We start from the raw sequence: 141,090 nt of genomic DNA, 5'->3' as shown, positions 1-141,090 counted from the left end.
TAAATTATTTTTCAAAATCTATGTGTTAACCCCTACGAAAATATTGAGTTTTTCGGTAAATGTTTTATATATTGAAGCCTATGATCTTTTGTGTTGTTTTAAAATTTCTAAACACATTCAACATTCGTATTAATGTATATTAAACTCTCTTTCATGCTACATGGGCATCGTTTTAACTTTTTGTCAATTAATTGAGTAAAACTTCATAATACTCCATAAATTGGTGGACTAACCACTATTAAATCGCTATTTTCTAGAGAGACGGAGACAAAAAAAGTTTCAAACCTCTTTGACCTTATCATATGTTAGTGAAGAATGCAACTTTGCATTAAAACAGTAATTTCATATTTTTTTGAATTTTTCTCAAAATATGTGTTAACCCCTACGAAAATCTAGAGTTTTTCGGTAATTGTTTAATATACTGAAGCCTATGATATTTAAGGTTGTTTTAAAATTTCTAAACACATTTAAATTTGTAGTAATGTATATTAAACTCTCTTTCATGTACATGGGCATCGTTTTAAATTTTTGTCAATTAATTTAGTAAAACTTCATAATACTCCCTAAATTGGTGGACTAACCATTATAAAATCGCTATTTTCTAGAAAAACGGAGACAACAAAGGTTCCAAACCTCTTTGACCTTCATCATATGTTAGTGAAGGATGCAACTATGCATTAAAACAGTATTTTTATATTTTTGAATTTTTCTTAAAATCAATGTGTTAACCCCTAAGAAAATATTGAGTTTTTTTCGGTAAATGTTATATATACTGAAGCTTATGATCTTTTGTGTTGTTTTAAAATTTCTAAACACATTATAAATTTGTATTAATGTATATTAAACTCTCTTTCATGGTACATGGGCATCGATTTAACTTTTTGTCAATTAATTTAGTAAAACATCATAATACTCCTTAAATTAGTGGACTAACCACTATAAAATCGATATTTTAAAGAGAAACGGAGACAAGAAAAGTTCCAAAACTCTTTTACCTTCATCATATGTTAGTGAAGTATGCAACTATGCATTAAAACAGAATTTTCATATTTTAATTTTTTTTTCAAAATCTATGTGTAACCCCTACGAAAATTTTGAGTTTTTCGGTAAATGTTCTATATACTGAAGCCTATGATCTTTTGTGTTGTTTTAAAATTTCTAAACACATTCTACATTCGTATTAATGTATATTAAACTTTCTTTCATGCTACATGGGAATCGTTTTAACTTTTTGTCAATTAATTGAGTAAAACTTCATAATACTCCATAAATTGGTGGACTAACCACTATTAAATCGCTATTTTCTAGAGAGACGGAGACAACAAAAGTTTCAAACCTCTTTGACCTTATCATATGTTAGTGAAGAAGGAAACTTTGCATTAAAATAGTAATTTCATATTTTTTTGAATTTTTCTCAAAATATATGTGTTAACCCCTACGAAAATATTGAGTTTTTCGGTAATTGTTTAATATACTGAAGCCTATGATCTTTAGGGTTGTTTTAAAATTTCTAAACACATTCTAAATTTGAATTAATGTATATTAAACTCTATTTCATGTACATGGGCATCATTTTAATTTTTTGTCAATTAATTTAGTAAAACTTTATAATAATACTCTCTAAATTGGAGGATTAACCCCTATAAAATTGCTATTTTCTAGAAAACGGAGACAATAAAGGTTCCAAGCCTCTTTGACCTTCATTATATGTTAGTGAAGGCTGCAACTATTCATTAGAACAGTATATTAATATTTTTGAAATTTTCTAAAAATATATGTGTTAACCCCCCCCCCCCCCCCCCCCCCACAAAAATATTGAGTTTTCAGTAAATATTCTATATACTGAAGCATATTATCTTTTGTGTTGTTTTAAAATTTCTAAACACATTCTACATTTGTATTAATGTATAATAAACTCTCTTTCATGGTACATGGGCATCGTTTAAATTTTTTGTCTATTAATTTAGTAAAATTTCATAATATTCCTTAAATTGTTGAACTAACAACTATAAAATCGATATTTTCTAGAGAAACGAAGAAAAAAAGAAGTTCCAAACCTCTTTGACCTTCATTATATGTTAGTGAAAGATGCAACTATGCATTAAAACAGTATTTTCATATTTTAAAAAAAAAATTCAAAATCTATGTGTTAACCCCCTTATGAAGATTTTGAGTTTTTCGGTAAATGTTTTATATACTAAAGCCTATTATCTTTAGGGTTGTTTTAAAATTTCTAAACACATTCTACATTTGTATTAATATATATTAAACTCTCTTTCATGCTACATGGGCATCGTTTTAACCTTTTGTCAATTAATTGAGTAAAACTTCATAATACTCCCTAAATTGGTGGACTAACCACTATAAAATCGTTATTTTCTTGAAAAACGGAGACAACAAAGGTTCCAAACCTCTTTGACCTTCATCATATGTTAATGAAGGATGCAACTACGCATTAAACAGTATTTTCATATTTTTGAATTTTTATCAAAATCTATGTGTTAACCCCTAACGAAAATATTGAGTTTTTCGGTAAATGTTTTATATACTGAAGCCTATGATCTTTAAGGGTTGTTTTAAAATTTATAAACACATTCTAAATTTGTACTAATGTATATTAAACTCTCTTTCATGTACATGGGCATCGTTTTAATTTTTTTGTCAATTAATTTAGTAAAACTTCATAATAATACTCTCTAAATTGGTGGATTAACCCCTATAAAATAGCTATTTTTCTAGAAAACGGAGACAACAAAAGTTCCAAACCTCTTTGACCTTCATTATATGTTAGTGAAGGCGGCAACTAATCATTAAAACAGTATATTAATATTTTTGAATTTTTCTAAAAATATACGTGTTTTCGGTAAATATTCTATATACTGAAGCCTATGATCTTTTGTGTTGTTTTAAAATTTCTAAACACATTCTACATTTGTATTAATTTATAATAAACTTTCTTTCATGGTACATGGGCATCATTTAAATTGTTTGTCTATTAATTTAGTAAAATTTCATAATACTCCTTAAATTGGTGAACTAACAACTATAAAATCGATATTTTCTAGAGAAACGAAGAAAAGAAAAGTTCCAAACCTCTTTGACCTTCATCATATGTTAGTGAAGGAAGAAACTATGCATTAAAACAGTATTTTTAAATTTTTTAAAAAAATTCAAAATCTATATGTTAACCCTTACCAAGATTTTGACTTTTTCGGTAAATGTTTTATATACTAAAGCTTATTATCTTTAGGGTTGTTTTAAAATTTCTAAACACATTCTACATTTGTATTAATGTATATTAAACTCTCTTTCTTGGTACATGGACATCGTTTTAACTTTTTGTCATTTAATTGAGTAATACTCCCTAAATTGGTGGACTAACCACTATAAAATCGCTATTTCTTGTAAAACGGAGACAACAAAGGTTCCAAACCTCTTTGACCTTCATCATATGTTAATGAAGGATGCAAATATGCATTAAAACAGTATTTTTATATTTTTGAATTTTTCTCAAAATCTGTGTGTAAACCCTATGAAAATATTGAGGTTTCGGTAAATATTTTATATACTGAAGCCTATGATCTTTTGTGTTGTTTTAAAAATTTATAAACACATCCTACATTTGTATCAATGTATAATAAACTCTCTTTCATGGTACATGGGCATCGTTTAAATTTTTTTCTATCAATTTAGTAAAACTTCATAATACTCCTTAAATTGGTGAACTAACAATTATAAAATCGATATTTTCTAGAGAAACGGAGAAAAGAAAAGTTTCAAACCTCTTTGACCTTCATCATATGTTAGTGAAGGATGCAACTATGCATTAAAACATAATTTTCATATTTTAAATTTGTTTTCAAAATCTATGTGTAACCCTATGAAAATTTTGAGTTTTTCGGTAAATGTTCTATATACTGAAGCCTATGATCTTTTGTGTTGTTTTAAAATTTCTAAACACATTCTACATTCGTATTAATGTATATTAAACTCTCTTTCATGCTACATGGGAATCGTTTTAACTTTTTGTCAATTAATTGAGTAAAACTTCATAATACTCCATAAATTGGTGGACTAACCACTATTAAATCGCTATTTTCTAGAGAAACGGAGACAACAAAAGTTTCAAACCTCTTTGACCTTATCATATGTTAGTGAAGAAGGCAACTTTGCATTAAAACAGTAATTTCATATTTTTTTGAATTTTTCTCAAAATATATGTGTTAACCCCTACGAAAATATTAAGTTTTTCGGTAATTGTTTAATATACTGAAGCCTATGATCTCTAGGGTTGTTTTAAAATTTATAAACACATTCTAAAATTTATAAACACACTAACCACTATAAAATCGCTATTTTCTTGAAAAACGGAGACAACAAAGGTTCCAAACCTCTTTGACCTTCATCATATGTTAATGAAGGATGCAACTACGCATTAAACAGTATTTTCATATTTTTGAATTTTTATCAAAATCTATGTGTTAACCCCTAACGAAAATATTGAGTTTTTCGGTAAATGTTTTATATACTGAAGCCTATGATCTTTAAGGGTTGTTTTAAAATTTATAAACACATTCTAAATTTGTACTAATGTATATTAAACTCTCTTTCATGTACATGGGCATCGTTTTAATTTTTTTGTCAATTAATTTAGTAAAACTTCATAATAATACTCTCTAAATTGGTGGATTAACCCCTATAAAATAGCTATTTTTCTAGAAAACGGAGACAACAAAAGTTCCAAACCTCTTTGACCTTCATTATATGTTAGTGAAGGCGGCAACTATTCATTAAAACAGTATATTAATATTTTTGAATTTTTCTAAAAATATATGTGTTTTCGGTAAATATTCTATATACTGAAGCCTATGATCTTTTGTGTTGTTTTAAAATTTCCAAACACATTCTACATTTGTATTAATTTATAATAAACTTTCTTTCAGGGTACATGGGCATCATTTAAATTGTTTGTCTATTAATTTAGTAAACTTTCATAATACTCCTTAAATTGGTGAACTAACAACTATAAAATCGATATTTTCTAGAGAAACGAAGAAAAGAAAAGTTCCAAACCTCTTTGACCTTCATCATATGTTAGTGAAGGAAGCAACTATGCATTAAAACAGTATTTTCAAATTTTTAAAAAAAAATTCAAATTCTATGTGTTAACCCCCTTACGAAGATTTTGAGTTTTTCGGTAAATGTTTTATATACTAAAGCTTATTATCTTTAGGGTTGTTTTAAAATTTCTAAACACATTCTACATTTGTATTAATGTATATTAAACTCTCTTTCTTGGTACATGGACATCGTTTTAACTTTTTGTCATTTAATTGAGTAAAACTTCATAATACTCCTTAAATTGGTGGACTAACCACTATAAAATCGCTATTTTCTTGAAAAACGGAGACAACAAAGGTTCCAAACCTCTTTGACCATCATCATATGTTAATGAAGGATGCAACTATGCATTAAAACAGTATTTTTATATTTTTGAATTTTTCTCAAAATCTGTGTGTAAACCCTATGAAAATATTGAGGTTTCGGTAAATATTAATATTTTATATACTGAAGCCTATGATCTTTTGTGTTGTTTTAAAATTTATAAGCACATTCTACATTTGTATCAATGTATAATAAACTCTCTTTCATGGTACATGGACATCGTTTAAATTTTTTTTCTATCAATTTAGTAAAACTTCATAATACTCCTTAAATTGGTGAACTAACAACTATAAAATCGATATTTTCTAGAGAAACAGAGAAAAGAAAAGTTTCAAACCTCTTTGACCTTCATCATATGTTAGTGAAGGATGCAACTATGCATTAAAACATAATTTTCATATTTTAAATTTTTTTTCAAAATCTATGTGTTAACCCTTACGAAGATTTTGAGTTTTTCGGTAAATGTTTAATATACTGAAGCCTATTATCTTTAGAGTTGTTTTAAAATTTCTAAACACATTATACATTTGTATTAATGTATATTAAACTCTCTTTCATAGTACATGGGCATCGTTTTAATTTACTGTCAATTAATTTAGTAAACTTTATAATACTTCTTAAATTGGTGGACTAACCACTATAAAATCGATATTTTCTAGAGAAACGGAGACAATAAAAGTTCTAAACCTCTTGGACCTTCATCATATGTTACTGAAGAATGAAACTACGCATTAAACAGTATTTTAGTATTTTTGAATTTTTCTCGTAATCTATGTGTTAACCCCTTACGAAAATATTGAGTTTTTCGGTAAATGTTTTATATACTGTGAAGCCTATGATCTTTAAGGGTTGTTTTAAAATTTCTAAACACATTCTAAATTTATATTAATGTATATTAAACTCTCTTTCATTCACATGGGCATCGTTTTAATTTTTTGTCAATTAATTTAATAAAACTTCATAATAATACTCTCTAAATTGGTGGATTAACCCCTATAAAATCGCTATTTTCTAGAAAACGGAGACAACAAAGGTTTCAAACCTCTTTGACCTTTATTATATGTTAGTGAAGGTTGCAACTATTCATTAAAATAGTATATTAATATTTTTGAATTTTTCTAAAAATATATGTGTTAACTAACCCCTACGAAAATATTGAGTTTTCGGTAAATATTCTATATACTGAAGCCTATGATCTTTTGTGTTGTTTTAAAATTTCTAAGCAGATTCTACATTTGTATAAATGTATAATAAACTCTCTTTCATGGTACATGGGTATCGTTTAATTTTTTTGTCTATTAATTTAGTAAAATTTCATAATACTCCTTAAATTGGTGAATTAACAACTATAAAATCGATATTTTCTAGAGAAACGAAGAAAAGAAAAGTTCCAAACCTCTTTGACCTTCATCATATGTTAGTGAAGGATGCAACTATGAATTAAAACAGTATTTTCATATTTTTAAAAAAAATTCAAAATCTATGTGTTAACCCCTTACGAAGATTTTGAGTTTTTCGGTAAATGTTTTATATACTAAAGCTTATTATCTTTAGGGTTGTTTTAAAATTTCTAAACACATTCTACATTTGTATTAATGTATATTAAACTCTCTTTCATGGTACATGGACATCGTTTTAACTTTTTGTCAATTAATTGAGTAAAACTTCATAATACTCCCTAAATTGGTGGACTAACCACTATAAAATCGCTATTTTCTTGAAAAACGAAGACAACAAAGGTTGCAAACATCTTTGACCTTCATCATATGTTAATGAAGGATGCAACTATGGATTAAAACTGTATTTTTATATTTTTGAATTTTGCTCAAAATCTGTGTGTAAACCCTATGAAAATATTGAGTTTTCGGTAAATATTTTATATACTGAAGCCTATGATCTTTTGTGTTGTTTTAAAAATTATAAACATATTCTACATTTGTATCAATGTATAATAAACTCTCTTTCATGGTACATGGGCATCGTTTAAATGTTTTGTCTACCAATTTAGTAAAACTTCATAATACTCCTTAAATTGGTGAACTAACAACTATAAAATCAATATTTTCTAGAGAAACTGAGAAAAGAAAAGTTCCAAACCCCTTTGACCTTCATCATATGTTAGTGAAGGATACAACTACGCATTAAAACATAATTTTCATATTTTAAATTTTTTTTCAAAATCTATGTGTTAACCCTTACGAAGATTTTGAGTTTTTCGGTAAATGTTTTATATACTGAAGCCTATTATCTTTAGAGTTGTTTTAAAATTTCTAAACACATTCTACATTTGTCTTACTGTATATCACACTCTCTTTCATAGTAAATGGGCATCGTTTTAATTTATTGTCAATTAATTGAGTAAAACTTCATAATACTCCCTAAATTGATGGACTAACCACTATAAAATCGATATTTTCTAGAGAAAACGGAGACAAAAAAAGTTCCAAACCTCTTTGACCTTCATCATATGTTACTGAAGAATGCAACTACGCATTAAACAGTATTTTCATATTTTTGAATTTTTCTCAAAATCTATGTGTTAACACCTTACGAAAATATTGAGTTTTTCGGTAAATGTTTTATATATTGAAGCCTATGATCCTTAAGGGTTGTTTTAAAATTTCTAAACACATTCTAAATTTGTATTAATGTATATTAAACTCTCATTCATATACATGGACATCGTTTTAATTTTTTGTCAATTTATTTAGTAAAACCTCAAAATAATACTCTCTAAATTAGTGGATTAACCCCTATAAAATTGCTATTTTCTAGAAAACGGAGACAACAAAGGTTACAAACCTCTTTGACCTTCATTATATGTTAGTGAAGGCTGAAACTATTCATTAAAAAGTATATTAAACTCTCTTTCATGGTACATGGGCATCTTTTAAATTTTTTGTCTATTAATTTAGTAAAATTTCATAATACTCCTTAAATTGGTGGACTAACCACTATAAAATCGATATTTTCTAGAGAAACGGAGACAAGAAAAGTTCTAAACCTCTTTGATCTTCATCATATGTTACTGAAGAATGCAACTACGCATTAAACAGTATTTTCATATTTTTGATTTTTTCTCAAAATCTATGTGTTAACTCCTTACGAAAATATTGAGTATTTCGGTAAATGTTTTATATACTGAAGCCTATGATCTTTAAGGGTTGTTTAAAATTTCTAAACACATTCTAAATTTGTATTAATGTATATTAAACTCTTTTTCATGTACATGGGCATCGTTTTAATTTTTTGTCAATTAATTTAGTAAAACTTCATAATAATACTCTCTAAATTGGTGGATTAACCCCTATAAAATCGCTATTTTCTAGAAAACGGAGACAACAAAGGTTCCAAACCTCTTTGACATTTATTATATATTAGTGAAGGTTGCAACTATTCATTAAAATAGTATATTAATATTTTTGAATTTTTCTAAAAATATATGTGTTAACCCCTACGAAAATATTGAGTTTTCGGTAAATATTCTATATACTGAAGCCTATGATCTTTTGTGTTGTTTTAAAATTTCTAAGCAGATTCTACATTTGTATAAATATATAATAAACTCTCTTTCATGGAACATGGGCATCATTTAATTTTTTTGTCTATTAATTTAGTAAAATTTCATAATACTCCTTAAATTGGTGAATTAACAACTATAAAATCGATATTTTCTAGAGAAACGAAGAATAGAAAAGTTCCAAACCTCTTTGACCTTCATCATATGTTAGTGAAGGATGGAACTATGAATTAAAACAGTATTTTCATATTTTTTAAAAAAATTCAAAATCTATGTGTTAACCCCTTACGAAGATTTTGAGTTTTTCGGTAAATGTTTTATATACTAAAGCTTATTATCTTTAGGGTTGTTTTAAAATTTCTAAACACATTCTACATTTGTATTAATGTATATTAAACTCTCTCATGGTATATGGACATCGTTTTAACTTTTTTTCAATTAATTGAGTAAAACTTCATAATACTCCCTAAATTGGTGGACTAACCACTATAAAATCGCTATTTTCTTGAAAAACGAAGACAACAAAGGTTGCAAACCTCTTTGACCTTCATCATATGTTAATGAAGGATGCAACTATGGATTAAAACAGTATTTTTATATTTTTGAAATTTTCTCAAAATCTGTGTGTAAACCCTATGAAAATATTGAGTTTTCGGTAAATATTTTATATACTGAAGCCTATGATCTTTTGTGTTGTTTTAAAAATTATAAACATATGCTACATTTGAATCAATGTATAATAAACTCTCTTTCATGGTACATGGGCATCGTTTAAATTTTTTGTCTATCAATTTAGTAAAACTTCATAATACTCTTTAAATTGGTGAACTAACAACTATAAAATTGATATTTTCTAGAGAAACGGAGAAAGGAAAAGTTCCAAACCTCTTTGAACTTCATCATATGTTAGTGAAGGATGCAACTATGCATTAAAACAGAATTTTCATATTTTAAATTTTTTTTTCAAAATCTATGTGTTAACCCTTACGGAGATTTTGAGTTTTTCGGCAAATGTTTTATATACTAAAGCCTATTATCTTTAGAGTTATTTTAAAATTTCTAAACACATTCTACATTTGTATTAATGTATATTAAGCTCTCTTTCATAGTACATGGGAATCGTTTTAATTTATTGTCAATTAATTTAGTAAAACTTCATAATAATACTCCTTAAATTGGTGGACTAACCACTATAAAATCGATATTTTCTAGAGAAACGGAGACAAAAAAAGTTCCAAACCTCTTTCACCTTCATCATATGTTATTGAAGAATGCAACTACGCATTAAACAGTATTTTCATATTTTTAAATATTTCTCAAAATCTATGTGTTAACCCCTTACGAAAATATTGAGTTTTTCAGTAAATGTTTTATATACTGAAGCCTATGATCTTTAAGGGTTGTTTTAAAATTTCTAAACACATTCTAAATTTGTATTAATGTATATTAAACTCTCTTTCGTGTACATGGGCATCGTTTTAATTTTTTGTCAATTAATTTAGTAAAACTTTATAGTAATACTCTCTAAATTGGTGGATTAACCCCTATAAAATCGCTATTTTCTAGAAAACGGAGACAACAAAGGTTCCAAACCTCTTTGACCTACATTATATCTTAGTGAAGGCTGCAACTATTCATTAAAACAGTATATTAATATTTATGAATTTTTCTAAAAATATATGTGTTAAAACCCCTACAAAAATATTGAGTTTTCGGTAAATATTCTATATACTGAAGCGTATGATCTTTTGTGTTGTTTTAAAATTTCTAAACACATTCTACATTTCTATTAATGTATAATAAACTCTCTTTCATGGTACATGGGTATCGTTTAAATTTTTTGTCTATTAATTTAGTAAAATTTCATAATACTCCTTAAGCATACATTAATAAAAATTTATAATGTGGTTAGAAATTTTTAAACAATAATAAAGAGTGTAAACATCATTATATAGAGCATTTATTGAAAAACTCAATTTTGTAGGGGTTAACCTTCAGATTTTGAAAAAAAAATCAAAAAATTTGAAAAAATAATATTTTGTTGCATATTTGCATCCTTAACATACATATGATGATGGTCAAAGAGGTTTGAAATGTATTTTGTGTCCGTTTCTCTAGAGAATATATATTTTATAGTGTTTAGTCCACTGACTTAAGTAGAATATAAAATTTATTAAATTAAATTTTTAAAAACTATAGTGTTGTCTACGTATCATGAAAAAGAGTTTAGCATACATTAATGCAAATGTATAAAGTGGTTTGAAATTTTTAAACAACTATTTCGTAGGGTGTAAACTTCATTGTATAGAGCATTTACCGAAAAACTCAATTTTGTAGGGGTTAACCTTCAGATTTTGAAAAAAGCTCAAAAATTTTTGACAATCTTTTTTATTCTATACTTTCATCCTTAATAGACATATTATGATAGTCAAAGATGTTTGAAATGTATGTTGTGTCCATATCTCTAGAGAATATACAATTTATAATGTTTAGTTCACTGATTTAAGTAGTTTATAAAAAATTTATTAAATTAAATTTTTAAAAACTATAGTGATGTATATGTACCATGAATCAGAGTTAAGCATACATTAATAAAAATTTATAATGTGGTTAGAAATTTTTAAACAATAATAAAGAGTGTAAACATCATTATATAGAGCATTTATTGAAAAACTCAATTTTGTAGGGGTTAACCTTCAGATTTTGAAAAAATCAAACAATTTGAAGAAAAAAAAATTTTGTTACATATTTGCATCCTTAACAGACATATGATGATGGTCAAAGAGGTTTGAAATGTATTTTGTGTCTGTTTCTCTAGAGAATATATATTTTATTGTGTTTAGTCCACTGATTTAAGTAGTATATAAAATTTATTAAATTAAATTTTTAAAAACTATAGTGATGTATATGTACCATGACTCAGAGTTAACCATACATTGATACAAATTTATAATGTAGTTAGAAATATTTACACAACATTAAAGAGTGTAAACTTCATTATATAGAACATTTATCGAAAAACTCAATTTTGTAGGGGTTAACCTTCAGATTTTGAAAAAAAATCAAAAATTTGACAATCTTTATTTATTGCATAGTTGCATCCTCAATAGACTTATGATTATGGTCAAAGAGGTTTGAAATGTATGTTGTGTCTGTTTCTCTAGAGAATATATATTTTATAGTGTTTAGTCAACTAATTTAAGTAGTATATAAAATTTATTAAATTAAATTTTTAAAAACTATAGTGATGTCTATGTACCATGAAAGAGAGTTTAGCATACATTAATACAAATGTATAATGTGGTTAGAAATTTTTAAACAACATTAAAGAGTGTAAATTTCATTATATAGAGCATCTATCGAAAAACTCAATTTTGTAGGGGTTTAACATTCAGATTTTGAAAACAAATTCAAAAAATTGGACAATCTTTTTTATTCTATACTTGCATCCTTAACATACATATGACGATGGTCAAAGAGGTTTGAAATGTATGTTGTGTCCGTTTCTCTTGAGAATATATATTTTATAGTGTTTAGTTCACAGATTTAAGTAGTATATAAAATTTATTAAATTAAATTTTAAAAACTATAGTGATGTCTATGTACCATGAAAGAGAGTTTAGCATACATTAATACAACTTATAATGTGGTTAGAAATTATTAAACAACATTAAAGAGTGTAAACTTCATTATATAGAGCATTTATCGAAAAACTCAATTTTGTAGGGGTTAATCTTCAGATTTTGATACAAAATTCAAAAAAATTGGACTATTTTTTTTATTCCATAGTTGCATCCTTAACATACATATGATGATGGTCAAAGAGGTTTGAAATGTATGTTGTCTCCGTTTCTCTAGAGAATATATATTTTATAGTGTTTAGTCCACTGACTTAAGTAGAATATAAAATTTATTAAATTAAATTTTTAAAAACTATAGTGTTGTCTACGTATCATGAAAAAGAGTTTAGCATACATTAATGCAAATGTATAAAGTGGTTTGAAATTTTTAAACAACTATTTTGTAGGGTGTAAACTTCATTGTATAGAGCATTTACCGAAAAACTCAATTTTGTAGGGGTTAACCTTCAGATTTTGAAAAAAGCTCAAAAATTTTTGACAATCTTTTTTATTCTATACTTTCATCCTTAATAGACATATTATGATAGTCAAAGATGTTTGAAATGTATGTTGTGTCCATATCTCTAGAGAATATATAATTTATAATGTTTAGTTCACTGATTTAAGTAGTATATAAAAAATTTATTAAATTAAATTTTTAAAAACTATAGTGATGTATATGTACCATGAATCAGAGTTAAGCATACATTAATAAAAATTTATAATGTGGTTAGAAATTTTTAAACAATAATAAAGAGTGTAAACATCATTATATAGAGCATTTATTGAAAAACTCAATTTTGTAGGGACCTTCAGATTTTGAAAAAAATCAAACAATTTGAAAAAAAAAAATTTGTTACATATTTGCATCCTTAACAGACATATGATGATGGTCAAAGAGGTTTGAAATGTATTTTGTGTCCGTTTCTCTAGAGAATATATATTTTATAGTGTTTAGTCCACTGATTTAAGTAGTATATAAAATTTATTAAATTAAATTTTTAAAAACTATAGTGATGTATATGTACCATGAATCAGAGTTAAGCATACATTGATACAAATTTATAATGTAGTTAGAAATATTTACACAACATTAAAGAGTGTAAACTTCATTATATAGAACATTTATCGAAAAACTCAATTTTGTAGGGGTTAACCTTCAGATTTTGAAAAAAAAATCAAAAATTTGACAATCTTTATTTATTGCATAGTTGCATCCTTAATAGACTTATGATTATGGTCAAAGAGGTTTGAAATGTATGTTGTGTCTGTTTCTCTAGAGAATATATATTTTATAGTGTTTAGTCAACTAATTTAAGTAGTATATAAAATTTATTAAATTAAATTTTTAAAAACTATAGTGATGTCTATGTACCATGAAAGAGAGTTTAGCATACATTAATACAAATGTATAATGTGGTTAGAAATTTTTAAACAACATTAAAGAGTGTAAATTTCATTATATTGAGCATCTATCGAAAAACTCAATTTTGTAGGGGTTTAACATTCAGATTTTGAAAACAAATTCAAAAAATTGGACAATCTTTTTTATTCTATACTTGCATCCTTAACATACATATGACGATGGTCAAAGAGGTTTGAAATGTATGTTGTGTCCGTTTCTCTTGAGAATATATATTTTATAGTGTTTAGTTCACAGATTTAAGTAGTATATAAAATTTATTAAATTAAATTTTTAAAAACTATAGTGATGTCTAAGTACCATGAAAGAGAGTTTAGCATACATTAATACAACTTATAATGTGGTTAGAAATTATTAAACAACATTAAAGAGTGTAAACTTCATTATATAGAGCATTTATCGAAAAACTCAATTTTGTAGGGGTTAATCTTCAGATTTTGATACAAAATTCAAAAAAATTGGACAATCTTTTTTTATTCCATAGTTGCATCCTTAACATACATATGATGATGGTCAAAGAGGTTTGAAATGTATGTTGTCTCCGTTTCTCTAGAGAATATATATTTTATAGTGTTTAGTCCACTGACTTAAGTAGAATATAAAATTTATTAAATTAAATTTTTAAAAACTATAGTGTTGTCTACGTATCATGAAAAAGAGTTTAGCATACATTAATGCAAATGTATAAAGTGGTTTGAAATTTTTAAAGAACTATTTTGTAGGGTGTAAACTTCATTGTATAGAGCATTTACCGAAAAACTCAATTTTGTAGGGGTTAACCTTCAGATTTTGAAAAAAACTCAAACATTTTTGACAATCTTTTTTATTCTATACTTTCATCCTTAATAGACATATTATGATAGTCAAAGATGTTTGAAAAGTATGTTGTGTCCATTTCTTTAGAGAATATATAATTTATAGTGTTTAGACCACTGATTTAAGTAGTATATAAAAAATTTATTAATTAAATTTTTAAAAATTTTAGTGATGTATATGTACCATGAATCAGAGTTAAGCATACATTGATACAAATTTATAATGTAGTTAGAAATTTTTACACAACATTAAAGATTGTAAACTTCATTATATAGAGCATTTATCGAAAAACTCAATTTTGTAGGGGTTAACCTTCAGATTTTGAAAATAAATCAAAAAATTTGAAAATCTTTATTTATTGCACAGTTGCATCCTTAACAGACATATGATGATGGTCAAAGAGGTTAGAAATATAAGTTGTGTCCGTTTCTCTAGAGAATATATATTTTATAGTGTTTAGTCTACTGATTTAAGTAGTACAAAAATTTATTAAATTAAATTTTTAAAAACTTTAGTGATGTCTATGTATCCTGAAAGAGAGTTTAGCATACATTAATACAAATTTATAATGTGGTTAGAAATTTTTAAACAACATTAAAGGGTGCAAACCTTTAATGTTAAACTTCATTGTATAGAGCATTTATCGAAAACCTCAATTTTGTGGGGGTTAACTTTCGTACTTTGAAAAAAAAAATTCAAAAAATTTGACAATCTTTTTTAGTGCATAGTTGCATCCTTAACATACATATGATGATGGTCAAAGAGTTTTGAAATGTATGTTGTGTCCGTTTCACTAGAGAATATATATTTTGTAGTGTTTAGTCCATTGATTTAAGTAGTATATAAAATTTATTAAATTATATTTTTGAAAACTATAGTGATGTCAATGTACCGTGAAATATAGTTTAGCATACATTAATACAAAGGTATAATGTGGTTAAAAAATGTTAAACAACATTAAAGGGTGTAAACTTAATTGTATAGAACATTTACCGAAAAACTTAATTTTGTAGGGGTTAACCTTATGATTTTGAAAAAAAATCAAATAATTTGAAAATCTTTTTTTGTTGCATAGTTGCATCCTTAATAGACATATGATGATGGTCAAAGAGTTTTGAAATGAATTTTGTGTCCGTTTCTCTAGAGAATATATATTTTACAGTGTGTGGTCCACTGATTTAAGTAGTATATAAAATTTATTAAATTAAATTTTTAAAAACTATAGCGATGTCTATGTACCATGAAAGAGAGTTTAGCATACATTAATTCAAATGTATAATGTGCTTTAAACAACATTGAAGAGTGTAAACATCATTATATAGAGCATTTATTGAAAAACTCAATTTTTTAGGGGTAACCTTCAAATTTTAAAAAAATTCAAAAATTTTGACAATTTTTTTATTGCATAGTTGCATCCTTAACAGACATATGATGATGGTCAAAGAGGTTTGAAATGTATGTTGTGTCCGTTTCTCTAGAGAATATATATTTTATAGTGTTTAATCCGCTAATTTAAGTAGTATATAAAATTTATTAAACTAAATTATAAAAAGCTATAGTGATGTCTATGTACCATGAAAGAGAGGTTTAAAATACATTAATACAAATTATAGGGTGGTTAGAAATTTTTAAACAACATTAAAGAGTGTAAACTTCATTATATAGAGCATTTATCGAAAAACTCAATTTTGTAGGGGTTAATCTTCAGATTTTGATACAAAATTCAAAAAATTGGAAAATATTTTTTTATTGCATAGTTGCATCCTTAACATACATATGATGATGTTCAAAGATGTTTGAAATGTATGTTGTGTCCGTTTCTCTAGAGAATATATATTTTATAATGTTTAGTCCACTGATTTAAATAGTATATAAAATTTATTAAATTAAATTTTTAAAAACTATAGTGATGTCTACGTACCATAAAAAGAGTTTAGCATACATTAATACAAATGTATAATGTGGTTAGGATTTTTTAAAAAACATTAAAGGATGTAAACTTCATTGTATAGAGCATTTACCGAAAAACTCAATTTTGTAGGGGTTAACCTTCATATTTTAAAAAAAACCCAAAAATTTTGAAAATATTTTTTATTCTATACTTGCATCCCTAATATACATATTATGATTGTCAAAGAGGCTTGAAATGTATGTTGTGTCCATTTCTCTAGAGAATATATATTTTATAGTGTTTAGTCCAGTGACTTAAGTAGTATATAAAATTTATTAAATTAAATTTTTAAAAACTATAGTGATGTCTACGTATCATGAAAAAGAGTTTAGCATACATTAATACAAATGTATAATGTGGTTAGAAATTTTTAAACAACAATTTTGTAGGGTGTAAACTTCATTGTATAGAGCATTTACCGGAAAACTCAATTTTGTAGGGGTTAACCTTCAGATTTTGAAAAAAGCTCAAAAAATTTGACAATCTTTTTTATTCTATACTAGAATCCTTAATAGACATATTATGATAGTCAAATAGGTTTGAAATGTATGTTGTGTCCATTTCTCTAGAGAATATATAATTTATAGTGTTTAGTCCACTCATTTAAGTAGTAAATAAAATTTATTAAATTAATTTTTTAAAAACTATAGTGATGTATAAATACCATAAATCAGAGTTAAGCATACATTAATAAAAATTTATAATGTGGTTAGAAATTTTTAAACAACATTAAAGAGTGTAAACTTCATTATAGAGAGCATTTATTGAAAAACTCAATTTGGTAGGGTTAACCTTCAGATTTTGAAAAAAAATCAAAAAATTTGAAAATATTTTGTTGTTGTATAGTTGCATCCTTAACAGACATATGATGATGATCAAAGAGGTTTGAAATGTATTTTGTATCTGTTTCTCTAAAGAATATATATTTTATAGTGTTTAGTCCACTTATTTAAGTAGTATATAAAATTTATTAAATTAAATTTTTAAAAACTATAGTGATGTATATGTACCATGAATCAGAGTTAAGCATACATTGATACAAATTTATAATGTAGGTAGAAATTTTTACACAACATTAACGAGTGTAAACTTCATTATACAGAGCATTTATCGAAAAACTCAATTTTGTAGGGGTTAACCTTCAGATTTTGAAAAAAATAAAAAAATTTGACAATCTTTATTTTTTGCATAGTTGCATCCTTAACAGACATATGATGATGATCAAAGAGGTTTGAAATGTATGTTATGTCTGTTTCTCTAGAGAATATATACTTTATAGTGTTTAGTCCACTAATTTAAGTAGTATATAAAATTTATTAAATTAAATTTTTAAAAACTATAGTGATGTATATGTACCATGAATCAGAGATAAGCATACATTAATACAAATTTATAATGTGGTTAGAAATTTTTAAACAACAATAAAAAGTGTAAACTTCATTATATAAAGCATTTATTGAAAAACTCAATTTTGTAGGGGTTAACCTTCAGATTTTGAAAAAAAATCAAAAAATTTGAAAAAAAAATTGTTGCACAGTTGCATCCTTAACAGACATATGATGATGGTCAAAGAGGTTTGAAATGTATTTTGTGTCCGTTTCTCTAGAGAATATATATTTTATAGTGTTTAGTCCACTAATTTAAGTAGTATATAAAATTTATTAAATTAAATTTTTAAAAACTATAGTGATGTATATGTACCATGAATCAGAGTTAAGCATACATTGATACAAATTTATAATGTAGTTAGAAATTTTTACACAACATTAAAGAGTGAAAACTTCATTATATAGAACATTTATCGAAAAACTCAATTTTGTAGGGGTTAACCTTCAGATTTTGAAAAAAAAAATCAAAAAAATTGACAATCTTTATTTATTGCATAGTTGCATCCTTAATAGACATATGATGATGTTCAAAGAGGTTTGAAATGTATGTTGTGTCTGTTTCTCTAGAGAATACATATTTTATAATGTTTAGTAAGCTAATTTAAGTAGTATATAAAATTTATTAAATTAAATTTTTAAAAACTATAGTGATGTCTATGTACTATGAAAGAGAGTTTAGCATACTTTAATACAAGTGTATAATGTGGTTTGAAATTTTTAAACAACATTAAAGGGTGTAAACTTCATTGTTTAGAGCATTTACCGAAAAACTCAATTGTGTAGGGGTTAACCTTCAGATTTTGAAAAAAGTTCAAAAAATTAGACAATCTTTTTTTATTGCATAGAAGCATCCTTAACAGACATATGACGATGGTCAAAGATGTATGAAATGTATGTTGTGTCCGTTTCTCTAGAGAATATATATTTTATAGTGTTTAGTCCGGTGATTTAAATAGTATATAAAATTTAATAAATTAAATTTTTAAAAACTATAGTGATGTCTATGTACCATGAAAGAGAGTTTAGCATAAATTAATACTACTTATAATGTGGTTAGAAATTTTTAAACAACATTAAAGAGTGTAAACTTCATTATATAGAGCATTTATCGAAAAACTCAATTTTGTAAGGGTTAATCCTCAGATTTTGATACAAAATTCAAAACAATTTGACAATCTTTTTTTATTGCATAGTTGCATCCTTAACATACATATGATGATGGTCAAAGAGGTTTGAAATGTATGTTGTGTCCGTTTCTCTAGAGAATGTATATTTTATAGTGTTTAGTCCACTGACTTAAGTAGTATATAAAATTTACTAAATTAAATTTTTAAAAACTATAGTGATGTCTACGTATCATGAAAAAGAGTTTATAATACATTAATACAAATGTATAATGTGGTTAGAAATTTTTAAACAACTATTTTGTAGGGTGTAAACTTCATTGTATAGAGCATTTACCGAAAAACTCAATTTTGTAGGGGTTAACCTTCAGATTTTAAAAAAACGCTCAAAAAAATTTGACAATCTTTTTTATTCTATATTTGCATCCTGAATAGACAGATTATGATAGTCAAAGAAGTTTGAAATGTATGTTGTGTTCATTTCTCTACAGAATATATAATTTATAGTGTTTAGTCCACTGATTTAAGTAGTATATAAAAAATTTATTAAATTAAATTTTTAAAAACTATAGTGATGTATATGTACCATGAATAAGAGTTAATAATACATTGATACAAATTTATAATGTAGTTAGAAATTTTTACAAAACATTAAAGATTGTAAACTTTATTATATAGACCGCTTATCGAAAAATTCAATTTTTTAAAAACTTTAGTGATGTCTATGTATCCTGAAAGAGAGTTTAGCATACATTAATACAAATGTATAATGTGGTTAAAAAATTTTAAACAACAATTTTGTAGGGTGTAAACTTCATTGTATAGAGCATTTACCGGAAAACTCAATTTTGTAGGGGTTAACCTTCTGATTTTGAAAAAAGCTCAAAAAATTTGACAATCTTTTTTATTCTATACTTGCATCCTTAATAGACATATTATGATAGTCAAATAGGCTTGAAATGTATGTTGTGTGCATTTCTCTAAAGATTATATAATTTATAGTGTTTAGTCCACTCATTTAAGTAGTAAATAAAATTTATTAAATTAAATTTTTAAAAACTATAGTGATGTATATAAATCAGAGTTAAGCATACATTAATAAAAATTTATAATGTGGTTAGAAATTTTTAAACAACATTAAAGAGTGTAAACTTCATTATATAGAGCATTTATTGAAAAACTCAATTTGGTAGGGTTAACCTTCAGATTTTGAAAAAAAATCAAAAAATTTGAAAATATTTTGTTGTTGTATAGTTGTATCCTTAACAGACATATGATGATGGTCAAAGAGGTTTGAAATGTATTTTTTTCCGTTTCTCTAAAAAAAATATATATATTATAATGTTTAGTCCACTTATTTAAGTAGTATATAAAATTTATTAAATTAAATTTTTAAAAACTATAGTGATGTATATGTATCATGAATCAGAGTTAAGCATACATTGATACAAATTTATAATGTAGTTAGAAATTTTTACACAACATTAAAGAGTGTAAACTTCATTATATATAGCATTTATTGAAAAACTCAATTTTGTTGGGGTAACCTTCAGATTTTGAAAAAAAATAAAAAAATTTGACAATCTTTATTTATTGCATAGTTGCATCTTTAACAAACATATGATGATTGTCAAAGAGGTTTGAAATGTATGTTGTGTCTGTTTCTCTAGAGAATATATATTTTATAGTGTTTAGTCCACTAATTTAAGTAGTATATAAAATTTATTAAATTAAATTTTAAAAACTATAGTGATGTATATGTACCATGAATCAGAGTTAAGCATACATTAATACAAATTTATAATGTGGTTAGAAATTTTAAAACAACAATAAAGAGTGTAAACTTCATTATATAGAGCATTTATTGAAAAACTCAATTTTGTAGGGGTTAACCTTCAGATTTTGAAAAAAAAATCAAAAAATTTGAAAAAAAAATTTGTTGCATAGTTGCATCCTTAACAGACATATGATGATGGTCAAAGAGGTTTGAAATGTATTTTTTGTCTGTTTCTCTAAAGAATATATATTTTATAGTGTTTAGTCCACTTATTTAAGTAGTATATAAAATTTATTAAATTAAATTTTTAAAAACTATAGTGATGTATATGTACCATGAATCAGAGTTAAGCATACATTGATACAAATTTATAATGTAGTTAGAAATTTTTACACAACATTAAATAGTGTAAACTTCATTATATAGAACATTTATCGAAAAACTCAATTTTGTAGGGGTTAACCTTCAGATTTTGAAAAAAAAATCAAAAAATTTGACAATAATTATTTATTGCATAATTGCATCCTTAATAGACATAGGATGATGGTCAAAGAGGTTTGAAATGTATGTTGTGTCTGTTTCTCTAGAGAATATATATTTTATAGTGTTTTGTCAACTAATTTAAGTAGCATATAAAATTTATTAAATTAATTTTTTTAAAACTATAGTGATGTCTATGTACTATGAAAGAGAGTTTATCATACTTTAATACAAATGTATAATGTGGTTTGAAATTTTTAAACAACATTAAAGGGTGTAAACTTCATTGTATAGAGCATTTATCGAAAAACTCAATTGTGTAAGGGTTAACCTTCAGATTTTGAAAAAAGTTCAAAAAATTTGACAATCTTTTTTTATTGCATAGATGCATCCTTAACAGACATATGATGATGGTCAAAGATGTATGAAATGTATGTTGTGTCCGTTTCTCAAGAGAATATATATTTTATAGTGTTTAGTCCACTGATTTAAGTAGTATATAAAAAATTTTAATTTAATTTTTTAAAAACTATAGTGATGTCTATGTACCATGAAAGGGAGTTTAGCATACATTAATACAACTTATAATGTGGTTAGAAATTTTTAAACAACATTAAAGAGTGTAAACTTCATTATATAGAGCATTTATCGAAAAAAATTCAATTTTGTAGGGGTTAACCTTCAGATTTTGAAAAAAATTCAAAAAATTCGACAATCTTTTTTTATTGCATATTTGTATCCTTAACAAACATATAATGATGGTCAAAGAGGTTTGAAATGTATGTAGTGTTGTTTCTTTAGAGAATATATATTTCATATTGGTTAGTCTACTAATTTAAGTAGTATATAAAATTTATTAAGTTAAATTTTTAAAAATTATAATGATGTCTATGTATCACGAAAGAGAGTTTAGCATACATTAATACAAATTTATAATGTGGTTAGAAATTTTTAAACAACATTAAAGAGTGTAAACTTCATTAATAGAGTATTTATCAAAAAACTCAATTTTGTACGGGTTAACCTTCAGATTTTGAAAAAAAAAAAAAATTCGACAATCTTTTTTTATTGCATAGTTTCATCCTTAACAGATGTATGATGATGGTCAAAGGGGCTTGAAATGTATTTTGTGTCCGTTTCTCTAGAGAATATATATTTTATAGTGTTTAGTCCACTGATTTAAGTAGTATATAAAATTTATTAAATTAAATTTGTAAAAACTATAGTGATGTATATGTACCATGAATCAGAGTTAAGCATACATTGATACAAATTTATAATGTAGTTAGAAATTTTTACACAACACTAAAGAGCGTAAATTTTATTATATAGAGCATTTATCGAAAAACTCAATTTTGTAGGGGTTAGCCTTCAGATTTTGAAAAAAAAAATCAAAATATTTGACAATATGTTTTTATTCCATAGTTGCATTCTTAAGAGACATATGATGATGGTCTAAGAGGTTTGAAATATATGTAGTGTCCATTTCTCTAGAGAATATATATTTTATAGTGTTTAGTCCACTGATTTAAGTAGTATATAAAATTTATTAAATTAAATTTGTAAAAACTATAGTGATGTATATGTACCATGAATCAGAGTTGAGCATACATTGATACAAATTTATAATGTAGTTAGAAATTTTTACACAACACTAAAGAGCGTAAATTTTATTATATAGAGCATTTATCGAAAAACTCAATTTTGTAGGGGTTAACCTTCAGATTTTGAAACAAAATACAAAATATTTGACAATATGTTTTTATTCCATAGTTGCATTCTTAACAGACATATGATGATGGTCTAAGAGGTTTGAAATATATGTAGTGTCCATTTCTCTAGATAATATATATTTTATAGTGTTTAGTCCACTGATTTAAGTAGTATATAAAATTTATTAAATTAAATTTTTAAAAACAATTGTATTGACTATGTACCATGAAAAAGAGTTTAGCATACATTAATACAAATTATAATGTGATTATAAAATTTTAAACAAAATTAAAGAGTGTTAACTTCATTATATAGAGCATTTATCGAAAAACTCAATTTTGTAGGGGTTAACCTTCAGATTTTGAAACAAAATACAAAAAAATTGACGATCTTTTTTTATTGCATAGTTGCATCCTTAACATACATATTATGATGGTTAAAGAGGTTTGAAATGTATGTTGTATCCGTTTCTCTTGAAAATATATATTTTATAGTGTTTAGTCCACTAATTTAAGTAGTATATAAAATTTATTAAATTAAATTTTTAAAAACTATAGTGATGTCTATGTACCATGAAAGAGAGTTTAGCATACATTAATAAAAATGTATAATGTGGTTAGAAATTTTTAAACAACATTAAAGGGTGTAAACTTCATTGTATAGAGCATTTACCGAAAAACTCAATTTGTTGGGGTTAACCTTTAGATTTTGAAAAAAGTTCAAAAAATTTGACAATCTTTTTTTATTGCATAGTTGCATCCTTAACATACATATTATGATGGTCAAAGAGGTTTGAAATGTATGTTGTGTCCTTTTCTCTAGAGAATATATATATTTTATAGTGTTTAGTCCACTGATTTAAGTAGTTTATAAAATTTATTAAATTACATTTTTAAAAACTATAGTGATGTTTATGTACCATGAAAGAGATTTTAACATACATTAATACAAATTATAATATGGTTAGAAATTTTTAAACAACATTAAAGAGTGTAAACTTCATTATATATAGCATTTATCGAAAATTTCAATTTTGTGGGGGTTAACCTTCAGATTTTGAAAAAAAAATCAAAAAATTTGACAATTTTTTTAATTGCATATTTGCATCCTTAACATACATATTATGATGGTCAAAGAGGTTTGAAATGTATCTTGTGTCCGTTTCTTTAGAGAATATATATTTTATAGTGTTTAGTCAACTGATTGTGGTAGTACATGAAGTTTTATTAAATTAATTGTTAAAAAATAGAAACGATATTCATGTACCATGAAAAAAAGTTTTGTATACATTAATGAAAATGTATAATGTGGTCAGAAATTTTTAAACAATACTAAATAGTATAAACTTCATTATATAGAGCATTTATCGAAAAACTCAATTTTATAGGGGTTAACCTTTAGATTTTGAAAAAAATTCAAAAATATTACAATCTTTTTTTATTGCATAGTTTCATCCTTAACAGATGTATGATGATGGTCAAAGAGGTTTGGAATGTATGTTGTATCCGTGTCTCTAGAGAATATATATTTTATAGTGTTTAGTCCACTGATTTAAGTAGTATATAAAATTTATTAAATTAAATTTTTTAAAACTATAGTGATGTCTATGTACCATGAAAGAGAGTTTAGCATACATTAATACAAATGTAGAATGTGGTTAGAAATTTTTAAACAACACTAAAGAATATAAATTTCAATATATATTGCAGTTACCGAAAAACTCAATTTTGTATGGGTTAACCTTCGGATTTTGAGAAAAAATTAAAAATATGACAATCTTTATTTATTGCATAGTTTTGTCTTGCTTTTGATCACGATGATTTAGAATCCTTTTTATATCCGTTTCGAATAGAGATGTGTACTACGAAAAGTCTAGGCTATATGGTCTCATGTGTCGATGGTTTGGTTCTAGGTTGCAAAATACGTGGGCATTCTTTGATTTTTTCAGCTTTTGAGCTTTAGTTTTATCTTGCCTTGTACGTAACAATTTCTGATGATCAGTAAATTTAACATTTCATAATAAAAGAATAAATAGAGATTTCATAGTGGCAGTCCACTGATTTTGGCAATACATGAAGTTATATTAAATTAATTGTTAAAAAAATAGAAACGATATTCATATACCATAAAAAAGAGTTTAGTATACATTAATAAAAATATATAATGTGATTAGATAATTTTAAACAACACTAAAGAATATAAACTTCATTATATATAACATTTACCGTAATCTTCATAATCCATATAATTTTTAAAATCTATCAACTTTTAAAATTCACAAACTCTACAAAAATTAATTTAACAAGGAATTAAAAAATCAAACATTTGCGGTGAGCGTGTATCGAACACGCGACCTTCAGATCTTCATCTTACGCTCTCCCATCTGAGCTATCCCGCTTTGTTGTTAAAATAGTAATGGTTCATGCAACAACTTAGATACTGTTGATAGATGAAATCCTCGACGACACAGAGACGTTGTGTTTGTGCCTAGTTCACAACGATTCGATTCGTGAATGATACAATATTACAATGCATCATCTGTCTCTTGGTAAAACCTTATTCGTATTTGTTAACAACATTCTGCCTCAAGCAAGTGAGTTTATGCAACTGGGACTTGCCTGTTAGTTTCTTTGATGCTTTCTAGGCAAAGTTAATTAGTGTTAAGAGTTTTTCTTTGTCTAAAGACAAAATGGATTCCTTTGCATTTGCTAACATTCGATGTTGTTAGTCCATATACTTCAACATAAGCTCTTTACTACATCCAAAAAGACACAAAACACATGCAAGCTTATATGACTTGGTTCATCTGTGCAAAAGCTGTCATATCATTGTCTATTTTCCTAAGGAAGCAAAAGAGAACACAGATTCTTTTTTTTTTAACTAGGAGAAGAGTTTTGCACTTCCTCTCCGCCAAGCACCACGAAGTTGCAACCCATCGGTAGAGCTCTGGCTACTTTTGGATTCATCATTCTTGGATTCTGCTTCAGGCTCTGTTGTGTTAGAAGAACTCCTAAGGTTTGCAGCCATGGATTTCTCGCCAAGACGTGCTCTGAGAAACTTTGGAGTCTTCTTAAATTGCTTCCCTGTGTTGCTGCCTAATCCCACTCCACCACCAGATGAAGTGTCCACAACTGCTTTGCCTTTGTCTTTCTGTATCTTCACCTTGTCTTCATCCTGAGATTTGTCAGAGAACTGCAACTTAAACCCCATGGAGTCACTGCTACTTTCAACCTTCACAGCTTCCCCTTTGTTTTTCTTCAAACCGCAACTCTCTTTTGCCTGTGAACTGCTCTTCAAGCAAGCATTATGGGTATCAATGAGCTCCTTCTGTCTCTTAGGGTCAGGGCAGAGTCTAGCCATATCGAGAACTAAGTGAGACAACCCATACCCTTTCACATACTCTAAGTAAGTTCTTGCATCTATCGAACCATGACGATACTTTCCTGATGTATCCTTGAAGGCCTTGAATAACTCTTCATCGTGACCGAGGCTGGAGCGTATTTTATCAACCAAACTCTTGTTAACAGACTTCACAGCAGAAGCTGGAGGAGAACCAGGATGAGAAGGCTGCTCTAGTGATCTTGTATCAGACATTTTAGCGGTTGAAGTTGTGTAATGATTCCTCTTTGCATTGCAGGGATTCAGTGAAGAACCAGATGAACATCCACCAACTGATGCTTGAGAAGAAGCAAGAGTTCTAGACTGAGATTGAGCAGAAGCGCTAGAAGATTGTACACTGCTTGGAACAGATGCTTGAGTTGGGCCTCGGATTAACGCTGGCCAGGCTTGAGAAGACCTAGCAGCTGCACTTCTATTTGCTTCATGTCTTTGATTGTTACTCTCTGAGTTCTGTACAAATCTTGTTTGCACTCCTCGGTTTGCTTGCACAGAGAGTGGAGGGAAAGAAGATTCTGCCAGACGTGAACCTCCAGAGCTCCTCATAGGTTGAAGAAGAGGATAACTGTCGTCAATGGCATAAGATGCTTGAGATGATCGTCTCCTTCCACGGCGACTCTGGACCTGGAAAGCCGCTTGACTCTGAAACCGAATCAAATATTAAACATAGGCAAACAAAAATTAACACACAAGCTGACAAGAGAGATAGTTACATGCCTGTAACGACGCGCTTTGCTGAGTCCGAGACATTCTACCTCCATGATCAACTGTATTGTGCCTCTAATAAACAAATGCAAGTAATACTTTTAATAGAGCAGAACATAACAAACAATGGGAACAGAAAAGAAAAGAAGAAGAGTTTACTTTCAACTCAGCTTCGATTTGGAAAACTATGAACTTCTTAGCAAGGCAAGACTCGTCTTCACATAAGAAATGGTCACTGCGGAAGTGAGCCTGTTACAATTTCAAGTGAGAAACCAATGCAGCCACTAACATTATACCATAGGATTACATTCATACCTCTAAATCATCATAGTTTCCATAATACTCATATTGACCCGGTCTCAACCTACAATGCCAGATTGAATCAGATTAAATCATTCCAAGGTCAATCAAATTCATATTAAAAATTAAAGTCACCTTTGGCAAATGTGACAGGTGTAATGCTCTCTAGACATATGAGTGTAAAGCTCATTGCCACCATAGAACGGACGCTTACAGAACTCGCACATAGGATGACCAGTGAAGCCTCCTCTTTCACTCTCACTTCCATCAACTTCAGAGTCACCGCTACTTATATGCTGATTCAGCTGCTCCTTAGTAAACAGCTTCTGCTCACAAATGAATACCTGTCATAACAAAAAGCATAAGCTTTGTTCTTTTAAAACACTTAAGACCAAAGAGGGTGGTAGTAGTACTAGTCTCAGCCCCTGACCTTACGACCCACAAGACATAAACTACACATATGCAACTTATGCTGCTGGTTCAAGTGATTCTTCAAGTGTTCAACGCTCTTAAAACGCAAATGATGGTTAGAGACACAAGAGGTGCAGGAGAGTCTGCACATAGACTTAATCTTTGTGTACTGGTTGAAGTCATCGAAGAAGAGTTTGGTTTCTTCATGGTACCAGAAGGAGCCTACACGACCTTCTTTTGGGTCTGATGGGAACGTTGAGAAGTCAGTAATCGTCTTTGTATAATCACCAAACTCCTGCAAGTGTAAAGATCAAAGCTTTTAGTAAATGTTATGAGACCTTTAAAGCACAGTGAGGTGTAAAAGGCTTAACCTTTACAAAGTTGAGACATTTAAGAAAGCATATAGTGTAAATGAAACTCCCCCAAGATTGAGTTTTTTAGTTTTCAGTTTCTAACACAGTAACAAAGTTGAGACCTTTAAAGCACAGTGAGGTGAAAAGGCTTAACCTTTACAAAGTTGAGACATTTAAGAGATGTGGTTAGAGGTGAAAAAAGGTTTGACCTTTGTGACGAAGACGATGGGGCATTCGGTTTTGCAGATGCAGCAGCGGCGATCGCCGAGGATGAAGCGGAGGCGAACGACGCAGGTGGAGCAAACCTCTCGGTGGCCGCAGAAGCCGTAAGCAACCCATTCTAGATTCTCGGCGCAAACGGCGCAGCAATCATCCATTTTTGTTTGTTGTCTCCTCTCTGACTCACAACAGAGAAACTCCTTTGACGCATCAAACAAACCCCACAGAGAAAGGTATGGGAAAATAATTCGAACCGACGCATTTTTATAAAGATGAGATTAGATTGGTTACAAGGAGCAAGATGGGGATGTAGCTCAAATGGTAGAGCGCTCGCTTTGCATGCGAGAGGCACGGGGTTCGATACCCCGCATCTCCACTTTTGTTTGTTTTTGCATTTTTCCGTGTACAAATTACAAGTCCAGACCCAATCTCTCAACGTAAGCCCATTTGTTTATAAGGGCCTATCGATTATTTTATGTTTGAAGCCTATATAGCATTGGAATTGGCTTTTAACTGCACAAACAAATCCATAAAGTAGATCATTGTCATTGAGATGATTTCCTTACATCTGATGAATGAGATAATCAAGGTCATTGCAAATTGAGGTGGTGGTAGAATCTTAAATCAACAATGGGTTGTAGCTCAAATGGTAGAGCGCTCGCATGCGAGAGTCACGGGGTTTGATCCCTGGCCGCTCCATTATTTTTATGCATTGAACCCAACCATTAATAATGTTTTGAAATCGGACCGGCCGGTCGAACCAGTTCGACCGTGACTCGTTGAAGAAGCCGAGTCTGGTACGGTTTAAAACTCGGATTTGAGAAAAACCAGTGATCCGGTTTTTAAAAGATCCTTGTTATAGTTTTTTCACACTTATTAAGAAAACATATAAAATTGTATTTTCCAATACATTGTTTTTCTTAATTAACTATTCCCAATAACTTTTAACCAATGAGATTTTATTAAACACAATTGTATTTTTTGAAAAGTACAATTTTTCATTAATTAATATATTGAAAATGTAAAAATTGTATCTTTTAGAAACAATTTTTTTTTTCTAAAACATGAATCTTTTAGGAACGAAGAGAGTATTTTCAATTGTTATTAAAAATTAATATTTCATAATCAATGTTTAACTTTCACTACTTAATTGGTTTTCCTTTTAGTTCTATTTTTTTAAGAAATTTTTTTAAAATATCTTTTTGACTCTCATATTCTATTCTCATTTTGCCATATTCATAAAATTTAAGATTTATAATTATAAAAATAAATAAATACGTAATTTAAACAGTCGTTCATATGGTTTTTTATCAGTTTCAGTTTACATATATTATTCACTTGTTAACTGTATATCTAACTAAATTTATTGTTATTGTTTATTATCTGATTAATAAAAGAGAACATAGAACGTATCATATGGAGAACTACATTTCAGGTCCATATAATGTAATATATGATTAGATTTATTTATTTTTTAAATAGAAAACCCGGTTCGACCGGTTGAACTGGTCCAACCAGTCAACCAGTAGCCATACCGACTCGGTATCCGGTCCGGTTTTCAAACACGTTGCCTAAATACATCTCTAACTTTGTCTGCAATACAATCTTCAACATTTCCAATGTTGGCCCTTTGGGATATTCCAAGCAACCATATACTGAGGCTACAAACCCTTTCAACAAGTGGGGAGTGGACCAAAGGAATGTGACACAGCCAGTGAAGAGATCCCAGATTGGTCACATTCATTTTGATAGATACTTAACTTTTTGTCGACTACAAATACAATAAGTGGGGAGTGGACCAAAGGAATATGACACATCCGGTGAAGAGATCCCAGATTGGTCACATACATAAATACTGAGGCTACAAACCCTTTCAACAAGTGGGGAGTGGACCAAAGGAATACGACACATCCAGTAAATAGATCTCAGATTGGTCACATTCAATTTGATAGATACTTAAGTTTTTTGTCAACTACCAATACAATGAGATCAAGTTACAGCGATAAAGTGTTTTAAAAACCACTCCAATCTGACCTGATATTATCTTATATGGGATACTGAACAAGTGTCTATATATTGAGGACTTACCAAGGCCAGGTCCAGTCATTTCATAAACAAATATTTATTAGTCATAAAATGTGTGTGGAAGTGTATCAATGTGTACGGGATTAGTTAATTAAAGAAGAGTTACTAAAAGCTGAATGAGAAGGCCTATTATCTGATCAAAACAATCAACCTTATAAAAATAGTTGTTTAGTTTATTATCCTCGAGATCTGCAATAAGTTGGATAATGGGATCACGGATGCATGTTTCCAAATAAAAATGGAAGCAACATCCCACGTTTCAAGGCAACTTGCTTACCTCAGAAACTATTCAATCCCCATGTATCCAAGTCAACTTTTGACCCAAATAATTTTAAACAACAATTTTATAAAAAATTTAAAAACTCATCATCATGTGCCCAAGTTGTAGCTACGACTTAACCACCGTGTAACCGCCGTCAACAGCCAGGTTCTGACCGCTTACGTAAGCCGACTCATCCGATGCTAGAAACAGAGCAGCCTCTGCCACATGGCTAGCTTTCAACACAATTCCCTTCAGATTCGCCGACGCTGACGTGTTTTCCTCGACCACGTTTGGCTCCATATTGAATCCGTTGCAAACTAATGGTGTGGCCACCCCAAACGGAGCAACGCCGTTTACTCGTATCCCGTACTTTCCCAACCCGCCAGAAGCTGATTTGATCAGTCCTAACAGCCCATGCTTCGACGCCGTATATCTGTCATAAACCTCACAGTTCAATAAATGTAGTAAACTAGTTGAATCGTGGTAGCATGACCTGACCATAATGTTCCTACTAACAATAATACAACGTTATGATCTCATGTGTACAGGTTTGGTCCACTAATACATACATTTGTTAGTTCGGTAATAAACATTTTTTTATTTTAATTGTTGGGAATATCTGAGTTTACCCGTGTGGTGCCGTCCCGGCGATCTCAGCGGCGACGCTGGTGGTGCAAATAATGGACCCACGCGTGCCTTTCTCCACCATGGCGCGTGCCGCGTGTTTGATGAACGCGGCTGCTCCACGGAGGTTCACGGAGATTGTTCGGTCTAACGCATCAAGATTTAGGTCGAGAATGCTCACAAACGGCTCTATAACGCCGGCGTTACTAAACACAACGTCAAGCTTTCCGTGTTTGTCGACGGTGTACTTAACGGCGTTTTCTACTTCTGTCTCATTTGTGACATCGCAATGATAGTAACTCGCCTTGTCTTCTCCTATGGAAACGGCAAGTTTTTGACCGAGCTCGTCTTGTACATCAACTATAACGACTCGAGCGCCGTGTTTCGTGAACAACCTGACGGACTCAGCTCCAATCCCGCTTGCTCCGCCGGTGATGATTACGACTTTGCCCTCTAATCTGCAAAGATTCAACAAATCATATTGCATAAATATAAATTTATGTATACCGTTATATGGAAATGGTATGAGAGATCAGAAAATTGCCTGCGTCCAGACATTGTTGAAGCGTTCTGAATGATATTTACGAGAACTGATGTGCTGATATTTATGCATGTGTATTATATGCATGTATGTGAAAAGTCAACTCTATCGTGCCATGTGAGTTTCACTTTTTTTAATGGCTCAAGAATTGTTCTGACCGTCTGAACTGTGCACCGCTAATAATTACGCTTGTCATCTTTATAATAATGTATTTAATTAGGTTTAGATTATGTGTTAATTTATTAAATTTTCTAGATGTATTTGCTTAAATATTACGGTCTGACTTTTAGTGGTCTCAAAGGTTCTGATAATGTTCTTGTATTCTCAGATCCTTGTAAAATGGTGCAAGTCAATTAAAACCACCATTAAATTTGTGGGAATGATGTTCTTTATTAGCGTTCTCTATCTCTGGTTTATCTCTTTGTTGTTTGCATTAACCTTGGGGATTTTTTTAAAAAAATACGTAAACTAATTTCGATTTGCTAAAGGGGTAACGGTGCTTTCACAACTTGACCACATGTTCAATTAACAACACTTAGCATTGTCTTAGCTCTCTGTTAAACATAGTTGACGTCATTAAAAAAAATGTAAAATTTCCTAATTTTAAAAGTATATGTATTTAATATAGGCAACTAAAATTAGTTCTTGTATTAACTAAAAATCTTAATAGTTCATATATTTTTTTAGCAAATGAAAATTAGTTATTTTCCCTTAATCATGTGTATTGCATTTGTTCATGCAGTTTGCTACAAGTGATTTAATCTTTGCATCAGTTTTGCTTTCTGCACAAGTACTTATTTTTTTATTATCATATTATAGTGATCAATAATCCTGACGCACATATTTATGTACATATCCTATAGATAAACCATATATAGAACTCCATTTAAATCCTGGACTAAAAGCACAAAATTAGTTATTTACTTTTTATAATAATATTTTTTTTTATTTCTTTCAGATATTTCTTTCTCAAAATATACCAAAATTGAATAATATAAATAGTTAACAGAATTAGAAAACTGTTAAATTGAATAACAAAGAAGTTAATGGAATCTTCAATTTCCTCCTATTCAATCAAATGTTTATAGATTCAATACCCCACCTAAAAGAATTTATGAAATAGATCATTGGATAATAAAATAATTTAATAGTAAAACATTGGATAGTAAAAAAAAACATTTTGCTATGAGTGGTGGACCACAATCAGTGATCATCCTACTACTCAACAAGTGAAATTTGGGCTAATAAAATAATATTATTTACACACACAAGGAAGGCTATCCATGTTATTTTATTTTGTATAGTTAAAAGTTAAAGTTGATAAAATAATAAATGTGAATGAGCCTTAACATTTTCTCTGCTTTATATTCACGTGAGAAAATAAAAAAAAAGTATTTTGTTTTATGATAAGCATTTTGCTTGGTTGATGTTTTTATGATATTTCAAAAGAAATTGTTCAATCTTACAAGTGGAATCTAACTCTTTGGGTCTGCCTATATGATATTTCATATAAGTTATTAAACTCTCAGTTATATATGTAAAAAAGTTGAATTTTAAAAGATATACGGCATATTTAATAGATAATAGAAAGTTGTTAAATTAATGTCTTTAAAAAATATATCATAATGAAAAATGTCATTATCAACGACCATACATGTCACAAGAAATACTATACAAGCTATATATCATCCAGTTCCGGAGCTTCTGCTCCATGATAAAAGAAATTTCCTTGAATCATCACGAAAGAGTGTGTACTCAGCTTCATTCTCATTCCTTCTTTTAAACCAAGGTATATGTCTCGATTCATATTGATATTTTTTCTTTAAAAAAAACATTTCTCTATGGGTTCTTAAGATTCGAGCTATAATAACTTGAGGTAGAGGTTGTCGTCTAGGTTGAGGTTGAGATAGAAGTTATTATCCTGGTATAATCACAATCACCAATCACTCTATTATTCAAAAAAGCAAAAATTGGGCAATAGAATATCTTTTTTTTTTCACACAAAAAGGTTATCTATGTTATTTTATGTGAAATCTTTAAATAAAGGAAAATTACAATGTATATAACACAAAAACATTACAATAAAGAGAATAATCATAATAAGCAAATGGATAGAGTAAACTACAGTGCCAGCTTATAGCATGTGTTGACGGTCATTTGCACTAGGTCATTTAATTTTTGGCAATTTTTTTAGAAATTAAGGTCCTTATTTGGTAAAACCCTATAGATTAAGGTCCTAAATTTTAAATTGATAATAAGGTCCTTATTCAATAATTCCAACCTAGAAATTGATTAAAAACCTAGAAATTAAAGTCCTTATTTGATAATTCAAAGGTTGTATGTAATTAGCTACCAAGCAATCCAAATTCAATGTGACTTGATAAAATGTAATATAAGCTTAAATGGAGCAAGTTTATGTACATAAACTTGAATCCATGCACGAAACAAATAACCTCTATAGCTTACACAAAAAATGGAGCACGTAGACACTTGAAGTTACATACATACAAAAGCAACAAAAAATTCAGGACGCCTATCATCTTTTCAAATCAGCCGTCCAAAAAGGCCCTCAAGCTCTGAAAAGCATCTGCCGTCAAACTACAACACATTTGCTTCTCCACCGTAGGATCAGCCGCTACCGCCACGTTATCAACCGGCAAGAAGCAAACAACCACCACCGTTAAGTTATCAAACGTATTTAGCCTCAAAGCCTCCAAAGCAAGCTCTCTAGCACTTCTCATCGGATCATCGTGACGGCGTAATCCACGCCTGACTATACTAACGGCTTCTTGACTCGTCAAAACATCCCAAATCCCGTCGCATCCCATTATCAGAAACTCGTCTTCCTCTGTTAATCTTATCTGCTTGATCTCTGGCTCAGCTATGAGTGGAGAACGTGAGCCTCGCGGTAGCTTCATGTCCCAGTCGCCAAGAGCTCGTGTCACCGATAAAATGCCGTTTAAGTAACCGTCGTCGACGAAGCCGCCACATGATTCCACTCTACTTCTTTCGGGTAAGTAGATTGGTCTATGGTCTTGAGACATGTCTATTGCTTCGCCGTTCCTACAGAGAACGGCTCTGCAGTCCCCTGCATTCGCCACCATCAAGTGTCTTCCAAACACAAGGGCGGTGAGAGCCGTGGTACCAGAAGAAGGGTTGATGCTACGGTCCTCTGATAAAGCAAGATCGGCTTGAAGAAACGCGTTCCTCAATGAACTCTTGACTTCTTCTACGTAGATACTGTTCACTTCAGATGTTTGTGGAAATTTTTCGTCTTCGAAGAATAGTTTAATAGCGTTTTTTCTTACGTAAGCTGCTGCTTCTGGTCCTCCATGGCCATCAAAAACCTACATATACAAGATGCAAAAAAAAAACAGTAAATTGACTTATCTTATGATCAAGCAATTAATCAAATGAAATAATAATTTGCACTATATAAAATGCAATACCGCGTAGAAAGCACTAGGTTTTGGTAAGTCATGAAGAGACGCAACACGAGAAGATAGATCGTCTATGCAAATGTGTTCGTCTTCCATGGATCTCCTTGGTCCAATATCAGCATAGCTCCCAGAGCGTATAACCGGAACATCTAACGAGACACTTGAACTACAATCATCATCATCATCCGATTCCGAACATCTTAAACCCTGTTCCATTGGTCAAAAGGTACACACATCCTAAGACAAGATATTTACACAGAGACACGAACCTTCCGACCAAAGTAGTTTAAAACTCCAACTGACAATTCAGACAACATAATCAATCCGGTTTTGTAATAAATACATCCTCTTTGATGAATATAAGAACCTAAAATTCAATTCCTCTCACAGAGCAAACCCCACAAAGCCCAACCGGAGAAAAATAAATCCAATTTTTAACAGAGACACTTACCGAAAGAGAAACTGGTGATTTAACGGCGGAGAGAGAGACGCCGTCTATATCTGTAACGCCGGCTGATGCTCTTAACAGTTGTATATCTAAAACCGCCGGTAAACTCTGTTGGAACGTAACCTCTGCTTCAGCCACCATCTATGTTCTCTTCACATCAACCACGAAAAAAAAAACCAAAACTCGATAACTTTCCTCAGAGAACTTCTTGTCGGTTTCGCTGCGTGCGTCACTTGCCTTTGTTTGTGTGTTTTGAAATTACAATTTTTTTTGAGACGCGTGCGTGTGTGCTTTCTTCTGATTAATATATATATACGGTGTGATTCCAAGTGTCGGTGACCGGTTACCGGCGGCCACAAGTTAACTGAGAGGCTACGTGGCGTGTTCGAAGTTAGTGTGTGGGTTATTGGTGTTACACGGCTACGTGTTGTCTTTTTGGTGTTTTGGCTCTGACGCGCGGAGCTTTATATTGGAATGACATAACCACTCTCCGTTTAAAGCACCAACTATGGTTGACTTTATGAAATTTAATAAGTTAGTTATTGACATCATACCGTTCTATTGAGGGTAAGTTTGGAATATTAATAAACCGACCAGAATCTAAAGAATTTCTTATCATGTTCACACTTGTGTTTCGTAGCAAAGTTGTCAACCTGCCCCCACAAGTACATGTTTATGATGAATCTGGACCGTTCAAAGCACTAGCTGTGACTTGGTCCCATGGTTCTCGACGGTCCAGAGAACTCTAGACGCGTCTGGAGCTGAAAGAAGTCTACAAAGGCTTTTACAACTTTTTTTTTTTTTTTTTTTTTTTGCTAACCGAGTATTCTGGTTCTACCGGGGTGGTCCAGACTAGAGACCGAAGTAAGCATGGACGCTGACAGTGCGTCACCATGTGGCTCACCGTGTAACGGTCTTCGGTCTCGGGTGCTGTAGCCCACATGTAAATTCTGCAGTGGCCAAGACTCGAATCCAGGGGCGGACACTGCAACTGGAGCTCTTATACCACTAGACCAAATCAACTTAGTATATATCACCGTAAATACTAAATTAATGTCTCTTTAGTGATGCCTTAATAAGTTAAGTTGTTGCTCCAATCCATAACATCGTCAATTTTATCACTTGCTTTTAGTTTTATTGTGTGTTTTGTCAGTGTGTGTCCATAAGTATATGTTTTATTGTGTTTTAACTTTATTGTGTTTTTGTCAGTGCGTGTCCATAAATATACTTAAAATATCTCGAGCGATGGATGAGTCATCTCCATTCTAATAGCATCGTGATTATATTAACATTACTTTCAATAGCTAGTTATTTTAATTTTAGTAAACTTCCTTCAAGATTTTGCTAATTAAAGATCCTCGCCTAATCAATAGAGGAAACGTGTTTCATGAAAATTCCAATAAGCCCAAAACTTGTCAAACGTATAAATAATCCCCAAGAGATAAAAGTAACTGAAAATTGGCATTATTAAAGTCTTCATTGTTTGTTAGGTCCTGTTTAAATAAGGTTGTACACTGGCCAGTATGTTAGGTGTGCATCTTCTTCAGGGTCGTGCCTGAAAAAATAGTCCTACAAGTAAATAAATTTATTTTGGCCATTTATCTTGAAAAATATTGAAAAGTAGTTAACATTGCACTCTTTTTACTCGTACACAGATTTTTGGTTACTTTTAATTATGTAAACTATATTTATCATTTTCTGGCCCTGAAGCACATGCGTGATTAGCTTGTATTCAGGGCCGGCTCTCTTCTTCTTTTACATTTTTGTGTTTACAACTTGTAAAATGTCGCTCAATAAAAAATCTTTGTAAATGTGTTTGAAAAAAATACTAAGATGGTTGTGTAATTTTTGAAAACGTAACTACCAATAGTGTAACATATAAACAAAAATACAAACATAAAGAACATTGTGGTTTTTATGTGCGTGAATGAAAGAGCTGGGAGTTTATACATAACTCAAGAATTGGAAGATGACACACAAAGGTCCATCGGTAGTAATAAATAAGCGCACAAAGAAATGCTAATGAGATATTGATGTATATGACGGACGCAATAAAGTTTTGATATTTGGTCTCGTGGGCTAGTTTATAATAAAATGCAATCTCCGCCATCAAACTCTAACCTGATAATAAAGCCCAATATGTTAGCTAAGTTGATTTCCTTGCTCGTAAAGTCATGGCCATGATGACTTGTTCGTGTGGATGAACTTCAAAGAAACATAATTTGACTAGCATAAGATATTGAGAAGTAATTGTGTCATTTCCTAACTTTGTCATCAAACTACATGTGTTTCTATAACTAGAAGACTCAAGAGCGACTGATTGGAAAATCAGCACCTAAGAAAGGATTCTACAGTTTTTATATATATATTAGATAGATGTGCTTTAAGCGGGATAAGAAGTCTATATTAATATTAAAATTATATATTATGATTATATATAACATAAGGTACACTTTAAGCGATAGTTATATAGAACTAAATGTATGATTGTTATCAGGAGCGAAGCCAGAAACTTTTTATAATAGATTCACTAATATTAAAATTTAATATATGATGTTCGCAAGTTTGAGAAGAAGCTTTGGAAAATAATTTTTTTATATTTCGCCTATCACATTGTAGTAGTTATACACTTAGGGGTTTAACAAATAAAATCAAAAAATGAATCAATAACATATTATAAGCAAAACAATAACTGTGTGAAATAATAAAGTATAACTCCTTTAAATTCAGAAAACATAGTTGCATAATAAAAGAAATTGAAGGTTATTTGACCCTCTAAATTGTAAAGGTTGTTCCAGATACGACCAACACGTGAGACTTGCTGGTGGTTCTCACGTGCTGATGGTTCGTTCCTGGAAGTTTCTTCTCATCTTCAAGGTCGTCTAATGCAGAGCTCTCATGGCGGCGAAGGTGGTGACACTCACATGCTTATATTGCTTGCTCGAGAAGACTAATACACTAAGACGAGACGATTTACAGTGATTCAGTCTCCTCAAAACGGAGATCACCTCATCGGGCAATAACAAAACCGAGTACGACACATTTATCTAGAAATATATTTTCAACGTCCTCTTTCAGCAATGAGAGGTGGTTCTCAAGAACGTGAGTACTCTGCTAAATGCATGAAAGCAGGTATGGTGAAAAAGGTTCTTTCATTAACACTTGGCATCGTACTAAAGTTTCATCGTTTTGTCGTCTCTACGGATATGTCGACTTAATGGCGATAGATCACATGGGTTGCCGTTTTTTAACATAAACGTATAAAGGAATAAGGAATCTTTATTGATGCTATGATTATATTGAGAAAATTGATAAATCAACTAATCGAACTTGAAGCTGAAAGTTTATCACGTAAAAGTGTTCGTCGAGAAAAGTATAGATGGTATGAAGTTTTTTCAAATGAATGTTAGTGTGAATGCATTAAATTCACAGTTTTGGTGAGAAACGTTTTCTACGTGACACCTAAGCATTTTACTAAATAAAAGCTTCTCGTGAAGCCACGTCACCACGTCACATTCCTTGCTAATAAACTTTTAAAGTAAGTTTTAAAAGTGTTTCTCCTTTAATATATAGGGGATTCCTTGCTAATAAACTTTTAAGGTAAGTTTTAAAAGTGTTTCTCTTTTAATATATAGGGAATTTCTTGCTAATAAACTTTTAAGGTAAGTTTTAAAAGTGTTTCTCCTTTAATATATAAGGGATATGGTATGTTTAAGTGGAAAAGGTGAATATATACACCAGAATGGAATGACCAAATATGTATGTACTGAGCTAGTATTAAACTGTATACGTTTCCACTAACATGTTTTAGTTTATACGTTATAGTTCTTAATTAGATTATAGAACAATGATATATAGCTAAGGATGGCTTTTGGTCAAGCTACTTTGGGATTAACAACGGTCAACGACTGTGTCTAATCTCTTCCATCAGAAGTGAAATTGAAGAATGTGAGTTTTGCTTTTAAGGTGAGGAAGAGATGAATGAATGCGAAAAAGTTTTGTTTTTAGGCTAAGACAGTAAAGAGTCGCAAAAAAGGAAAAAAAGGAACAAAGATCACATTGCATGATTTAGACGGTACCTATGCATAAGGCAACTTATTAACTTTCATTATTTCAGACAGCAAGAATATCAATGATATTTGATACAACAAACTAAATTTCATTATCTATGAGTCAATGGACAATGGTTAATGCTAAGAAAACAAAACTTTAGCAAAAAGAGGATAATCAAGAGTTTCCTTTACTAGCTCTTCTTTTATTGTCCACCCACGTTTTAATCGTAAGTTCTAATCCGGTTTTGTTTTTAGACGAAATCTCAAATGAATATATACTAAAAACATGCAGCCTCAACCTCCTCAGGAAGCTAGCAACTCAATCAGTCATATACCACCTTTGGAAGCAGAGAAACAACCTTGTGCACAACCAGGAATCCATCACGGCCACAACTGTTTTCCGAGGCATTGACAAAGAGATAAAGAACATCATCTCAGCAAGAAGGCTGAGAAAGAGATTTAGACCCCTTATGAGCATGTGGCTGAGATAAGGGACTTAGGATATTATCAATTATATGTACCATCTTGTTTTCTCTTCTTTTTTGCCAAGATGGTTCAGAACTAAGATATTACCTTGTAAGATCTTTCCTTCATTATATGATATTTACAATTTAGCAAAAAAAAAATGCGTAATATTTAGTGTTTAAATCATTTATTAATACTAAACCATGCGTCCATTTCTCTTTCAGTTTCTTTCTAGCTACTATAGTAAAAACAAAACTTTAGAACTGCAGCAATATAATTCTGTTGTAGTAAAAGAATTTGTTTGTTAAATAATTTTTACGTTGCCAAAAGAAAAAAAAATATGCGTACCATCATTTTCTTTTGTTATTTTGTGTATAACTCAAATAACATATATGCACATGCTGGATTTGAACTTGATTATATCTTAAAAAATCTATCTATTTGAGAATTGTATTTGGAAACCTCATTCAGCAACAGCTCTTTCTGATTGGTATCACAGGTTTATACGACATAACTAACGATTTGATCTTAACAAAGCTACGTAGAAAGTCGAATGTTTGGTATTACACCAAACATACAGAATGTGAGTCTTTGTTTCCAACCAAAATGTAAACAATGGTTATTATCATGGTTATTATAGTTGCTGAATTATGTTAAAATTATTGCTATACCAGCATATCATATATGGTATATCATCATGTCGGTTCTTTTTCACTTCATCATATCATTACACCAACAAAGTAAATCCTAATTTTAAAATATAAGAATGTTTTATTTTCCCAACAGGGTCGGCCTCAATTGGCTGGTGACTTCTCATACATTACATTGCTACTCAAGTGCTTCTTATGTTATACTTTTAGTGATTAATTATAGACCATTCTTGTCTCTCTTTGATGTAATCTCCTTTACTTTCATCTCTTGAAACTTTAATGGAGAGGATGATGCTGTGGCAAAATCAGCCATCTCTGTGCTTGTAACCAACCCCCATGTTGGGGTGTAAACTCTTCTTAAGTTAATGCATGTTTGTTTGATTAAAAAAAAGAATTATAGACCATTCTTTTTCCTCTTCCCTCATAATGAAAATTCAAAATCAAAAGGCTTAAAAACTATTGTATATATAGTGCATCACTTTTCCCTTTTGACATCGAACACTCGCGTTGTTCTACTATTGTATAGTGCCAAAGTGCATGCTTCTTCAGTCAACATGACTTACCTTTAACCAGATAGCTACTCTCTTCATGCTCAAAAGCATTTGATGTTGCTTCAAATTGTATGTAATCATCATTCAGAGCTTTTTTTCTTTCATGTATATGAACCACAAAAGAAACGTCTGCATGTAAGTATAACATCACGGGTCCAGAGGACAAACATTTCTCCCCCATGTGGAGGGATGTCAGATATTAAAAACATTAAATTAAGAACTCCCTAAGATTTTAGAACATAAAATGAAGAACCCTCAATTATTTTATGATCGTAAACTTTAATATTTCTTCTATCATATATAAAAATCAGTTAAAAATAACTTATTTTTCCTGCCTAGAGGCCAAACATTTCTCCCCCATGTGGGGAGATGTCAGTTTTATTGGAAGTAAATGTTGTTTGAAACATCGTATGCCTAACTTGTGTACCTTATTAATTCACCCACAAGGTGTATTATTTATATACAACATAATCATACTAATCTAACCCGTAATAAGAACACTAGATTAGTCTAAATCCCTTAGATATAGGAATACATCTTTTTCTCAGGATATACATAGGATATACAGACCAAGGCGGGTAGGGTTTAAACCCTAGGACAGGGGCTAGGGTTTAGGGTATAATCCTAGGCTAGGGTTTAGGGTATAACCCTAGCCTACGGTTTAGGGTATAACCCAAAGGCTAGGGTTTAGGGTTAGGGTATAACCCAAAGGCTAGGGTTTAGGGTTAGGGTTTAACCCTAGGGCTAGGGTTTAGGATTAGGGTTTAACCCTAGGGCTAGGGTTTACGGTTTGGGGGTTAGGGTTTAACCCTAGGGCTAGGGTTTAACCCTAGGGCTAGGGTTTAAGGTTTAACCCTAGGGCTAGGGTTTAGGCTTAGGGTTTAAGCCTAGGGCTAGGGTTTAGGCTTAGGGTTTAACCCTAGGGCTAGGGTTTAGGGTTAGGGTTTAACCTAGGACTAGGGTTTAGGGTTTAACCCTAGGGCTAGGGTTTAGGGTTAGGGTTTAACCCTAGGGCTAGTGTTTAGGGTTTAACCCTAGGGCTAGGGGTTTAGGGTTTAACCCTAGGGCTAGTGTTTAGGGTTTAACCCTAGGGCTAGGGTTTAACCCTAGGGCTAGGGTTTAGGGTTAGGGTTTAACCCTAGGGCTAGGGTTTAGGGTTTAACCCTAGGGCTAGGGGTTTAGGGTTTAACCCTAGGGCATGGTTTAGGGTTTGACCCTAGGGCTAGGGTTTAGGGTTTGACCCTAGGGCTAGGGTTTAGGGTTTGACCCTAGGGCTAGGGTTTAGGGTTTGAACCTAGGGTTTATTAACCCTTATGTGGAGTTTTGGGGTTAACTTTTTGTTAGGGTTTAGGGTTAGGGAGAAATATATAAGCATATACATACACATATATACACAATATGAATATTCCTACGCATATACATACATACAGAGATCCGGTTATGTGACAAACAGAAATCCGGTGAACCCATTCTTAAAATGAGCAGATCCGGCGAACCCGTAACCATTGAGAGATGAGCGGCGGAGAGGAGATGTGAAGGTGAAGCGACGGCGACGAGTAAAGCAGATGAAATAAGTTAAGTAACGCTGAAAATAGCTCCGGTGAAACTCAAGCTTCAAACCGAGACAACAGTGGTCTCTATTGCCGTGCCATAATGTAAATGAATGAAACCTTCGTTTAGAGCTGCAAAAAATATTTAAAGATCAAAGACATCATTTATTACTTCACAGGCATGATATAGTGATAAGAATTTGAGTTTATACATTAGAACACTAAGATAATTAGGATTAATAAGTTGGGTTTATAATGAAAACATCAATTTCCTAAGTAACAAACAATATAGATAATTTTTAATTGTTAAAGAATTAGAGTAATTAGATGCTGGAGATTATAGTTTCAGATGCATTTTTGAAATATTAAAAACTGAATTAAAACGTTTATCTTTATTTAATTATGACAAACAAATATTAAGTAATTTGATTATCTTATTTTTAAAATAGTTACAAAACTGAATGATAAATATTTAATAAATATTGTTTACAAAAATAAACTTGTTATATAATTAATATTTTTGTAAGTTATAGTATTTTTCTCTATAAATATATATTATTGTTTTTATTGAAAATATTTTTATTATTGGCTTCGACAACCATAATGTCTCGATTGGGATGGAGGTCAAGCAAAGAAGCAGACGAGAAGCAAGAAAACAATGGAAGCGAGAGAAGGAGAAATCATGGTTGCATGTCTAGAGTGAAATTCTTAGCATGCTTGTCGATAAAGCTCAAATAAAATATATTATCTACCGATCACCACGACAAGATACTATATTTTATTTGTTTGTGACAAATTTACACATAAAGTCTAATGATCAAATCTAGTTATGTAATTTTTTTAAAACAAAAAAAAATCTTGAAAAATTAGAAATTTTGAAAAGAAACGTTTTTCTGTTTTTTTTAGACAATTGTTGCCAAAAATATCAGAAAAAAAACAAACAAAAATAAAAATAAAATTGATTTTTTTTGCTAAAAAGAAAATTGTTTATAATTGCTAGTGTTTTAGGATAAACTTAATGATAGTAAGTGTCAAAGCAAATGAAACATAATGTCTAAAACGATCTTAATGACAAAATATTATAATCTATTTGTTAGCATACAAATTTACAATTAGGTTTCCATGATCAAACTAGTTATATAATTTTTTTCTCTAAAAACTTTGAAAAAGGAGTTTTAAGAAGAAAAAAAACGTTTTGGTTTCTATCTTTTAAAACAAATATTTGACAAAAAAATTATAAAAATGTTTAGGGAAAGAAAAAAAAAACAGAAAATTAAAAAGAGGTTAAAAGTAAAAGAGAAGACCTGATTAACAGAAAACGAGTGAAGAACGAAGGCATCATCCGATCAAAGTAATCATCCTTCACAATCTGCAAAAAAAAAAAAAAAAAAAAAAAATTAGATTACAAGTTAAGACATGTTGAGATCTGTGTCATGGTTAAATAATATGATAGTGAGAAAGAGCAATTACCACGACTTGAAGATTCGTAAGCATTTTGTTGTGGACTATAGAAGTCATATGGAGTCGGATCCTGCTAAGTGAAAACAACTATAGCATTATTATATAATATAACATATAATAAAGTGAAGGCTAAAAGAAACTAAACTCACCTTGTGTGTTGATGTCTTTTGCTTGACACGACGACCTGGTCAAAGCACTAGCTAGCTTCCTGTTCATTGATTCAAAAAATGACCCCCGTGTTTCAAAATTGGATCTGATAAAGTAAGATGGTAGCAGAAAAATTGAATGGTCAGACAAAGATAAGAATATACCCTGAAGCAAAAGGTCTCTATGTGAGGGTTGGTGGCAGGCAAAGGGTCTCCTTCAGAAGCACGTTGTCACTTTTTGATGTAAGATCATCAGAATACGGACTCATGGAGCTTTTTTGTTTGAAACGTCACAGCCGGTTGAATCTTTTTTCCTCCTTGCTGTAAATATAAGAAAACAACATTTAAGGGACTTATATTTAAGTAAAGGGTTACCCAATATGAGAGGTTATTCTCTAATCTCATCTTCGAAACGATAACCAAATATCATATTATTTGGCACAACAAAGAAAACTAAACCTAAGTTACAAAACAAAAAAAGAAAACTAAACCTTACTTATTATACAGAGCAAGATTGCAAAACCATAATAAATAGCAACTAAGCAATCTCTAAATCAGACAAATTATGTGGCAAGACACAAACTAACATAGTGAAAGACCAATCCCAGTTTGTAACAATAACCGAATTAAAAGAAAAGTAGCAGTACCTGAAGGAAGGAGAGGTCGACGCCAATGTTGTTTCGGTTGACAAAGTAGAGATATAATGGAATCTAGAGAGAGAGAGAGAGAGAGAGAGTCACGATACGATTTATAGAGGAAGTATAAATGAAGGAGAGAGCTGGTGATCCAGAAGAACATTAGCCCTCTATGCGGAGGAGAGAGACATCTTTTATTTCTCATCAAAGCTATATATTGACAGGTGGAGATTTTGATTACCTTTATTACAACAACGGTCATCATTTAAATTTTAAAGCGACAGTAACCTTTTCAAAATTTTGTTACCGTTGGTTTAATCTTTTATTTCTTCTTTTTTTATTATCATATTATTTATAGAGATTTATCTCACATAAAATGAAAATATTACCTGTTTTTAATTTAAATTGTATATATAGGAAAATTCCCGTTAAAAGGTAGTAGTTGGCAATGCTCTAAATTCCTTTTGTCAAATTTGAACAAAAGTAATATTTACGTACAAAACTATATAACATACTCAGTCACCCAAAGAAATGTTATATAGATGTAGCAAATGTAAAAGTTGACCGATTAACAAGAGTGTGACAGCCGATCATATAAAAAGATTGCTTACCGTTAACATTTGAAGTCTTTATACATAGTTGCCGCACAGAGTTACATTTTTTTAGCAACATAAATTACGAAATAAGTAAGATTTTAGGAGGGTTTATTTGTGAAAGAGTTATTCTTGGGTTCACCCCCTAGGGTGAACCTTTGGGTTCACCAACCAATAGAAAATTGTCATTTTAAATCTAGTATCTTTTAATTAAGGAAACCAAATAACTTGGCAAATTATATTATTTTTTCAAAATAAAATTTAAAAATAAATAAAAATAATATATAAAAAACGAATTCAAAAAAAAAAAATTGTTGTCAACAAAACACTAAACCCTAAACTCTAATACTAAACCTTAAACTCAAATCCTAAACCCTAAATCTTTGGGTAAACCCTAAATCTTTGGGTAAACCCCTAAACCCTTAGAAAAACACTAAACATGTTGTCAACAAAACACTAAACCCTAAACTCTAATCCTAAACCCTAAACCCTTGGGAAAACCTTAAACCCTTGGGTAAACCCTAAACCCTTGGGTAAACCCTAAACCTTTAGGTAAACCCTAAACCTTTAGGTAAACCCTAAACCCTTGGAAAAACACTAAACATTTGGATAAATTCTAAATTATAAATCTTAAACACTAAACTCTAAATCTTAAAAATAAATATTTTTTTAAATAATATTTTTTTAGAACTATTGGTATTCTTATTTATTTAATTTTTTATTTTTTATTTTAAAAGCATAATATAATTTGGCAAGTTATTTTGTTTCCTTAATTAAAAGATACTAGATCTAAAATGACAACTTTCTATTGGTTGGTGAACCTAAAGGTTCACCCTAGGGGGTGAACCCAAGAAAAAGTCTTTGTGAAATAACCAAAAAAAAGAGAAATTAGATTTGTAGTAAAATGGTAAAGAGAGATAGGAAGAAAAATGAGGAAAGATGGTGGGGTTTTGGTTATTTAGTGAATTATAGTTTTTTTAAAGGTTATTGGGCCTAATTTCCCATTTTACAAAGACTCAAAAGATAAAACACCAGGGACAGGGATTACAAACACATAAAAACTAAAGATAGATTTTCAAGAAGCTTTTGTTTCTTATAAGAACTAACGATCTAATTAAATTAACTAACTAAATATTCATCGTCATTGGGGTTTTGTTTTATTGAGCTTCTTGAATATATAATCTCACTTCGACGAGGACTGGTTCAAGGGACTCCTCCCACAATTAGCCGGGTTTGGACTACTCTCAACACGACACGAGGACTCATCTGACCAGACCTGAGTTCACCAACTCGTGGACTAAACACTTGAGATAAACTCCTGTTATTAACAGGCGGACTTGAACTTGTGACCTTAGGACTACTTGTGTGTCTAAACTCTCCTCTGCTTCGTGTAATAACCTCATCAAGAATCTCTGAGTCTCCTGGATATGAAGTTGTCGATCCAATCTCCATTTCCTGCAGAAAGTTAAACCGTAAAAGATCAAGAATAGAACAAGCTTAAAGTACATGAACAACAGATTTTTGGTTTACCGCTGCGAGATTGAAGGGTAAAGCTGGAGCTTCTTCATATACAGCTGAGTCTAAGTCTTGAAGATGAGCTCTTTTGAAGAATCTAGGGAGGATGTATTGTCTTACAGGAATCAAGAACATGATCATTAAAGGGAACATGACTCCTGCTATTGGGATCCATATGAGACCAAAGCAAATTAACAGATAAACCGTTTGGAGTGAACATTGCAATCATCCTGAATGGAACGGCTTCAACGAATGTTGCGTGGTAGTCTTCAAGAACCCTGCAAACATAAATGAGTCATGAAAAGAGGCTTCTTGAAGTTGGATGTGACTAAAATATACTCCCTTTGTTTTTTAATAAATAAATTTTTAAATTAAAACACAGAATTTTTTAAAAACATTTAATTTTCTATATTTTCTATACAAAACATCATTAGTTATCTATTAAATCACAAATTCCACCAATAAAAAATAGCCTGCAGAATATAAAGAATTATATAGTATACAATTGAAACAAAAAATTTCTTCTAATACTTCAAGTATTAAAAATCGGAAGGAGTATGAGCTGTAGTGACTTGAAACGGCAACTTGGGGCGGTGAAGAGAAATAAGATTCTCTCCTAAAACTGGTTTCCGGGTAAGCTCTCAATAGCCATGAAGGCAAAGTAACCCCAAAGGACAGAGGTTGGGATCATTTTAAGGATATGCATAGCAGCAACACATCCTCCTACCATTGTGGACTGGAGGCAGAGGTGGAGCAAAGAAGAGTTTAAGGGGTCACATGATCCCACTAAATTTTGGGAAAAAGAAAATTTAGTGTATATTTTTCTAAAATTACTTTAATATTTTGAGAAATTTTGACATTTGACCCTACTAATTTATGTTTATGTTCTAATATGTCCTATTAGAAAAAATATTTTTATTATCGTATCATATATTATTAAATTTTAATATTATATTTATATATTTTGATCCCGGTAAAAAGTATTTTTAGCTCCGCCACTGACCGGAGGAAATTGCTTACACGCTGCTCTTTGACTTCCACTGGTAACAAATCATCAACCTCTTTCTCTATATCGAACATAGTTTCATCAACCGGAGCGTTGAGGTTTCCGGTGACTGTAGTTGCTTGGATCGTTGATTCTTTCAGTTCTTTTAAACGCTAGTAGAAAGAAAATGTTCTTAGCAACTCCTTGTTCTATTGGAAAGAAAGAAAAAGATACAAAGAAAGTTCTTACTTGAGGTTGCTGGTATACTAATAGTGTCTGCATGTGATGATCAGGGCCGGCTCATATACGAGGGCAAACAGTGCGTGCGACCACCCGTGGACCCATGGTATTAAAAGTCCAAATTTTTCAAATTTATTTTTAAATCTTTTTTTAAAGAACAAAAATAAATATTCATGTATTCTAACATTTTATTTTATTTTATATGTTTTATATCTAAATATAACAAATTTCTGTACAATGTAGTTTTTAAAAATTTATGTTTAAATTAAAATTTTCTTAAATTATTGAAGGGCCTAAATTTTTTTTTTGCCTAGGGACCCCTATAAACTAGGAGCCGGCCATGGTGATGATAAGCTTGTTGGATATATTGTTATAAAGCTGTCCCAAACTCGCATTCGTTTTGATGCTTTTTCGTGCTGTTGCAACCAGTCTGTTACGAAGCAGCTGCATTTTTATATGTTTTTTTTTTTGCTAAACTGTTAATATTCAAATTAATGAAAGATTCAGATTTACAAAATCAAGTTACGAAGCAGCTGCATTTTTCTATGATTTTTTTTTGCTAAACTGTTAATATTCAAATTAATGAAAGAGTCAGATGTACAAAATCAAGCAATACCATTATGGCAAAAAAAAGGGAAGAACAGAATGAAACTAGGAAAGATCTGGGGAGATAAATTATCTAAGCCAAAGAGGCATGAGAGAAGCAAAGTTCTTTGCTTTCGCTTAGCAGTGATGATAGTCCGGATGTCGCGATCAACATAACGGAAGACTTCAGCTGTGGAGAGAGATATTTGGTTGTTGTGTTGCTTCCACAAGTGAAAGAGGATAGTCTGAACAGCGATACGGCGTAGAGTGACAGAAGGAGATGTCTGCGGCCCTCTGATCCATTTTGTATGTTGTATGTTCGGGTGGAAAAGTTGAATATATACTCAATATTGGAATGGCCAAATATGTATGTACTGAGCTAGTATTAAACTGTATACGATCTCCATTAAGATGTTTAAGTTTATACTTTATAATTCGTAGATTATAGTAGAACAATGATATATAGCTAAGGATGGCTTTTGGTCAAGCTACTTTGGGATTAACACGTGGAAAAGGGTCAACGAGTATTTCTAATCTCCTTCCATCAAAAGTGAAGTTGAAGAATGTGGGCTTTGCTTTTAAGGTGAAGAAGAGATGAATGAATGCGAAAGAGTTCTGTTTTTAGTCTAAGACAATAAAGAGTCGCAAAAAGGAAAAAAAAAAGAACAAAGATCACATTGCATGATTTAGACTGCGACCTATGCATAAGGCAACTTATTAACTTTCATAATTGCAGACAACAAGAATATCAATGATAACACAATAAATTTCACTATTTATGAGTCAATGGTTAATGCTAAGAAAACAAAAACTTTAGCAAAAAGAGGATACTCAAGAGTTCCCTTTACTAGCTCTTCTTTTATTGTCCACCCACGTTTTAATCGTAAGTTTAAATCTCACTCAGCAATAGCTCTTTTTATTGTAGTCACATGTTTATACGCCATAACTAATGATTTGATCTCAAAGTTGTGACATATCTTCAACAAAGGTATTCCAAAACCCCATAACAAATAGTACGTAGAAAATCGACTGTTTGCAATGTATTCAGTCATTATTGCGACTGTTTGCAAATAGTACAAAGATCAATGGTCTCTAATTAATCAACAAATATAAATAAGTGTGAATCTTTGTTTCAAATTACCAAACTGTAACAACAGTTATGATAGTTGCTATTGTGTTAAATTATTACTATACCAGCATACCATATATGTTGTATCATCACACCTGTTATTTTTCTCTTCATCCTATGATTACGCCAGCAAAGTAAACCCAAATTTCAATATATAAAAAGGGTTTTATTTTCCCGACAGGGTCGGTCTCAGTTGGCTCGTAGCCTCTCATACATTATACTGCTACTCAAGTGCTTCTAATTTTATACTTTTGGTGATTAATTAGAGACCATTCTTTTTCCTCTTCCCTCATAATGCTATTTCAAAATCAAAAGGCTTAAAAACTATTGCAGTGCATCACTTTTCCTTGTTGACATCGAACACTCGTGTTGTTTCACTTTTGTCTTTGTCTGGTTCGATGTTGGTAATATAAGTTGACCCTTGTATTGTTTTATATGTAGTGTCAAAGTGCATGCTTCTTCGAACGACATGCCTTACCTTTAACAAGATAGCTACTGTCATCATGCTCAAAGTATTTGTTGTTGCTTCAAATTTTATGTAATCATTCACGCTTTGCTTTTCCATTTAGTTATTTCTCTTCTTCTTTCATGCATGAACCACCAAAGGAAGTTAAGGAACGTCTGCATGTAAGTGTAACATCACATATATTAAGTTCAAAAAAAAAAAAATCACATATATCATGTATTTAATTTACAGATTGTGGATTTGCATGTGTATATAAATCATGCCACGTTAACTTTGTAGAAAGTGTTGGCTCAAAGTGTCTATTTTTCTAACTTCCATTTGTGAAATTTGAACAAAAGTAATACTTAAAAAAAAAAAAAAACTTAGTCTCACTTACAAAACCTAGGGTGAACCTTTAAATTCACATATTCTTTTAGTATCAATCAAAGTGTCACGTAGATAATTAATTAAAAAATATTAAATTTATTTTAAAATAACTAAAAAAAGAAGAATAATGCTAATTTTAATAACGTTGACGCCGCCGTCTAAACCTTAAATCCGAAATCTTAAATTCTTAGCTCTAAACCGTAAATCTTAAACTCAAACCCTATACCCTAAACCCAAATCCTAGATCCTAAACCCAAACCGTATACTCTAAACTCAAATCCTATACCATAAACCCAAACCGTAAACCTTAAATCCAAACCTTATACCCTAAACCAAATCTTAGACCCTCAACGCAAACCATATACCTTAAATCCAAATCTTAGACTTAAAACCCAAATCATAAACCCTAAACTCAAACCCTAAACTCAAACCCTAAACGTAGACGATATAAGGTTTGGGTTTAGGGTCTAGGATTTAGATTTAGTGTATATGGTTTGGATTTAGGGTTTATAGTTTGGGTGTATGGTATACAGTTTGGGTTTAAGGTATAAAATTTGGGTTTAGGGTCTACGATTTGAGTTTAGGGTCTAGGATTTGAGTTTAGGGTATAGGGTTTGGGTTTAGGATTTAAAGTTTAGGATTTAGAATTTAAAATTTAGGGTTTACGGTTTAGCTAGCGGCTTCACATCATCGTTAAAATTGGCGTTATTTTTTATTTTAGTTATTTTTAAATAAATTTATTATTTTTAATTAATTATCTACGTGACAATTTGATTCGTTCTATAAAAGGGGAGGTGAATTTAAAGGTTCACCTCGTGGGGTTAAAAAAAACTATATTATTTGTCACCCAAAGAAATGGTATATAGATGAAAGAAATGAAAAACAAGTGTGTGACAGCCGATCATATAAAAAGATTGCTTACCGTTATAACATTTCAAGTCTTCATACATTTTTTTTTTTTGCTAAAGTCTTTATACATATTTGCCACACAGAGTTACATATAAGTAAGATTTTACAGAAACTCAAAAGATAAAACACAAGGGAAGGGGATTACAAACACATACAACACATTAACTAAAGAGAGATTATTCAAGAAAGCTTTTGTTTCTCATAATAACTAAAGATCAAATTAATTAACTAATTAAAAATTCATCCTCATTGGTGTGGTTTTGTTTTATTGAGTATATATCATCTCACTTTGAGGAGGACTGGTTCAAGGGACTCCTTCCACAAGCCGGCTTTGGACTATTACCAACTACTCGAGGACTCATCTGACCAAACCTGAGTTCACCCACTCGTGGACTAAACACTTGAGACAAACTCCTATTATTGACAGGAGTTGAACTCGAACTCGTGACCTTATGACTACTCGTGTGTCTAAACTCTCCTCTGCTTCGTGTAATAACCTCATCAAGAATCTCTGAGTCTCCTGGATACGAAGTTGTCGATCCAATCTCCGTTTCCTGCTCGAAGTTAAAGTGTAAAGGATAAAAGAATAGAAGAAGCTTAAATTAAAAAAAAACAAATAAGTTATGTTTTTAGTTACCGCTGCGAGATTGAAGGGTAAAGCTGGAGCTTCTTCATACTCAGCTGCGTCCAAGTCCTGAAGATGAGCTCTTTTGAAGAATCTAGGGAGGATGTATTGTCTTACAGGAATCAAGAACATGATCATTAAAGGGAACATGACTCCTGCTATTGGGATCCATGTGAGACCAAAGCAGATTAACAGATAAACCGTTTGGAGTGAACATTGCAATCGTCCTAAATGGAACGGCTTCAATGAATGTTGCGTGGTAGTCTTCAGGAACCCTGCAAACATAAATGAGTCATGAAAAGAGGCTTCTTGAAGTTGAATGTGACTAAAATATACGCCCTCCGTTTTTTTAATAAATAAGATTTTAAATTAAAACGCGCAAATTTTTAAAAACATTTAATTTTCTATATTTTCTATACAAAACATCATTAGTTATCTATTAAATCAAAAATTCCACCAATAAAAAATAGCCTGCAGAATCTAAATAATTATATAGTATAAAATTTATTAAATTTTAATTTAAAATTTGAAAACTTCATCTAATTTGAAACAAAAAATTGTTAATACTTCTTCAAGTATTAAAAATCAGGAGTATGAGCTTTAGTTACTTGAAGCGGCGACTTGGGGCTGTGAAGAGAAATAAGATTCTCTCCCAAAACTGGTTTCCGGGTAAGCTCTCAATAGCCATGAAGGCGAAGTAACCCCAAAGGAGAGAGGTCGGAATCATTTTAAGGATAGGCATAGCAGCAACACATCCTCCTACCATTGTGGACTGGAGGCAGGGGCGGAGGCGAAGAAGAGTTTATGGGGTCATATGATCTCCCACTACTGGGAAAAAGAAAATTTAGTGTATATTTTTCTAAAATTACTTTAATATTTTGAGAAATTTTAACATTTGACCCCACTAATTTATGTTTATAATCTCATATGTCTTATTAGAAAAAATGTTTTTGTTATCGTATCATATATTATTAATTTTTAATAATATAGATTTATATATTATGATCCCGGTAAAAAGTATTTCTAGCTCCACCACTGACAGGAGGAAATTCCTTACACAGTACTCTTTGACTTCCACTGGTAACAAATCATCAACCTCTTTTTCTATATCGAACAGAGTTTCATCAACCGGAGCATTGAGGTTTCCGGTGAATGTAGTTGCTTGGATCGTTGATTCTTTCAGTTCTTTTAAACGCTAGTAGAAAGAAACTGTTCTTAGCAACTTCTTTTCTATTGGAAGACAGAAAAAGATACAAAGAAAGTTCTTATTTGAGGTTGCTGGTATACTAATGGTGACTGCATGTGATGATCAGGGCCGGCTGAGGGCGAGCAGTGCGACCGCGCCTGGACCCATGATATTAAGGGTCCAAATTTTTCAAATTTATTTTTAAATCTTATTTTTAAAGAACGAAAATAAATATACATGTATTCTAATTTTTTTTATATGTTTTCATATCTAAATTTAATAAATTTCTATACAATATAGTTTTTAAAAATTTATGTTTAAATTGAGTTTTTCTTAAATTATTAAAGGGGCTAAGTTTTTTTTTGCCTAGAAGCCCCTATAAACTATGAGCCGGCCCTTGTGATGATAAGCTTGTTGCATATAGTTATAAAGCTGTCCCAAACTCGCATTCGTTTTGATGATTTTTCGTGCTGTTGCAACCGGTCTGTTACGAAGCAGCTGCATTTTATATGTTGTATGTTCAGGTGGAAAAGTTGAATATATATAGCCAAATATGTATGTACTGAGCTAGTATTAAACTGTATACGATCCCCATTAACATGTTTAAGTTTATACGTTATAGTTCTTAGATTATAGTAGAACAATGATATATAGCTAAGGATGGCTTTTGGTCAAGCTACTTTGGGATTAACACGTGGAAAAGGGTCAACGAGTATTTCTAATCTCCTTCCGATTCAAAAGTGAAGTTGAAGAATGTGGGCTTTGCTTTTAAGGTGAGGAAGAGATGAATGAATGCGAAAGAGTTCTGTTTTTAGTCTAAGACAATAAAGAGTCGCAAAAACGAAAAAAAAAAAAGAACAAAGATCACATTGCATGATTTAGACTGCGACCTATGCATAAGGCAACTTATTAACTTTCATTATTGCAGACAACAAGAATATCAATGATAACACAAAAATAAATTTCACTATTTATGAGTCAATGGTTAATGGTAATGCTAAGAAAACAAAAACTTTAGCAAAAAGAGGATAATCAAGAGTTCCCTTTACTAGCTCTTCTTTTATTGTCCACCCACGTTTTAATCGTAAGTTTAAATCTCACTCAGCAATAGCTCCTTTTATTAGTCACATGTTTATACGCCATAACTAATGATTTGATCTTAAAGTTGTGACATATCTCTAACAAAGGTATTCCAAAACCCCATAACAAATAGTACGTAGAAAACCAATTGTTTGCAATGTATACAGATACAACAAATATAAAGAAGTGTGAGTCTTTGTTTCAAACCAAACTGTAACAACAGTTATGATAGTTGCCATTGTGTTAAATTATTACTATACCAGCATATCATATGTGTTGTATCATCACACCTGTTATTTTTCTCCTCATCCTATGATTACGCCAGCAAAGTAAACCCAAATTTCAATATATAAAACGGGTTTTATTTTCCCGACAGGGTCGGTCTCAGTTGGCTCGTAGCCTCTCATACATTATACTGCTACTCAAGTGCTTCTAATTTTATACTTTTGGTGATTACTTAGAGACCATTCTTTTTCCTCTTCCCTCATAATGCTATTTCAAAATCAAAAGGCTTAAAAACTATTGCAGTGCATCACTTTTCCTTGTTGACATTGAACACTCGTGTTGTTTTACTTTTGCCTTTGTCTGGTTCGATGTTGGTAATCTAAGTTGACCCTTGTATTGTTTTATATGTATAGTGCCAAAGTGCATGCTTCTTCTAACGACATGCCTTACCTTTAACAAGATAGCTACTGTCATCATGCTCAAAGTATTTGTTGCTGCCTAGCTCAAATTTTATGTAATCATTCACGCTTTACTTTTCCATTTAGTTATTTATCTTTTTCTTTCATGCATGAACCACCAAAGGAAGTTAAGGAACGTCTGCATGTAAGTGTAACATCACATATATCATGTATTTAATTTACAGATTGTGGATTTGCATGTGTATATAAATCATGCCACGTTAACTTTGTAGAAAGTGTTGGCTCAAAGTGTCTTTTTTTTTCTCTAAATTCCGTTTGTGAAATTTGAACAAATAATACTTACAAAAAAAAAACTATATTATTTGTCACCCCAAAGAAATGGTATATAGATGTAACAAATGTAAAAAAACAAGTGTGCGACAGCCGATCATATAAAAAGATTGCTTACCGTTATAACATTTTGTAAGTCTTTATACATATTTGCCTTGCCACACAGAGTTACATTATAAGTAAGATTTTACAGAAACTCAAAAGATAAAACACAAGGGAAGGGGATTACAAACACATACAACACATTAACTAAAGAGAGATTATTCAAGAAAGCTTTTGTTTCTTATAATAACTAAAGATCAAATTAATTAACTAATTAAACATTCATCCTCATTGGGGGTGGTTTTGTTTTATTGAGCTTTCTGAATATATATATCATCTCACTTTGACGAGGACTGGTTCAAGGGACTCCTTCCACAACTAACAGGCTTTGGACTATTACCAACGACTCGAGGACTCATCTGACCAAACCTGAGTTCACCCACTCGTGGACTAAACACTTGAGACAAACTCCTATTATTGACAGGAGTCGAACTCGAACTCGTGACCTTAGGACTACTCGTGTGTCTAAACTCTCCTCTGCTTCGTGTAATAACCTCATCAAGAATCTCTGAGTCTCCTGGATACGAAGTTGTCGATCCAATCTCCGTTTCCTGCTTGATAGTTTAAGTGTAAACGAAAAAAATAGAAGAACCATTAAGTACATAAACAACAGAGTTATTGACTTACCACTGCGAGATTGAAGGGTAAAGCTGGAGCTTCTTCATACTCTGCTGCGTCCAAGTCCTGAAGATGAGCTCCTTTGAAGAATCTAGGGAGGATGTATTGTCTAACGGGGATTAAGAACATGATCATTAAAGGGAACATGACTCCTGCTATTGGGATCCATGTGAGGCCAAAGCAGATTAACAGATAAACCGTTTGGAAAATAGTGAACATCGCAATCGTCTTGAATGGAACCGTCTCAACGAACGTTGCGTGGTAATCTTCAAGAACCCTGCAAACATAGAACTGAGTCATGAACAGAGGCTTTCTTGAAGTTTGAATGTGATTAAAAAAGATATGAGCTTTTTTATAGTTACTTGAAGCGGCGACTTGGGGCGGTGAAGAGAAGTAAGATTCTCTCCCAGAACTGGTTTCCAGGTAAGCTCTCAATAGCCATGAAGGCGAAGTAACCCCAAAGGACAGAGGTTGGGATCATTTTAAGGATAGGCATAGCAGCAACGCATCCTCCTACCATTGTGGACTGAAGGAGGTTGCTTACACGCTGCTCTTTGACTTCCACTGGTAACAAATCATCAATCTCTTTCTCTATATCGAATAGAGTTTCATCAACTGGAGCGTTGAGGTTTCCGGTGAATGTAGTTGCTTGGATTGTTGATTCTTTTAGTTCTTTTAAACCCTATAAGTAGAAAGAAACTGCTCTTTAGTAATAACTCCTTGTTCTATTATTGGAAAGAGAGAAAAATACAAAGAAAGTGCTTACTTGAGGTTGCTGGTATACCAATGGTGTCTGCATGTGATGATAAGCTTCTTGCATATTGTTGTAGAGTTGCCCCAAACTAGCATTCGTTTTGATGCTTTTTCTTGCTGTTGCAACCAGTCTGTTACGAAGTAACTGCAAAGAAAGAGAACGTTGATCTCTCAGAACTCATTGAAAAGATAAAAGACTGTGGTGACTGGTGAGTGATGTTACCTGATATTTAAGAGTTGCTAAGCTCTTGGTGTGCATTGGAGATTGAGGAATGACACCATTTGATGGAGGGACTCCAAGTAGACCACACATTAAGGTCTGCAATGATTATTATAACCAATAAGGCTCAAGATGATTACGCAAATCTTTTCTCCAAATACTTACCAGAAACCCAAGAAGAAGCAAGTCGTAGTGGTAAGAAGAAGGTTTTCTCAAATTGAACTCTTTCTGCTGAGCAAGCTGAGAAGCAACGCTATGATCAAAGTAGTAAAGCACAGCAATCATTGACGCTGGAATGAAAGCTCCTATTATGTAAACGATTGGAACATCAAGCATCTCCTTTGCTACGGTCCAGTTTCCATAAGCACCAGGAGACCAAGGATTTGGGCTAAGAAGCCGCCTGGGGATTCCTTTTGGAACATCTCCTGATGGAATGTAGGAGACACCGGTCCACACTAGTACCATCAGTGGTACACCATAGTCTGCTATTAAGCTTCTGAGCCAGCCTGTTTGAAGAGATGCAAAACTAAGTCAGTAGCTCATTAGATACAGAGATGCTCTATTTTTGACTTACCAGTACCGTACCGCCATGATCTAGCTTTTCGGCTTCTAAGTCCGGTTAGCAGAAGACCAAAGGAGAGAACCAGAGCAAACATCCCATTAGCGAACCTCCAGGAAGGTAAGAACTCCATCAGCTTCTGATTTTCTCGTTCGGGAATGCGAAATTCATCCACTAGCCCCTGAATAGTCAATCATGCGTTAGAGATGAAAGCCAACATTATGGAAATGTTGGTGAAAAGGTCTATACTTTGATGGCTTGTTGCATGAAGAGCATAGCGATAAGCAGTCCAAACAACTCCCCAGCTACACGGGTGAACCTGTTGATGATGGAACAAGCTCCACATATAGCCATCACAAACAGCATCAAAGCAGTCCAAACACAAACCCTACACACATACACACATTCAAACAGTGAACTCAACACATGATTACTCCTTTTTAAGCAAAACTCAACAAAGAGGACTCTTACCATCCAGACCAAGCCAAGAAGAGGTCTCGTCCCAGTTCAGGTCTAGCCTTTGCGAAGTTAAACATGAATGTATACATAATAACAGTCGGCTCTGCAACACCGAGTATAAGCAGTGGCTGACCTCCGATAACAGAGTGAATGATGCCGCAAATGGCGGTGGATGCTAAGGTCTGAACAGCCGTGAGAACTCCATCTGCAAGATTTTCAAAATCCAAAATTTCAAATCTTTGACAGTAGAAACTGATTAAAGGTGGAGACTTTACTTTACTCACCAGTGTTTCTTTCGAGCTGTTCACCGAAGGAGATGACAGGAATCGCAGAGGCGAAGAATATGTAAGTGGTGGGAGCTAGAATCCTAAAGCCAGCTTTGAATCCACCGGTCCAGTCTTGCTTGTAGCACATGAGTCTGCCTTTGAGATCATTCTTGATTCCTTCAAACGGCACAAACGTCTCTTCCATAGTTTGCTCTGTTTCCTCTGTTTTGGTTGAGTCAATTCGTCAAACACTTGGAGTTCTGAAAGATTTTGAGCTCAAACCCGGTTTAAGGGGGAAACAGCTTATAAACTACTTCAAACCGGAGAAACCCATTTCGAAGAACATCTTTTTAAGTCAGTGTTAGAGAAGAACAGGGGAGAAAAATGCAGGAGAGCCCAAGAAGGAGGTTTGTGAGAAGAGTAAGATTGAATCTGGATGAAGAAACTTGGAAACAGTGCATGGATGGGGAGAACAAATCAATAAAAGGAAAGAGAGGGAAGCACTGTGTGTGTTTTTGATTTGGATGAGAAGAAAGTGAAGAGTCGGTGAATTACAAGAAGCTGTGCAATGTGTATACTATGTGTTGTTGTTGTTACTAGTTTCGTGTCCGCGCTACGCGCGGATTACATCTTTACGATTAAAATTTTATTTTAATTACTTTGTAACATGATATGTTTAAATTTGTTTTAGAAATATATATTTTAGTATTTTTATTTTGTGATTAATTTAACTATATATATTACAGAAATAAATTAATTTGGAATAGTTTTTTGCATAAATTTTAGTTAACTTTTATGTAGGCCATCTTTTTAATTTTTGAATTCTTCTTATGAAAATGGTAATGAATAATGTATTCAAAATATTTTCTTCAATATTTATGTAGTACTTTAAATAAAAGCAAATATATAATATGATGATAAAACAAAAAATTAAAAGGATACTTGAGATAAAAAAATATGAATGAAAAAAACACAGAGAATGGTAAGTAACAAACAAAGAGACATAATCACAAAGAATCATTTATCACACACCTATGATAAAATCAATTATGTGAGGCTGTGAGATATATCGTTTGGCTAGACTACATATAATAAAAATATAGACTTGATCTGTACACAATAATCTCAATTGTTTTGGTATCGAAAAAAGGTCAAAAGATTTTCGAAGAGGCTTAGATGGATTCAACCTCATCTTTTGTTGTTTCTTCCCAATGCCTCAAATAATATTTTAACTGTTTTATTCTTTCATGGATCAAACAAAACCAAACCAAGAGATAGATATGTTTTTTTTTAATTCAGTACTTTTGTATGCTTTAATGATGTCACTGATGATGAACATAAAATGATATTTCACATATAGATATGAAATATATGGGAATCTAGACATTATTATCTTTTATATGAGTTAGCCTTAACCGAAATCGACATTGCATTATTTATCAAAAGGTTTTGTTGGTGTAGATAGGTTAAATAATCTTGCAAATTCGAAGTACATGTACGAAAAAGTAAATATAATGTAGTCTTTTATTTTTTATATAAAAATAGCTTTTTATTTTTGTTACAAATTCAAAATTATACACCTCTTAAATAACGATTATGGTATTCACCAAAATGTGTGTAAATATATCTTTAGAAAAATTCTGATTGCTTTTATAGGCCAAGCAGTGTAACAAATAAAATTATTTTAATTTTATATTTTTATCAAAAAAAGAGAAAATTTATTGTTGCAAAATCTTTTTGCTAATAAGCGATATTTGTCGGTGCTCCGTAACAAAGTTATCAATATTATTATTCTTAACTTGCAATAAAATAAGATTTTCAACGTAGTACATCACTTCTTTTCTACTTTTTTAATATTTTTGGCATACAATAGCTTTGGAGTTTGGTGGACCATATCACAAATTATTTTATCGTGTTTTTTCTAGCCAAAATGATTTCAACTTTACGCAACCCTTTGACCAAAATGATTTATTTATAATAAGTTGAAAAAATCTCTCTGAGTCCTTCGCCTTGAAGAAATCTGGTAGCAACCCATTACCTACCGTGAGAAAATAAAGCAAAAACAATCTCAAAGATCAACTCTTTTTTTTTTATTCCGAATCAAGAAATGCTCCACCATTGATTCAAGATGCAATCCAAGATCGGCGGCGGCGGCTTACCTCCAGCGTTTTCTCTCTTCCCAAGCTTAAACAAAACCTTCACATTCCACCAAATCCTCGTCCTCATCACCACCTTCCTAGCCTACGCTTCGTTCCACGCCTCTCGCAAACCTCCGAGCATCGTCAAGAGCGTCCTCGGACCTTCCGTCAACGAACAATCAAACTCTCCGATCGACAACAGATGGGCTCCGTTCAAAGGAACCGAAGGAACGCAGAGACTCGGCGAGCTCGATCTAGCGTTCCTATCTTCCTACGCTCTCAGTATGTATTTCGCAGGGCATTTAGGAGATATGATCGATCTGAGGCTGTTTCTCGTGTTTGGGATGATGGGAAGTGGGATCCTCAACGTGCATCTTCTCGGGTTTTACATGACTATTCAGATCGTTTGTGGGTTGTTTCAATCTATCGGGTGGCCTTGTGTTGTCTATGTGGTTGCGAACTGGTGTGGGAAGGAGAAGCGTGGGTTGATTATGGGTGTTTGGAACTCTCATACATCTGTTGGGAAGATTGTTGGTTCCATTGTTGCTTCTTCCGTGCTTGATTCCGGATGGGGTTGGTCTTTTGCTTTGCCTGGTGGGTTGGTGATTGTGTCTGGATTGGTTGTGAGGATTATATCTGACTTGAACCTAGCCACTATTATATAGCGAGGATGGGGAGGGTAAGGAAAGGTAAAGATGTGTCGATCTGATGGCGTTAGTAAATTGAAGAAGCAGTAAATAATTTGTAACCGGTGAAGATTTATTCATCGAAAGGAAGATGAAGCAAAAGAAGACAATAAAAAAGAGATTCTATCAGTGACATGGCAGTTTAATTGGCTCTGAATATTTATGCTGATGTGGCTTGTCTAAAATTGCTTCAATTTAGTTGCTTTTATATAGTGGGATGTCTGGTGTCAACTGGCAATGAAGAAGAAGCCGAGGGAAACTCCGTTTATATAAAGCTCCTAAAAGCAAAACCAAAATAAAATTAAAACTGTATATATCGAAATACATATAAATAAAATAAAATAAAAACTAAAAATGCAAAAGAATAAGAAAATAATACTACTTTTCGCATCATTATCATCATCATCATCATCAGAATAGTTTTTTTTTTTTTTTTTTGATAAAATCATCAAAATAATTAGAAGGTAAAATACATAATTGAAAATAAATTATGATAAGGATATAAAGTTTAGAGTTAATAGTTTATAAAATCCACTCGATAATTAGATGAATAAATTGATGAGAATAGCCGAGAAAACATAGTCATAAAAAAAAAAAAATGAATATTCATACTAAGACACGGATACAATTACGTGGAGTAGTAAAGTACGTGAGGGTAGGGAATGGTGAGTAGATTGTCATGCATCTTTTTGGAGTTACTTGTTTTGGCTGTCTCAATCTGTAAGATGTCCAAGTTAAATACGTTTGTTAATATCTTGCTTTTACTTCTTATCTGTCGCCTGTCGTTTTGATAATCAATTGGTCAACTTGCATTTTTAGAATCTTATTATTTGTACAATCGATATGCCCTTATCTTCTAATTTCTTTTTTAATACTATAATTTCATTAGTATATGTGTTTCGATAGCTCATGAAAATTAGATTATCCCAAGGTTATTTTCAAATAGTTTTTCGCCTAAAATTTTCAAAATACATTTTGTTATAAAAATTAGGTCTTATCAGGAGAAAATGTCACTTTTAACTAGATGTAATAAAATAGTAGTTGTTGTAGATATTATGTTTATATTTATGCAGTGATGTGGCAATAGTAAGAACTCAACCAAACATACATAAGCCAAGAAGCAAACTTGACCTAACTATCCCATCCCGCTTGGTTTTAAATTAATTTAATTTTCTTAACTTTTTTGTCGCCGATTGTAACTTTTCACTCAATTATATTAATATACATACTTGTTAGGATTTGGATTCAGATACGTTTAAAAGTTGTCTCTCAAATGTTTGGCTGCGGTTTTCTCACGCATAGCTTAACTTGGCTCCTTTAAATATGACCCATAAGAGACTTAAGAGTAATTAAATTGGTAAAAGCCACTTAAATAAATCACATATTATACGTAAGGAATGCATGGCCACTCTTGTCCATTGGTCTTAGATTTCTGATATGCTTTGCTGGCATTTTAATTTTGAAATATTTGGATAGTATATTTTGGCCCCACAAAAAGTGTATTTGTAGAGATTGAAATTGCTATATGGATGCGTTACATGTGTAGATAGATATAGATGTTTGAAGGAAAAACTATAGTATCATATATGTGGCTACAAGTTACAAAAAAATAATATATGTGGCTACATATGCACTTGTGTGATGTGTCGTATATGTGATTACACATATAACGAATATCTAATATATAATTTGGAAAGAGAGGGTATGACCCATGTGCCCTAGACAACTCGATGAAATCTCACAGCCTCAATACAATAGTGAGCCTTATTCCCCGAACTAACTTCCACGATTATTTATCATTCCAAATTTGTCTAAGCACTGGATAATTTTAATATATACAAAAGTAATTAACATCGTGGGATGATAATTTGTTTAGATTATCATGTAAGCGAAGAACTAATAGTCGACGGCCTACCATATTCCAAATGACGTTGTAATCTACGTACGTAATTTTACCACATTTTTCTCTCCTAAAGTATATACTTTGTATCCGGACCTTTCCCTGTATATTCGTGGGTCACATACCTTTATTATTCAAATAGTTCAAAGGATTATATTGTTTTTTCTGCTAAACACACAAAAGTATTGTCAAACTATTAGAAACGATGCAGTTCGTGTAATTGTTTCGTTGAATCAATTATTGTATATAGATACATAAAAATAAACAAGTGATATGCCAAAGTCGTAACATAACTCATGATCATATATTTTTTTGTTATATCAAATTCGTTTCACTTCATTCATCTAATTCTCCAATAAGAAAGCAGCTATAACGTTATACTCTAGAATTTTATATTGCAGATTGATTGGGAATTTCGTGGCGGTAACTTGGTTGGAACGGGATCAGAACAAGTTGATTTAACCATCAGCTTTAAACAAGGTGGTTAGAGCTTCTCCGATCCGAGTTGTAGTGGGTATCTAGTAATTTTAGAAAAAGAAAAAAATACTAAATTAAAAGAGAGAAAACATAGAGGTTCAATATTTTTGACATTGTTTCAGATACTCAAATCACATTTACTTCTCATCTATTGGTCCATCTATTTAAAAATAAATTGAAATTAATAATAATATTAGAATATCATTATTTTTATTTTTTTTAGAAACTAAAAGTTGTTCTTATGTATGTGGGTTACTATAACAAACGCTAATAGAAACCATTATCTACAGTTATGTGACGTATGTCCCGATAAATATTACAATATACAATATTTTACGTAAGAGACGCTAACCAATTTTGGGAGAAAAAACAACATTGAAAACGATAAGCTTACGCTAACCAATTTTGGGAGAAAAAACAACATTGAAAACGATAAGCAGAACCATTGAAGTGAGGAATGACAAAAACAACTGTGTGTACAAAGCCGAAACACCTGATGGGTCCATAATTGGCCGAACATCCACTTCTAGTTTTCGGTGTATAACTACTGTGGTACTGTATATGATTATTCACATAATAACAAAAAAAAAAACATCTCTTAAGGTGGTAGGCCCTTTTTTCCTTCATCATTCCCCCCCTTTGACACCGTTCACTTCAACAACAATTCACATTATTATGACCACCACTTTTTGTTTTTATGGTTTAAGTTAAACAGATGAGGTATAAACCGAACCCACGTTTTCTCCGTCATAACACAAACAAGTATGAACTCTGATTTCTAGAGTTTTCTTCCATTGGAGGTCAACTTACGCTTTTATCATTACTATGATCTTTCATATCATCACATTATTGCTAGGGTTACAAGTTTTCTCTCACATTTATCATTAATGATTTCTTTTCAAGAAAAAGTCGTTCATTTCAAAACTTGGATAATAATAATTGAAACAATACATCCCAAATTTATAACATCTCATACAACTTGATAGGCGCCAGACAAATAAAGAAGCCCTACTAACGAATCTAGAATCTATGTACATGGTAGAATAGAATTGATCAATGTTACGATCAATGTTACCTATAGTACGATGGCAAATAGAGTAGCATGCTTTACCAACTATATAGTCTAATTAGAAAAATACTTACAACTTTCAAAATATTCAAATTGAATTTCAGTTTTAAGATCGATCGTATGGTGCATAAAAGTTACAAATAGTATTAATGTGGTTAACTAGCTTTGTGGGGTGGGGGGGGGGGGGGTGTATAAACTGATTAAGCTAGTTAGAAGTGTCGATCTCTAGTACAAATGCCACTATATATCTTAAAAGTTATGCACTAAACGAAGTACACTAACAACAACAAATGAGGTCATCACTCATATGATCATACAAAACTTATAAACGTTTAAATATATTAAAAACGAAAAAGAACAAACAAAACAACAATTGATTAGAGCACGATTAACCCTGTATCTTAGAGGGTTCTTAACCATAATTAGAATTAAAAGAAAAGAAAAAATGAGAATTAAAAGAAGAACCGTCGCTTAATTTGGAGTTAGAAGAAACGTGCCTTAGTGGACACGTGTAAGCACGTGAGTCACCACTCCAAGCCTCTCTCTCTATACTTCACTTTGCTGCTTTCCCTCTCTGCCTCCTTCCATGGCTCCATCTGTGCAACCTTCTTCATCACCTCTTCGTACAAGGTATAACAAAATCATCAACCTTTATTGTAAAAATCAATCCTTTTTATTACTAATCTCCTGAATCTTTGATATGTCTCGTGTTGAAACAGTAAAGGCGATGACAAGTATGCGAATGTGAAATGGGAAGAGCTCGGATTCTCTTTGATTCCGACAGATTGCATGTATGTGGCGAAGTGCAGACAAGGAGAGAGTTTCACAGAAGGGAAGATTGTTCCTTATGGTGACATTTCAATCAGCCCTTGTTCTCCTATTCTCAACTATGGCCAGGTTCTCTTCTCTCTTATAACTTGTCCTGATCTTAAAACTAAAAACGTTTATTTGCTTTGCATGCCAAATCTCACTGTTTTGTAGATTCATATATTTTGTAAAAGTTGTTTGATATTTTATAGTGTATAAGGGAGCAAAAGCTTAGAACTTTAGTGTTTATACATGTATATATAAGAGTTTGAGAGAAACCTTGGATTTGTAGGGACTATTTGAAGGTCTGAAAGCTTACAGAAGGGCAACGAGATGCTGATGTTCTTATGGCACATTTAGAAAGTGAGCAGATACAACATGAGAAGTATTACAAGACTTGGCGTTTCAAATACAAATATGAAGAAAAGCATTATGTTGAGAAGAACACGGGAATGGATTATGTTTCTTATTCGATCTTTGATGCCTTGTTGAGTATTATCAGTAAGGATGGTGCTGCAGGAGATAGATAACAAACTTATTGTGTGGAGTTTGCTGAGTTTCCGATGCAGCAACGGCAGTGGCGTATTGGAATTACTTCATATCGGCTAGAGGTGAAGCTGAGTATGTTGTGTTAGGCTGTATCACATGGTTTTTTCTCACAGTGGTTGCAAACTCAAAGAGGGATTGCCTGGTTGATCTTGCTTTCCTATTGTCACTTCAGAACGAGCTGTGGAGTGAGCACCATTTGGTTGTGCAATTGATTCTACTCTTTTGGTACCCTGCAAGTGTTGAACAAAAAGATTATTTTGCTGTGTGGCATTTCTGGAAATACAGAGTTACAAGCAGCACGTTGTGGCAGTATTCAGGGCCAGTGTGCCTATGGATAGAGACTGAAGATGGAAATGCAACATGTTATGCATGAGCTCAAAGAAGTTACAGCGGGTGATGTTACGTTTCACATAAAACATCAGTGGGGATTGCACAATGGAGTCATTGTGTTGCTGCAGAACAATGTGTGCTTCGGAGTTCTGGCTTTGTTGGGTCTGTCATTAGCTTGGACTACACTGCAAAGAGTTCACAACATTTGGCACCGATGGAGACGCAAGGATTGGTGGTTTAAGTTCAAAAACAAAGCAGTGTTAAACCTAGAAGGTTGGGGTCAAGCTTCTTTTCAAAGGCGGGGGTATTGATAAGCTGGTATTAGCTTTAGTACCATGAGAAGATAAGAGGATTAAAAGGCTGGTTTCTGTGTACACAGTTCATAATTTGTGTTCCTGCCAAAAGACTCCTTAGAACTGAAATGGTTGAGTCTTGTAGGGGAGCACAGGTCTGAACCTAAAAGTTGATCATAAGCATCACAGAGCTCATTCTGGTGGGACGGGTAGTGTCAAGAGTTGCACAAACTATTCTCCTGTAAGTTAAAAGAGACACCAAAAATAATACTATTATACATCACAAACTATTCTCTTCTTGTGATTGTGAGATCCATTTCTTTTGACAACCACAAAGCTCATGTTTCGTCTGAGACAAATGCAGGTACATGTTTTATCATCTGAATTGTTGAGTGTTGGCATCTTACGCTGCTGATGGTGTTTACTACTCCTTCATTGGCAGATGAAACCTCTCCAGTTCCTACGGAAGAAACCGATGAAGAGATTCCAGAAGAAGAAGCGGTATGCAGAATCTGCCTAGACGTATGTGAAGAAGGCAACACTCTGAAAATGGAGTGCAGCTGCAAAGGTGATCTCAAACTTGTCCATGAAACCTGTGCCATTAAGTGGTTTAGCACAAAGGGAACAGTGTTTTTTTTAAGAACTTCAAAATAAGAAACTACCATTGGAGATCAAAAATCAATAAAGCTCTTAACTAAGGTTCTTATTTACTTTTAATTACTAAAATAATGAATAAGAGACCCAAATGGAGTTATGGGTTAATCATGCTCTTAGCCTACAGTTCGAAAAGACATCTCCTTATTGTCTGTGCAAAGGTTTGGCAATGCGTCTGAGTCTCTCTATGAACAATATTACAACACGTTACGGATGTAAACAATTTGGCATTTTTGTATCCGAAAATTACATATGCATCTATAGTTTCGTCATTTATCGTTTCCATATGGAAACTGCGATTGCCGGTCGTGTTTTTGACGTACTTCAAGAAACTGCGTATCATCGTCAAGCAAGATACATAATCGCCGTCTCAGACTATTTAAGCCCTGTACAAAATTTTAAACTGAAAACTCTAACAAATCTTTCTTCCACATTTTTCTTTTTACGGATCTTTCTTACGCATTTAGCACGAAAAAAATAAAAAGCAAAACCATCTAGAGTTTTCGGTTTAGTTGTCAAGCTAAAAATTAGAAATGCTTGGAAGTATGAAATATATTGTCGCCCACTTATACAATAAAGTATGAAACATGGATGCATGAAGGATAGACTTCCATAATGCTTGTGGTAGGGTCTTTTCATTCATCATCTTGTCTCACTTCCTTTTCTTTTCCAGCTCTCGTTTTAATTACAGCCAATATGTTTTTATCTCTATGCTTTTTATTTTATGTAAAAAGTGTTTCTTTATTGGAATCTACAATCCAGGAAATATTGGAGCCTTAGACCACCATTAACCCTAGCATCCTATTTGGAGTGTTTAATTTTTTTTATTTTATTTTTTTTAGTTTTTTCTCTAATTTAAATAAAAAAAAAATTAAAAACAAACCAATCGCGGACTGCCACGTGTCAGTGGGGCCCACAATACAGGTTTAACACCAGTGCTTAATTAAACAAAAGAATCACAGATACTTAATTTTTGTGTGGATCTCACCCACTATTATATTATTTTTTTGCTAAGCACCTCCATTAATACTGCTCTTAGAATCGTAATAATATCTCATATAAGAGGTTGACTTGGCAAAGAATTTAGCTAAACGCGCAAATCATTACAAAGTAATTTGATTAAATAGACTTTTTTTGTATGAAATTGATTCAGACACAAGGACCGACCAATTCAAGAACAATGAATGGATATGATTCATCCTTTATAAAGAAAAAGCTTTTATGACAGTTTGCGCTTCCATGATGAAAATTCGAATAGAAGAGTAACTCTTAGGCCGGTAAGCCCATTGGGCTCGTTTAAGAAGGGAAGAAGTAATATTATTTTAGTTACTAAATATTGCAAAAATGGGCCGATCTGTCCATGACTTAAACTAACAGATCCAAAACATATAATCAAAGGATTTAATAAATTATATAATATTCGACGTATTTTTAACGCTCAGTGGGTGGGATAATTATAAGTAGAGATTATTTTTCGTTGTCTCTTAAAAAAAAAAATCAAATCGTGAAACGTTCGCAGGCCATTTGCTTGGACGAACCATCGGAATCAGAGAGGGAGAGAGCTTAGATCTCACGCGGCGTTGTTTCTTCGGTACGTTTGTTCCTTCTCTAACCATCTCTCTCTCTCTCGTTTAACCGATTCGAATTTCTAGCTTAGATCCGGAACCGTGCTCTGTTCATGACTTTCATTTTCCAGATCTATTGTGATTCGTGTGATTCGATAGTTTGTAATGCTTGGATCTGTATCCGATATGCGAATTTGATTATTCGATCTATGATTCGATCCATAGCTGAGGATAAGAATGAGATCCGATGCGATTTGTAATCATTCATCATAGGTTCCACATTGGTCTTGATAGCTGAGATTAGATGAATCCTCGATTGCGTTTTTTTTTTGTATCTTAGGATAGTTGGTATAGTACCGGTTATTGTTGGTTAAGTGTTTACCGGAGAGAGAGAGAAGAAGAGAGCTGAAAGAAGTTTGTTATTCACATTAATGTTAACTATACCAAGCTGGTATTTACACATTTATATACCAAGCTGGTATTTACAAGTAAACCGGGTAAACACTTAACCAACAATAACCGGTACTATACCAACTATCCTAAGATTGTAACCATAATATCTGGATTCTCAACTTATTTTGGTTTTGAATTTGATCAAATCCGTTTTTTTTTTGTGGTTAGCAGGTTTGGATTTTAAAATAAAATGGGGCTGTCATTTGGGAAGCTGTTCAGCAAGCTCTTTGCGAAGAAAGAGATGCGTATTCTCATGGTTGGTCTCGACGCTGCTGGTAAGACCACCATCCTCTACAAGCTCAAGCTTGGTGAGATCGTGACAACCATTCCCACCATTGGTGAGTAACTTACCCTATTGATTATGTTGTTGTTAAAATGTTTTGTATGAGAAGCTGACGAGACGGTTATTGTTTGTTTTTGCAGGTTTCAATGTTGAGACTGTGGAATACAAGAACATTAGCTTCACCGTCTGGGATGTCGGGGGTCAGGACAAGGTGTCCTCTAACTTGATAATGTTCCAAGTGTTGTTTGATCGTCTGTTCCGAAATGGTTTGCTTATTAGGTTCAGTGTTGGTGAACTTCGTTCGTGTACCAATACTCTACATTTGATACGCTAAATTAAAATCAGCCTGAACTTTGACCTTACTTTGATTCCTTCTCAAAGAAGTGTCGTTTCCTGGCTGACATTACCTATATTAGCACTCTAGTTGACTATGTTATTTCCATTTTTATTAATGGTTTCTTTCTTGCTCGTCTAGATCCGTCCATTGTGGAGGCACTACTTCCAGAACACGCAGGGGCTTATCTTTGTTGTGGACAGCAACGATCGCGACCGTGTTGTTGAAGCCAGGGACGAGCTTCACAGGATGCTCAACGAGGTATACATAGACAAGAATCATCAATTCTTTCTACATCATTATTTGATTGTTGACTTTGTGATAGTTTTTTCTTTTTTATTGTGGCAGGATGAATTGAGGGATGCAGTTCTGCTTGTTTTTGCTAACAAGCAAGATCTTCCCAACGCTATGAACGCTGCTGAGATTACCGACAAGCTTGGTCTTCACTCTCTCCGCCAACGTCACTGGTGAGCAAAACACACACATACAAATCTTCGCTAACTATCTCGATCCACATTCTAAACCGGGACATATGAGCTTATATGTTGTTCGTTGTAATGACAGGTACATTCAGAGCACATGTGCCACCTCTGGAGAAGGACTCTACGAGGGACTTGACTGGCTCTCCAACAACATCGCTAACAAGGTACTAACTATTACGCTCTACTTACTCTCTTTCAACTCCATTTCTCATTTAATCATTTCATGGAGTCTGAGACAAATTTTCAACGCACGATGTGCAGGCGTAGAAGGGAGATAGCGGGATTCATCTTTCTTTGCTTGTTTTGTTATATACATCAGAGTAAGGGGTCTGTTTCTCTAGCACTACAAAACGAAACCAAGTTTTTATTATGTTATACATTCTTCTTCGTCTGTTGTTCTTCAACAATTTAGTACTTTCCTTTAATAAATCATAAGCCTTTTCTTTTTTGCATTTTCTTTCTGAAGTGAGTACATTCTTTTCTTTTAATCAGTTTTTTCCTTGTATCCAGTTTCTTCTTTGAGTAAACAGATCTTTACTGTCCGATAATTAATATCGTTATTAAATTTTGAACAAAAAACACGCGTCAATCTCAAAAGCACATGAAACCAATGACAGCATGCGTGGTTGTCGTAACAACACCACGACTCATAATCCACCTGCTGCTCCACAAAAACGGAATCTACTTCACCGACAATTTTGACATTCAAGCAGCGGACGGTGCAGTCACGTACTTGACCCGTCCAGCTTCAGTAAGAGCGTTGATGAACGGCTTCAGATTCACTAGATCCGACTCTGCTTCAGATTTCTTGTAATCCAAGGAATCGTCCTTGTAAATGTCCCACCATTTGTTCACTAACATTTTGATGTCTTCTCTCTCCATATTCGCTTCCTTCCCTGTGTATCTCCATGGCTTCGAACCCTGTAATTAAAAAGGCAACAAAGAACACGTTAGAACTCAACAAGAATCATTGGTCTAAATAGAAACAAATAGTTTGCACGTAAAATAACTCACCGCTGCACAGTAGTGGACCACCTTGACTTTATCGAGCTCGACATTTTCTGGGTGACGCCATAGCATCGCTAGGACAAGATTGTAAACCAAAGGAATCGGCTTGTAGATTTTCTTGAAATACATGTTCAGAAAGTCCTGCACCACAATCAAACCCAATACTTAGAACAGAGCAAGAAAACAGAGCAGAACCAGTCGGATTACTAACTTTTACTTCTTACCTGTTCAGCGAAAGGAGTCGGGGGAGTGACTTTAAGGGTCCTGAGCAGATCCTCGTAAGTATCAAGGCCAGGTTCGAACACGAACATTCCAGCGTTGAAGTAGAGAGCCGGTGGTTCTCCAAGCTCCGCCTTTGGCCACTGGACCTTCTCAGGGCACTGTTGGCAGTACCCGATCTTGTATTGCGGCGTGTGGCTCCATGTCCTCTCGCAGAAACAGTCCATCACCGCGTAAAAGTACCCATCAGGGAGGTCGAACAAGTGATCGATGTTCTCGTAAACTTGAATGTCCCCATCTAAATATATCATTTTACTGTACTCCACAAACTACACAACAGAGCAATAACCATATTTTATAAGTTAGTTATTTTCAAACTAACTCAAAAAAAAAAAGGAAGTTAAACGACGTCGTTTAATAGTACCTTCCAGATACGGAGTTTGGAATAGTTGATGACGTAATAAGCCATTGCAAACTGAGTTTGGTTCTCGGGTGGGTAAACCGGTTCGATCTCGCGGACGATGCAACCTTGTTCCACGAGTATACGACGGTGCTCCTCCGGGACGTCTGGTAGTATCGCCACAACGAGTGGATACGCTGATTTGACTTTTCTTAGTCCTTTGGCTAAACCAACGACTCCTTTCACGTAGTCACCGTTACCGGCGAGGAACGTCACGTAGGCTCGACCGCCGTGGACTGGGGACGACGGTTTTGTTATCGTCACGGCTGATTTCTCGGTGGTGGTTTGTGTGAGCTCTGGAGCCATGTGAGAAGCACGTGATTTTAGAGGATTTAGAGAAGTGTGATGAGACAAGAGTTGTTTTGTTTATGTTGTGTTGTGTTTAGTGATTGATAATGTGGTGGCTCAACGGGTGTTACTATTATAGGCGAGAGGTTTAGTTGTCATCATGAAATCTGGATCGTACACGTGTAAATTTAATATCAGACGGTGGTGATTGGCGTTTGGTGAAAGTTCTGGAAGTGACCTAACGGGAAAATTTAAACTATTAACACGGAAAACGCTAGAAGCAGCTACGGTGTTGTGAGGAAGACTTATGTATTTTAATACCTTCGTATCCGTGGAAAAAAATGCTCGTAATGAGTTTTATTAAAACTTGATCATACATTAGCACAGGCTTTTTCAACACTCCGATCACACGCACGACAAGTAGAATGTTCTTTCTCAATCTCCATAGCTGAATCTCTACAAGTTTTTGTCCTCCATAAAATTACAAACAAATACACGAAGGAACGTGACCGTTTTTATACGTCTTGAATCACATCATATTTCTATCTCATAACCATAAGAGATTCACGTACGTCCTTTAATTTCTGACAGCATTAATATATAATATAATACCACCACATCAAATTAAACTCGAGTGTTCCAGATCATGTTCCATCTTTAATCCCAAGTTTTGATAAACATCATCAAATAACTCGCAACTTTTTTAGTTAAATTGTTCTTCATCTATATATATACATCAACTTCTTGCATATCATGTTTACCTTGCTAAATTTCTATGGTACTTAACCTCTCCCTCTTTTCTTTCAAGTTTCAAGTGATATGAGTTTGAACAAAACTACTACTCTGATAGATAAGGACGTTACATACGTTTCAAATGCTTAATTTCCCATTATGCGTTGTACTATCTAATGAGAAATAGTTGATAACAAAGTTACAAGGAGGCAAAATAACCATGTGAAAAATGGAGACTTCTGATGGAAACGACATCTCTGAGACTAACTATATACACACCGAATCAATTGTTTACTGGGTGAGGACTGAGGAGTAACCAGGAGATATACGCGCAATTTGGTTTGAGCCCTTAATGGGCCATAAAACTAATATTATGGTGCGTAGTGAATTTTTAGTGGGCTCTCTACCCAGAAACCTAGTTGCGATATTTGGTTATATTATAGTTTCGGATATTTTTTTATATCTCTATCCGCTTATCCGCCGGTCCGATCCGCCCTTATCCGCCGGTCCGATCAGGCCCGAACGATACATATTTAGTTTTAGAAAATAGATTGGATACCAAAATATCTGATCCGAGTTTCAAATATCTTCCCGTGAATAGCCAATCGTATGTTAATGGATTATCATGTAAACTATATGGACCAAAACCAATATAGAGCAGAAGCTTAGTAACTAGAATGTAACTACCAAGAATGTCTTTTGATCTTGGTGACATTCTCAACAAACAAGTTTTATAAAATATGAATAAGGTGATTTTTTTACAAAGACCTAAGGTGCCTATACAACTAAAAGATTCTAATACCGTAAGGAATTCTAATATCTAAAGTAATCATTATCTCTAAAGGATTTATAATTATCCTTATGAAAACATAACTACAATTAAAAAAAAAAGGAAAATAGAAGCTAAGCTGCGTCAAAAACCCAAGCACAGACTTAACTAAATAACAGGAGCTTGGGTTTACACCATGCCCCAAAATTTGGATACTTTGTAGATGCCAAGAGGCGGATTCAAGCCATTTGCGACACAAACACTTGGCTCTGCTTCCCTTCAGTAATACACTAGGCATACTGTGGTCTAGAAGCTTAAACCCATACGTTGTGATCTTTAAAACCATGTGTACGTTTGACTCTAAAGTCCAAACGTGTTGTGTGTTGCAATATTTGACAAAACATAATAGAATAGTAATGAGAGTGGGTCTCTTACGATGTCTTTGTATTTCCTCCCAAAAGTGTCGGTTGAGGATGGACTTTTTTAACCTTAATCATCGCCGGTCATTTTGATTTGGGTTCCTTAATATTCATCTGCTTCCACTATTGTGTATGCGTATGTTTTACTTTCTTTTAAAAAATCTTCCCTTCACAAAGCTTCGACCGTTGTTGCTTTTGTGAGATTATATATTCCGACCAATCAAAGTCAACTCCCATAGTGTCCGAGTTTAGGCAACATGCATTGCATTTACTTCCTTCCAACTTTGGAATTTCACCTTTTTACGGTTAATGGAAAGAACTTTTGACCTTTTTACACTGCAGATGGTAGACTTGTTACAAATTATTATTTTATTTTTTCGAGAAAGACTTCTTACAAATTATTCCTTTTATGTTTCTCTCTTTTCTTAGCATTTTTAAATAGTTGACTTTTATAGAGTTCTTTTTTTTTTTTTTTTTTTTTTGACAACAATGCTTATATTTAAAATTAAACATCCGATGAGCTAAATCGATTACAACCGGAGAGATATTCGACAGTAACCTGAGAATCAAACATAACTAACACGTAATAAAAGATAGAGGTAGCTAAAGAGAAAAGAAACTCATAAAATATGCTAAAATATATAATCCTGATATTGATTAAGACAAATATAGGCTAAAATATATAGTCCTGATATTGATTAAGGATAACGAAATAATTTCATAAACCAAATAAGTATAGACTTATAGTCAGTATCTAAATTTTGGATTCGTAATATTATATGTATATAGTGTAACAGGACCTTAGAACTGAATGAAATTTTTATTAAAGTCAGGATGCTCGATTGCCTGAGACAGCTGGATTTTTACTGTATAACCATTACTATATATACGTTAATGCATGTGGAGATCTTTTGAATCTGAAGTTTTTGATAACAACATGTTCCTTTAGAGGGAATATCACAGGCTTTAAGCAAAGACTATGCGCGCGATACATTGAATCAAAATAAAAATGGATCTCCAAAGTATTAGACCATACATATACATACGTTTATAGGAGCGTTGACGAGAAAATACTAATATAGATGCTAACATTAAGAACCTTATATGGTCTTGTCTCCCGAGTTTTGAACCACATGCTTAAAATTAAAGTTTAAAGCTCGAATCCTTATCAGAGGATTCTCCTCTGCGTCATCATCGTTACGTCATCGCTTCTACGCCATGCACGATATATATTAAATACTTAGTAAACAATTTTTCAGTTTATAAATATATAGAATTAAGGGTATATATTTATATTAAATTAGTCTATCATTTCAAAGCATCTCTACTCCCATTACATTTTCTTTTTTTTTTGAAAATTGGCTTACTCCCATTACATTTTCAACTCCATTTCTTTGAGTAAAATCTTTTTCAATTCTATTTGATTTTTAGCTCTAAAACTAAATAAAAAATAAAATTATTCTATAAAAAAATAACCATATTTGTCATTTCATTTCTTTGATTCATCATTTCGTTTTACTCTAAAATAAATGATTAAGTAAAACTTAAACACTATTTTGGAGTAAGTTTATTTTTTTTAAAAGAATAGAAATATATTAGAAATGTTCTGAAAACTGATCCATCAATGAGAGATACAGAAACATGAAAAAATTCATTAGCCATCTTCCCTTTTAGAGTCTTATCTATTGCCCCTATATCGTTGATTGTTTTATTCGATTTTGGGATTGGTATGTCTAATAGATTTTTTGTTGGAGGCTAATGTGTTGTGTCGCATCAAATTGGAATTGGACATAACCAGATGACAAAAGGAAAGACGCTTTGCATATGAATATGACAGATTTCTAGCGTGTAAGTTAAAAAGATTGTGGGTTCTACTTTTGGTACTTCTGATGATTTCGATAGACCGCAAAGGTCTTTTTATGTTGATCGTTGATCCTTTTTCTAATTTTGCTTTATATTTTTGTTGATTAGTTATCTCTTTCCCTTGATCAAAAAAAATTGATCAAAAAAAAAAAGTTATCTCTTTCCCTTGGGTTTTCTAATATTTTAATTGAGTTTATTGAACGTAGCTAAACATTTTGTTGTTCTTAAACACGCTAATTAAACTGGAACGGTGAATCAGTCACAATATAAAGAAGCAAAAGTCATTTATATATGGTCATATTTCTTTTGCTGTCTCAAGTTCTTTAAACGCGCGTCGTGGTTTCAGCAAATAACCTGTCAAAATGATTGGTTTGGTAAACTCTTAAAAGGTTTCTGCATCAAAATGGGATATTTGGTTGACTCTCATCAAACTGTTTTTTTTTGTTTGGTCATAATCAAACTGATGCAAGTTAATTTAGTTTTCCGGGATGTGCAAATTAGTAGTTGAAATAAACATAAAATATTCTTTCAGCAAATAAGCCAATATAAAATCGCCCGGTCTTATTCATGTCAATATGAAAAAGTAATATATTTTGTTCATCACTTTCTCTGGACTGTCATATAATCAAATTTTAAATCGATGTAACAATTCACTGAATCGGGTGTTAGAAAAAAACATGTGTGTTTCTTCACTAAAAGTCTAAGATACTGCTACAACCCAAATCTAACCTATATTCGAATAATGTTGACACGTCCTCACTTGTGTATGTTTTGGTCCTAAGCTTGAACGTTACAGCAGACAAGTGTCTCATAAAGACATCCAAATCTGATTCGCTTCTCAGGTACATACACTTAATCGTGAGTGTAGCTTTCCCAAGAACTATGGATGCTACTGTATATATGTCTTTGTGTAATATAATATTGTGTTTACTTGCATCACTTAAACTCCTTTTACTTTAACTAGAGGCGGTCCCGGGCTACGCCCGGGTTATTTTGTATGAATTGATTTGCAACACATTATTTTAAATTAAACAGTGTATGTTATATTGTTCGCAAAAATTAATTAACACATCAGTTTGTTTGAATAATATAATGCTTTAAAAGTTGTAAACAAATAAATAACTTTAATCACTTTAAAATTTAAGTTTGTTATAAATTATTTGTAGAAGCAAAATTGTTTTTATCATTATTAAGAGCAGATGTTAATGTCTTAAAACATAGAAGGAAGAAACGTAAATAGAACAGTGGAATTTTGACGAAGGAGGTGGTGGAAGGGAAGGAGTTTCCGTGTTGTGGAGCCTGAAATTTATTTTTAAATATATCAGTGAATATAGATTAGTATTAGTTATCAATTAATTAGATAGTAGAGTATGGAGACGTACTTGTAAGTAGTGAGGTAACCTTCATCACGGAAGGAGTTTTAGTTCTGATTCATTTTTGGTGGTACCTCGAGTGCTGCATAGTACATAGATATGAATTATTAGATAAATAACCACTTCGATATCTTCCATTAGATTCTGAGTTTTGAGTTTTACTTACTCTCATGTGGGTGAAGGCGGTTGAAGATTTCTTTGTAGACTATGTTCTTCACTTTTTGTTTGTGTGAGTCTTCGCCTTTGATGATTTGTAGTCCTGCTTTGCTTGTTACACGTGATAGGGCCACGTACAGTTGACCATGTGAGAAGACAGGTCTAGGAAGGTATAGGATAACCTCTTTTAAGCTTTGGCCCTGGCTTTTGTTGATTGTCATTGCATAACACAATCTGATAGGGAACTGGCGTCGACGTAAAGTGAACGGTAGCTGTGTATCCCCATGCAAGAGGACTACTCTTGGGATCAAAACTTCATTTCCAATGTGGGAACCAGTAATTATATCTGCCTTAAGCACTCTTTCGCCTATGTGGGTTAGGATCATACGGGTACCATTACATAATCCTTTTGTTTGGTTTATGTTTCGCAGAAGCATAATCGGGGCCCCAACTTTGAGAGTGAGTTTATGGGAAGGCAATCCTGGAAACTCCATCGAGTTGAGATACTCAATGGCGTATAGTGTATCATTTTGGTTAGATTGAGTTTCCGAAACCTCAAAGCTATCATAACTGTAGTAGTCTTTTTACTCTCCCTCGGTTTTGGAGATTGTATACGCATTGATCTCATCGACTGTATCATTCCGGGGTGTTAGGATAGCTTTGTCGGTGTAGGTACTTTGGGAGGCCTCTATTTGGTTGGTATCACCATACGCTGCATCGACAACCTGTTTTAGTGATTCATCTTTAGTCTCTTGGAGGAATGTTGGATCGATATTTACCATTTGGTCATGGTAGCCATCGTTCTCATCTTCTTGTTCTGATTCCAGACGACCCTCGCCTACTTTGAGAAGCCAATCGGAGAACTCTTTTTCGTCCTGGTTGACTCGCATATTTGTCTTCAAAGGGAACTTGTGGCAGAAATTCCATAGATATGAATGACTTATCGAAGCTAAGACAGTATCAGCTCTACTCCCTTGTGGAACAACCGGAAGGATTTGTCTAAAATCACCACCTAACAAAACCGTTTTTCCGCCAAAAGTTTGATCCTTTGCGTGTGGGCTTTTCATAGACATTATGTCCTTCAATGTTTTGTCAAGTGCTTCGAAGGCATGTTTGTGCGTCATAGGTGCCTCATCCCAGATGATGAGGTCCGTTTTCTCGATGAGTTCAGCGAGCATAGTACCTGGTTTGATGTTGCAAAGCTTATCTTCGTCGAGCTTCAAAGGAATATTAAAGCGTGAATGAGCTGTTCTTCCGTTTGGTAGTAGCAATGCGGCTATTCCTGAAGAAGCTACCGGGAGAACGATTTGTTTCCTCGAGCGAAGTCTGGATATGATGGTTTGATAGAGGAATGTTTTTCCCGTGCCTCCTGCGCCATGTACAAAGAATAGTTTTCCATCCTTTTTGTCAACAGAGTCTAAGACTGATTCGTAAATCGCACGCTGCTCGGCGTTAAGCAAGTTGTACTGATTGTCATGCCTGAGCGTTTCTTCGGCAACATCATAATCCATTTCTTGGTTCCACAAACTGTTCCCCAATTCTTTTAGCAAAACAGGTTTGATCTTAGGCATCTCTTTAATATCGTTTAAAGAACGATCTTGCATGCGCATCAACTTTTCCACTTCGATTAACGTGTACTGCTCAAGGGTCTCATCGTCCAGCTCCAGATTTGTGTGGCCTAAGATCCTTTGCCTCTTGTGAAGTATGTCCTCGCTCATCGATTTCCATGAGTGCTCCCATAGTCCTTTGGGGCTTGCAACGAAGCAAGTGGTTAGAAATGTGACAAACATATCGCGGAGTTGGTATGGGGTGGCTGTTCTAGCACCTTCTGACATACTCTCGAGCCATTCAACATCATCGTCCAAATAGCCTCGTGCGTGGCAAACCGATTTGAAGTCAGGGTATTTCACGTCGTTGAAAGTTTTCAGCTCGTCATAACTTCTAGGACCTTTAATCTTATTGATGAGGATCCTCAGATAGTATCGATCACCTGCTGATGGATGGACAGCCACAATTCGCCCAATGGTTTTTCCTTTCTTACGTTCAGACCAGACTTTGGAATTGTTGTTCCAGACGAAATATTCTGGAATTTGCACATAAGTTAATGTCCGTGCAAATGCTGACCTTCTGCATAACACCATCCATTCAGTAAACATTGTCTTCTCAATACCTGGTTTGCGGATTACGCGGCCGAGGTTATCAGTTTCTTTAATGGTGATGTTATGCTCGCCTTCTAAGTGAATGATAAGTTTCTCAACGGACGGCTTTCTTTTATGTATGTGAAATGCGAAAGTCCGCCACATGGACTCACAAGCTGACAAATACCGGGCTTCGATGTATTCTTGGATCTCATTCCGTTGTTTAATCACTTTTTCCTTTGGTTCTGCAGAAGCAACTGTGTCAGAGGTAGTTGCCGTATTTCCTTTTTCAATAACTGCGGATGCTCTGTCAACACCCTTGGTTATGTACTTGAATAAGTACTTCACTGCGCTTGTACGGTTACACCATTCCACATTGATATGAGCCTCGTACTGCTTTAGGAGATTAACGTTATGAGGTACAACAAACGTGTTGTTCAGGGTTGCCCCACTTTTAACCACAGACTCATTTTCATTTCGGCGGCGACGATATAACACGTACCCTGATTTGTCAATCGAAGTACTGTCATTATAAGGCCGAGGATACTTCTTTGTGCACACATTATTTTCCATACACGGTGACTTCGGATTAATGACACCACATGGACCATGGATCATGTGTTTTGTCACTAAATTATAAGCTTCTGGGTCTTCTTCTTTGTTTGGGAGCTCGGCTGAAATAATCTCATCTACCTCCTCCGAACTTGTTGTTCTGGATGATTTTCCAAACCACAATAATATATGTGCATGGGGGAGGCCTCTTTTTTGAAACTCTATTCTGTGGAGAGCTGCAGTGTATGGCTTGAAGAAAGTTCCTTTTTTGAAATCCTTCAGTAGCTGGTCTAACTTCATCTTAAAGACACGACATTCAATGTCTGGTCTATCATTAGGGGAGTCTCCACCGTATATCTCAAGATGTTCTTTAATCTCTTTCCAGTTAGGATTGGCCGTCATTGTGATAAACAAATCCGGGTTCCCATATTCTCTGCAGATAGCCATCGCATCATGGTATTTCTCAACTAAGTATCGAGGCCCGCCGGTGAAACTTGGCGGCAGTATGAACCTTTGTCCAATAATTTTAGCATCAGTGTCACCCTTGCTAACAGCATCGAGTACATTACTGTAGAGCTCGGCTCGCAAAACATCTTGATTATTTCTGGCCCACCTGAGCCGATCTTCTTCGATTGCCGTATAAACGTCCACAACATATTGATGGAGGAGACGACCCCCTTTAACCAATGTCATCCCTTGGTTAAGACGTGTCTGTATCTGAGCAGCGTAGTACTGGCGTATCGTCAAGAATTGCCTTGTTTTCGAGGTGCCTGTCTCTAGATGTAATGAGATTTCGGGGTGAAATCCATACTCACCATGTGGAAAGAGAAGAGGATATTGGAGGCTCATGTATAGAGGGTGGTCGTCACGGATCTGCTGCAAAGTGTCAGATTGGAATTGAACCACTATATCTCGTACTCCAATTGTTGATGACATATCCCCTACGATAAGGCCTGCGACCTCACTCGTACTCGGGAGATCGTATTCTTTACCTTTCCCTTTATCTGAGAGCAACCTTATATTAAACTCTTGCCCGCTGCCTTCGTAGTAGTCACGTGCTCGTCGGAAAAGCTTGGCTAAACAGTTATTCTCATCAAGCATCTCGATGAGGCGCGCTAAGGTTGCCTCATCAAGATTACCTTCTGTTGGGGTTTGGCCCATCGCGTTTAAACGGTTTCTGACTTCGTTGCCCGTATCAAATATATAAAGCTGGAGATATTCGGGGGGACGGCCTTGTCTCGGTATTAGCGAGCCAATTCTATGGTGGGTTTGACCTTGGATCCGTATAGTGTAGGGTCCGGGAGAATTAACTACCGTATAATCCATCTTCATTCCAATGGAGGTGAAAGCCAGTACCGAATTATAGACTCGGATGGTATCTCGAAACCACCTATGCTGAAGAAGTTCTTCTAACATGGGTGGGGGTTGATTGATCGGTGGAAGCTTTATTTGGCCATGGTTACAGCAAATAGTGAAGGTTAGTTCACCTGTTCTGAAGTCTTTACCAGTACTCTCTGAAGTCCACATTAATGCACCACATTTTGTGCATTCTACGATGGGGTTGTCTTCGGATTTAGATGTGGAGCCTTTATCTGTGGTTAAAGGTGTTTTAAATTGTTAAGACATTGCGGTTAGTATTTTTATAGTTAGAAGCGTTTAATATATTATAAAGAGATATAAATTTTATGCACTTAACATTTATTGATATGAGGTTTTAATTTATCGTGCTCATTCTTGACATTGGTTTAAAATATGAGTTGAATATATGCACCTTTCTTTGCAGTTCTTGTTGGGTGTAAGCCATGAGATCCTTGTGGAGCATGTAGACCTATGCGTATAACATATGCAGATGAGACGTATAAGTTTTTGTTATAGTTTCTTAATTATTTAAAGTTGACAGGGATTGTTACCTTGTGGCAGGGATGACGTTCGTTTGGATAGCAAGATGGCTTTTCTCATCCCTCGGGCGTTTTTTTGTCTCACTGGATAAATTAAAAGCGATCCATTTAAGACAATATATGCATTAAACATTGTGGGATAATAATGTTTTTAGACTGGATTGATTTTATACCATAGGTGTCACATTTATCACAGCCACCTGTAAATTAGATAAATAAATTAGTTTATCAATAGATTCTTTTGAAAATATATTATAATTATCTATTTAAACTTACAATCATAGTATTTTGGTTTGAACGTCGGTGGATTGCATATCTGATTGACTACAAAATAAATTCATAATTTAAAATAGTATTCTCGTAGAGAATAAAATAATATATCTTCAGAGTAATGACACACCTTTGGGTTTGTTACGTGATCCGGGTGGGCGTCCTCTTTTTCTTTTATGTGTGATTCCGGTAGAAGTTCCTGGATGGAAAAAAATTAGGAAGGTGTTTATAATATATCTATATACTATTTTTTTTAAAGTTATGGGAGAACACTTATCGTTCATACAAATAAGGAGAAGTCCATATTATATTATAGTTGCTACAGAATTTCTAATTGTATCGATGTTCAAGATTTTTAAGTATAAACTTTATAAAATAGGACCTTTATAAACAGTTAGAAATTATACATTACGTAAAAGAAGTAGTGTATTAAATGTATTCATTAAATTAAATTAACTTTATTGTATTTGTATTTAAATATTATATAAATAGATAAACCCAAAATTAAATATGATAAATTATTTATTCTAATGATTTCTTAATTGATTATATATGTATAAGTTTGAAAATTATTAGCCTCGCGAAATATCATTCATAAAAAGAAGAAGACATTCATTCACATGTTTTTCCCCTTATTAACAATAACTCTTATTAAGATGGAATAATAGTATATGTGAACTCCAGCTTATATTATATGCTTAAAATAAAAATAACAAAAAAACAGGTGAGTTTGTATAAAATATAAGACATTAATAATACAGAAAATAATAGTTTTAGTTCATTTACTATATGGAGAGTTTTTTTAAAAATTTTTACCACTTTATTATTTGAAAAAGAATAATCTTATGTTTATCAAACCATATACATGTTCTTTTCCTATTAATACTAAATCTTATAAAAAAATAGTAATATTTGAGAATTCCAAGTTCTGTTATATGTCGTTAATAAAATGATAGTAAAATACAGTGATTTCTATAGAAACAAATAAGCCCACGAATTGGATTTATGTGTTTTTTAATAATTGATTACTACCTTACCAAGCTTTAACAGATTTGTGGAAACCAGTTGGACCCCATCTATAACTCACTTCTAAATTTTATAGGCTACATGTAATTATACTACAATATGATTGACAAATGTATAATATGTCAATCATAATTATATTATAAATTTTTATCACATCTTGAATTGGGTTATTCTTATAAACAGACCATTTTTAAGTTTTGGTCACTAACTTATAACATAAAGACGAAAATTACCAAATGTTTCATTTAATAGTTAAATGACATTAATACTCAATATATATTTACAAAATTTATAGAATTTGGAATATAAAAAATATATAAATATTAAAGAAAATAATAAAAACTTTTATAAGAAAAAATTTAAAAATAACAACAAAAAGAGGGAACTTTTTTTTATGATTTTATGACAAATGCGAAATGTTTTTATTTTTATCTTTTTTTCCCAAAGTTTTTTTTAAAATACAGCATTAAAAGTTGTAAATTAAAATAGTAATTTTAAAATATACTATGAGTAATATCTGTAATTTTCTCAACTCATATATTAGTTTTTATATAGCTGGAACAAATATATGCTTAAAAAAATAAGATTATAAATATATATATTTTTTTGTATTAGTATATTTAGTTTAGTATAGTCAGAGACATGTGAAGCTCTTGCGAGGGGACAGAGTTATTAGCTGTCCTTTTAAAATAAATATTGAAATGGTTATTATTTAATAAAAAACAATTCGTGTTGTAAAAGAATATAAAACTTTAAATACCTGTTATCTCCATATTAATATAAAAACAATTTGCGATATAAAGGAATATAAAGATTGAAATTTGATTATTTTGTATGTCTTCTGTTTTAAATCGGATTACAGGTATATACACTGGATTAAAGCTATATGAACTATTCTCAAATCCATTTGGTAAATAGAATACTGTATGCAAAAGTTTGTATTTTTGAACCTGCAGTTTCCAAATGGGGTCTTCGAGGCACGTTCTCCATTTTGTGTGTAACTTTATCCTGAGAAGCAAATATATTGTTAACAATAGGGGTGGATTAATACTCGTATACCGTTTATTTGTAAAAAAAGTTTACACTTACAGAGTCGTTTGGCGAAATTTGTAGCCTACTGTAAAATCACCCAAGGAAGAACCGAGAAGGGGAAGAAATATGTTACAGAGCGTTTTGATTATCGAATATGGAGATTGGAGTAGAAAGCGTTTTTTTTTTTTTTTAGGAGTATGGTTTAGGAAAGATATTAAACTGATTGAGATATGAGAATATTTTTTTACGTTAGTAAAGGAAAACGCATTTAGTAATTGTGTTTGACATTAACGTTATTTTCTCATTTTGGTAAGTAAATCCTAATGTATTTATGGACCATTTGGGTTTGTCATAAACCTTATGGATTTGCGATATGGGAATATATTCACACTATTCTTTGGATTTAAGTCAATCAAATTAGGTTAAGAAAAAATAACATGTTGATCCAGATTATTTAAACACTATGATATTTGACAAATATCATGCATGCAATCTAATCATTGAAAAATTAAAAACGCTGAAAAATCAAAATGAGAGAAACCATTGTCTAGGAAAAAACTCTCATAATCCAAAGACATAATGAAAAAACCATGCATGCAATTGTAAAGAGACAAACACGTAAACTGAATAGATGCTGCAATCTCTGAGAACTGTCGCGAGAACCCTAGTTCCCACATTTAGGGCGTTTAACTCTCTCCAGCTCAGAACTATCACAGGTTCTCTTACTCCCATCTGCTGAATCCACACGGTTTTCAGATGTTTCCTCAGACGTGGCAGCAGTATGGTTATCTTCCGAAGACACTGTGGTTGGCTGAGGGTCTAGTGGGAGGATCTTGGTCACGGTAAGAGATCGGGTCTTACCTGAAAAGTTATGCTCTGTGACTTTGACACAAAACTTGTGCTTCTGACCTATGGTGCTGATTAGAGCTTCCGGAACTGGCGCCTCAAGGTTAACTCCTTCGTTGCCATTAGCCTGACATTCAATCAAAACAGGGTCAGGCTTATACGTTTAAGAGATTAGCATGATGAAAAGAAAACAACATCTGCCCAAAACGTTTCAGAGCTTATATACTTATAAAAAGTTACCTCAAAATAGCTTCTGACTAACTCTGATGCTGGCTTCCCAGTCAGCTCACGACCAGCATCACCAAGAAGCACAAAGACAGCTTGATCACTGTTGTCATAAACGGATATCTTTGACAGGTACCTGCCATGAAAGAATGAGAACGTAACTCCAATAAAAACTTAATTGAAGTTCAGGTTAGAGTTCTTACTGTGGAACACCAGATGCATTAACCTTTCCACACTTCTTGCTTGTACAGATCAACGAAGTTGGACCGTTGATAACCTTAGAATGGCACCCACTGCAAGCAATGTAATACCAAGAACAACCATGCACGACGTCATCGATCGTAGCCGTGCACTCAAAGAAGGCATCCTGCGTATATGCATAAGAATATAAATTTCTCTTAGTGATTGAAGTTTTATAGATTGAGTTTACCTTTGCGGATTCTTGCTCGATGTAGGAGAATATTTCCCCTATAGTCATTGTCTCACGTTTGGTGACTACCTCTGCATTAACCTGCTCAGCAATTGCGGGATTAGAGCCCAACCTGAGATAGAGTAAAAAAATTTGAGTTAGTCAGTCAACGCAGTGAGGTAACGCGAGCACTTCATTCAGAAAAAAGAGTAAAAGCAAAACACATAAACGCTTACCAACTGAAGTAGTCTATTGTAGGTTGGACTTCATAGTCCATAAACACACGCGAAGATGACATTGAGGTCAAGGCCAGAGTACCTGTTGTCACATGAAAAAACCCAACTAAAGAACACAAAATGCTGATATATAAATGTAAGAAACCTATATCATAGATAAAAATCAGAACCTCCGAGAGTCTTCGTGTTGACGGTCGTGACCAGTAACACAGTGGGTGTGCCCTCGTACGAATTGAACTTTTTGCAGAAGTCTCTTGCAGCCTGATCCCAAAGGTATAGCTTCATGACCGGTCCACTGAAAAACGATACTACGTAAGTAATAGGAGTAAGGAGAAGTAGTTTTCAGAAAATAATGTACACGTACTCATGTGATTGGACATGAATAAGAACACGCCTTGCTTTTGCTATCTCCACTTCATCAAGAACCGGTGCCTCAACGATACTCTGACCGTTAACCAACTTCATGTGGCCAACAACATCTAGGCAAACATCACAATAGTTACATCTATATTAAAATTCATCAATTTAATGAATCACAGCCAAAAAATATATATATATATTGTCAACTTTTTCTGTCTAACAAATGTTATAAACTTTAAGTTTAAAAGAATCTAAGCAATCCTAATAATCCAAGTTTTTACGTATGAAACAACATGTATTCACAATTCTATTTTTTAAAGCATATATTTCTTTACGGATGCTAAAACAAAACATTGATTCAACCAATTATCAAGCAACTAAACTAAAATCCAAGTTTTTACGTATGAAACAACATGTATTTACAATTCTATTTTTTAAAGCATATGTTTCTTTACGGATGCTAAAACAAAACATTGATTCAACCTATTATCAAGCAACTAAACTAAAATCCAAGTTTTTACGTATGAAACAACATGTATTTATAATTCTATCTTTTTAAAGCATATATTTCTTTACGGATGTTAAAACAAAACATTGATTCAACCAATTATCAAGCAACTAAACTAAAAATAACGTTGGGAATCATAGAGCTTACCGTAGAGGTCTCCTTTGAGGTCGCAGTTCGCTTGAAACTCTTCATATGAATGGAACCGGAAACTGTCCGCATCAAAATGAGTGGGACAGTTTAGAAGAACCTTCAACTCCGAGTTCCATGAGAACGACACTGTAACGGTATGATCAGCAACCCGAAACACCGATTTGTTTCTGGATCCGTAGAAGTTGTTGAGTTTGTAAACAGAGCCTCGCTTCATATCAGGCAGATATTTTTCAATACGCCCTGGGGAAATAAATCCTTGAATAACAGTTCCCTGCGAATAACGACATAAGAGAAACCCAGCGTAAGTGAAGAACGATAAGCACAAACTCCTTTCGAAATGAAAAATAATGCTTAATTACTATAACCTGTTCGTCGATGAGTAGCATCTCCATGCCAATAAGCGTCTTCTTTACCGGATTCCAAGCCTCCCAGAAATGGATGAGCCGAAACTTCAACTGAGCTTCGTTGGGACCCAGCGAGAGATCTTTGAAGAATACGCTTTTTTCGTCGGAATCGGATGACATAATCGACTTCCCATGTGGTTTCATCGCCATTGATAGAGTTTCTAGGGTTTTGATTTGTAGACGGGTGAAGAAACAATATATAAAGGAGGAGGAAAGGGGGAAGATGAAAAGAAACCATAAAGAAGAATTGAAGGCGAAATTGATTGAGAGAAACCGATCGCGAGGAATCGGATGATGAAAACACAGAGGAGAAGACGAAGAGAAATGGTGAAGAGAAGGAGAGACTCCAGAACGCGCCTCCGTAGACCTAGGTTTAAGCTGAAGAACAGGCCATAACACAAACCTGGCGAAGCCCATTAACCCAGACCAAAAACCGAACAAACCCATCCAAATAAAACAGAAACACAGACCCGAAAGGAAATGTTCCTATTGGTCGATGTTTAATTATAAGTTTCAAAGTTTTTGTTTGAAATGGAAGCATTGTATTTTACAAAATGTCTGAAAATTAGTGAATATCGAGGTTACGCAATTGTTTAAAAGCTAAAAGAGTAGCTAAGTAAGATAAATAATGTAAGAAACAGATTAAGTCTTTTGCAGATCAGAAGTTGTGTTGAGGTTCATAAAAAAGAAATGATCTGAAATTGGTTAAGAATAAGTTAGTTAGCATAAATTTAGGTAAATACAATAGTAGTGTTATTTATATAAAAAAGTTCGTACCTGGCTTAGCTGGGAAAAAAACTCCGTGTAAGTCTCTTCTTTATTGGATTGTATCATCGCTTGGTTGCTATGTCGGGCATTGTAAATCTAAGTAAACAATTCGACTATTTTGACAAAAGTAATTGAAAGGTTTTGTGGATAATAAAGGAGGTCTAAATATTGGAAATATGAATTACTATATAGAGTTTGAAATTTAAATCATTTAATATAATTTAATTTTCAAGTTATATAGTCGTTGTAAATTACTATGATTGAATTTGATTATAGATTTAATAGTAAATGAGTTTTTATATTCGTTAAATAAGCCGAGTCCGGTCGGTTTAAAACCCGGATTTGAGAAAAAACCGGTGAAACTGGCTAAAAACCGGTAAAACCGATGACCCGGTTCAACTTCAAAACCCGGTTCAATAGAAATCAACATATAATTAACGTATTTTCAATTTTTATTAAAATATAATATTTCATAATTAATTTTAATTTTTACTATTTAATTAGTTTTCTCTTGATTCTTTTTTAAGAATTTTTTTTAAAAAAATCTCTTTTTGATTCTCATATTTTATTCTCATTTTTCTATATTCATAAAATTTCAGACTTTTAGTTGAACAAATAAATAAATATGTAATTTAAACGGTTATTCATTTTTTTTAAATCAATTTTAGTTGATATAGTATTCACTTATATATATAACTAAACTTAAGGTTATTGTTTATTATCTAATTAATAAAAGAGAACATAGACATATTATATGTAGAACTACATTTTAGGTCTATATAGTATAAATATATGATTATTTAGATTTATTTATTTTTAAATAGAAAATCCGGTTCGACCGGTTGAACCGGTCCGACCACTTAACCAGTAACTTACCGAGTCGGTATCCGGTCCGGTTTTAAAAATATTAGTTTTTGGGTTTGTAATATTGTCTCAATTACTTCGTCCAGCTCTTCTTTGTTATAGGGTTTCAAATTTCCTGAAGCCATAACATCTAACACACCAACAACTTGAGGATTAAGCCCATGTCTATTATCTGATCTGCCTCATCAAGAATCAGATCGTTGCACGGACTGACCACATCATACCGTATCAATCAAACAACCAGGAGTGGAAATCACAATATTCACACCCTTGTGTTATCATCTTAAAACACAGTTCTTCAATCGACTGACCACCCACTATAGAAGGCACCCCAATCCTAGATACTTGGAAAACTTGATAGTTTCCTCCCCAATCTGATGAGCAAGCTCCCGAGTAAGTTCTACAACCGCAGCGTAAGGTCCCCTCAGTTTCATTATCTTAGCTCATAAGCGACAATCTAGATATGTAAGCTAGCATGGCCAAAATAGGTAGCAGTCTTACCAGAACCGGTCTCTACCATGAAGAGTACACCACAATGTTGCATTGAAAGTGGTATAAGCTAGATCTTGTAGTTTTCTTGTAAGATCTCTCCACAGATTTCAAAAGCGTATGATTGGCTCGGATCCGAATCTACAGAGATATCCTTGCAAAAATAAAGAGATGTATGGTTTAAAACATAACTGGTTGGATCTACTTAAAACTCTGGTTTTCACATACCTTGTCAACATATGATGAAGATTATTTGATCTATATCTACCTTTTGGCCTTACCTGCAATGTGTGAATCCATAGCGATAATGCCGAGTTGAGCACCGATGTAGGTTAGAAGCAGAAGATTTTTCAGAGCTAAATATAGACAAAACAGGGCAGTGGAGATGAAGTAACTTTCAAGCAAAGAATTGAAGGAGGAAGAAAGTAGTTAATTGTCGACGTGACCGAGAGGGATAACTGTCGCAATGCATGATTTATATCTTTAACCGACCTGTGGAATAAGCTCTTCGCAGTTTCGAAAAATCAGTTCGTTGAAGCTCTTTCAACAGCAGGCCAAATTAAAGTGTTGCTCCCTCACTGCTAATTCTTTGCATGATTTCTCAGAAGGTCAACTTTGTTTTCTTCATTGAGCCTGCCACATAATAACATTAAAACCCAAAAAAACCGAGCATGAGAGATTAAGCTATTTAAAGTCGTTATGATAGAAACATACATGAAAACTAAAGCAAAAGTTTGATGTAACTTGTTCATAGTGGTATGTAATTGTAAACTAAAGCAAAAATGATAACTATCTAATATCTACTGGTTATAGTGATTTCATAACTGGCCTTCACTACTCACTCTAGTTTCATACTAAAGAGAAAACATTTGAGATTTATTAAACACGATACACATAACCCAGTGGCACAACAACACGAAGGCTAAGTGATGGTACAACTGAGAGAGACTACCTGAGAAATTATCTTTGTATGCAACTGCTTTCTCAAGATAGGCACCATTGAAGGTTGAACAACTGAAATCAGAATCTATCAGAATCTATTACCTAAGGAATAAAACAAAGTCTTGTTTTATCAGTTTGATGGTTTGTTGATTAAGTTGTTATTAGTTTAAACTGTGAAAACGTAAATCACTAAAACAAAAGATCAAAACTTTGAACTTTGTTTATGCTGATCCCAAGCTGCATCAAGAACGATACTTAATATTTTACCTGAAATTTCATTGGCATGAACTGTTTTGCTGCAAAACAAACAATGTTCATCTCAGCTAAATAAACAAATGAAACTGCTTCAAAAAATTAACGCAAAACTTCACTACTTACATTTAGAGAATTGTCCATGAAACCAGAAAAGAGTCTGCTAGCTCCAACATATAAAGAGACTCTGTAAGTGAAGTGACGCAGCCGTATGATAACGTAGTGGCAGTATTGTATCTCCAAGCCAAAGTAAAGCCATCCTGCACATAGAGAATGATATGTCCCTATAAGAACTTGTTACTTACCTAAAACCCAATAGACCTGTAAAATTCTATAACACAGATTTGTTTTCCCAATCAAAAAGATAATCTATGATAATTTTGAAGGAGAAAAACAAAGATGAAGGATAGGAATAATGGCAAAACACAATTATACTCGGTTTAAGAAATATATTACACAGTCATTTAAACAAATTTATGTACTCATATTCACCTGAAGATTAGTTAGTAAGTTTTATGTCATCAGTCATAAAGATTTTGTGAAGAGAGATGTTTACCAGCTTGCAAAGAAAGAGTATTTTCGTTTCACTGGTTTGTCCATCTTTACAATTTTTTACGCTCCTCTCAGTGATGCTCACGCATGGGATCAAGCTCTGATAGGATAGATATTAGAATCCGGTTAATATACTACTCAAGAGAAGAGAGGCTAGAGTAAAAGGTTTATACCTTGAGATGATCAGAGGCGTTGCAGGGATTTCGCGTTAAAATAATTAGCAGAACCACCGAACAGATCTAATTCATCGTCAGTGGAGCTATCGTTGTTTACACTGAGGCAACTGCAGCGTTGCTTCCATGTTTGCTTTGCCTCTCGGTGTTCTCCTCTATGACATCCTGGACTAAACAAACGGAAAGAACAGAGCGGAGGGGGCCTTTCCTGTTGATTACTCAGTTTGGATTGTCATTGATTGCTCTAATAACTTTTTTCCGTGAATTTGGTGAAGGGGAGAAGCAAGAGAGATGAGGAATATATAAGGTGGGGAGGTGATTGGAAGGAAATCGATTCATGCCTTTAGGATTATTTTTTTTGAGGAACATATACGTTGAATTGGCCAAAAAAAAATATGTGTTGAAGAGGAGAACATGAAGCTGTAGAAACGATTGAATTTCTCAGATGAGTTTGAAGAAGACAAAGGCTAAACGATTGAATCGCATAAAAAGTGGGCCAGATGATGGTCTAATGAATTACAAAGTGGTCACGTTGAAACTAAAAGCCTGTTTTGGAGATAGTTGATGATGTGGCTATTTGATGTATTTTGATTTGCTGAATTTAAATGTATACGTGGATGCCTTAAGCATTGAGCTTATTTAACTTTTAGTATAGTATAGATTAATTTTAAATTTTTTATCCCTCCTTTGATAGAGTGGATCGCTCTGACATGTATGCATCAAAATGTATAGGCTGATGCTTTTGTCTTCGTACGTTTTATTGGTTCGAATATTTTTTATCATTAGTTGATATGAAATGACATTTTCAATTTTCAGTAGTCGATATATCCTTTTGTATGTTTTATATGTTTTGTGAGAAGAATATCTTAAACTATTTATTTGCTACATGTTTTAATAATATATCATAGAATTTTCCGTTGTAAAAAAAATATCATGGAACTTGACTTTGATTTATAACAATAAATATACATTATGGGCGTTTTATATAATATAAAATTCTATTTCAAAATACATAAAAGAAAACACGGTGTTACGTTTTTACAACTGAATCAGTGAGTACATCATGTGGACGGACCTATGGTAATTTCTCCCTCTCGCAGAAGAAACAAGAGATTGCAACTTTTTTTTTTCTCACGGCAAATATTGCAAGTATTATATTATTCTTAAGGCAATTTTTTTCCCAAAAATCGGAGTATTACATTACTAACTCCAACGTGTCGTGTTTCAAAAAAAAAAACTCAAAAAAAAAAATCGGTGTATTACATTATTAACTCCAACGTGCAATAAAGTTTTGTTGAAAATAACTCATAAAAGTCTTACCGTTTGTGTAAATATAAGCGTAGAAGTCATGGTGATAGATAGAGAGGGAAGACGTCTCTTTGACTACCCTTCAATCATAAAACAAAATGTGCTACAAATTCAAAAGCAAAGTCCCTAACTCGCCTAACTCCATTCCTCATTTGACTTTGCTTTAAATGTAAATAGTCATATGTTAGTTAGCTACACTAAAATTTGGAATTAAGATTTTTTTTTAAGTATACTCAGTTAATTCCGTCTAAATTAGTTTTAAGTACTACGCTAGGTTTACCGAGTAGTTTCTGAATGTTATCTAGTTTCAAGAAAACAATTAAATTTCTTTATAGAAAACTTGTGTATGTATTTATTTATATTTAGCATAAATTAGTACAAAGGGAAATACTATATACCATTCTCAATTTCACATTTTTTCCAAATATAAACATTGAATTATTGACAGACAAGGTTCTAAAAATCGGTCTAGGCGGCGCCTAGACCCCCGCCTAGGTGGCAACTCGATCCTGTCCGAAACGATTTTCTTAAAATCCGATCTATACCGATTTATGTTATTCAAATTGGTTAAATCGGTTAAAATCGGTTAAAATCAATCTAAATTTGTCTATATATATGTTAAATTAAGCAATAGTATTATTACAAATCTATAAATTTGTCTAGTTTCTTCTCTTTTGCATATCTAGTATTGATAATTCATCACAATAATTTTATAATTAAACTTACGAACTAAAATATGCTATATAATGTATAAAATATATAAAATAAATCAATAATTTGCTAACGCCTATGCTCCGAATAATCCATTTAGTTGCTAGTCCTCTATAAAGCGTCTAGTTACCGCCTAAAGATTTTTAGAACATTGATTGACACTGAATTATTAAAATAGAAATAACTGTAAAACAACCTCAATTTGTATTCTTCACATATTACACATCAATCTCTTTGAGATAGGATTGTAAAATATTGATGTTTTCCCGTCATTTTTTTTTCATGCACAAGGGAGTACTACCTGGTCAGTGTCCATCCATAATATTCCGGCTAAAAAGCAATATACAGATTTTTAGTGGTCACTGATTCTACCTCGATAGTCTTCTGGAATAATATCGATCATAAACAAATTACATAATATTTTGAAAATGTCATAGAATAGAAAATCAAAGAAATACAAAAAAAAAAACAGAGATTGGAGAAATTTTATGGAGATCAAAGCTAATCAATAATATTCCACAAAATTTAATCATATCCTTAGACAATGTAGAATATTTGTATATGATAAGATATATGTCTATCAGTTTTTATATTATTGATCCTGCAGGTCTGAGCTAGATAGATTCATCCCTCAAACTATAAATTGTGAAGCCATAATTCTTTACTAAATTTGTGTCCATATAACCGATATAACAAATGAAGAAAATGAAATTGTAAGTTTCAAAAAAAAGAAAAAAATTGTAATCTTAGAAAGGTGTTATTTTGGTCATTTTAGTTTTTGAGTGTTATTTTTGTGATATAAACTTAGAAAAGTGTTATTTTGGAGATTTGCCCAAGAATATATGATTGATAATTCATTTAGGCCATAATAATAATCACAGTTATTTCCAAAGTTCAAAAAAAAATTATAGTTATTTTAAACTGGATTATACATATATATACATAACATTTTACGTCTGCGCTACTATTTGTTAAAATCTAGAAACTCTGTAAAATAAAATTCTTATCTAAGAGAAAGTGAAGAGTGCGTGTTACTATTCATCTGAACAAGTCAGAGGGTCAAACCTAAGTATTTTTAATTACACAAAAGTTGACCAAGCAAAGACTTAAGAATGGTATATCTTTAGAAACAATAATAAAAAAAATACAATAATTGAATATCACACTTATGCCGTGTTGTAGTCACTCTTCATTCTTCTACTTATTTTCAAATATCCGTAATAAAATACTACTTTTAAAATTCTATATTCTTGTGTTCCTTCACTATATATATTAAAATCACGTATTGCTTAATCACTTCAAATCTAATCCACAAAGCCAGCTTTCACACCATCTCATCTGTCTCTCTTTCCCTCATTAAAATAAAGAGAAATGGAAGATTACGAGCAAAACTCAAACTCTCCAGCTCATGAAGAAGATTCTGATGTACGGAAAGGTCCATGGACTGAAGACGAAGATGCTATTCTCGTCAACTTCGTTTCCATCCACGGCGATGCTCGCTGGAACCACATAGCTCGTTCCTCAGGTATCAACTCAATCACCAATCTCTAATATACACACACACACAGTTGCATATCCATATATACTTACATATATATATGTTCAACTATGCAGGACTTAAGAGAACTGGTAAGAGTTGTAGATTAAGATGGCTTAACTACTTGCGTCCAGATGTTAGACGAGGCAACATCACTCTCGAAGAACAATTTATGATCCTCAAACTCCATTCTCTATGGGGCAATAGGTAATATTATCATTTACTACTAGTTTCTATTAATTTTTGTATATTTATAGATATGCTTAAGTTTGAGACTCTTTTTGTTTTGTTTACTTGAAAAAATATTAGGTGGTCAAAGATTGCACAATACCTACCGGGAAGAACAGATAATGAAATAAAGAATTATTGGAGGACCCGGGTGCAGAAACAAGCTAAACACCTTAGATGCGATGTTAATAGCAGTCTTTTCAAGGAGACAATGAAAAATGTTTGGATGCCTAGACTAGTGGAAAGAATCAACGCCCAAACACCATCCCCCACGTATGAGCAAGTGGAGTCTATGGTCACCGATCCACCTATCGAGGAACCGAATCCGGTCGAACCGGATTTTGTTCAATTTAACCAGAATTATCATTGTCAACAGCAACAGTTTGTGCCAGCGTCAGACGTGTCGGCAACGTCTTCGAATTCGCCAGCTGAGACGTTATCAGACGTTCAAGGAGGGGTAGTGAACGGGACGGTTTATGATCCACCGGGTCAAACGGGTTTCGGTGGGTTCAACGATTGGGGCTGTGTTGGTGGGGACAACATGTGGACCGATGAGGACAGTTTTTGGTTATTGCAGGACCAGTTGTGTAATGAAATGACATCGTATTCGTATAATTAAGGAAATATACGATTACGGTACGTAACGAGGAATTCAATTGCGTCACGTTTGGTGTAATATTCATTCGTGCGTGATGCCATTTTAGATACGGCCTTGGTATACGAATCTTGACTTAATTCGATCGACATGTTTTAATTTCCTATTTTTTTCTCTATTAAATTAAGTTATGATGATCACATGAGGATATTGTGATTTGTGAATTATTCAATATTACTTTTGTTTTCATAATTGTCAGGGAAAAGTTCTTAAAATATAATTGATTTTATAGTGGAAAAAAGGATGTAGACTAAACTCGAACCAGTTCGTATTCGGTTGGTCCGTTTTATTTACGACATAACATATGATCGAGATAAATAACACTCGTCCAACTATGAATAGTAATATAGTATGATGGTTAACCATTGATTACTTACACAATCACATGCTGGCATGGATCATATATATATATACCATCGAAAATCAACAACTATTCTATATAAATTTTCACAAAATTGAGCTTGTCATAGCCCAACTTGATTTTAAATTACCACAGCACATGATTTATTTCGATATAAAAAATTCTCAACATATTTAAGCACATCTACAATTTGGTAGTCCAAAACGCTCGTATACATCATGTGATATAAGCATGGTCGATCCAACGATAAGTAACGTTATAAGAAAACATAATATTAGGGCAAATCTCCAAAATAGCACCTTTCTAAGTTTATATCACAAAAATAACACTCAAAAACTAAAATGACCAAAATAACACATTTCTAAGTTTATCCTTTGAAAATTTTAATTTTTTTATTTTTCAAAATTTGAAATCTTATCCCCAGAACCTCATTTCTCAACCCTAAACCCTAAACTCTAAACCCTAAACCTTAAACTCTAAACCCTAAACCCTAAAATCTAAACCCTAAACCCTAAACTCTAAACCCTAAACCATAAATCCTAAATCCTAAACCCCACCCTTTAACTATAAACCGTAAGTTTGTGACTTTTGATAAAACATTAAGTGCTATTTTTGTGACTTTTGACTTTGAGTGCTAGTTTGGAAACATAAACTTGATTTAGTGCTATTTTTATCTTTTTCTCGTAATTAATATTATGCAAGAACTGGATTTATTTATATAATACGCTTCACAAACTTACATCAACAAGTGGTTCTTGACGATGTTCCAGTGAAACCCTTCATCCATATCGTTGACCCCACACGTAGTTTCGATAATAAACTCGTGATGATCGCCGGCAACATTTCTGTAAAGTTTCACCGCTGACAAAGAAGCCGCCGCGGTCGGCTCCTCGTTGGGCGTAAGAAGGCAACTCATCAGTGCTCGAAGGAACATCACTATCGACGCCATGTGTCTTTGACGTCGACGATGCTTTGATAGCTGTAAACTGCGTGTCTAATCACTTTTACGTGCAAAGACATGCTTACACACACAATATATATATATCTGTGAGTTTGTGTGTGCGCTTGTGCCAGTGTGTGTATAGTCTTAACAACTATTGTTAAATGGGGAAACGAGAAAGCACAAGGTGGAAGAGTGAAGAGACAATGAAATATAATTTTGGTAAATACTGTGAATTTACCAAATTGCCAGTGCTGGAGTGCCAACATGGAGTTTGTAGCAGCATAGAAGCAAGGTCAATAGGTCAGTATTAGGAGTGGACGTTCGGGTACCCATTCGGGTTCGGTTCGGGTCTATTCGGGTTTCGGATTTTCGGGTTCAAAAATTTCAGCTCCATTCGGGTATTTCTAAATTTCGGTTCGAGTTCGGTTCGGATCTTTGCGGGTTCGATTCGGATAACTCATTTAAATTATTTTAAAATTTTTAAAATTCATTATATACTTTAAATTTCTCAAAATCTATAAACAAAACAATATATTACATATAAATTTGAATAGCATATGTCAAAGTACCTAAAATTAACATATAAATTGGTTTGGTTTGAATATTTGGATTGAGAATCAATAAGTATTGTTAGTGTTTTGAGTATACTTTAGGTATTTTAGACATGTTACTTTTGACTATTTGTATATATTTATAAGTATTTTGGATAAGTTAAAAGTATCTTATATATTTTGATGTTCTTAATATATATTAAATCTAAAAATAATTAATATATATAGGTATATAAATCAATTTCGGATATAATCGGGTATCCGAAATACTTCGGTTTGGATCGGGTTCGATTTCGGTTCTCTAAATACCAAAATTTTGAACCCATTCGGATATTTAATCAATTTCGGTTCGGGTTTGATATTACTTTTTCGGATCGGGTTCGGTTCGGTTTTTTGGATCCAGGTTTTTTGCCCAGCCCTAGTCAGTATGGTTCTTCTTACAACATGGTTTTGATGTTGGAGAGAAAAAAAAGAGTTCATCTTCACCAAGAAACATTGAGAGGAGAAGATACAATTTCTGATCTAATCCTTTCTCGTACCGGTCAATGATGGTTGGACAACCTTCTAGCTTTTTTGGTTAACCTGACCAAAATGGTCAGGAAACCTGTATATAATACTTTGTTTTCCTAATTACCAAAATTGTATATTGGAATTTGGTAAACTACAGTTTGTATATTACATGATATAATTTTTTTCAACGATATTGATGTATTAATACATTTATTAGTATTTTTATAACAAAATTATTTATAATAATTCATATTGTGCTCCGTATGTCAATATGTCTTTTGCTTGCTTACAATTTTCTTTACATCATCTGGCCCAACGTAACCTGCAAAGGCCCAGCTCGTGAAACGATGCCGTTTAAGGTCGTTACAAAGGCTAAAAAGCCTAAAGAACTCTCTAACTGACTCCAAAGGTTTAAGCATCATTTCGCGCTCGAAATCCCCAATTCCCCAATCTTCGTGGTCGAAACCCTAAATTCTGAATCGATCCCGATCGAATCGAAGACCGTAGTGTTTCTGGAGTGGATGATAGCTACCCGTTAAACTCGGAACCCTAATCGGAATGGGAGGTACGGACGCGAAGGACATCCTCGGGTTGCCGAAGACTCCACTGTCTCTAACCCAGGAGAAGAAATCTCGACCCCAGAAGGAGTCTCATCGAAAACCCGATGGCATCTCTCGCGAGGTTTATGCTCTCAACAACCCATGGAATGGATTAAATAGTCTCTAAAGCTGTTAACTTTCGTCGTGTTTGTTGAATCTCAGGTTTATGCGCTTACCGGCGGCGTTGCGCCTCTTATGCCTTCAATTGATGTCACCCACTTAAAGCGACCTCCTCCACATGATGAGAAGGTTAAATTTAAGAGCTTTATCATCTTTCTTTGAGATGATTATTGTGGGTTTGATGATAGTGTTGATATGGTAAGAAGAACCCTTGTTTGTTTTTAGGTTGCTTGGCAGTGGCTTCCCGTCAAAAGCTCTGCTAGGAAAGATGATTTGCAGCTCTACCATTGGGTAAGTTCCTTCTCTGTGGAACTTTACTTATTACACAAAGGTTGAGCATTTGATTCTTTCTAATGCCATTTGTATATATATATATATCTTTACAGGTTAGAGTGGTAAATGATGTTCCACCAACAGGTGACTATTCCTTTGCCAAATATAACAAGGTATTTATTATGTTGCCTTGATGAGTCTCTATTATTACAGTCTCGTTTTGAGTTAGTTTTACTGTCCCTTTATGATTCTTATTCGCTTCTTTTTTTTGGTGAAAATGCAGTCAGTTGATGTCTTGAAATACACTGACGATGAGTATGAGAACCATTTAACGGACCCTGTAAGTGTAAGCTCATGCTTTTATGTACATGGTTGCTCTGGAGTCTGGATAATGTCGACTTTGTTGATTGTGCTCCCAACTTGTAGGTGTGGACTAAGGAAGAGACAGATCAGTTGTTTGAATTGTGTGAAAGGTTTGATCTCCGTTTCACTGTGATTGCTGATCGCTTTCCATTATCCCGGACTGTAGAGGAATTGAAGGATCGTTACTATAGTGGTATGGTCTGAAACTTTATCCGTTCATTTACACCATGTCCTTCCATTGGTTTTCTCTGTTTTTATTTTATGTTACTCGGACTAAGAATTCTCTTACTTAACTTGTTTTGTAGTAACTCGGGCCCTGCTGCGTGCTAGAGCTCAGTCTCCAGCAGAGTTGGCAAACCATCCTCTTATAAAGGTCACCTTCCACTTTTATATCTCTTCTTAGCGAACTAAGAAGGACTCTTATGTTCATATATTTGTAGTTTATTTTAGCAACCTATCCTTGTCGTGTTTTATGGAGAGAACATCTCTGTAAATACTGTTTTTAATATATTGGCATAACCAGGAGCCTTATGATATGACACGCGATAGAGAGCGCAAACGTGCATTGTCAATGGTCTTGTCCCAGAGTAGACACCAGGAGAAGAAAGATGCTGAGGTTTTTCTCTTTCATTTCACTAAGCAAGTACAAAATAGTTGTTTGCTTTCTCTTACACGTCTTCCGTAACTACAGATTCTTGCTGAGGCTAAGAGAATCACAGAGATGCGTTTGGCTGCGCGTGTAAGTGTTTTCTTACAACCAGCGTGCTCACTCGTATAAACTAAATAACAATAGATGAAATTTGGTTACCATGATTGATGATACCCTTTTACCTTAGACGCATATCAGAACTCTATTCTCATCATATTGTCTATTAAACGATTGGTCTTTCTGGATGTTCAGCGTGCGGCAGAGCCTGATGTGCCTGCGAATGAGAATATCGGTAGTGTGTCTCCATCTTCCAACTCTCAACTTCCTGCAACTGCCGTGGCTCCATCAACACTAACTATGGCTGATTATGCCTCTACCCTTGCTTCTCTCCGCATGGTGAGTTTCTTGTTCTTCTCCTCCTCTTTCATTTTTCATTTGGGTTTCCATTGATCACCTTTTGTCATATTTTCAGCTTCATGTATACTTGAGAACCTATGGACTTGAACAAATGGTCCAAGCTGCAAGCTCTGCTGTTGGTCTTCGAACGATCAAGCGCGTTGAGCAGACTCTGCAAGATCTCGGGGTTTGTTTCTGCTTCTTGTTCTGTTTAGCTCTTTTTCTATTTATTTATATACCAGTTGCTAATCTTTCCCTTGGACTGAGGAATAAGATTTAACTAATGCCTTAAAGGGCACTCTCACTCAAGCTAGGTTCTGATGAGTTTATTTGATTGATTTTTTTTTCAAAATGGAGTTTTTGTTTATACAGTTTTCTATTATACAGGTTAATTTAAAGCCAAAGGTTCCTACAAAAACTGTGTGCGATGAGCATCTTGAATTACGGAAAGAAATTCTAACACTGCTGAATCTTCAGAAGCAGGTAAACTATATAATACAGAAAGCCTATCTCGCATAAATTCACAAACTTGTATCCTATTATGGGCTGGTTTTGATGTGTCACGTAATTTCAGCTACAGTATAAAGAATCAGAAGGTTCATCACACCGTGAAGGGACATATGCCGCAATGCCAGACACTCCAAAGGTCAGCATCATATCTTGAATCTCCAATTCTTACTGCAGTTTCATCTGGATATATATCTCTAATCCTCTTTGTATTTATTGATCAGGATCGTGTTTTCGCATCTGAGCCATTCAGTTTTGGAGGTACACTTCCTTAATCTTCTTTGTTTAAGAATTGTATCGACCACTTAATCATCTCACTAACTTGCAAGGTGTGTGTGTGTGTCTGTGTTCACAGCTGAAAGACCAATCAAGAAGGAACCAAAGCGGAAGGTAAATCCAGAACAGAGTCTGGTCTTTCTTTTCATATCAATTTGGAGTCTAAACCTCAATAACAAATATTGTTTTGGTGAATCCGACAGGGTCCTGGAAGACGATCAGATACTCCTTCACCAGCTCATAAGCGCCCCAGAAAATTGAAAGCATCTGATCTCTAAGTGCAATACTACTGATTCCAAATTTTCATGTCTATGTAATTTGCAATTTCTTATACAGAAGTAAATCCTCTTTTGGATTTGGGAACTTTTATGTTTTTACTTTCCCTCTAATCCAAATACTCAAGTGTCTCCAAATCACATTCACATGAAAGGAAGAGATAGTTGATCTCGTCAAATTATGATTAATCTATTAATTATATGGTACTTAGCCATAGTTGCACAGTCACATGCCGGCATGGATCAACCTTTCAGTAAAAAGAAAATTCAACAGCTATTCTATATCAACCTTCAAAAAAATTCATAATCCAATGTGTCACAACACATGATTTATTTTGATATAAAAAGTAACATATTAAGCACATGTACAGTTTGGTAGTTCAAAATGCTCGTATACCTACCTCATGCGATATAGGCATGGTCATTCCAGCGTATACAACAAATAAGGCAGCAAAAAACAATGCTATTCCAACTAAAGATCTGCACTTTCAGAAACATCAACTGTAACTAAGCGAAGGTAGAACCTGAGGTAAGTCAGCAATGGAACCATCCATCCCTTAGAGGCTGCAGATATGACCACTGTAGCTAAAACAGATATCACACATCACATAAAGCATCAGTCTCACAGGCACAAATAAAGAGACCAAGATTAAACAAGCAATGGCTAACATTTTTCACCAATTGAACGAGAGACAGCCAAGTGAGAGAGGCTAGCAACTCCGTACGGTCTGCCGAGAATAGCATAATAACAAAGAAAGAGGAAGACTTGATAACGGAAAACCGGAAAATTGTATAAAGCATTGCTATTCTGATACAACAAATTGTCTTGAAATGAAACATCATTACACTCCTTATTCTCAAACATATCCATATCTTTGAGCTTCTAAATAAATAAAGGAAACAACAAGGCACAGTAGATATTGAGAAACCAAGAGAAAGAAAAGAATCAGATGAACTGGATGTTGTTGCAATTTGATGAAACTATGGGAAGAGTTAACAAATTAGCTCGCAAGAACATGCTGTTGTCTGCGTCAATTCCAACTCTCACGGTTTCAAGACATTCCAACTTTCCCAAAAAATGTCTAAACCCCCTTCGAAAAATTCATCTTCAGCCTATGTTCAGTCCTGTAAAAGAAAAACTAAGATAATGAGATTTTAGCATTGTTGAACCATTGTTGATGATAATATTAGTAGGTCGACATTTGATCCAAGGAATTGGTGCTGGTATTATCCCAGCCAATTTGGATTTAAGCATTCTTGATGAAATCATTCAAGTAAGTAGCCAAGATTTATCTAACTCAAACGTTGATGAAATCATCCAAGTAAGTAGCCAAGATTTAAGCATTGTTGACTTTAGATTATGATTTTATAAATGAGATTTTAGATTATACAATAACAACTTTATGATTTTAGATTATGGTTTTATTTTAGATTTTAGATTATGGTTTTATTTTAGATTATGGTTTAATTTTATAGAGATTATGATTTTAGATTATGGTTTTAGATTATGAGATTTTAGCTTATGGATTCCCCGACATATGTTTTTGGCTGGGCCTAGCCTATTTATGGGTTTGTGAAGGGCTTTTACGAAAGTCCACTAATTCATGGCCCACTAAGAGCTTCCCTTTGTCGGATGTTATAAAATTGAGACATCGCTCCTCATCCGAAGCATCATGCCGGTCCACGGTTTGTCGTCTCATCTCGTACAGGGTTCACCTAGCCCCAAGCTGTGATGTTGTACAGGGTTCACCTAGCCCCAAGTTCATGAGTAGTAGATTTAAATCTAGGCAAAGGAGGCCTTTCTCTATGGTTTTTAGCTATGTTTCTGGAGTCACTCACCTGTTCTTGCCGTCTATCAGTCCATATCTTCGACAAAGTTCCATTGAGAACTCGGGACGAGCTCAGCCTCCACTGTTCCTAGACAATTATTTTTTTCGTTGAAGCAAAGGAGAGTGTGTCATCACCAGTGTTTGTGTCTGCCAACCGTTTCAAAACCCTCTCAATAGGGCTCCTCTTTGTCGGTTCATATCCCGACTTCAGTATGTTCTTCGGAACATCAGTTTCAGGATCTCAAGTGAAGCATCTTTATGGGTATCTTCACCCCTTTAACACCTCTATCACTCGTATTGTTGTAGTAATCTTCGATTATCGTTTGGCCGTCGAGTTTACTTCCGGTTGTAGTTGTTTAACCTTTTTGGATATTTAAGTTTAATATAAGAGTTTCCGTGACAAAAAGAAAAAAAAGATTATGAGATTTTAGTTTATGGTTTTAGTTTATGAGATTTTAGACTATGGTTTTTATTTTATAAATGAGATTTTAGATAATGGTTTTTTAGTTTTTGAGATTTTAGATTATGATTTAGATTATGGTTTTTTAGGTGTTTATGCAATAACAAAGTAAATTTATTTCCCAACTCAAGTCACAATCTGTCATCCTTTTTTTCTAGTTCTAGAGTATAATGATGAAATGTTCAGTATTGAAGAGAAGAGTGATCATTTTTGTCAAAAAAACAACCGAAACCAAAACGGAGATGGATCCATCCGCCAACACATTGAAAAAGGGTAATGGGCCTCTGGGTCCATATAACTCTTTGGGTTTCTTTTTGTATCTCATCAACTAATGGGCCTCTGCGTCCTCTCTCTCTCTCTCTCGTCCCCCATCTTCACGCTCAAAGCTTTTTCGATCTCCCTTATTTCCTCTGGCAATCGTTTCTTTTTTAATAATTAAGTCTAAACATTTATTATTGAAAGTTCTGTGGCCTTAATCGAAGTTCTTTTTTTTTTAGTGCGTAGGGTAGAAGAGTTATGAGGAGTTGTTGTAGTAGTAGAGATCGAATCAGCGATTTGCCGGATGAGATTCTTGGGAAAATCCTGTCATTAGTTCCGACAAAGGTAGCTGTTTCCACATCGGTTCTGTCCAAGAGATGGAGTAGGATGAATAATAATAATAATCTGCTGGCTCATGTAGACACGCTTAGCTTTGATGAGTCCATGGTTGTGTATCCCAACGAAGAAGCAGTCAGTGGTTCTTCAGATCGCTTCTTAGATTTCCTAGACAAGACATTAAGAAACTGTCTCACCAAGACGATCAAGAAGTTCTCTCTGAGTCATCGAGGAGGCAGTTTCACTAGGTCCCCTGCTATCTACGGTTGGATCTTGAGTGCATTGGAGGAGGAACAAGGTTGTTTGGAAGAGGTACACTTGGAATGCACCAGAATTGAAGTTAATTTAGAGAGAAGGTTGTTAACGAGCAACACACTTGTTAAGCTCACTCTATCCCGTGAATATTGTCTTGAAGTCGACCGTGTGTACTTCCCTGCCCTCAAATCGCTTTCTCTCTTAACCGTTGGAGGCCTTGATTATAACAACTATCGCCGCCTCATCAAAGGCTGCCCTGTCCTCGAAGAATTATTCATAACTGACATCGGTGCTGATACTCTTGATCCTTATCCTCCATGTTGCACAACCCATGTGAAAAGTGCATCCATCAAGCGACTTGTGCTCTCTGTCGATATGCCCTATGGTGGTCCTAATAACCTACACTCTTTTCACGAGTTACATGATCTAACTTATGTTAAAGCACCGTCTCTTGTCTACCTTGACTATTCTAGTCATGTCTTTATGGATTATCGCTTTCTTGATTTGGATTCGCTTCTCCAAGTTAGACTCAATCTCAAGTTATGGGACCATCACAAGCCTATATATGGTGATGTTACAAACCTAGCTGCAGGTATAAGCAACATTACAACCCTTCACTTGTCTCCTGATTCACTTGAGGTATGTATGTAACTGCTACCTACCTACCATGGATTGGTCTCTCACCTTGTATATATGCTTCATTATAGGCGTTTCATTTCTGCTGTAAATCTATGCCGGTGTTCAAAAACCTCCTTAACTTATCTATTGAGAGCAACAAGAAGAAAGGTTGGCAAGCAATGCCATTTTTGCTTAAGAGTTGTCCAAATCTACGCACTTTAGTCTTTAAGGTAATTTTTTTGATCTTCTCTCGTCTCCTTCTTGTTTATACATTCTCAAGATTGGTGTTTTTTCAGGGTCTTGTGCACAGAGTCACAGATAAATGCGGAGATGCATGCGCTTGCACTCCTTATAACAAACACAAGAAGAAGATGAAGAAGAAGAAGAGTAAGGTAATATCTTGTTTATGGACATGTCCAGTGAAAGTGCTAGAGATTGTAGAGTATGGAGGTTCTTTTCAAGAGCTGAAACAAATGAGACATTTCTTGGGAAACTTGGAATGTCTTGAAACCGTGAGAGTTGGTATTGACGCAGACAACAGCATGTTCTTGCGAGCTAATTTGTTAGCTCTCCCCATAGTTTCATCAAATTGCAACAACATCCACTTCATCTGATTCTTTTCTTTCTTGCTTTCTCAATATCTACTGCCTTGTTGTTTCCTTTATTTATTTAGAAGCTCAAAGATATGGGGATATGTTTGAGAATAAGAGTGTAATGATAGTTTCATTTCAAGACAATTTGTTGTATCAAAATACTGTAGCAATGCTTTATACAATTTCCCGGTTTTCCGTTATCAACTCTTCCTCTTTCTTTGTTATTATCCTATTCTGAGCAGACCGTACGGAGTTGCTAGCCTCTCTGTCTCACTTGCCTGTCTCTCGTTCAACAAAAAAGAAGTACAAAACCTTTGACATGCAAAAGAAGAAAAACGATGCCTTGTTCTGAGATCTGACCCATTTAGAGCCGGTCCAATCAAAATGAGGTCCCAGTTGCTGTCTGTCGAACTGGATCATGTCCCGAGGAGAATCGTAATAAACGCAGAAGAGCTTTTCCCAAACTAAACTAAATTAATTATTAGTTGAGCGATACCAAAAAGAAACCCAAAGAGTTATATGGACCCAGTCTGGGTCACCCAGAGGCCCATTACCTTTTTTCAACGTGTTGGCGGATGGATGGATCTAGGGTGGGAGTTTCGGTTTTGGTTTCGTTTTATTTCGGTTTATTCAATGCTTTTCAGTTAAAAAGTGTCTTTACTTTATACATTAGGCATAGGTCCCGTCGGGTTTAGTCCGGTTGATTCGGATTTTCGGCATTATTCTCATAAATCCCATTCAGGTTTTATTAATTTTTGGGTCAGATTCAGTTTGGTTTCTTCTGGGTTCGGTTCGGATCAGATTATAACCAATGTCTGAAATCGCATAAAAAAACCTGAATAAAAAATACTTAAAATATAAAAATTATTCAAAAATCTAATTAGAAACTTGTAATTAGCTAATTAATCCTATCCTTTCAATTTCAGGCAGCTAATTACGATTAGCAGGCCAGGTGTTGTATAAGTCGTGGGCCTCATTATTTAAAGCCCAATAGATCTTTTCCTTTTTTGGAAATTTTATCGCGCCAAAGAAAAATGAAAAATGAAAAATTTGATTTTATCTTTCCACTCACAATCTGTTGCAGACTCAGTGAATGAGCTTTTCCTCTGTTTGTAGATCTTTAGGGTTTCCTCTGTTTGATTCTTCTAAGGGTTTTTCTTTTACAAGAGCAGAGAGCAATGGGTACAGAGATGGTGAAAGGGAGTGAGGTAGAAGTGTCTTCTCAAGAGGAAGGTCTCAAAGGAGCTTACTTTAGAGCTCTTCTCGAGGAAAACACAACCATGTCAGGTCGCAAGAAGGTTTCCGTCCGCTACAAGACTTTACTAACCGACGACGGTTCGTCTCCTCTTACCGAAGCCGTCCAACAGAGTCTCCTCCGACCTGTTCCGCCTGAGGAAGAGTACATGGACGTTGTTTTGGAGGAAGGGACCGTGGTCGACGCTTACCTCAGAGATGGGTGGTGGACTGGTGTCATTATAAACAAGAAGTTAGAGGATAGTAACTTCTTGGTCTGCTTCGATTCACCGCCGGACATTATCGTGTTCGAGAAGACAAATCTCAGGGCTCATGTTGTCTGGACCGACCCCAAATGGGTCCGACCAGATCTCAAGGTACGAGGTTCTTGTTGTCTTTTTAATGTTTTGTGAGTTGAATAGTACTTAAAGGTCGAACCTTTATTGCGTTGTATGTGTCTCACTCACTTAACAAAGGTTTTGACTTTTTAATTTATCTGTGTTTGTTAACTTTGAAGGAAGTGGATAAGAAGACAATGTTTTGTCCGGGGAGAATGGTGGAAGTTAGTTCTTCAGTAGATAAAGCGGAGGATGCGTGGTTCCCGGCGATGTTGATCAAAGAGATTGAAGTGGACGGTGAAAAGAAGTTCATTGTCAAGGACTGTAACCATGAGGCAAGGCCAAACACAACTGTTGTTCCTCGCCGCGTTAGGCCCCAACCGCCTCCTCCTTCCTCGGTCGAAGAAAAGTATACTCTGATGGATCGTGTAGAGGCCTTTCATGGTTCGGTGTGGCGCAAAGGCTTGGTGAAGGAAGTTCGGACTGGAAAACGCTACAAGGTTTTTTTGGTGGCTACAAAGGAGGAACACTTTTTTAGTCAATCTGATGTTAGACCTTTGAAGGTGTGGGAAGATGAAGCTTGGCATGACGTACCAAAGGTAATACACACTCAGATGTGATCAGTTTCTTTCTCAATATATACTAAAATCATTTTCTGCTATTTAATCAATTCAGAGGTGACGTCATCTTCCTCTCATCAAACCCCAAACGTGATGATGATGAATTCTGCTGCTAATGTTGAGGAAACACCACCACCAGCGCTGCTGATGGCTTTGCCTTTTGCAAAGAGGTCACCGTACTGGAAGAGTCCTGAAGCGAAGGAGGGTTACAAAACTATGCCACAGCGCCCTCACTTCAGCCCACTGCTTGCAGCTGAAGATGTTAATCACCGTGAGTGGTCAGCGGTTGGCATGACGGTGTCCTTTTACGGTTTTCTAGAACAAGTCAAAGGTCTGAAACCCCATGATTCCTTGAGCGTTCTCTGTAGTCTCAGTGCTTCTTTTGTGGAACTAGAGGAGTACGGTTTCGACATTGGTGCACCTCAGTCTCGCATCCGCAAGATGATGTCTCTCAAAGATGAGCAAGCGAAGATAGCAGAGGAGAAACAGTGTCTTGAGAAGAAGGTTGGCGAGGACGAGAAGAGAAGCCGCAAGTTAGCTGAAGAAATGGATGTGTTGAAAGGCAAAATGCTTGAGCTGCAGAGACAAGAAGCGGTTGCAAGAGGGGAGAAAGAGGCAGCTGACAAGAGGGTTGTTGAAATGAAAGCAAGTGGGGAAAGGTTTGAGCAAAAGATGGAAGATGTGGAACTTGAGTTTCTTGAGACTGCCTCGGCTCCATGGTAAGAGGAGTCTAACGTCTGTTTTAGTAAATGCAAATATAGAGTTAACCATGTTGGCTTAGCTCTTATGGTTATGCTTACCATGTTAGTTAACCAGGAACTAGACCTTTTGTTGATCTTATCTATGTTGATGATGATGCTTAGTTTAAACTGATCTCTTCAAGAGTTAACTGATGACGTTATTGAGGTTAGGATCAATATTTTGTGACTTTTAAAATATGTTTGCTGATTTTGAGATAATCTAAAAGAGTGAAGCTAGTTTATCTTTAAATTAATTTAAAAACGTTGCTGCTAATTATTATTCTTTCCGTTCATGAAACTAAGATTTTTTTAGATTTTTTTCTTGTTCCATAAAGATAAATTTTCTATATTGTTAAGGTAATTTTTTATATTTCTAAAAAATATTAATTGAGAATATTTGAATTGATTAAATTTCATTGGTAGAAAGTTATTGGAAAGTGTATAATAAAGTAAAAAATAAATTAAATTATAAACATTTATTAAATTTTTAATAAGCGTGCATACTATAGAAAATTTATTTTCGGGAACAAAGAGACTATAGTGTTACATGATACAATTGTTAAGCTGTTGCTGGTATAGAATTTTTTTAAAATCGAATTACATAGTTTTTTTGTGTCAAGAATTATATAGTTTAAAATAGGAAATGGTGTGTTTTGTTAATATTATTCAAATATATATCATGGAGCTCGTTACTTTAAGGCCCAACCCAATAGTTAGTTTGGGTCAACAAATAATTTTAAGCGCCAAAACAATAACTCTTCCAGACAATGAAAGCATGTGAGGAACGTCTTCTTCCACTAAGCACTTCGAGAAATTTCCATTTTATTCCTTAGTCTTTAAGGTTTCATGAGAACAAGAGAGAAGTGGGTTCGTGTTTTTTCGTTTCAGTTTCATATTAACGGACTGAGAAATTATGAAAAATCTAGATAAAGAAGATGAAAAGTTCTCCATTGCCAAAGACTGTGAAGTGGAAGTCTCTTGTGAAGAAGAAGGATTCATAGGTGCTTGGTACAGAGCTATCCTGGAGGAAACTCCTACGAGATCAGGACGCAAGAAGCTCAGAGTCCGTTACACCACGCTGCTCGAAGAAGACTGTTCAACTCCTTTCACCGAAACAGTGGAAGAGAGATTCATAAGGCCGGTTCCACCTGAGGATCCGAGTGTGGTTCTTGAGGAAGGATCGGTGGTGGACGCTGATCACAACGATGGATGGTGGAAAGGTGTCATCACAAAGAAGATGGAAGATGGTAAATTCTTGGTTTACTTCGATTCTCCACCAGACATGATCCAGTTCGAGAAAAAGCAACTGAGACCTCATTTTGACTGGACCGGCTCTAAATGGGTCCGATCTCAAAACAAGGTAATCGTTTTCTTCTTTGCATGTCTAATTTCTTGGACTTTTTTTTGTTTATTGAGCCTATATTTATCTTTTGAGGATTTTTTTTTTTTTTTTTGATGCAGGTGTCTGAAGAACAATACAGCAAAGAAAATAGTCATAAAAGAAAAATGAAAAGAAAGAAAACACACAACTTAAACCTTGAGAAGACTGGTATGTCGATATATATTGGCGTGTATCCATATATTAATTGTTGTATTATGTTTGTTACCTACCCTAATCATTTATTTGAGTAACTTATACTTGAGTCTTGCAATGGTTCAGAGGCTATGATCGCTGGTACAAGTGACGATGATTATGATCAAAACCTCTCTGCTTGGATCCTTGGAGTAAAATCATCTAATGGTTCTGATAAATCGAGTAAGATACTTATCATATATATTTGAGTAGCTTATACATGAGTAAGTAACTTATACTTGAGGCTTGCGATGGTTCAGAGGCTATGGTCGCTGGTACAAGTAACAATATATTCGACGATGATTATGATCAGAGCCTCTCTGCTTGGATTCTTGGAGTAAAATCATCTAATAGTTCTGATAAATCGAGTAAGATATTTTTAAAAAATAAAATTGCTCCATTACAGTAGCTTATTAGATGTATCCTTTGAAACATTTTTTCTTTTACTTTCTCACTATGTTGCTTTTGCGTTGATCTATCTGGAAGAGTTAGCCCATGATGAAACTCGAGCAAGTGAAGATACAACAATGGTTCTGCCTTTTGCTAAACGCTCACCTATTTGGAAAGCGCTTGAATCAATGGAGGTCTTTAAAACAGCAAAGCAGAGTCCTCATTTCATCCCGTTGCTCGAGACAAGAGAAGAGTTCCGTGAAGGGTTGGCAGTGGGTGAGATGGTGAACTTTTCCAGTTTATTAGAAAGAGTGAAAAATCTGCATCCTCACACTCCCAAAAACACACTTGAAGGACTCAAAGAGTGCTTTGCCGAGCTTGAGAAGTATGGTTTCGATGTTACAACGCCTATATCACGGATCAACATGTTGTTCTCTCTCGCAAGAAAACAAGTGAATACAGAGGATATACTAAAAGGTAATGCGAAAAAGATGAAAAAGGAAGTTCGCAAAAGGCAAAAACTTGAACAAGATATGAAAGCTATTGAGTTCAAGATTCTCGAGCTTCGGAGACAAAAAGCAGACTTAAAACAGAAGAAGAAGAAGGATGGTTCAGAGATACCGCTAAGCTCTTTCATGTGAAGTTGAAGTTAGAAAAAAAAAGACTGATGAGCTCTAAAAGCTCTGTTTTGAAAATGAAAGGTAGCTAGATGTAAGTTAACAAAGACTTTTGGTTGTGGTAGATAGATTGCAAGGTTAGTTTAACTAATCCTCCTAATATAATTAGGAAAAATCATGTCACTTGTAGATATGAAGACTGCTTGTTTTGTGATGTTTTGGTAATTAGGAAATGCTAGGGGTAATTAAGTTTTTTGGTAAACAGTCCTTGTTAGGTGGTTGAATAGTGGTTTAATAAGCTATATACTATAAAATTTAGCTGCGCAGCTGCTGAAATTACAGGTTTTGCTGATTAATTTCTTTAGCAAGTAAAAGTTTCAAACTAAAAACTCAGTATTATGATCATAAATGAGTTAGTTTGAAGATGGTGATGGAGATAAGATAAGATAACAGATGTGATATCTGAAGATAACAAGAAAAAGGATGGAAGCTAGACTCTGAAGGAGTTTTATTATGGAAGTCTGAGACTCTGAGTGAATTAGAAGGTATGGAAGCCTGACTTGGAATGAATTAGAAGTTGTGTATACAGCTGGCTCTTCTTTAGATACTATTCTCTTATTGGTTACTACATGACTGAATTTAACATCAATTTATGAAATTTGGATTTGGCAAATTGCAGAAGAGCTTCAATTCGTGCAACTCAGTTGTTCATTGAGCCATACAACCGTGAGTCTGTGACACATATTAATGCGAACGGTCCTCTATTGTCCACGCGTTACATTTCATCTAATTCAACATATAAAAAAAAATCGACCTATATTTCTTTATTATTGTTGATATTAATGGTCTGCATTGAAGGTTGGAGATATTTAATGTGTTACCCTTTTTTTTTATCTTATTAGGTTTTTTTTTCTTGAAACATACTACAATCTTATTAGATTTTAGGTATTAGGTTTTGTTTTAAAGATCATTAACGTCCAAGCTCTTTAGATTAGGTTCTTAAGATTTTTTTTTTTATAAAAAAAAATAGAGAACAAATCGCGGATCACAACTTGTAGTGAGGTCCTTGAACAAACAAAAAACTTTCCAAAACTCGCGTAAGAAGAGGAAAAATTAAGTTTTTAAAATAACGTGGGATCCACTCATGTTTTAATACTTTTCTATTTTAGAACCTAGAGCCAGGGCTAAAAATGGCTTAATGTCTTACTTCTATTTGGAAATAAACGAGAGTTTCCAATTCCAAAGTACAATAATTTATTCCTACCAAAAAAAAAAGTACAATAATTTATTTCCACATGTCAATAAAATAAATGTGTGGAGGACTCATATTAGACATATAAACTATCTAAAATATTTTCTACTCGTACAGAACTAGCTAAAATATTTACTACCCGTTAGTATGTATATAGGTTTATGGGGGAAAAAACAATCTAATGTCCCTTGACTCTATTGACTATTAGCAATTTGCCGATTTCAAAACAATGGCCGCCGGTCTTATTGATTTTTTTCCTGACCTGCGCTGAAATTAAACAGTTAGTAGTTGGAACAAACAATAATTAGAAAGTGAGTTGACAAACCAAAAAGTTGAAAATTATTTCGTAATCCATTAAACAAAAAGTTGAAATTTAATCGTTTGTAATTGACCGATACATGGCATAATAATGATAAGCATACAAGTTATTATAACTAGTTCAACCCTTCATAACATATAATTTTTTTTTTCATAACATATAATTTAAAATATACTTTACTCACTTTAAATAATAAATCGGTCGCAGAAAACATTTTATAAGAATTAATATTCTTAAAAGGTTTATCTACCTATATATACCTTATACGATTTGACTTGGCTCACTTGTTTTTTTTAAATGCTAACATCCATATTAAAAGCTATCAGAAATTTCGGTGATACTTTTCAGTTGTGTTTTATTAAATATGTAGACCCGAGCAAATAAATGTGAATGCATTGATATTATGTACGAACCAAGAAAAAAAAAATCTTATAAAGCTAAAAATATCGCATGATTGATACTCTATTAACATTTTCAAAAGATAAACGACCAAAATTGTCACAATCTTTGAAATCTATAAATATAGAAAACGAAATAATACTAGACCAGTGGTTTTCTTTGTCAAGGTCCTTGCGGCTTTTAATACCGAATAGATCGATTAACTAGCGGTTTCGACTTGGTAATCGAGAATCGAGATCATGCATGGTTTGTTTTTTACAAAGTCATCATTGTATTGTATAAAACTATACCCTGCATAAGCGCCTGGATTGTAAACACGTGACGTACGGTAAATGCAATAGTATATACAAACCAACTTTAGGAAATGAACCATACGACGTTTTACTTTGAGAAAATGTCAAAAAAGCTTTCGTAACAAATCGTTTTATAATTATCATTTTTCAAAAAAAAAAAAATCGTTTTATAAAACACTGTTTTTTGCAAATTGATTCTCACGAGTATAATGCAAGTTGCACAAGTAGTAAGAGATTCTATTACTCGACGTATCCTGCACAAGTAGCAAGAGACTCAATTACTCGACGTACGTATCTTACAGTTTTTATCCATTTCCACATGATGATATGCTTTAGAAACTCATAAAGAAGTGTGTTCCTATATAGATCACACCCTCACAGATGGAGATCCTCTTCTGAGAATATGGATAGACGATAAAAAAAATAAAAGACGTAATGTCAATTAATGGAAAACAGTAGTTGAAAATTTATGGAAAAATCAACTTTCGGCAGACAACACCATAGGTATATAGGACAATAATTAATTAATGAAATCTATTGGTTGGATCAGTCAATTTTGTTTTGGTTCACTTTTTCTCTTCTTTTATTATCTACACATTTGAAATTGAAGACTGATAATAAAAACATTGAAATGAAAGATACTGGCCTCGCCTGTATTTACCAACTCCAATATTATTATATAAACCAACAACCATTTCTCAGCTCCTCAACTTATTCTACTTTCTCTCTGATCATTTCTAAAAATCATAAACAATTACATTTTTTAAAACCAAAGCTTCCAGCTGGGGAAGAACACAATCCGACCTGCCTGAACCAGCGACGTATATGTACATTACTACAGTCCTTTGTTGTACCAACTAAGCTAAGGTCGGTTGCTTAACCTTTGCTTTTCTATTAGTTATTTTTTTTGTTCTGTTTATTCCCTTTTCTATTAGTATCTCTATCTTTGTATTAGACTCTTTGAAGTAATAAATTGTTTGCCCAAAAAAAAAAGATCTCAATGTTTTTTGATGGTTTCTTTTATATTCTATTATTGAACGTTGGAAGGGGAGAGATAGACTAAAATATTTCTATGTTTACCCTGATATTAATAAAAGAAAATGGAAGATTTTAAGTGTTTTAAGTATGAAAGTTCATACATTGGTTGGAGATCGTTACAACTACATCACTTTCATACTTATTGATTTTTTTCTCTAGAGCTTCTTCATACTCATTAATTAAAGAAGATAGTGAAAAGAAGGATAAAGAGAATGAAGCCAGGTTATCCATGCTCTCCCGTTTAGGGCATGACTTAGTGAATTAGTTTAGTTATAATTTTAGTTCAAATAAATTAGTGAAACTACTCGTACTTCCTTTGAAACTAAGTGCATGTAATCTAATTATTTTTTTGTCTTAAAATATATATATATATATATATATAGTTGATACAACTCTTTATCAAATCACAAAATATAGAAACCAAATTAGTGTCAAATTTAAAGAGAGTGTTTAAGACAGCTGCATCAACTCTGGGTTTGTAGTCGGTATTGTTAGGTGGACCGAACTGGTGACATTAAATACACACTCTAACAATTATTATAATATGTGAAACTTTTATATCTGTTTTCGAACAACGATTATAATAATACAAAACTAGAGTTTGATCCGCAGGGATGTTTAGTTTTATTTAAACAAATATTAATATAAATTTTAAAACTTTATCTATATTTAATAATTGTTTAAGATGACATTTCAAAAACATAATAATTTTATAGTTTATATTGACTAATTATATTTTATTTTTGAGCTGTCGATTTTATCACTCATTTTTAGAATTTTACCCCAACATCCGCACAAATGTATTTTCATTTTTTACTGATCATAATTTTATACTCTTCAACACTTATATTGGGTTATTTTATATAAAAGTATGCATAAAATAATATATTTACATTTCAATATATGTTTATTAATATATTATATAAATGATTCTTTTTATGTGGTTTTTCAGTTATTACTAATGAATAATGAAAATTATAACTATATATCTTTAAAAAATATTGTGTTCTAAATTTAGTAAATAAATACTTAAATTGATTTAGGTGGCCTTATAGTTGTTTTATCATTTTTATTAATTAACTATTAATAATATAGCATTAATAAATCTACATCGTTTATATGTATTCCAATTATATAGAAATATCAAGGATAAAAGATGATGAAGAAATAATTTTATATAATTATTAAATTGTAGATGATTTCATTTATAGACAATATTTATTAGCTAGCTAGATTATAGGAAGTGTTTTGGACCCTATTTAATTGATTAGCTAGCGAGATTGATTTTTTAAATTAATGTTGCTTTTATTAGTTAAAGCTCAAATTAGAAATTATATTAATTAAACAGAAAAAGACATAGAATCTTAAAAAAATAGGTTAATTAATAACTCTAGTAGCATGCCATGGTAAATAAGTTGGAAAATTTAGGTATATTTTATATTTGTACTCCTCTTTTAATAGGGTAGATGCAAAATATGATAACCTCGCTCTTTTTTTTTTTTTTTTTAGAAACATATTCCTTCATTTTGTAACCAAATTATTTCCTTAGTGTTTTTTTTTTAATTCTTTTTTCACATTTTGTACCATTCATCGATTAGGGCAGTGTTATATTTTCATATTTTACGTACGCCGGTTGGATCCATCATATCGTATCTTTATGGTTCTTCTGTCTCTTTTTTTTTTTTTGAAACACTTATGGTTCTTCTGTCTATTCCATTTCTTTTACATCAAGTAAATAGCTTCTAGAATTTGTCTTCAGAGAATGAAGTCTTTCGCGGCAAAGGTGGAAGAAGGAGTCAAAGGGGAAAACGGGAAGCCGTCAGTAGGTCCGGTGTACCGGAATCTTTTGTCGGAAAAAGGGTTTCCTCCAATAGATTCTGATATCACCACTGCTTGGGACATATTCTGGTATGTCGTAAATTTATATTTTCTCATAAGATAATTAATTATCACCTTTTGTGTATAATTATTGTTAATAAATTTCTTTTGGGTTTTGTTAGTAAATCTGTGGAGAAATTCCCTGGCAACAAGATGCTTGGATGGCGTCCAATCGTAGATAAGAAGGTGATTTTTAAAAATATATACTACAACGAAATACTTGATAAAAAAGTTATGTGTACACACTGTTTTATACGTATATGTTTACGGATCAATTAGGTTGGACCGTATGTGTGGAAAACGTACAAGGAAGCATATGAAGAAGTTCTGCAGATTGGCTCTGCATTACGTGCTCTCGGAGCTGAGCCTGTAAATATATTATTAAATATATATCTAATTTATGTATTGAAATAATTTGGTTTATGCATATATGTAGGGGTGTCGAGTGGGAGTCTATGGAATTAATTGTCCTCAGTGGATCATAGCAATGGAGGTCCATCTCTCTCAATTTTTTTTTTTAAATCTCATATTTTGTATATATCAAAAGCTCTTACCCCATAAACATATATCCAACTTTGTAAAAATATTTAGGCTTGTGCAGCTCACACTCTAATCTGTGTACCTCTATATGACACATTGGGTAGGTTAAATTCTGCTTTCTTGTGGCCATACAAAATTTTGCGATTTGGTCCTAATACACGTGACTCAAACAAAAACATTTGTTCTTAAGGTTCTGGAGCCGTGGATTATATCGTTGATCACGCGGAAATCGATTTTGTATTCGTCCAAGACACCAAGATTAAAGGGGTTAGGCTTTTTGAAATAAATTTAATAATAGTTAAATATACATTTAAAAATATAGATCTATTTGAATAATAAACTTTTTGTTATTCTTATGTTATTGAAATTTAGCTTCTTGAGCCAGATTCCATATGTTCTAAACGGCTAAAAGCTATAGTTTCCTTCACTAATGTGAGCAAAGAAGATAGCATCAAGGCTTCAGAAATTGGAGTCAAAACGTACTCTTGGCTCGATTTTCTTCATATGGTTGGCCTCTCTTAATTTCTTAATAATAGTAATCTTATATCTTTTTTGTAACTGAATAGTAATAGTATATCTTTACGTTATAATTACATTATGGTCGGACCATTCTTTGAGGTATTTAATGACATGCACATGCTAAACCAAATATGACGGCATTTGTTTTTTTTTTGGGATTGTGTATAACTGTATATGCATGGAATTAAATGAGTTAGGTGCCTATTGACCAAAAAAAAAGAGTTCACAAAGTACATATTAAAATATATTTGTTGACTATTTGATCTTTGACCAGGGACGTGAGAAACCGGAAGAGATTAGTCCACCTAAACCATTTAACACATGCACCATAATGTACACAAGCGGCACGAGTGGTGACCCTAAAGGTGTGGTTTTGACTCACGAAGCGGTGGCGACTTTCGTTGTTGGGGTGGATCTCTTCATGGACCAGTTCGAAGACAAGGTAACAAAAGAATCATCTTTAACAAAAAAAAAGTTAACGCACGTACGTTTATGGTAGATTATATTCGTTTCTAAACAATGGGAGGTTATTAAACCTAAACATAAACCTAAATTAATCCCACGCCATGTGAAGAAGCTGAAATTTTATTATTTACCATTAAACGTCGTCCCTTTGCTTAATCTTTTGTTTAGTTTTGACATATTTCTTTGTTTTTTTTGTGTGGCTTGAATACAAGCAGATGACACATGAAGATGTGTATCTCTCCTTCTTGCCGCTGGCTCATATTCTTGACCGTATGAATGAGGAATACTTCTTTCGCAAAGGGGCTTCCGTTGGCTATTACCATGGAGTATGTAGTTAAATCTCTTAAGGCACACAAACATTCATCAAATTATGGAGCAAATGAATAATTGAGTATATATGTTGATGTGTTTTGTGTAGGATTTGAATGTGTTACGTGATGACATTCAAGAATTGAAACCAACTTATCTAGCTGGAGTTCCAAGAGTGTTCGAGAGAATTCACGAGGGTATTCAAAAGGCTCTTCAGGAACTTAACCCTAGAAGGAGATTTATCTTCAATGCTCTCTACAAACAGTAAGCAACTTCAACGTTACTTTCTCTGTTTTTTTATTTCTTCTCTGTTCTTTAATGATGTAGCATTACAAAACTAAATGATTATGCAGCAAGCTTTCATGGTTGAATCGTGGATACTCGCATAGCAAAGCTTCACCCATGGCTGATTTAATTGCTTTCAGAAAGGTTAAAGACAGTCCAAATATTGGTTATTTTTTTTTTGTTTTTGGTCATTACATATACTTTCCGCGGTTTTGGAATTTTATTATAGATTAGAGACAAATTGGGAGGTCGAATCCGGTTGCTAATATCTGGAGGAGCACCTCTGAGCCCTGAGATTGAAGAGTTCTTAAGAGTTACTTGTTGTTGCTTTGTCCTCCAAGGCTACGGTATATATATTACATGCCTATGCATTCTAGGTTTCTTGCATGCCAAGGAAAGTAAATGCTGATGTGGTTGTTTGGATTAGGTCTGACGGAGACGCTTGGAGGAACTGCTATGTGTATACCGGATGAGATGTGTATGTTAGGGACAGTCGGTATACCGGCGGTTTACAACGAGATAAGGCTTGAGGAGGTGGCTGAAATGGGCTACGACCCACTCGGTGAAAATCCAGCAGGCGAGATCTGTATAAGAGGAAAATGTTTATTTTCTGGATATTACAAGAACCCTAAACTTACTGATGAAGTCTTGAAAGACGGATGGTTCCATACAGGTATGTGAATGATTGAAAGAGAAACTAGAATGCTCTGGTTCTTGTTTCTTGATTGGTCTTGATGTGTGTGTTGATCTTTTTTTTATTTAACAGGAGATATAGGTGAGATTCAACCAAATGGGGTGCTCAAGATAATTGATCGTAAAAAGAATTTGATCAAACTTTCTCAAGGAGAGTACGTTGCTCTTGAGAACTTGGAAAACATCTACGGTCAAAACTCTGTTGTCCAAGATGTAAGTTTCTCAACTCTGGATCATGATTTCTTGTGAAGCAAGCAAGCGTGCCATTTTAGGGTTTCTTTATCCTCGGTTTTCATCTAGTTGATGTCTGTTTGTTTTCGTAGATATGGGTTTATGGAGACAGCTTCAAATCAATGCTTGTCGCGGTGATTGTTCCAAACCCTGAAGTCGTGAACCGGTGGGCTAAAGATCTCGGTTTAAATAAACCATTCGAAGAACTATGTTCTCTCACGGAGTTGCAAGAACACATCATTTTAGAACTGAAGTCCACGGCAGAGAAGAACAAGGTTTGTTTAAATTCTTTTGATCTTTTGTCTCCATCAAAATTCTTCCATTAAAATAAATAGATACTAACATTACTTAGTCGTGGATTTGAACAAATAAAATACTACAGCTAAAAAGGTTTGAGTACATCAAAGCAGTGAAGGTGGAGATAAAATCTTTCGACTTAGAGAGAGACTTGGTGACTGCGACGCTCAAGAATAAGAGGAACAATCTTCTCAAGTATTATCAGGTTTCCAATTATCTTTGTTTCACCTTAATTTTTGTAGACAAAATTCATAGACTAGTTCAGTCCACTAAAGTTCCATTATACAGGCACAAGTCGACGAGATGTACCGAAAATTGGCGTCAAAGAAAATCTGAAAGTATTGCCATGATGTATGTGTGTGCTGTTATTGATAGTTATGTACCAATAATTGATCGAAATGAGCCTTATGCTCTCTGTAATGTTTTATTTCTATTCTATGTTGTATATCATTTGCATAACAATTATTAGTATTTTTTTCGTTCCGTTTCTAATGTAACTCTTAGAGCAGCATTAACCAGGGCACCCCATTAGGGGTGCTTAATCACTTTTTTATTATTAAGTAGGATTTAAGCATTTCATTAAGAAACTTGTATGGATTAATCCTCCAATGCAAGGTGCTTATTATGGAGTGCTTAAGAAAATAAAAATATTAATTTTTTGATAAAATTTATTTATTACATCAGACATAATAAAAGATAATATTTTAAACATAGATTTTAAAAACACATTAAAATAAAGATTAGATCAATAAAGAAGATAAATTTGAAAAAAACGTGTGAACTCATTGGTTATTTTCATCACCTCCAAATCTACGCCACACATGTTCAACCAAATCACATTTCAGTTGTTCATGCATTTGTCGATCACAAAGTCTAGTTCGAACACCCATCATATTGGCGATATTTGTAGGGATATCTGTAGAATACGTGAGATCGACATGTAAACTTCCATTGTCTTCTCCGTGTTGGAAATCAGAAAGATCAAATTGACTGTATTCATCTCGTTCGTCCTCTACTATCATATTATGGAGTATGATACATGCCCTCATAATCTTACCAATTTTTGACTTTATCCCAAAAAAGTGCTGGATTTTTAACGATGACAAAGCGAGCTTGCAAGACTCCAAAAGCACGCTCGACATCTTTTCGGACAGCTTCTTGATGTTGAGCAAATAAAACCGCTTTCGGTCCTTGTGGTATTGAAATAGATTGGATAAAAGTTGCCCATTTCGGATAAATACCATCGGTGAGATAGTAAGCCATATGATACTCTCTTCCATTAACCGAGAAGGTAGCTTGCGGAGCTTGACCCTTTATTATGTCATCAAAAACAGGGGAGCGATCAAGAACATTGATATCATTTAAGGTACCTGGAGGTCCGAAAAACGCATGCCATATCCAGAGATCATATGAAGCAACCGCCTCTCATACGATTGTTGGTTTGCCCGAACCACGAGAATATTGTCCTTTCCAAGCGGTGGGACAATTCTTCCACTCCCAATGAATACAATCGATGCTTCCTATCATCCTGGGAAATCCACGATACTCTCCTATATCAAGTATACGTCGAAGATCATCCGGTGTTGGTCTTCGTAGGTATTCATCTCCGAACAAATAAATTATTCCCTCCACAAAATTCTCCACACATGACCGAGTTGTCGTTTCACCGAGGCGGAGGTATTCGTCGACCGCATCCGCCGCAGTACCATATGCCAAGACACGGATAGCTGCTGTACACTTTTGGAGTGTTGAGAGACCAAGCCTTCCAAGACCATCTCTCTTTTGGCGAAAGAAGTTAACTTCGTTCGAGAGTCGATCAACAATGTGCATGAACAATGGCTTGTTCATTCGAAAACGTCGTCGAAAATAATTTCCAGGATACGTTGGCGTTTCACTGAAATAATCATTCCATAAACGTTCATTGCCTTCTTCCCAATTTCTTTCGATATAAAGTCATTTTTTTCTTTTTCTACCTCGTACATCTTCATCACCACCAATGACAAGTTTTTCGAAGGCTTGATCAAAACGTTGATCAAAGATTTCATCAAAAGCTTCATCTAAAAGGTTTTGAGAAGAAGATGAAGCCATATGATTAGTGATTTTGGTTTGGTGAGAACTCGTGAAGAAACACTGAGAGGAGATGGTTTGGTGAGAATGAGAGAGGAGATGGTTTGGTGAGAATGAGAGAGGAGATGGTCTTGTGTTTGTATAACAATCAGAAGAAAGGAGATGGTCTTGTGTTTGTTATAACAATGAGAAGCGTGACTAATTTATACAAGTGAGTTACAAAAGAGATAAACAATGAGAAGCATGTCCGTGACATATGCATACAAACAAGACACTACACATGTCTGTGACATATGCATACAAACAAGACACTACACAAACAAGACACTACACATGTATGTGACTTCACAAGAAGCCTCCTCCACTCGTTACTGTCCGTGACTTCACAAGGCTACACAAGAAGCCTCCTCCGTGACTTCACAACACTGTCCGTGACTTCACAAGACTACAAGACTAGACAAGTCACCTGCAGTAGGACACAAGTTCATTACAACAATCAGTAAACATTCTATAGAACATTTAACTCATTAAATAGAAACAGAGGCATACATGATTAAAATTACTAAGAGAATAGAAACAGAGGCATACATGATTTATTTTAATTAAGCAACACAAGCAAGACAAGCAAGACAATCAACACAAGCAAGACAAACAGAGACTTATTTTAATTATACCCTAACTCATTAATGAGTTTCTTCTTCAAAGTTTCTTCATAATCCGCGAGTGGTCCTTCTCTACCAATGAGAGTCTCCAGAAGCTTGATCTTAGACAGCTCCTTCTTTATAGTCAAATCCTCCTTCTTCATAGACCACATTGACTGAAACTCATCGTAGTCCTTTGCATCACCAATTGGCTTCTTAGAACGAGATTTTGATGCCTTAACTCCAGGGGGACGAGTTGTTGCTTCATCACCAGAGTCTACATCAATTGCTTTAGAGCTTGCAGAGTGAGAAACGTCCACACTCTTCCTCTTTTTAGAGCTTCCCTCAGCTTTAGCCGTAGACAACTCAGTCCACTTTTGGTCATTACGCAACTCTTTCCAAGCATGCTCAAGCGGGAATTTTTTTTATAATTGGTGAAGAAGATTTCGTGGGCCAGTTTGAGAACATCAGTTTCATTTTGGCCACTGGTTCTCTCTCTGGTCGCAGCTTCAAAAGCTCCACAAAACTTGCAAACGAGGTCATTTATCTTCTGCCAACGATTCTTACAGTGAGCTGCCTCTCGCTTTTCACACCCAACAAGCTTGGGACTAGCTTTCTAGTACGCAGCAATTCGCTTCCAGAATGCAATAGACCTCTGTTCATTCCCCACTACTGCATCTTTGCTCGTGTTTAACCACGAGCTTATGAGCACAATGTCGTCAGTTGGAGACCACGTCCTCCTCTCCTTACGACTGCCTTGAGTCTCTTCACCAATGTTTGAATCGTGTGTCTTGACTAGCAAAGAAAGGAAGCTGTGACTCGGGTACATTACCAAAGATCACATTCTGTGACTGCTAAGCAGGTCAACAAAGTTTGAAGGCTCAGTAAAAGGATTAAATTCCATTTCCGAGGTTAGAGAATAGAGAAAAAACAGATAGGAATCTGTTTTAGATGGATGAGAAGGAAGGAGTTTTAAAAGAGTTTACGAGTTGACATATATCTAACTCCCATTTATTACCGTTTCACAACCATAATCAACCACACATTTAGACACTTCAAACTAAAGCAAAAAATTTATTATCTGCAATTCAAACCAAAGAAAGTCATTTAACTACATCAAGTTTTAAATAACTTAACTAACAACATCAATGCAAATACACCAAACGCATTAACTACCTAACCATAAAGCTTTCAATGGCAGTAAAAGTTTTAAACATTTACCTGTTTTGCGCAGGGGAATAAACTCCTCTGGTTGCAGACGATCCTTCCTGTTTTGCTTCAGTGATGGAGCTCAAGACACAGACAGGCAAGCAAAAACAAAACAACAATGAGAAACTGAGGTAGAGAGACAAACACACAGAAACAAATCATTGTTCAGGACACTCGATTCAATTCAGATAAAAGCTATTTCAATATAATATAACTCTTAAACAATAAAGACAAGAACCATTCATGAAACAAGTGATAAACAGAACCGCTATCATGAGACCCGATTCAATTGAGAACTCTTAAACAATTAAGACATGAAACCATTCAGTTCATACTATCTCAACTCAGTTACAATATAAACCAAGTCTTTTTATCAAACGTTCAATCAAATCATGTTGAAATTTTACCTGAATCACAGACGCTTCATTGTTGTTGTCTCGTTTGACCAGCCTCCGTCTCTTGGTCCGTCCATCTGAAGAAACAAACACAGAGACATATCTTTAGACAGAGACATAAACAAAGATAGAGACATATCCGTATGTCTCTTTACCTTTCTTTTTCATTTCGTAGAGGAGATTCATCGCAGATTCGTCGAGGAGAGAGAGAGAGAGAGAGAGAGAGAGAGAGAGAGACGAGGAGATATCATCGTAGATTTTGTCGACGAGGCGTCAAGGAGATCGACAGAGACCAGGAGAGATCATCGTCGCGGAGTCGTCGAGGAGACCGAGAGACACGAGGAGACATCAGCGCCGATTGATCACGGAGCCTTCAGGGAGATCGAGAGACACGAGGCGACATCAGCCGTGATTGATCACTCAGCCATCATGGTGGAGTCGACGGAGAGATTGGTTTCGTCTAGAGAGAAGATGGTGGAGTCGTCGAGAGAGAAACACAAACGACTTGTGTTTCGTGAGAGAGAGAGAAAGAAACGCGGAGTGCTGAGAGAGTGACACGTGTTGGCAAGCACCGCCGTTTCCTGAGCTTAATTAAGCGTCGATGTTTGGTTAATAACATCATTTTCTTTTTTTTTAAACCAAAAATCACATAAGCATCTCCTTAACAACCCGCGTTAATGCTGCTCTTACGTCTCTAGTTGTTTCCATCGAACATCTCCAACGTAATTATGTTATATCAATATTATTAATTTAGGATCATTGTTAATATTTACCCTTGATCTACCTTGACATATTACTTTTATTGCCACTGGTTTTTCAAAGGAAGTAATACCCTTCTGTAAAGGCATAAGAGCACCATTAACCCTTAAAACCTCATTTGGGTTCTTATTTTTAAAAAAAAAAATTTAAAAATGAACCAATCGCGGACCGCCACGTGTCAGTGGGGCCCGCGAACAGTACAAGAACCCACCAAACTTGTCTCTTGCGGAAGAGAAAGAAGAGGTGGTTTAAAAAAAAATTATGAGACCCACCTCTTAAGAACCCAGTTAAGAGGTGAGGTTAATCATGCTCTAATGGTACTTTGGTATGTGGACTTTACCTTCCATCTTTTATAACAGTACGTAGCCCCCTTTGATTTTTGTATGAATCATACGAATGGGTGGGACCCATTTCTTTTGAGCGGAGAAATTAAAGACAATACTCATATATTAATACAAATGTATAATGTAGTTAAAAATTTTTAAACAACACTAAAAAAATGTAAACTTCACTTTATAAGAAATTTACTGAAAATTCAATTTCGTAGGAGTGCATCCTGAACTGAAATAGGATGATAAAAATAAAAAAAAATAAAAAAAATTGACAATCTTGTTTTATTGCATAAGTGCATCCTGAACTGAAATAGGATGATGGCTAAAAAGTTTTGAAATCTTTGTTGTGTCAATTTCTCTAGAGAATATATATTTTATAGTGGGTAGTCCCCTGATTTAAGCAGTTTATAAAGTTTTATTAAATTAATTATTAAACAATTAGAGTGTTGTCGATGTACCTTGAAAAAGATTTTATAATACATTAGTAAAAAATTAGAATGTGGTTAGAAATATTTAAGCAACACTAAAAGGTGTAAACTTTAATATACAGAGATTTACCGAAAAACTCAATTTCGTAGGGGTTAACCTTCAGATTTTGAGAAAAAAAATAAAAATATGACAATATTGTTTTATTGCATAGTTGCATCTTGCACTGACATATGATGATAATCAAAGATATTTGGAATCTTTTTGTGCATGTTTCTTTAAAGAATAGAGATTTGATAGTGGTTAGTCCACTAATTTAGGTAATATATAAAGTTTTATTACATTAATTGTTTAAAAATTAGAGAGGAAACTCATGTACCATGAAAAAAAAATTTAGAATATATGAAGATAAATTTAGAGTGTGGTTAGAAAATTTTAAACAACAATAAAGAGTGTAAACTTCATTTTGTAGAGCATTTACCGATAACCCAATTTCGCAGGAGTGTTAAACTTTAGATTTTGAGAAAATATTAAAAATATGACAAACTTATTTTATTGCATAGTTACATCCAGCACTGATGATGGTCAAAGAGGTTTAGAATCTTTATTGTGTCTTTTTCTCTAGAGAATAGAGATTTCATGTTACTCCACTTATTTAGACAATATATGAAGTCTTCTTAAATTAACAATTAAAAAATTAAACACAATACTCATGTACCATGAAAGAGAGTTTATAATAAAGTAGTACAAATTTATAATGTGGTTAGAAATTTTAAATAACACTAAACATAGAAAACTTCATTATATAGAGCATTTACCGAAAATCAAATTTCGTATGGGTGTTAACCCTCAGATTTTGAGAAATGTTCAAAAATTATGAAAATCTTGTTTTATTGCATAATTTCATCCTGCACTAATATAGGATAATGGTCAAAAATGTTTGAAATATTTTTTTTATCCGTTTCTCTAGAGAATAGATATTTATAGTGGGTAGTCCAATGATTTAAGCAATATATAGTTTTTTATTAAATTAATTGTTAAAACAAATTTGAACGATGTCTATGTACCATGAAAGAGATTTAACGTACATTATTACAAATTTAGAATGTGGCTAGAAAATTTTAAGCAACACTAAAGAGTGTAAACATCAATATAAAGAGCACTTACAAAAAAAACTTAATTTCGTAGGGGTTAACTTTTAGATTTTGAAAAAAAAAATGAAAATCTTGCTTTATTGCATAGTTGCATCCTGCACTGGCATATGATGATTTTCAAAAAAGTTTAGAATTTTTTTGTGTCTGCGTCTCTAGAGAATAGAGATTTCATCGTGGTTAGTCCACTATGTTGCTTTATTGCATAGTTTCATCTTGCAATGACATAGAATGATAGTCAAAGATGTTTGGAATCTTTTTGTGCCCGTTTCTTTATAGAATAGAGATTTCATAGTGTTAGTCCACTAATTTAGGCAATATATGAAGTTTTATAAAATTAACCGTAAAAAAATTAGAGACGATACTCGTGTACCATGAAAGAGAGTTTAGAATACATTAATAAAAGTGTAGAATGTTGTTAGAAATTTTTAAACAACACCAAAGAGTGTAAACTTCATTATATAGAGCATTTACCGAAAACACAATTTCGTAAGGGTTAACCTTTAGATTTAGAGAAAAAATATAACAATCTTTTTTAATTGCATTGTTGCATCCTACACTGACATAAGATGAGGATCAAAGAGTTTTAAAATCTTTGCTGTGCCATTTCTCTAGAGAATATATATTTTATAGTGGTTAGTCCTCTGATTTAAACAGTATATAAAGTTTTATTATAATAATTGTTAAGAAATTTGGGTGAGGTCTATGTACCATGAAAGAGAGTTAATCATATATTATTACAAATTTAGAATGTAGTTAGAAACTTTTAAGAAACATTAAAGGGTTTAAACTTCAATATATAGAGCATTTACCGAAAAAACTCAATTTCGTAGGGGTTAACCTTCTGGTTTTGAGAAAATATCAAAAATATGAAAATGTTGCTTTATTGCATAGTTTCATCTTGCACTGACATAGGATGATAGTCAAAGATGTTTGGAATCTTTTTGTGCCCGTTTCTTTAGAGAGTAGAGATTTCTTAGTGTTAGTCCATTAATTTAGGCAATATATGAAGTTTTATTAAATTAATTGTTTAAAAATTAAAGAGGATACTAATGTACCATGAAATAGTGTTTAGAATTTATTAAGACAGATGTAGAATGTGGTTAGAGAATTTTAAACAACAAAAAAGAGTGTAAACTTCATTTATAGAGAATTTACCGAGAACCCAATTTCTTAGGGGTGAACTTTTAGATTTTGAGAAAAAAATCAAAAATATGACAAACTTGTTTTATTGCATAGTTGTATCTTGCACTGACAAATGATGATGGTCAAAAAGTTTTGAAATATTTTTTATGTCCATTTCTCTGGAGAATAGATATTTATAACGGTTAGTCCACTGATTTAAGCAGTAAAAAGGTTTTATAAAATTAATTGTTAAAATATTAGAGCGATGACTATTTACCATGAAATATAGTTTAGCATAAATAATGTATAATGTGGTTAGAAATGTTTAGACAATACTAAAGAGTGTAAACTTTAATATATAGAGCACTTACCTTCAGATTTTGATAAAAAATCAAAAATATGAAAATATTGATTTATCGAATAGTTGCATCCTAAAGTGACACATGATTATGGTCAAAGAGGTTTGGAATCTTTATTCTGTCAGTTTCTGTAGAGAATATAGATTATATGTTATTCCACTGATTTAGACAATATATGTACTTTTATTAAATTAAGTTAAAAAATTAAAGACAATACTCATATACCATGAAATAGATTTTATAATACATTAATACAAATTTATAATGTGGTTAGAAATTTTTAAACACCACTAAATAGAGAAAACTTCATTATATAGAGTATTTACCGAAAATCTAATTTTGTATGGGTGTTAACCTTCAGATTTTGAGAAAAATTAAAAAATAATGACAATCTTGTTTTATTGCATAATTGCATCCTGCACTGGCATTGACATATGATGATGGTCAAAAAGGTTTAAAATATTTTTTTTATGTCCATTTCTCTAGGGAAAGGATATTTATAGTGGTTAGTCCAATGATTTAAACAGTATATATATTTTTATTAAATTAATTATTAAAAAAATTAGTGCGATGTCTATGTACCATGAAAGAGATTTAGCATGCATTATTACAAATGTGGAATGTGACTAGAAAATTTTAAGCAACACTAAAGAATGTAAACATCAATAAAAAGAGCACTTACCTAAAAACTTAATTTTGTAGGGGTTAACCTTTAGATTTTGAGAAAAAAATAAAAAATATGAAAATCTTGCTTTATTGCATAGTTGCTTCCTGCACTGGCATAGAATGATTTTCAAAAAAGTTTGGAATTTTTTGTGTCTTTTTCTCTAGAGAAAGAGATTTCATTGTGGCTAGTCCACTAATTTAGCCAATATATGAATTTTTATTAAATTAACTGTAAACAAATCAGAGACGATACTCATGTACTATGAAAGAAAGTTTAGAATACATTAATACAAATGTAGAATGTAGTTAGAAATTTTTAAATAACACTAATGAGTGTAAACTTCATTATATAGAGCATTTATTGAAAACTCAATTTCGTAGGGGTTAACTTTTAGATTTAGAGAAAAAATATAACAATCTCTTTTATTGCATTGTTGCATCCTGCACTGACATAAGATGATGGTCAAAGAGTTCTGAAATTTTTTTTGTGTCCATTTCTCTAGAGAATATATATTTTATAGTGGTTAGTCCTCTAATTTAAGCAGTATATAAAGTTTTATTATAATAATTGTTAAGAAATTAGGGTGAGGTCTATGTACCATGAAAGATAGTTAATCATATATTATTACAAATTTAAAATGTAGATAGAAAATTTTAAGCAACACTAAAGTGTTTAAACTTCAATATATAGAGCATTTGCCGAAAAAACTTTACTGCATAGTTTCATCTTGCAGTGACATAGGATGATAGTCAAAGATATTTGGAATCCTTTTGTGCCTGTTTATTTATAGAATAGAGATTTCATAGTGTTTTTTTTTTTTTTGAAACACAGAGATTTCATAGTGTTAGTCCACTAATTTAGGCAATATATGAAGTTCTATTAAATTGGCTGTAAAACAATTAGAGACGATATTCATGTACCCTGAAATAGAGTTTAGAATACATTAATACAAATATAGAATGTGGTTAGAAATTTTAAAGCAACACTAAAGAGTGTAAACTTCATTATATACAACATTTATCGAAAACTCAATTTCGTAGGGGTTACCCTTTAGATTTAAAGAAAAAATATAACAATCTTTTTTTTATTGCATAGTTGCATCCTCTCCTGACATAGGATGATGGTCAAAGAGATTCAAATTTTTTTTTGTGTCTGTTTCTCTAGAGAATATATATTTTGTAGTGGTTATTCCACTGATTTAAGCAGTATACAAAGTTTATTAAATTAATTGTTAAAATTTTGAGCGATGTCTACGTACCATAAAAAAAAGTTTAGAATACATTAATACAAATGTATAATGTGGTTATAAATTTTTAAACAACACTAAAAAGTGTAAAATGTATTATGAAAGGAATTTACCGAAAACTCAATTTCATATGGGTTAAACTTCAAATTTTGCAAAAAAAAATTAAAAATATGACGATCTTGTTTTATTGCATAATTGCATCTTGAACTGAAATAGGATGATGGTTAAAGAGTTTTGAAATATTTTTTGTGTCCCTTTCTCTAGATAATATATATTTTATATGGTTAGTCCCTTGATTTAAGCACTATATAAAGTTTTATTAAATTAATTGTTAAAAACTTAGAGAGATGTCTATGTACCATGAAAAGATTATATCATACATTATTAATAAATTTAGAATGTATTTAGAAATTTTTAAGAAACACTAAAGGGTGTAAACTTCAATATATAGAGCATTTACCGTCAGATTTTGAGAAAAAAATCAAAAATATGACAATGTTGCTTTATTGAATAGTTTCATCTTGCAGTGACATAGGATGATATTCAAAGATGTTTGGAATCTTTTTGTGCCCGTTTCTTTATAGAATAGAGATTTCATAGTGTTAATCTACTAATTTAGGCAATATATGAAGTTCTGTTAAATTGGCTGTAAAAAAATTAGAGACGATACTCATGTACCCTGAAAGAGAGTTTAGAATACATTAATACAAATATAGAATGTAGTTAGAAATTCTAAAACAACACTAAAGAGTCTAAACTTCATTATCTAAAACATTTATCGAAAACTCAATTTCATAGGGGTTACCCTTTAGATTTAAAGAAAACTTATAACAATCTTTTTTTATTGCATAGTTGCATCCTCTCCTGACATAGGATGATGGTCAAAGAGATTTAATTTTTTTGTGTGTGTCTGTTTCTCTAGAGAATAGCTATTTTGTAATGGTTATTCCACTGATTTAAGCAGTATACAAAGTTTTATTAAATTAATTGTTAAACTTTTGAGCGATGTCTATGTACCATGAAAAAAAGTTTAGAATATATTAATACAAATTTATAATGTGGTTATAAATTGTTAAACAACACTAAAAGTGTAAAATGTATTATGAAAGGAATTTACCGAAAACTCAATTTCGTAGGGGTTTACCTTCAAATTTTGAAAAAAAAAAATTAACAAATAAGACGATCTTGTTTTATTGCATAATTGCATCTTGAACTGAAATATGATGACGGTTAAAGAGTTTTGAAATCTTTGTTGTGTCTATTTCTCTAGAGAATATATATTTTATAGTGGTTAGTCCCGTGATTTAAGCAGTATATAAAGTTTTATTAAATTAATTGTTAAAAAATTAGAGTGATGTCTATGTACCGTGAAAGAGAGTATATCATACATTATTAAAAATTTAGAATGTATTTAGAAATTTTTAAGAAACACTAAAGGGTGTAAACTTCAATATATAGAGCATTTAACTTCAGATTTTGAGAAAAAGTAAAAAATATGACAATGTTGCTATATTGCATAGTTTCATCTTGCAGTGACATAGGATGATAGTCAAAGATGTTTGAAATCTTTTTGTGCCCGTTTCTTTATAGAATAGAGATTTCATAGTGTTAATCCACTAATTTAGGCAATATATGAAGTTCTATTAAATTGGCTGTAAAAAAATTAGAGACGATACTCATGTACCCTGAAAGAGAGTTTAGAATACATTAATACAAATATAGAATGTGGTTAGAAATTCTAAAACAACACTAAAGAGTCTAAACTTCATTATCTAAAACATTTATCGAAAACTCAATTTCATAGGGGTTACCCTTTAGATTTAAAGAAAACTTATAACAATCTTTTTTTATTGCATAGTTGCATCCTCTCCTGACATAGGATGATGGTCAAAGAGATTTAATTTTTTTTGTGTGTGTCTGTTTCTCTAGAGAATAGCTATTTTGTAATGGTTATTCCACTGATTTAAGCAGTATACAAAGTTTTATTAAATTAATTGTTAAACTTTTGAGCGATGTCTATGTACCATGAAAAAAAGTTTAGAATACATTAATACAAATTTATAATGTGGTTATAAATTGTTAAACAACAGTAAAAGTGTAAAATGTATTATGAAAGGAATTTACCGAAAACTCAATTTCGTAGGGGTTTACCTTCAAATTTTGAAAAAAAAAAATTAACAATTAAGACGATCTTGTTTTATTGCATAATTGCATCTTGAACTGAAATATGATGACGGTTAAAGAGTTTTGAAATCTTTGTTGTGTCTATTTCTCTAGAGAATATATATTTTATAGTGGTTAGTCCCGTGATTTAAGCAGTATATAAAGTTTTATTAAATTAATTGTTAAAAAATTAGAGTGATCTCTATTTACCATAAAAGAGAGTATATCATACATTATTACAAATTTAGAATGTATTTAGAAATTTTTAAGAAACACTAAAGGGTCTAAACTTCAATATATAGAGCATTTACCTTCAGATTTTGAGAAAAAAATCAAAAATATGACAATGTTGCTATATTGCATAGTTTCATCTTGCAGTGACATAGGATGATAGTCAAAAATGTTTGGAATCTTTTTGTGCACGTTTCTTTATAGAATAGATATTTCATAGTGTTAGTCCACTAATTTAGGCAATATATGAAGTTCTATTAAATTGGCTGTAAAAAAATTAGAGACGATACTCATGTACCCTGAAAGAGAGTTTAGAATACATTAATACAAATATAGAATGTGGTTAGAAATTTTAAAACAACACTAAAGATTCTAAACTTCATTATCTAAAGCATTTATCGAAAACTCAATTTCATAGGGGTTACCTTTTAGATTTAAAGAAAAATTATAACAATCTTTTTTTTATTGTATAGTTGCATCCTCTCCTGACATAGGATGATGGTCAAAGAGATTTAATTTTTTCTGTGTGTCTGTTTCTCTAGAGAATAGCTATTTTGTAATGGTTATTCCACTGATTTAAGCAGTATATAAAGTTTTATTCAATTAATTGTTAAACTTTTGAGCGATGTCTATCTACCATAAAAAAAAGTTTAGAATACATTAATGCAAATGTATAATGTGGTTATAAATTGTTAAACAACACTAAAAGTGTAAAAGGTATTATGAAAGGAATTTACCGAAAACTCAATTTCGTAGGGGGTTTACCTTCAAATTTTGAAAACAAAAATTAAAAAATACGACGATCTTGTTTTATTGCATAATTGCATCTTGAACTGAAATAGGATGATGGTTAAAGAGTTTTGAAATCTTTGTTGTGTCCATTTCTCTAGAGAATATATATTTTATAGTGGTTAGTCCCGTGATTTAACCAGTATATAAAGTTTTATTAAATTAATTGTTAAAAAATTAGAGTGATCTCTATGTACCATGAAAGAGAGTATATCATATATTATTACAAATTTGGAATGTATTTAAATTTTTTTAAGAAACACTAAAGGGTTTACCTTCAGATTTTGAGAAAAAAATCAAAAATATGACAATGTTGCTATATTGCATAGTTTCATCTTGCAGTGACATAGGATGATAGTCAAAGATGTTTGGAATCTTTTTGTGCCCGTTTCCTTATAGAACAGAGATTTCATAGTGTTAGTCCACTAATTTAGGCAATATATGAAGTTCTATTAAATTGGCTGTAAAAAAATTAGAGACGATACTCATGTACCCTAAAAGAGAGTTTAGAATACATTAATACAAATATAGAATGTGGTTAGAAATTTTAAAACAACACTAAAGAGTGTAAACTTCATTATATACAACATTTATCGAAAACTCAATTTCGTAGGGGTTACCCTTTAGATGTAGAGAAAAATTATAACAATTTTTTATTGCATAGTTGCATCCTCTCCTGACGTTTGAATTTAAATGGACAAGAGTGGCCATTCTACAAATAATATACAATTATTATAGCCGTTTCTTTAGGCGGCTTCAGTATATAAAGCATTTACCAAATATTCAATATTTTTGTAGGGGAATTTTTCTCACCACAGTCTTGTTACCTGTGATCAAGTCAATAAGGCACTTAGAATCTGAAACACAGATCACATCTTTAATGCCTGAAGAGATGGCCTGCGAGAGGCCTGCTTTTAACGCCAATGCTTCTGCTACCAAGGCTGAAGCTATATGAAAATACTGTTTTAATGCATAGTTCCATCCTTCACCAACATATGATGAAGTTCAAAGAGGTTTGAAACTTTTGTTGTCTCCGTTTCTCTAGCAAATAACAATTTTATAGTGGTTAGTCAACCAATTTAGGGAGTATTATGAAGTTTTACTAAATTAATTGACAAAAAATTAAAACGATGCCCATGTACCATGGAAGAGAGTTTAATATACATTAAAACAAATGTAGAATGTGTTTAGAAATTTAAAAACAACACTAAAGATCATATGCTTCAGTAAATAGAGCATTTACCGAAAATTCAATATTTTCGTAGGGGGTTAACCCATATATTTTGAGAAAAATTCAATAATATGAAAATACTGTTTTAATGCATAGTTGCATCCTTCACCAACATATTATCAAGTTCAAATAGGTTTTGAAATTTTCGTTGTGTCCGTTTCTCTAGCAAATAACGATTTTATAGTGGTTAATCCACCAATTTAGGGACTGTTATGAAGTTTTAGTAAATTAATTGACAAAAAATTAAAACGATGTCCATGTACCATGAAAGATAGTTTAATATACATTAGTACGAAATTACAATGTGTTTAGAAATTTTAAAACAACACTAAAGATCATAGGCTTCAGTATATAGAGCATTTACCGAAAATTTAATATTTTCGTAGGGTTAACCCATAGATTTTGAGAAAAATTCAAAAGTATGAAAATATTATTTTAATGCATAGTTTCATCCTTCACCAACATATGATGAAGTTCAAAGAGGTTTCGAAATTTTGTTGTCTCCCTTTCTCTAGCAAATAACGATTTTATAGTGGTTATTCCACCAATTTAGGGACTGTTATGAAGTTTTACTAAATTAACTGGCAAAAAACTTAAGACGATGGCCATGTACCACGAAAGAGAGTTTAATATACATTAATACAAATGTAGAATGTGTTTAGAAATTTTAAAACAACACTAAAGATCATAGGCTTCAGTATATAGAGCATTTACCGAAAATTCAATATTTTCGTAGGGAGATTTTGAGAAAAATTCAAAAATATGAAAATACTGTTTTAATGCATAGTTGCATCCTTCACCAACATATGATGAAGTTCAAAGAGGTTTCGAACATTTGTTGTCTCCCTTTCTCTAGCAAATAACGATTTATAAGTAGTTAGTCCACCAATTTAGGGACTGTTATGAAATTTTACTTAATTAATTGAAAATAAAATTAAAATGATGACCATGTATCATTAAAGAGGGTTTAATATACATTAATATAAATTAAAAATGTGTTTAGAACTTTTAAAACAACACTAAAGATCATAGGCTTTAGTATATAAAGCATTTACCGAAAATTCAATATTTTCGTAGGGGGGGTTAACCCATAGATATTGAGAAAAATTCAAAAATATGAAAATACTGTTTTAATGCATAGTTGCATCCTTCACCAATATATGATGAAGTTCAAAGATGTTTGAAACTTTTTTTGTCTCCGTTTCTCTAGCAAATAACGATTTTATAGTGGTTAGTCAACCAATTTAAGGAGTATTAAGAAGTTTTACTAAATTAATTGACAGAAAGTTAAAACGATGCCCATGTACCATGAAAGAGAGTTTAATATACATTAATACAAATTAGAATGTGTTTAGAAATTTAAAAACAACACTAAAGATCATAGGCTTCAGTATATAGAGCATTTACCGAAAATTCAATATTTTCGTAGGGAGATTTTGAGAAAAATTCAAAAATATGAAAATACTGTTTTATTGCATAGTTGCATCCTTCACCAATATATGATGAAGTTAAAAGATGTTTGAAACTTTTTTTGTCTCCGTTTCTCTAGCAAATAACGATTTTATAGTGGTTAATCAACCAATTTAGGGAGTATTAAGAAGTTTTACTAAATTAATTGACAAAAAGTTGAAACGATGCCCATGTACCATGAAAGAGAGTTTAATATACATTAATACAAATGTAGAATGTGTTTAGAAATTTAAAAACAATACTAAAGATCATAGGCTTCAGTAAATAGAGCATTTATTGAAAATTCAATATTTTCGTAGGGGTAACCCATAGATATTCAGAAAAATTTAAAAATATGAAAATACTGTTTTATTGCATAGTTGCATCCTTCACCAACATACGTTTGGAACTTTTGTTGTCTCCGTTTATCTAGCAAATAACAATTTTATAGTGGTTAGTCAACCAATTTAGGGAGTATTATGAAGTTTTACTAAATTAATACGCAAAAAATTAAAACGAAGCCCATGTACCATGAAAGAGAGTTTAATATACATTAATACAAATGTAGAATGTGTTTAGAAATTTAAAAACAACACTAAAGATCACATGCTTCAGTATATAGAACATTTACCGAAAATTCAATATTTTCGTAGGGTTGTTAACCCGTAGATTTTGAGAAAAATTCAAAAGTATGAAAATAATGTTTTAATACATAGTTACATCCTTCACCAACATATGACAAAGTTCAAAGAGGTTTCAAACTTTTGTTGCCTCCCTTTCTCTAGCAAATAACGATTTTATATTGGTTAGTCCACCAATTTAGGGACTGTTATGAAAATTTACTAAATTAATTGACAAAAAATTAAAACGATGCCCATGTACCACGAAAGAGAGTTTAATATACATGAAAAAAATTGTAGAACGTGTTTTGAAATTTAAAAACAACACTAAAGATCATAGGCTTCAGTATATAGAACATTTACCAAAAATTCAATATTTTATCCCATAGATTTTGAGAAAAATTCAAAAGTATGAAAATATTGTTTTAAAGCATAGTTTCATCATTCACCAACATATGATGAAGTTCAAAGAGGTTTCGAACTTTTGTTGTCTTCCATTTTCTAGCAAATAACGATTTTATAGTGGTTAGTCCTCCAATTTAGGGACTGTTATAAAGTTTTACATAACTAATTGAAAAAAAATTAAAATGATGCCCATGTACCATGAAAGAGAGTTTAATATGCATTAATACAAATTTAGAATGTGTTTCGAACTTTTTAAACAACACTAAAGATCATAGGCTTCAGTATATAGAGCATTTACCGAAAATTCAATATTTTAACCCATAAATTTTGAGAAAAATTCAAAAGTATGAAAATATTGTTTTAATGCATAGTTTCATCATCCACCAACATATGATGAAGTTCAAAGAGGTTTCGAACTTTTGTTGTCTCCCTTTCTCTAGCAAATAACGATTTTATAGTGGTTAGTCCACCAATTTAGGGACTGTTACGAAGTTTTACTCAATTAATTGAAACAAAAATTAAAATGATGCCCATGTACCATGAAAGAGAGTTTAATATGCATTAATACAAATTTAGAATGTGTTTCGAACTTTTTAAACAACACTAAAGATCATAGGCTTCAGTATATAGAGCATTTACCGAAAATTCAATATTTAAACCCATAGATTTTGAGAAAAATTCAAAAGTATGAAAATATTTTTTTAATGCATAGTTTCATCCTTCACCAACATATGATGAATTTCAAAGAGGTTTCGAACTTTTGTTGTCTCCCTTTCTCTAGCAAATAACGATTTTATAGTGGTTGGTCCACCAATTTAGGGACTGTTATGAAGTTTTACTTAATTAATTGAAAAAAATTAAAATGTGGCCCATGTACCATGAAAGAGAGTTTAATATGCATTACTACAAATTTAGAATGTGTTTCGAACTTTTTAAACAACACTAAAGATCATAGGCTTCAGTATATAGAGCATTTACCGAAAATTCAATATTTTCGTAGGGGTTAATGATTTTGAGAAAAATCCAAAAGTATAAAAATAATGTTTTAATGCATAGTTGCATCCTTCACCAACATATGATGAAGTTCAAAGAGGTTTCAAACTTTTGTTGCCTCCCTTTCTTTAGCAAATAACGATTTTATAGTGGTTAGTCCACCAATTTAGGGACTGTTACGAAGTTTTAGTAAATTAATTGACAAAAAATAAAACGATGCCCATGTACCATGAATGAGAGTTTGATATACATGAAAACAAATGTAGAATGTGTTTAGAAATTTTAAAACAACACTAAAGATTATAGGCTTCAGTATATAGAACATTTACCGAAAATTCAATATTTAAACCCATCGATTTCGAGAAAAATTCAAAATTATGAAAATATTGTTTTAATGCATAGTTTCATCCTATACCAACATATGATGAAGTTTAAAGAGGTTTTGAACTTTTGTTGTCTCCCTTTCTCTAGCAAATAACAATATTATAGTGGTTAGTCAACCAATTTAGGGAGTTTTATGAAGTTTTACTAAATTAATTGACAAAAAATTAAAGCGATGCCCATGAACCACGATAGAGAGTTTAATATACATTAATAAAAATGTAGAATGTGTTTAAAAATTTAAAAACAACACTAAAGATCATAGGCTTCAGTAAATAGAGCATTTACCGAAAATTCAATATTTTCGTAGGGGTTGTTAACCCATAGATTTTAAGAAAAATTCAAAAGTATGAAAATAATGTTTTAATGCATAGTTTCATCCTTCGCCAGCATATGATGAAGTTAAAAGAGGTTTCAAACTTTTGTTGTCTCCGTTTCTCTAGCAAATAACGATTTTATAGTGGTTAGTCCACCAATTTAGGGACTGTTATGAAGTTTTAGTAAATTAATTGACAAAAGAATAAAACGATGGCCATATACCATGAATGTGAGTATGATATACATGAAAACAAATTTAGAGGGTGTTTTGAAATTTAAAAACAACACTAAAGATCATAGGCTTCAGTATATAGAACATTTACCGAAAATTCAATATTTTAACCCATAGATTTTGAGAAAAATTCAAAAGTATGAAAATATTGTTTTTATGCATAGTTTCATCCTTCACCAACATATGATGAAGTTCAAAGAGGTTTCAAACTTTTGTTGTCGCCGTTTCTCTAGCAAATAATGATTTTATAGTGGTTAGTCCTCCAATTTAGAGACTGTTATAAAGTTATACTTAATTAATTGAAAAATAAAATAAAATGATGCCCATGTACCATGAAAGAGAGTTTAATATGCATTAATACAAATTTAGAATGTGTTTAGAACTTTTTAAACAACACTAAAGATCATAGGCTTCAGTATATAGAGCATTTACCGAAAGTTCAATATTTTCGTAGGGGTTATAGTTAACCAATAGATTTTGAGAAAAATTCAAAAGTATGAAAATAATGTTTTAATGCATAGTTGGATCCTTCACCAACATATGATGAAGTTCAAAGAGGTTTCGAACTTTTGTTGCCTCCCTTTCTTTAGCAAATAACGATTTTATAGTGGTTAGTCCACCAATTTAGGGACTGTTATGAAGTTTTAGTAAATTAAATGGCAAAAACATAAAACGATGC

At 32.9% G+C, this 141,090-nt stretch overlaps 17 protein-coding genes, 2 long non-coding RNA genes and 1 other non-coding gene across 35 annotated transcripts; 10 read left to right on the top strand and 10 right to left on the bottom strand.

The window, feature by feature from the left end:
• Positions 1-25,991: 25,991 nt before the first annotated feature.
• LOC106391905 (E3 ubiquitin-protein ligase hel2) lies at positions 25,992-28,880 on the bottom strand. The gene is made up of 7 exons (XM_013832640.3): positions 28,632-28,880; positions 28,089-28,364; positions 27,794-28,002; positions 27,674-27,722; positions 27,518-27,607; positions 27,371-27,433; positions 25,992-27,295 (listed from the first exon to the last, which is right to left on the bottom strand). Exons 1-7 carry the CDS (start codon positions 28,797-28,799, stop codon positions 26,138-26,140), a joined length of 2,013 nt encoding a protein of 670 aa, XP_013688094.1. The 5' UTR covers positions 28,800-28,880; the 3' UTR covers positions 25,992-26,137.
• Positions 28,881-28,944: 64 nt separating this feature from the next.
• TRNAA-UGC lies at positions 28,945-29,017 on the top strand. The gene has a single exon. It is a non-coding gene; the product is annotated as a tRNA-Ala (tRNA).
• Positions 29,018-30,860: 1,843 nt separating this feature from the next.
• LOC106396363 (short-chain dehydrogenase reductase 3b) lies at positions 30,861-32,326 on the bottom strand. Its single transcript, XM_013836733.3, has 3 exons — positions 32,157-32,326; positions 31,618-32,070; positions 30,861-31,421 (listed from the first exon to the last, which is right to left on the bottom strand). Exons 1-3 carry the CDS (start codon positions 32,168-32,170, stop codon positions 31,115-31,117), a joined length of 774 nt encoding a protein of 257 aa, XP_013692187.1. The 5' UTR covers positions 32,171-32,326; the 3' UTR covers positions 30,861-31,114.
• A 2,193-nt stretch (positions 32,327-34,519) lies between these two features.
• Positions 34,520-36,430, bottom strand: LOC106396362 (probable protein phosphatase 2C 49). Its single transcript, XM_013836732.3, has 3 exons — positions 36,045-36,430; positions 35,603-35,800; positions 34,520-35,500 (listed from the first exon to the last, which is right to left on the bottom strand). Exons 1-3 carry the CDS (start codon positions 36,180-36,182, stop codon positions 34,703-34,705), a joined length of 1,134 nt encoding a protein of 377 aa, XP_013692186.1. The 5' UTR covers positions 36,183-36,430; the 3' UTR covers positions 34,520-34,702.
• Positions 36,431-43,127: 6,697 nt separating this feature from the next.
• Positions 43,128-46,000, bottom strand: LOC106396364. The gene is made up of 6 exons (XR_001279464.3): positions 45,564-46,000; positions 45,082-45,237; positions 44,920-44,978; positions 44,780-44,840; positions 44,614-44,678; positions 43,128-43,441 (listed from the first exon to the last, which is right to left on the bottom strand). It is a non-coding gene; the product is annotated as an uncharacterized LOC106396364 (long non-coding RNA).
• A 1,157-nt stretch (positions 46,001-47,157) lies between these two features.
• Positions 47,158-59,806, bottom strand: LOC106396896 (boron transporter 1). 2 transcript variants are annotated; one of them, XR_001279588.3, is made up of 10 exons: positions 59,200-59,806; positions 58,928-59,120; positions 58,706-58,844; positions 58,472-58,637; positions 58,063-58,403; positions 57,901-57,996; positions 57,691-57,822; positions 57,287-57,606; positions 47,675-47,937; positions 47,158-47,599 (listed from the first exon to the last, which is right to left on the bottom strand). XR_001279588.3 is itself a non-coding variant. In NM_001316231.1 (10 exon segments), coding segments are annotated over 10 exon segments (2,115 nt in total).
• On the bottom strand, positions 50,022-53,729 carry LOC111198406 (boron transporter 1-like). The gene is made up of 2 exons (XM_022702138.2): positions 52,977-53,729; positions 50,022-52,893 (listed from the first exon to the last, which is right to left on the bottom strand). Exons 1-2 carry the CDS (start codon positions 53,247-53,249, stop codon positions 52,624-52,626), a joined length of 543 nt encoding a protein of 180 aa, XP_022557859.2. The 5' UTR covers positions 53,250-53,729; the 3' UTR covers positions 50,022-52,623.
• A 1,503-nt stretch (positions 59,807-61,309) lies between the features above and the next one.
• Positions 61,310-61,984, top strand: LOC106434683 (putative glycerol-3-phosphate transporter 5). The gene has a single exon (XM_013875542.1). The coding sequence runs from the start codon at positions 61,310-61,312 to the stop codon at positions 61,982-61,984; it is 675 nt and encodes a 224-aa protein (XP_013730996.1).
• A 3,995-nt stretch (positions 61,985-65,979) lies between these two features.
• On the top strand, positions 65,980-68,134 carry LOC106391755. The gene is made up of 4 exons (XR_001278620.3): positions 65,980-66,081; positions 66,171-66,348; positions 66,551-67,794; positions 67,873-68,134. It is a non-coding gene; the product is annotated as an uncharacterized LOC106391755 (long non-coding RNA).
• A 1,359-nt stretch (positions 68,135-69,493) lies between these two features.
• LOC106396144 (ADP-ribosylation factor 1-like) lies at positions 69,494-71,646 on the top strand. The gene is made up of 7 exons (XM_013836466.3): positions 69,494-69,675; positions 70,274-70,440; positions 70,526-70,596; positions 70,861-70,980; positions 71,068-71,186; positions 71,284-71,365; positions 71,463-71,646. The coding sequence occupies exons 2-7, from the start codon at positions 70,293-70,295 to the stop codon at positions 71,466-71,468; spliced, it is 546 nt and encodes a 181-aa protein (XP_013691920.1). The 5' UTR covers positions 69,494-69,675; positions 70,274-70,292; the 3' UTR covers positions 71,469-71,646.
• Positions 71,647-71,718: 72 nt separating this feature from the next.
• On the bottom strand, positions 71,719-73,295 carry LOC106396142 (galactinol synthase 1). The gene is made up of 4 exons (XM_013836464.3): positions 72,853-73,295; positions 72,434-72,757; positions 72,216-72,350; positions 71,719-72,122 (listed from the first exon to the last, which is right to left on the bottom strand). Exons 1-4 carry the CDS (start codon positions 73,192-73,194, stop codon positions 71,907-71,909), a joined length of 1,017 nt encoding a protein of 338 aa, XP_013691918.1. The 5' UTR covers positions 73,195-73,295; the 3' UTR covers positions 71,719-71,906.
• Positions 73,296-79,072: 5,777 nt separating this feature from the next.
• LOC106412656 lies at positions 79,073-82,705 on the bottom strand. The gene has a single exon (XM_048754046.1). It carries the CDS (start codon positions 82,703-82,705, stop codon positions 79,073-79,075), a length of 3,633 nt encoding a protein of 1,210 aa, XP_048610003.1.
• Positions 82,706-85,800: 3,095 nt separating this feature from the next.
• On the bottom strand, positions 85,801-93,176 carry LOC106366116. Of its 8 annotated transcripts, none has more exons than XM_048754646.1 (18): positions 92,583-93,176; positions 92,414-92,509; positions 91,984-92,117; positions 91,873-91,901; positions 91,616-91,677; positions 91,156-91,296; positions 90,892-91,019; positions 90,676-90,817; positions 89,320-90,574; positions 88,504-89,237; positions 88,136-88,409; positions 87,485-87,599; positions 87,291-87,415; positions 87,121-87,202; positions 86,906-87,017; positions 86,679-86,842; positions 86,491-86,611; positions 85,801-86,377 (listed from the first exon to the last, which is right to left on the bottom strand). In XM_048754646.1, the coding sequence occupies exons 10-18, from the start codon at positions 88,987-88,989 to the stop codon at positions 86,069-86,071; spliced, it is 1,788 nt and encodes a 595-aa protein (XP_048610603.1). In that variant the 5' UTR covers positions 88,990-89,237; positions 89,320-90,574; positions 90,676-90,817; positions 90,892-91,019; positions 91,156-91,296; positions 91,616-91,677; positions 91,873-91,901; positions 91,984-92,117; positions 92,414-92,509; positions 92,583-93,176; the 3' UTR covers positions 85,801-86,068. The 8 variants fall into 8 exon arrangements, with proteins under 8 accessions (XP_048610603.1, XP_048610598.1, XP_048610599.1 ...); XM_048754641.1 differs by having other exon boundaries at positions 90,945-91,019; positions 92,583-93,172; XM_048754642.1 differs by lacking the exon at positions 91,616-91,677 and having other exon boundaries at positions 90,945-91,019; positions 92,583-93,175.
• A 2,670-nt stretch (positions 93,177-95,846) lies between these two features.
• LOC106396143 (MYB-like transcription factor EOBI) lies at positions 95,847-97,213 on the top strand. Its single transcript, XM_013836465.3, has 3 exons — positions 95,847-96,126; positions 96,216-96,345; positions 96,448-97,213. The coding sequence occupies exons 1-3, from the start codon at positions 95,973-95,975 to the stop codon at positions 96,983-96,985; spliced, it is 822 nt and encodes a 273-aa protein (XP_013691919.2). The 5' UTR covers positions 95,847-95,972; the 3' UTR covers positions 96,986-97,213.
• Positions 97,214-97,963: 750 nt separating this feature from the next.
• Positions 97,964-98,662, bottom strand: BNAC04G52390D. Its single transcript, XM_013836467.3, has one exon. It carries the CDS (start codon positions 98,329-98,331, stop codon positions 98,119-98,121), a length of 213 nt encoding a protein of 70 aa, XP_013691921.1. The 5' UTR covers positions 98,332-98,662; the 3' UTR covers positions 97,964-98,118.
• A 1,106-nt stretch (positions 98,663-99,768) lies between these two features.
• LOC106396141 (SWR1-complex protein 4) lies at positions 99,769-103,023 on the top strand. 4 transcript variants are annotated; one of them, XM_048754375.1, is made up of 16 exons: positions 99,769-100,067; positions 100,148-100,234; positions 100,331-100,396; positions 100,492-100,551; positions 100,662-100,718; positions 100,805-100,934; positions 101,047-101,114; positions 101,265-101,357; positions 101,433-101,480; positions 101,643-101,786; positions 101,863-101,973; positions 102,174-102,269; positions 102,367-102,432; positions 102,518-102,554; positions 102,649-102,683; positions 102,773-103,023. In XM_048754375.1, exons 1-16 carry the CDS (start codon positions 99,945-99,947, stop codon positions 102,845-102,847), a joined length of 1,296 nt encoding a protein of 431 aa, XP_048610332.1. In that variant the 5' UTR covers positions 99,769-99,944; the 3' UTR covers positions 102,848-103,023. The 4 variants fall into 4 exon arrangements, with proteins under 4 accessions (XP_048610332.1, XP_013691917.1, XP_013691914.1 ...); XM_013836463.3 differs by having other exon boundaries at positions 100,662-100,724; XM_013836460.3 differs by having other exon boundaries at positions 100,662-100,724; positions 102,361-102,432.
• Positions 103,024-105,491: 2,468 nt separating this feature from the next.
• LOC106396139 (F-box/LRR-repeat protein At1g48400-like) lies at positions 105,492-107,393 on the top strand. Of its 4 annotated transcripts, XM_013836458.3 has the most exons (4): positions 105,545-105,736; positions 105,813-106,621; positions 106,690-106,830; positions 106,897-107,393. In XM_013836458.3, exons 2-4 carry the CDS (start codon positions 105,836-105,838, stop codon positions 107,212-107,214), a joined length of 1,245 nt encoding a protein of 414 aa, XP_013691912.1. In that variant the 5' UTR covers positions 105,545-105,736; positions 105,813-105,835; the 3' UTR covers positions 107,215-107,393. The 4 variants fall into 4 exon arrangements, with proteins under 4 accessions (XP_022556095.1, XP_013691910.1, XP_013691912.1 ...); XM_013836456.3 differs by having other exon boundaries at positions 105,505-106,621; XM_022700375.2 differs by lacking the exon at positions 105,545-105,736 and having other exon boundaries at positions 106,334-106,574.
• An 885-nt stretch (positions 107,394-108,278) lies between these two features.
• On the top strand, positions 108,279-110,414 carry LOC106395164 (DUF724 domain-containing protein 1). Its single transcript, XM_048754045.1, has 3 exons — positions 108,279-108,803; positions 108,944-109,366; positions 109,400-110,414. The coding sequence occupies exons 1-3, from the start codon at positions 108,372-108,374 to the stop codon at positions 110,105-110,107; spliced, it is 1,563 nt and encodes a 520-aa protein (XP_048610002.1). The 5' UTR covers positions 108,279-108,371; the 3' UTR covers positions 110,108-110,414.
• Positions 110,415-110,874: 460 nt separating this feature from the next.
• On the top strand, positions 110,875-113,519 carry LOC106392414 (DUF724 domain-containing protein 6-like). Of its 2 annotated transcripts, XR_007322420.1 has the most exons (6): positions 110,875-111,484; positions 111,586-111,673; positions 111,785-111,880; positions 111,958-112,065; positions 112,184-113,249; positions 113,384-113,519. XR_007322420.1 is itself a non-coding variant. In XM_048754663.1 (5 exons), exons 1-5 carry the CDS (start codon positions 111,038-111,040, stop codon positions 112,726-112,728), a joined length of 1,284 nt encoding a protein of 427 aa, XP_048610620.1. In that variant the 5' UTR covers positions 110,875-111,037; the 3' UTR covers positions 112,729-113,519. The 2 variants fall into 2 exon arrangements, 1 of the variants encoding a protein (XP_048610620.1); XM_048754663.1 differs by having other exon boundaries at positions 112,184-113,519.
• A 2,173-nt stretch (positions 113,520-115,692) lies between these two features.
• On the top strand, positions 115,693-121,707 carry LOC106396257 (long chain acyl-CoA synthetase 1-like; the record flags this gene model as incomplete). The annotated part of the gene is given in 18 exon segments (NM_001315910.1): positions 115,693-115,834; positions 117,765-117,913; positions 118,006-118,069; positions 118,163-118,252; positions 118,320-118,376; positions 118,475-118,523; positions 118,614-118,690; positions 118,796-118,930; positions 119,217-119,384; positions 119,623-119,733; positions 119,826-119,980; positions 120,070-120,145; positions 120,231-120,348; positions 120,429-120,674; positions 120,768-120,907; positions 121,018-121,200; positions 121,308-121,427; positions 121,511-121,707. Coding segments are annotated over 17 exon segments (1,983 nt in total). The 3' UTR covers positions 121,559-121,707.
• Positions 121,708-141,090: the final 19,383 nt, after the last annotated feature.

Source organism: Brassica napus, chromosome C4 (assembly GCF_020379485.1).
Source record: "Brassica napus cultivar Da-Ae chromosome C4, Da-Ae, whole genome shotgun sequence".
In the NCBI taxonomy this organism is placed as follows: Eukaryota; Viridiplantae; Streptophyta; class Magnoliopsida; order Brassicales; family Brassicaceae; genus Brassica; species Brassica napus.
Note: the sequence above shows the minus strand (reverse complement) of the source record. Positions and strands in the feature narration are given on the sequence as shown.

Coding starts and splice junctions, on each gene's coding strand:
- LOC106396142 (XM_013836464.3), bottom strand. CDS start 73,194: ATGGCTCCAGAGCTCACACAAACCACCACCGAGAAATCAGCCGTGACG. Junction 72,758..72,852: donor CCAAACTCCGTATCTGGAAG/GTACTATTAAAC, acceptor TCTGTTGTGTAG/TTTGTGGAGTACAGTAAAAT. Junction 72,351..72,433: donor CGACTCCTTTCGCTGAACAG/GTAAGAAGTAAA, acceptor ATTGTGGTGCAG/GACTTTCTGAACATGTATTT.
- LOC106366116 (XM_048754646.1), bottom strand. CDS start 88,989: ATGGGTTTGTTCGGTTTTTGGTCTGGGTTAATGGGCTTCGCCAGGTTT. Junction 87,018..87,120: donor ACAATAGACTACTTCAGTTG/GTAAGCGTTTAT, acceptor ACTCTATCTCAG/GTTGGGCTCTAATCCCGCAA. Junction 86,612..86,678: donor AATGCATCTGGTGTTCCACA/GTAAGAACTCTA, acceptor CTTTCATGGCAG/GTACCTGTCAAAGATATCCG.
- LOC106391905 (XM_013832640.3), bottom strand. CDS start 28,799: ATGGATGATTGCTGCGCCGTTTGCGCCGAGAATCTAGAATGGGTTGCT. Junction 27,608..27,673: donor GAAACTATGATGATTTAGAG/GTATGAATGTAA, acceptor AAATTGTAACAG/GCTCACTTCCGCAGTGACCA. Junction 27,434..27,517: donor AAATCGAAGCTGAGTTGAAA/GTAAACTCTTCT, acceptor TTTGTTTATTAG/AGGCACAATACAGTTGATCA.
- LOC106392414 (XM_048754663.1), top strand. CDS start 111,038: ATGAAAAATCTAGATAAAGAAGATGAAAAGTTCTCCATTGCCAAAGAC. Junction 111,674..111,784: donor CTTAAACCTTGAGAAGACTG/GTATGTCGATAT, acceptor GCAATGGTTCAG/AGGCTATGATCGCTGGTACA. Junction 112,066..112,183: donor TAATAGTTCTGATAAATCGA/GTAAGATATTTT, acceptor TCTATCTGGAAG/AGTTAGCCCATGATGAAACT.
- BNAC04G52390D (XM_013836467.3), bottom strand. CDS start 98,331: ATGGCGTCGATAGTGATGTTCCTTCGAGCACTGATGAGTTGCCTTCTT.
- LOC106396139 (XM_013836456.3), top strand. CDS start 105,650: ATGAGGAGTTGTTGTAGTAGTAGAGATCGAATCAGCGATTTGCCGGAT. Junction 106,622..106,689: donor TGTCTCCTGATTCACTTGAG/GTATGTATGTAA, acceptor GCTTCATTATAG/GCGTTTCATTTCTGCTGTAA. Junction 106,831..106,896: donor TACGCACTTTAGTCTTTAAG/GTAATTTTTTTG, acceptor GTGTTTTTTCAG/GGTCTTGTGCACAGAGTCAC.
- LOC106412656 (XM_048754046.1), bottom strand. CDS start 82,705: ATGTGGACTTCAGAGAGTACTGGTAAAGACTTCAGAACAGGTGAACTA.
- LOC106395164 (XM_048754045.1), top strand. CDS start 108,372: ATGGGTACAGAGATGGTGAAAGGGAGTGAGGTAGAAGTGTCTTCTCAA. Junction 108,804..108,943: donor GGGTCCGACCAGATCTCAAG/GTACGAGGTTCT, acceptor TTAACTTTGAAG/GAAGTGGATAAGAAGACAAT. Junction 109,367..109,399: donor GGCATGACGTACCAAAGGTA/ATACACACTCAG, acceptor GTTTCTTTCTCA/ATATATACTAAAATCATTTT.
- LOC111198406 (XM_022702138.2), bottom strand. CDS start 53,249: ATGTTTGCAGGGTTCCTGAAGACTACCACGCAACATTCATTGAAGCCG. Junction 52,894..52,976: donor TACCCTTCAATCTCGCAGCG/GTAACTAAAAAC, acceptor AACTTCGAGCAG/GAAACGGAGATTGGATCGAC.
- LOC106396143 (XM_013836465.3), top strand. CDS start 95,973: ATGGAAGATTACGAGCAAAACTCAAACTCTCCAGCTCATGAAGAAGAT. Junction 96,127..96,215: donor CCACATAGCTCGTTCCTCAG/GTATCAACTCAA, acceptor TCAACTATGCAG/GACTTAAGAGAACTGGTAAG. Junction 96,346..96,447: donor CATTCTCTATGGGGCAATAG/GTAATATTATCA, acceptor AAAAAATATTAG/GTGGTCAAAGATTGCACAAT.
- LOC106396362 (XM_013836732.3), bottom strand. CDS start 36,182: ATGGTGGCTGAAGCAGAGGTTACGTTCCAACAGAGTTTACCGGCGGTT. Junction 35,801..36,044: donor AATCACCAGTTTCTCTTTCG/GTAAGTGTCTCT, acceptor CCAATGGAACAG/GGTTTAAGATGTTCGGAATC. Junction 35,501..35,602: donor AACCTAGTGCTTTCTACGCG/GTATTGCATTTT, acceptor TTGTATATGTAG/GTTTTTGATGGCCATGGAGG.
- LOC106396363 (XM_013836733.3), bottom strand. Junction 31,422..31,617: donor GCCGGGACGGCACCACACGG/GTAAACTCAGAT, acceptor GGTTTATGACAG/ATATACGGCGTCGAAGCATG.
- LOC106396144 (XM_013836466.3), top strand. CDS start 70,293: ATGGGGCTGTCATTTGGGAAGCTGTTCAGCAAGCTCTTTGCGAAGAAA. Junction 70,441..70,525: donor GACAACCATTCCCACCATTG/GTGAGTAACTTA, acceptor TTGTTTTTGCAG/GTTTCAATGTTGAGACTGTG. Junction 70,981..71,067: donor TTCACAGGATGCTCAACGAG/GTATACATAGAC, acceptor TTATTGTGGCAG/GATGAATTGAGGGATGCAGT.
- LOC106396141 (XM_013836460.3), top strand. CDS start 99,945: ATGGGAGGTACGGACGCGAAGGACATCCTCGGGTTGCCGAAGACTCCA. Junction 100,068..100,147: donor CCGATGGCATCTCTCGCGAG/GTTTATGCTCTC, acceptor GTTGAATCTCAG/GTTTATGCGCTTACCGGCGG. Junction 100,935..101,046: donor GAAGGATCGTTACTATAGTG/GTATGGTCTGAA, acceptor CTTGTTTTGTAG/TAACTCGGGCCCTGCTGCGT.
- LOC106434683 (XM_013875542.1), top strand. CDS start 61,310: ATGCAATCCAAGATCGGCGGCGGCGGCTTACCTCCAGCGTTTTCTCTC.